The 101,779-nt window shown below is 52.3% G+C and overlaps 1 protein-coding gene across 1 annotated transcript; it reads right to left on the bottom strand.

Annotated features, from left to right (window-relative positions):
- Positions 1 to 36,703: 36,703 nt before the first annotated feature.
- NOL10 (nucleolar protein 10) lies at positions 36,704 to 99,272 on the bottom strand. Its single transcript, XM_037151784.2, has 21 exons — positions 99,109 to 99,272; positions 96,361 to 96,406; positions 93,969 to 94,067; positions 90,423 to 90,500; positions 89,081 to 89,118; positions 87,839 to 87,975; positions 86,906 to 86,971; positions 85,261 to 85,321; positions 82,803 to 82,888; positions 81,166 to 81,244; positions 79,762 to 79,911; positions 77,517 to 77,583; positions 70,466 to 70,518; positions 52,796 to 52,922; positions 51,179 to 51,258; positions 50,870 to 50,968; positions 49,813 to 49,902; positions 46,027 to 46,200; positions 45,540 to 45,787; positions 39,618 to 39,720; positions 36,704 to 37,497 (listed from the first exon to the last, which is right to left on the bottom strand). Exons 1-21 carry the CDS (start codon positions 99,172 to 99,174, stop codon positions 37,378 to 37,380), a joined length of 2,067 nt encoding a protein of 688 aa, XP_037007679.2. The 5' UTR covers positions 99,175 to 99,272; the 3' UTR covers positions 36,704 to 37,377.
- Positions 99,273 to 101,779: the final 2,507 nt, after the last annotated feature.

Raw genomic sequence — 101,779 nt, forward strand, 5'->3', positions numbered from 1 at the left:
CTGAGCCTCAGTTTCCCCGCATGTAAAGTGAAAGGGTGGGTGCTGCCTCAGCACGGCACTGATCCCACCCCTACACACTCTCAAGAGGGTCCCAAACAGAAGCAGAGGAGGGGTGTCAGACAGGGCCGGGCTCCAGTTCTGCCTCCGCCTCCCTCGCTAGGCCACCCCAAGCAGAACACGTGCTCCCCACGCCTTCGTTTCCTGGTCTGCCAGATGGGGAGACCAAGGCCCCCTCACAGGACGGCCGACGCTGAGAAAGGAAGAGGCAGAGCAGGGGCAATGGCTGCAGTCACACACCAGGGCTCGCCTCTGTCTCCTCCCTGGAGACTGAACGTGGGATGCTTCTGCGGATTCTCAGGCAGGTCTCTGTGACTTTGGGTTCTCCTCGCCTTTGGAAAAAGGAGATAAAAATTCCTACTTCAAGCCTTGCTGTCCCCGGGTGACAAGTGAGAAGCTCTCCGTCCAAAGTCAGCCCCACGGGAAAGAGACGTCTGTTTTCCTTCCCTGGAGTCCAACAAGGGTCAGGGGGTCGCATGCGTGCTCCCACCTAGGCTGAGCCGAGGACTGCGAGAGACCAGGACCCCCTTTGCAGCCCTTCACCTTCGGCAGGTACAGACTCACTATGCATGTCTTAGGGACACCAAGAGGAAGCCATCACGGCCCCCGGGGGACAGGCAGCCAGACTGAAGTTGGGTGCCTCAGCCTCAGGGGACAGCTGAGCAGAAGGGGTTCTCTGACTGGGAACCTGGGGCCACGCTCAGCTCATTTGCCTCCGTTTGATGTACCAGGGACACTTTGGGCCGGGTGACATTCAGGTGCGCCCGGCACCTGACCTCATTTGCACTTTGCGTGAATCTCTAGCTCAGATGGACAAAAGTGGCTGGAGTCCAGGGTTGGCCTGGTCCACCAGGACTGCCCTCTCGGCCAGGGCGGGTCTTCCGAGGTGTGGCATTGCCAGCTTGTCCCTAGATGCACCATCGCTGTGGAATGGGGAAGAGCCCGGCCTTGAGGAGCACCCGCTCTGGGTGGTCCCTGTACCTCCAGTGCTGTGGCCCATGGCGACCTTGCCTCTGGGCCCTTCCTGCTGGGCACCCTCTGAGGGCAATGTGGGAGCAGGGGAACGGGTGAATCAGAGCAGCCCTGCATCTGGGAACCCCGTGGCACTGCTGGAGCTGGCCCGTGGCCAGGTGTCCTTCAATCCCATAAACATGCCAGTGACCCAGCGCAACCCAAGGACAGGGCCTGGCCCAAGAGAGCCAAGTTGGCGTCTCTTAAAAAGGTGCCTCGGAAAAGCCTTGCCGTGTGGGCAGAACTTCATACCAGTTGGTGACGAACATTCTAGAACGGTGGGGGGACCTGTGAGAGAGAGAAGGCGTCCAGAATTCCATAGGCGCAGGGGCTGTGTGGTCACAGCAGGTGCGGGTGTCAGAGCAGGGGCGGAGGGCCGGCTGCGCTGGCAGCTTCCTGAAGGCGGGATTTCTGCCCCCCACCGTGAATCCCAGTACTTGGCCTGACACACAGTAGGCACTCCCATTTGTCACATGAACGAGTGAAAGAATGAACAAAGCTGGAAAGGCAAAGAAAACGTTTCTAGAAACACTGAACGAGGAGAACAGACTCAAGAAGAAAGAGATCATCTCAATAGGCGTGTAAAGAAACTGAGTTCGTAACGTTAAAACTTCTCAGGCAAAAAAGTCCGGGCCCTGATGGCTTCACCAGTGAGTTCCATCTAACACTGAAGGAGAAAGAGCCGATCCTGCACAAACTCTTCCAGGAAATAAAGGCAGAGGGAACACCCAGTCACTCACCCCATGAGGCCGGAGTCACCGTGACACCAGAACCAGACAAGGACACTGCAGTGAAGAAGGTGGCAGACCCGCATTTCTTAGGAGAACAGGGAAACGTTTGTGGAAACCGCTTCACACCAATGGGAATGGCAATAACTGTCTAAAACCTTGTCGAAGGCTACAGTCACCTCAAAACAACAACAAGAAGAAAACCCAGTTTAATTTCTTAAAATGTTTCCTTGAACTTTATTTGTGTTGTTGACCCCATCACAGCCGTCCCCATCCCCTGCTCGCTTGCCTCCCCCCAGCCCGGCTCCCCTCTGCCGTCCGCACACTCCCGCCTGGGCCCATCGGCCACGCATCTGTGTCCTCTGGCTGATGGTTACACACAGGTCTACCATGAGGCCCAGGGGTCCCCCGCGGGCCCCCGCCCCAGAGAAATGAAAAGACACAGCCACCCACCAAGTGACATGAAATGTTCACAGCAGCACTATTCCTAGTAGCGGAAAATGGAGAAAATTCGTGCCTCGATCAACAGATAGATGGGTAAACAACCCGTGGTCTCCCCGCCATTGGCACAACAGGCAACAATAAAAGGAACAAACTACCGATGCCACGTGGACGAGCCTCATAAACGCGATGCTAAGTGCCACAGCCACGTACAGAGCCCTCCACATTTGTAAGATTCCACTTATACGAACGTCCGGAAAGGGCAAATACACAGTAAGCAGGTGAGTTGGCTGCCTGGGGCCTGGGGGTGGGCACGAGGGACCCTCAGCGGTGACGGAAGCGTCCTTACACTGGACCGTGGTGACGCTGGCCCACCTCTGTCAACTCACTGCAAGTCATCGCACACTTAAAACAGACGACTTTTACTGTGCGCACATCGTACGTCAGTACAGCTCTGAGCGACGTATTCATGAGATGTATGTGTGAAACAGATGGGAAGAAAACGAGTCAAAATGAGAACTTTCGTCTTTGGGCAGTGGGATCATGGACGGTTTTTAATTCCTCCTTCACTCCTTTCTCCAAAGGTCTGCAGGGGCCTGAAGATGGGGGGGGGCGCGCGCGGGAGTGGGACTTCTGCAGGGCGCATGCGCAGGATAAACTTGGAGCGAAGCTACGATGTCTGGCCGCCAGATCCTCCCCGGCGGGAAGAGCGGTGCACCCTGGTGGTCCCGGCGGAGAACCCCCACTCGGCACACGGAGGAGTCACGGGTGCACGTTGTTTTGGCCAAGGCTGCTCCTGTAACGAATCCTTGAAACACACGCAGAGTTCAAGGCAGGGGCAGGGGCCGGGCAAATTCATAAACAGTGGGCCAAACCTCCTGCCCGAAAAGGGATGAAGGCCTTGGCCCCTGACCTTTCCTATTTTTAAGAAAAACTTTGCTGACGGTGACCTGCATCGGAAGAGCGCACGGAGGGATGAACGAGGTGACACTGGCACCCAGGGCAACAACAGGGCGCCCCCGAAGCCCCGCGGCGGCCCCTGCGAGGTGCTCACGCCCCGCGGGGGGACCTCTTTCTGACCGCCTGCGGAGCCACTTAACGTGCATGGACGTGCGGCCGTTCTCCGTCCCTCCTTCTGCTCAGTGTCCTGCTGGCGGGTTCGCACATTCTGAGAACCGCAGTTTGTCCTCAGCGCTGCGTCCTGCTCCACCCTGTGAACACACCTCAGTGCGCTGACCTTCTGGCCTTGGCTCCGGGAACGTGCTTTCACGGGCACCTGTGCACATGTGTCTGTGTGTCTGAGGGGTCCCAGGAGCGGCACCGCGGACCCCAGGCCAGCTCTGTGCAGCTTTAGCGCTCCTGCTGAACGGACCCCCAAAGGGGTTGCACCCACTTTTCTGCTACCCCCGCGTGGGACACCCCCCTTTGGAGAAAGTCCAGCCTCGCCGGTGCCAGGACTCCTTTCTCTTTCCTCTTTGCTTTGTTTGCATGTCCCTGACCGCTGCTGGAGTCCAGCGCCACTTTAATTTGCTTCTTGGCCATTGGATTTATTCTTTTGTGAAGGGCCTGTTCACACCCTTTGCCTGTTTTTCTTTTGGCTTGCCTGATTGCTCTCAGTTTACGGGAAATTTAAAATACACACATCCTGAATACGTGCCCTTTGTCAGCAGGAGGTTTCACAGGTAGCTTCTCTGCGCCAGCCTCTCCACCCTCTTCAGGGGACCCTTTGACAAAGTCCCGTCTGTCAGGCTTTCCCTGGACGGCTGGCGCTCCTTGTGTCCTGTTCAGGAACTCTTTGCTAACCCCAGACAGTGGGGCTTTGTCGTCTCACCTGTCAGTCTCCAGTCCACCTGGCACTGATTTCTCCAAGTGCAGGGAGTGAGACGGCTGAAGTTCAACTGCATGGGCAGCACCCCGAGGCTGGGAGAGACAAGGCCCCACCGCCAGGGAGGGCCCTTGGCCCCTGCGGCTGGGCAGGGGGAGCTGCGTCAGCGCCACAGGGGCCTCGGGCTGGCACTCACTGCTGACCCCAGTGGGATGCAGGTTGTCAAGGGGTGGGAAGTGTGGGGGCCTGGGGGGCACAGGTGGGCGCTGGCACAGGCTGCCCGTGGTCTGGCACACGGCCGAGGGAGGGGCTCGTTCTTCTGAGCTGGTGCACGTGTCAGCAGAGACTTGAGGGGTGGTCGCAGCCCAGGGACACAGGCAGAGCCCTCTCCTCTTTCCAGCACCCTACCAGGCATCCCCACGACAGGGACCAGGGAAAGCACTGGACTGCGTGAGCCCTGTGCCTGACGACAGTCCTTCAAGGCCTTGAGGGACCCGCTGCAGAGGGAACCCAGGTCAGGAACTCCTGCTCAGCCACAGCAGACAGAGGCCCTGCTCCTCGGGACTGAGTCCCTGGGGCTGGCAGGCAATTGGATCTACACAGACTCAGGTGGTTAATTTAAAGGTTAAAAAAATAATGTGGCTGGTGACGTGGGTCATACCAGTAATGTATATAAATAAGTGACTGACTCCGCAGGCTATTGGAACAGTGTGTTTGATGTAGCTGGGCTGGAACTTCCTGAGGAAGAGCTGATGCCCCCGACCCGGCCCACCAAGGGAACAGCTATTTTGAAAAATATTTTTCTGGGTGAGTTTCCATCACATGGTGTAGGCTAGCACAGGGGATCACTGAGAGACCTCCCTGAAAGCGCTCCACATCAGTGCTGAATAAGAGGTTGCCTTCCAGAACGTTCTACACACCTTAGGTGGTTAAGTTGAAACATGGTCAACCAAAGGAGTAACAGGTAAATGGAAGCCTCACTCTCCACTGAACAAAAAAAGGCTACAAAGGTCTTCTAAGAGCTGAGTACCTCAGCTCTTCCTGTCTGTGACAAGGAGGAACCCACCCCTACTGCGCAGCCCCGGTGTGGGGGTGGCTGGGGTGCACCAAGCGGAGCACCCTAGCCCTCAGCTCTCTCCTCCTCCCTCTGATAGCCACGCCCCAGGCTCTGTCTTTCTCTTAGGTTTCCAGGGCAGTCAGGCTAGAGCAGGGGCGGGGCCAATGCCGGGAGGGGCGGGGCTCTGCCAACCCTTGTCCAAGCAGCAGCCCCACTGGCGACTCAGGATGGCCCGCGCTTCCTGGCAAAGGTCTTCAAAGCAGTTTTCGGAGCTGAATTTGTGGGCCTTTTGGAGCATATATCTTGATTAATAAGATGAACCCAAGCTATGATTTCAGGCAAACGATGAGCAAGAAATTTCCCTTCATCTTGGAGGATTATTACAAATCTATTGAAAATTTTGGAATATATGGAATCAGTAAGCAAGGTCGAGAAAAATCATTGAACAGCAAAAGATGGGAGTTTGGCCACTGCCCAGAATTCCCAAATCCACCCATATCAATTGATATGGGTGGATTTGGGAATATTTAGGGCAACATGTAAATTCTAATTAAGCCAGAGGTTTTATTCATTGGACTGTGAAGAAATATATGCAAGGTGTGTTTATTATGTTATCAATAAAGTTTTGTTTATACTACTCAGAAAAAAAAGGCTACAGGAGGTCTTCTCACCCTGGCAGACAGAGGGCAGGCCTTCGGATAGGTCTGCCTGGGATCAGCCCTGCCTGTCTCACCTCCTACTACCTGTGAGACTCTGGTCTTTAATCCCTCCACGCTTCACTTCGGCCATCTGTGAAATGGACAATGCCTCTCTCACTGAGGTATTATGGGGATTAGTCCACAGAGCACATTCCGGGACTCCAGGTGCCTTTCGTGGCACGATAGGCAGTCAGTTGTGCTCTTACTGCATTTGAAGCTCTTGTCTCCCATGGGAGTGAACGCCAAGCCCACGCAGTAGAAGAGCCCAGAGAAAGAGCGTGAGGCTTTGGCCCAGCCTCCCATGCAATCTGACATCACTTGCAAAGCTCCGTTGTGAAACAGCGAAACGCGGTGTGGAAGAAAGGAAGACAAAGCCTAGACTCTGAATCAACCCGCAGGCGCAGCGCGTCCGAGGCTCCGCAGCAGGGTGGGCCCCGTGACTCACCGCAGCAAGGCTCTTACTTTTCTAGTGACCCATCTGATCTGTTCACGACACGGCAGTGATTCAGCGTGTGCTGTCTCAGTTATGTAACCGGGGCTGTTTCGATTTGTTGGGGTGTCTATCTTTGCATTTCTATGTCATCCCTGGGAAGCTTTGGGGAATCTTCTTCTCCACACACCCTGGTACCAGCTATAGCAAATGGCTGTTGAAACGCCGTCCCCGAGAATGAAATAACCTGCCTCCTTTTTCTCTAGGAAGTGGGCAGGTAAATGGTGGTTGTGCCCTGGACGGGCAGTCAGGTTGGCCTCGCTCTCAGCGCCCCTGTGTTTCTCACCTTCTCTGGCCTCAGTTTTTCCATCCTAAAATGAGACATTGTGTCGGGGACCACTTTGTGTGGTGTCGGGAATTGTAGCCCCACGCAAGCCAGGCCTTGAATAAGGGCCTGTAAGTCTTGACCAGAACGCTGGGAGGCAGGCACGACCCGGTACTAGCACCCATGGCTCCCATGGGAGATCAGGCCTAAAGAATGCATGCTAGCCCCCGAGGCTTGCTTTGCTTTGTGTAGCCCTGCTGCGGTGAATCAGAAGGAGTGAACTCCTAGTCTCCTGAGCCCCGCCTTAACGACCCCCTGGCATCAGCACGTCAGACGCACCCTGACCTGAGGCAGATCTCTGTGCTTCCTCAACTATTATCTATAGATAACTCCCGTTTTCTGTAACTATGGCCTTTAGACATTGCTGGGTGGGCTTTGCATGCCTGCTGCCTCCCCCCACACAGGGTGGACTGTTCTCAGTAAAACCCTCAGGAGAAAGGACATCGAGAGCTTAGCCAACCTTTTCTTGCCAAGTGGATCTTGTCTCGGTAGTCTCAATCCATCGGCAACCCCGGGGGACACCACGGGACGGGGTCCCCCTCATCGTTGGACTGAGCTTTGGCACTTGAAGAATTTACAGGATCGGACTCTTCGTGAGCCTTGCGAGGCGAGACTTCCCAGAGTGTGTGCCATCAGATGCTGAGCACACGGCCCTATGATAGTGGGTGGAGACTCAGCTGAAGGGGGGGTATGGAGGAAGCAGTGGATTTATGCTGGCCTTCTAAAGAATAAACGAACATGGCCTTGGAAGAATGGGTCTTCCATCATCTCTCTGTCTCTCTTGTGCTAAATATAACAGGCAGATGGAGGATGGAAGAACGTGATACCTCAGCGGTCCCTCATCTCGGCCCTCAGCAGGCCTAGGCCTGGAAGAAAGATGTAGCTTTTCAAAGACAGTCATTGTCCTTGCCCTTGTACTTGCCTCGCTCGTTCCCCAACAGGAGCTCCAGGCGCCAGGACTGGCCAAGTAATATCAGCCCCTTGGACACATCGCTGGGCGGAAGAGGGCTATGACCGGCACTTGGGGTCTGATCATCCACTTTTTATTTCTCATCCTGGGCAGGTGTTGGGCTTTTAAAATCTATGGATTGGCATTTCCGTCAGTTCTGTGAAGTTTCCAGACATCATCTCTTTAACACCCTTGCCCCCTCTCTCTTGCTTCTTCTAGAACTCCGGTTAAATATAGATGCACCTCCTCACTCTATCCTTTCTCCTCCCGAGCCACTTTTTTCATAACTTTCATCTTTTTTGTCAATCTGTATTGTCATTTGGGTAATTTCTCCTGACCCATTTTCCAGTTCACTTATTCTCTCTTTGTCTATATCTAATCTCTTATTAAACCGAGCTATTGAGTTTTAAATTTCAGTTACTGTATCTTTCATTTCTCTCTCTCTCTAAATAAAAAAAATCTATCTGATTCTCTTTAAAAATATCCCAAGTTAGCTTTTTACAGTGTTCTGTTTCCTGAAGATATTTTTAACTTTGTATGTTATATCTTTTAATGTAATAAGTAGTTTTGTAATTCATTTATATTTTTCCATTATATTAAATATTTGGGACTCTGCTAAGCTGTTTATTCTTTTTTTTTTAAAGATTTTATTTATTTATCTTTAGAGGGGAAGGGAAGGAGAGAGGGGGAGAGAAATATCAATGTATGGTTGCCTTTCGTGCGCCCCTTGCCGGGAACTGGCCTGCAACCCAGGCATGTGCCCTGACTGGGAATCGAACTGCAATCGTCTGGCTCGCAGGCCCACACTCAATCCACTGAACTACACCAGCCAGGGCTGTTTATTCTTTTTACTGAGGATTCTTGCACTTGTTGCCTTATTTCCCTGTGCACTTCTTTGTACTTCACTAAGCGCCACTACTGTTCTTGAAAAACTACTTAGTGGGACTTTTTTGAGGCCTGGATGTGACTTTTTCCAGAAATGATTTGCACTTCCTTCTTCCATGCACCTGGAAGCACCTTTACTCAAGGATCATCTCAGGCTGAACTTGGTCTTGATGTTTCCCAGACCCTTCGGGTGATGTGAATTTGGACTGTCAGTCCGCACAAGGGCCAGCAAGTGGTTGCAGCTTCCGGAGCTGAGCCTCCCCGATGCTCCCAGTGCCCACTCACTGCTGTGGGTGGAGAGTGGAGGCTTCCCTCTGGTCCCAGCAGTTCTGGGAGTGGAGCTCTTTAGAGTTATAGCACAGCCAGCGAAGCTCGTCTAGAAGGTTCTCCACCTTACATGGGTCCTGGGCTTTGAACTCTAACAAGTTAACCTCTTCCAAGCAGAGCGATGAATGTCCTGTTAGTCCGCTCCATCTTAGAAAGTCACAGAAGACAAAGCTCCTTGAAATGAAACGTAGCACATTCTTTCTGCCACATCAGATAGGGTACTTGCTCAGATTAAACACCCCGGGACTCCCAAAGCTACAAACCAACTTCAGAGAATTTTAGGGGTTTTGAAGTCTAGAGGTAGACAGTTGGGGGTCCTGGGTCATCTGCTTAGGGGCGCCTTTGAGGTCAGGGGTGGTCCAGGCCCTTTCCCTATCTCCCCTCTTGCATGCTGACTTTTCCTCGTACTGATCAGCTCATTGTTATGAAATGGTCACCATAGTTCCAAATGCCATGCCCAAGATTATGGCCAGAAACAAGGAAAGAGGTAGTACCAGTAACATCTGTCTGTTTCATCAGAGGGGCCAAAGCCTCCCCAGTAGACTCCCCCATGCACCTCACTGCCCAAGACAGGGTCACTCAACTAGCCCAAGATACGAGGAACCGTGAGAAACCAAGTATGTGTATAGCAAATAGAACAAAGTCGTCACCATTAGTCAGACCAGTCTTGGCTCTCCCCTGGCCTGAGAACATTCCTGCCCTGGATACCAGCAGGACTCTGTTAGAAAGAAGGGAGAGGAGACTGGGCGTAGGGAGGGGATCCCGTCCAGTCCCAGTGCCCACGGTGCTGCAGCCCACCACTCAGCAAAGCGGCACAAAGCCCGGGGAGCCGAAAACCTGCCTCGCTGGGGAATACCCAGAAGAGGGCTTCCAAGCTAGAGGAGAATTTTCCTAATAACAGTTTTGTTTTGCTTTGTTTTGTTTAAACAAAGACAACAGCCCTTGCAAAAGTTTCCACTTGGATACAGACGAGGGCGGAGGCGGCCAGCCGAGTCCCACGTAGATGTAGTGCGCAGTTGCTGGGCCGGGCCTTGGCGTGGTGAAACCCATTAGGGCCTGCTGGGTGCCAGGCGTGGTGCAGACAGTGATACCGGAACCAGGGCCGCTTCCTCCCCAGTCCTGACCCCTTCGGCAAGTCACACCCCAGCATTTTATCTTTGCATAAGCATCGGATAGGGCAGGGCTCCAAGAGGACAGGCCTGCCACGCTTTGAAATCCAAGTCTGACAGGCGTCGGTGGCTGTCTTCCCTTCTGGGCAGAGAAAGTGCGAGGCCTGTCTTCCGCAGGATTTATAGCCGTGCCCATTCTCCGAGGCCTGAAGCTGGGAGCCTGCCGGGCGAATGCACAAGGCCTTCTGTTTCCATATGCTCAACGCAGGCCAAACACCTCAGTCTTCAGTCCCGGGGGGCTGGTGAGGGACAGGCGGGGGTTTCCCTGGGTGGGGGTGGGGTGGGGGCGTGTGGGGAAGAGCGGAAATCCATCCCTGCGGAGATCTTCGGGGGGAGGGGCAGGCTTTTCCTGTGCTAGCCACGTGGTTTCCTCTTCCTTGCTCTTAGTGCCACGTACTTCCCAGACGCAGGGCCTTTGCACAAGCCCCTCTGGATGACTCCGTACCTCCCACCCACGCCTGGATTTAGATACCTCCACAAGATCTCCAGACCTCGGTTTGGACATCGGGACCTTACAGAATCTCCTGACCAGGTGGGCATGCGCAAGAGCACACCCTGCACTTCTTCATAACACTCATCACCCTTCAAATGAGTTAATTTGCTACTCAGCTTTCCATTGGGTGGAAAGCTGCTTGAGGGCGGGACTACATCCGCCTCCTCTGGCTGCTGCATCAGTGCCTGGCACACGGAGCGCTCGGAGCTTGCCTTCGCTGAATGAAGGAGGAATGAAAAATCACAATCCACAAATGGAAAAACAGTTAATAACACATGAAAATACTCATGATACATGTTAAGCTCAAGAAACAGAGGAAGGGTCATAAATACATATACAACAGCACCACACACACTTGGTGGAAAATGCCTGTAGGAAAACGCTGGGGGCAAAACGCAAAGAAACGCAACGGAATGCTACCCATAATTAGTTCTGGATTGTGCGACTGCCAGGGATTTTATTATTTTTGTATCCTTCTGGAATTCTCTGAAGTATAGTTATTTATCTTCAAAATGAAAAAAAGAAAAGATGTTTTAGCCTTGCCACAGACAGACTACAAGAAACCTTGCGCTGACGACCGTGGAGCCTCTGCTCACAGTCAGAGCTGCTCTGGGCAGGGGTGCGCCGGTCCGTGGGGGTCTGGGAGGACATCTGTGGGTCTGTGTGACTGCTGCAGTGAAGGGCACAGAGGCTGGAAAGGCCCCTGACTGCAGTGACCGCTGCGGTCCCCAGGGCGTGAAGCAGCCCCAGTCAGTTCCCAACCCGGGCCTAGAGCCCTGGGCACCCGCCCCGGGCACTTTTCCCAGGCGTACCTGATGTGTTTGGGGGCCTTCTGTGTGTGAGCAGCCTTCCGGCCTTTGCACGCCCGTTCCCTCGGCCAGGGTCACCGCCCCAGGTACCCACTTCACTCATCCCCCCACCACATGTCTGCTCGGCCCGAACCATATTTATTAACGCTGCCCCTGCCGACCCTCCAGCAGTCCCCACGAGACGTGGCCGGCCCACCCTGCTCTGCGCCCCTCCCTCTCGCAGTAGTTACTCAGTGCTTCTGTGGAGGCCTGTCCCCGATGGCGCAGAACTTGCCGAGACAGGGGCCTTTCTTCTCTGTTTTGTTCACGCACATGGCCCCAGTGCCCGGACGCTGCCTGGCACCTGTGGGTGTTTGGCTGATGCTTGCTAAGGAGAACCGTGCGTGGACGAGTGAGCAAGCAGAGCTCGGAATCAGAGCTCAGCTTCCGGAGGTCCCAGGGTCCAGCCGGGAGGAGGAAGAGAGGTGTGGGGGTGGGCAGAGGGGAGGGGAGGCTGACCTGGTGGCAGAGAGGAGGGGCCCGCTGCCGGTGAGGGGGGAAGGGGGGCCCTCGTAAGGACCGCCTCACAGCGCAGGCACCTTCTCACACGGAGTCCGCCGCCCAGGGGCTGTGCCCAGCTCCTGGGCCTGTGGCAGCTCCTTGGCCGAGGGGTCCGGGAGGCTGAGGGTAGGACCCGAGAGCCAGCAGAGTCTCGCTGACACAGAATGGAGTCCCTGTCCTCCAGATTGGCTGTGCAGTCGGTCTTAGGCAAGTCAGCTTCCCCTCCGGACTAGTTTACCTGTTGCTGATGTAACAAACACCCACAGTCCAGTGGCTCACAGGAGACTTATTCTCTTGCGGCTGTCGGTTCCAGGGACCCCCTCCCTGTGCAGGGCAGGTTTTATCCCTCCCCCACGCAGTCACCAGCGCAGATGAGCAGGGCACAATGAGGCTGCCGGCCAGCTCCCTCCCCTCCACTCACCGCCCGCTGCTCTGAATCTCGCTGGGTGCCCACCGCTGGTCACAATAGGTGCGCTGTGGCGAGGGCCAGCCTGTGCTGGCCTGCACCTTGCAAAATTACTCCCTGTGTCTTGAGCAAGTGGAAACTGGGGCTCGAAGAAGCCGAGTGACTTCCTGGAGTCCCATGGAGAGTCAGTGGGGAGGCAGGATTCGAACCCAGCCCAGAGCAGGGGAAGTGCCCTGTGGGAGCACCTTGGCTGCCCAGGAGACAGTGTTTCTGAGGGGCACGGCCACTCCTGATGGCCTGACACGTGCTGGCAGGACCCACTTGAGTTTGTGTCTTGGTGGGCCCAGAACCCGCACCTTTGGAGAGAGGGAAGCCGCGTGCTGGGAGCCCTCGGGGAGGCTCGCACTTACCTGGCGCATCTCCATAAGTGCCCCCCACGCTCGATCTCGTGGGAGCCTTATGTAGCCACTAGACGCTTTAAAGACAGGAAACCGTGGCACCCAAAGGGCCAAGCACCTTGCCCAAGACCACAGGACCGCTCAGAGGACAACGACCCAGGGCTTCTGAGTCGTCCTGCTGGCCTCCTTCTGCAAGGCCTGGCTGGGTCCCCTGGGGGCTGTTCTCAGTGAGAAGAGCTGCCAGAGTCCCCTGGGGGCCAGGCCGCAGCCAGGCTGCCATCTGCGGGCCCAGGGGCCTGTCCCGACAAGACGCAGCTCCTTGTGGGACGGCTGTGCAAAGGGGCCGGTCGTCCGGGCAGACCCGCCAGCCCCACGGAGGCGCACGGTTGGCTCCGGCACTGGGCTGTCTGTCTTCCCGAGCAGAACCCCCGGCGCCTGGGTTCCGCATCTGGCCCTCAAAGCCAAATTTCAGCTCCAAGTAAAGATGCGTCTGAGTTTCGAACCTTTGAAGATACAGGTTCTTAATGAAAACGCCAAGAGAAACCAATTAGAGTGGGGTGAATAGTAATCACCATAATAAGGGTAATTGAGTTGGATTTATTATAGCTGACGATGTGCTTCCCCGCCCCCTTAAGTAGAGAAAGAAGATAATTTACTGATGTTAAAACATTTTAGCTTTTCTTCAAACCCCCAGGAAATGGCTGGGTTCTGTCACTAGTGAGGCTGGCGGCAAACAAGGAGACAGAGCCGCCACCATCGGCGACTGGGCTTTCTCTGGTCAGAGCGTATCTGGTTGGGAGCAAAATCAACTGAGCCCGGAGGAATTGGTGGAGAAGGGAGGGGGCGGGGAAGGCCCGAAACTGGGGAGTCGAGAGCTGTCACTCACTGTGCGACTCAACAAGCTCCTCAGCCTCTCTGGGCCTTAGTTTCTTCACCTGTAGACGGGCGATAATAATACTAACACTTCAAGGTTGTTGGAGAAATTAAGTCACCTAAATCATATACATTTAATTAAAGAAGGAATATAATGCCTCGCAAGTGGTAGGCACTTAATAAATGTTCATAACATTCTCTAATACTGGGAATTATCTATGGAGAGAACCCATGACTGTTTATTTTTTAAAGCAAGATAAAAATTTACTTGTCTCATATAAAGTTCTACAAGTAAGCCGTCCAGGCTGGTGGGGCAACTTCACAATCTGCAGAGACCCAAGCAACTCTTCTCTTGTGGGTTTGTCATCTTTGGCAGGAAGCTTTCACCTCATGGCCCAATGTGGCTGCCAAGCTCCAGCCACTATATCCAATTCCCAGCTAGCTGGAAGGAGTAAAGAGCACAGTGTGGTTCTTTGTCTCTTTTTAAAGGACCCTTCCTGGAAACGGAACAATTTGGCCTACAGACCTTTGGACAGAATTTGTCACATACCCTGCTGGGCAACAAGGAATTCTGAGGAATGCAGTCATTCCAGTGGCCAGATAAAACTGGGGTCCTAAAGTTCAAGGAGGAAGGGGGAGGAGCACAGCGGGAAGATAGGCCACCCCCACCCCACTGCCCCATTCCATGGGCTGCTGTGGGGGTTGACGGGACAGCACATGCTGACTCCTAACAGGCTCTCACCCCCATCTCTGCTGGAAAGTGGGCCTGTCCTGTGGAGGGGTCTCTTCCCCGCCAGAGGTGGGGGCTTCCAAATCCCTGAGTCTGCCTTGCTTGGCCCGAGTCAGGCCCCGAGGCCGCCAGCTCCGGACGGCAGTTGTGGAATGCAGGGACAAAGGCACTTTTATTGAGACGTGTACTTGGCAGTGAGCACACACCACGTGCCGGGCGCTGGGGACACCTTAACCTCTCCAAAAGTGTAGGCAGAGAAGTGAACTAGGAATTCTGCTGTTGGGTAATGTCTATGGACGTGGGAAAACCTGCAGAATACTGCATTTCGTTCTTTAAAAACCCAGCACAGGGAACAGCAGACGGCTTGGTGCCGTGGTGACTGCTTTTTACATTTACAGCTATTTACAGCGACTCCATCCATTGTCTCTGTTTCCCAAGTTTCTCTTGAGCTCGATTACTCCCTTAATGGAGAAAAGCCCTCGGGTGACAGACACACATTAAGTTCGAACGACACACAGGTCTCAGGGTTCAGGTAAGGGTAGGTCCCAGGTGGGGGCGGGCTGGCAGAGGGTGGGGGGAGGAAGACCCACCCTTCTTTGTCCTGGGTGCACTTTCAAGTTTGGGACCCATGCTGGGGACCCACCTGCGCCACCTTGTGCCAGCTGCAAGATGAGCACAGAGGCTCCAGGTCAAGAGAGGCCACGCCAGGCAGGACGTCCCACAGCCAGCTTCCCCCAAGAGCCCAACTCTCTGGGGCCGTGCCCCTGAGGCGGCTGGACCTTCGGCTGGACCTCCAGCTGGACCTTCGGCAAGCTGAGCCTTGTGAGTGAGTGCGTCACGCTTCAAACACTGGGGTGGAATGCTCCCTCCCCAGGGCTCTGTTCTGCTGTCTCCCTTGGGTGGGGGGCTTCTCCTGCATTCTTTGCACAGGACCTCTGGGTCACACCCGTAGGGAAGGACACAGGTGGCCTGGTGGGACAGCCTGAAAGAGGCTGGGGATGTGGGCAGTGTGAGAGCCCAGCTGGGCTGCAGATGAGACCTGGGCTCTGAGCCGGCCCCGGCCTCCAGCCTCCCGCCCGCCTCCTGCCTGTCCTGTGGAAGGGTGGGCAGTGCTTCCCCGGCTCTTCCTGCTGGGCCAGCTCGGAGGCAGGCCACCCGTCACTGGATTCAGAGTCCCTGGCTTTAGGGACAGATCCCGGGGGCAGGTTGGCTTCAGGGTGGCCACTGCCTTTAATGGGAACTGCTTCTTTGTCCCCTTCCTGGTGCACTTCCTACTGACCCCTCTCCACCTCCAAGAGTTTCCTTCCTCACAGCCAAGTCCCCGGGGCTCTCGGTCTCCGCATCCACCTGCAGAGTCGCAGAGGGAGGGGCCTGGCTGTCCCCAGTGGCTGTCCCCTGGGGCCCGGGAGACAGGGAAGCGGGGGCCTTGTTGGAGAGTGGTGGGTCAGGGGCCTGGCTGGAGTGGAGGGGATGGGGGGGCAGATCACCGAGGACCTGGGGGGTAGGCTGGGAGGACACAGGCTGAGGCAGGGCCCCTGAGTGTGTGACAGCTCGGGACAGCACCTCCTGGGGTGGCGTTGCCCTCCGACCGTCTCAGTCTCAGCGAGTAGACTTGTCACCTTCGCCTGCGGTGGAGAAATCGTCCCTTTTCTGGTGCAAAGAGCACAATGGGGAAGGCACAGGTGGCCCTGTGTGACACAGACTGGCCCAGCACCTCAGGGCTGTGGCCTCCAGGGCAGGCTTTGGAAAGAGGGGGGGCAGGCAAAACCCCACTTTAGAAAAATGAGCCAAAGAGCGCGAGTCCCGCGGTGGCACCGAAAACAGCACTGGAAATAAACAGCCTTATGTTCTTGAAAAAGTTTCTAACCCTCTTCGACCTTCAGTCCAAGCAGCGACCATGTCACCGGCCTCCGGGTTTGTGAACAGTGTAGGTGCCGCCTGGTCAGGACAGGTCAGCCCAGGTCACACACACGGCCTGCTGGGCCCTCTCTGCCCTCCCCGCCCGCCTCTCCCGCCCCTTCCCTGCCTCTGTCTCTCAGTCCCTCCCTCCACCACACACGCTTGTAACAGTCGATTCTCACTCTTTCCTCTCCTACAAATTCCCTGACCCCCACGTCCTCAGGCTTGAATTCCCTTCTTTGATCCCCATCCTTCCAGCCCAGGACGGAGGGACCAGGGCCAGGCTCCACCTCCCCCACCTGGGATAGTGCCGTAGCGCCCGCTTTATGGGGCCCCCACCTGCCTGCACCTCCTCTTCACGCAGGTGCAGCCAGGAGCCACCCCTGCCGGCTCCGGCCTCCCCGCATCTCTCCCCTTTCATTCACTCCCCACCTCCCTGCCAGAGGGACTCTGTCTGTAATCAGGCGGGTGGGCTGGCTCCCTCAGACCCGGGCCTCAGACCCGGCCCTCCCTGGCCCTCTCCACCCTTAGCGCAGGCCCCTCCCTCCCATCACCGTGCCCCCCACCCCAGGAAGCTTTCTGCTGGTGTACTTGTGTCGTGGTTTCTGTTTCTGATCCCAGAAGGAGTGTGCGCAGCCCAGGGTAGTGGTGGGGGGCTCACTGTCCCTTCCTGCTGGCTCAGGCAGAAGGATGCTTATTCCAGGGTGCCGGCTAGCCTCCTGCAGTGTCTGGGTGGCCGGGGAACTGTCAGGTGTGCGCTCCATGTCCCCACCCTGCCCTGGCCCCGGGCTGAGCCTCCGGGTCTGCAATGCGAGGGACTGCAGCTCCACTCCCACAGGTGCTGGGCACGCGGAGCCACCCTTCACCGGACTCAGGCCCTTCCCCCTCAGTCCGCAGCTGCCATGGGCTGAATTGTGTCCTCCCACCAAAAACAAGACACGTTGCCGTCCTAACCCCCAGCACCTCAGAATGTGACCTATTTGGAAATAAGGCCGTCACCAGTGTAGCTAGTTAAGCGGGCGTCATACTGGAGTAGGTGGGCCTTTTCCAATACCACCTCAGTTCGCACCCATTCCAGGCGCTGAGCCGGAAGGTCTGCGAGGGCCCCGGAATCTGCATTTCCAGCCAGCCCTGCAGGGGTCAGAGGCCAGGGGCTGGACTCTCTGAGGCAGGCTGCCACACTGGGCACAGGCGTGAGGCCTGACCAGGTGATGCCCCTCTGACCCAAGCAAAGGAGCCCGACCTCTGCCCTCAGCAGGACACGCCGGTGTCCCAGTCACGAAGTTGCAAAGTCCCAAGGGGGCCCTGCTGCCACCGCCGCCGCCACCACCACCACCCTGAATGTGTAACAACCTCTGAACAAGGGCCCTGCTTTTGATTTGCGCTAGTGTGAGATGATGGGAAATATAAATATATAAATACACATACGCATTGGTCTCTGCCCTGGCTCCTGGCACGGAGCACCGAGACCCCTGTGACTTTCTTGGTGACAAGGGCGTCAGGAGCATCTTCTGTCTCATGTTTGGGCCTTGACCCCAGAGGCCGACACCGAGCCCCTAGATCCCCTGGTGTTCCCGAGTGACAGCAGTGTTGTCTTTTACCGAGGTGATGCCAGGCAGGCTCCTGGCTGGGCTGGTTGCCAGAAAAAACAAGCTGAGAATAGAAGCTCAGACCTGCCAACCTGGCCCTCCGCTCGGGGCGGGAGGCTGGAAATGGACCCCGTGACTGATCACACCCACAGGAGGGGCACCCCACAAAACCCCCAGAGCCCTGGGGTCTGGAGAGCTCCCAGGTTGGAGGCTCCGGGAGCTGCGGGGAGAGTGTTACTCCCTCGCACCTTGCCTCACACACCTGTTCCCAGGGCTCACCTGCATCCTTTATCACATCCTTTTATATAAATGGTCCCCAGCAAGTCACCTGTTTCCCTGGGTCCCGGGAGCTGCTCTTGGCAAATTCATCAAAGGAGGGCATTGTGGGAACCTCCAATTTATAGCCAGGCGGTCAGAAGTGCAGGTGGCAACCTGGATTTGAGATTGGCCTCTCCGGGGGGGGGGCGGGGGTTTGTGGCGCTGAGCCCCGTGTCTGGCTGGATTGGACACGGTCTCCAGGGAGACAGGGCTGGAGCTGAATGAAAGGCTAGGACACAGTGGGGGCTGCGGGATTGCTCGCTGTGTGGAAAAACCCCTTGCACACCTAGTGTTAGAAGTGAGCGTGGCCGCAGGGTGAGACCCAAGGAGAGACGCACAAGGAAGAGTGAGGCTTTCCTAAATTATTGAGTTTTTCTGCAAATTAGGCAGCTGGTCCTGACCAGGGCAGGGGGCGACCTCGTTGAACCAGGAGCGTCCGGCAGGCCTGGGTATATCAACTTGGAGGACCCGGGAGGCTCTGCACAGCCCCCAGCGTGGAACCGAGGCCCGTGGCTGGACAGAGGACAGGTGACCAAACATCAGAGCAGCTCAAAGGGTGAGGGGCTCTGCTCCCCACCACTGGGGGCGCGCACAGGCTGGAGACACTTGGCAGATGGATGCAGCACCCTGGCTTTGACACTTGGGCCGTCCGCCCTGGCACCTGGAACCTCAGGGGAAGGACGGGAGTCTGCCGAGTGCACTGAGGCCACCATCCGAGCCCCCAGAGGCAGCGACGGTGCGCCAGGTCTCCCGCAGACACAGGACCCCCTGCCCTGGTCCAGGATCCTAAACAGCAGGGACTAATAGCAGGGCTTTGTCTTCGAGATGGCCGTCTGTCTCAGCCATGCTCCCCCACCTGGGAAGCAAGCTCCCAGAGTCCCGCTGGCTGCACCGAGCGCCAGCAGTCAGACTCAGCATGCGCCCTCCAGCTGGACGACAGCTGTCTGGGCTGGCGTTCACACTGGACCCAGCAGCGCCCTGGGCCTTAGAGAGGGAGGCCCCTCAGTGTGACTACCCCTCGCTGGGGAAGACAGGCCGGCTCCCCCTCGCCTGCCCATCAAGCTCCAGCCCCGGCTCCCGGGCAGATCCAAGCGTGCTGGCCACTTCCTGCGGCTGCTCCACCGCGTTCTCTTACAAAGGGTGGTCCGGAAAGAGAAGGGCGCTCCCTGCTGCAAAACCATCGAGCCCGGTCGTTTGGAAATGCCTCTCTCTGGAACGCTGGCTTTGATCTTGTCTCTGGAAAACATTCATTTCTTGAGCTGGTGGCGGTTATTCCAGCAGGGAGGCCTGTGGGCATCCAAAGCTCGGGGGCTGGTTTGCAGAAGGAGGGTGCCATTGTTTCTGCATTTCCCAGGGTTCCGTGGGGCTGATGAGCTACACCTGACCTGCCAGGGGCGCAGGGCCCTCAGAGGAGGGGGTGGGTTTCCCGGAGGATGGAGCTCCGCGTTCCTTCCCAGACCCCACTCTGACCCGGCAGAACTTCGAGTCCCTCCCCCCCCCCCCGGGCAAAGCTGGCTCAGAAGCACCCGACCCACAGCCGGTGTGAGTTAAGAACAACAGGCTCCATGTGTACCAAGTCATAGAAATAAAACCAGTGTGGTCCAGTTCAGGAACAAACTGGTAAACCAACAGAACAGAACAGATAGCTCAGAAGTGGTTCTGAGTGTCTATATTTGGGGACTTGCTGTTCAGTAAACATGGTCCTGAAGCACAAGAAACAGGAAGGGCGTGTTTCGTAAGGGGGCTAAGAGGTTGGCGCCTCAGGTGCACAAGATCAAGCTGGATTCCTTCCCCTTACAGCACATCTTAAAGGTAGACTCCAGATAAAACAACCACTTAAATGAGAAAGGTAAGACTACAAACTTAATAGAAGGAAATGTAATAAAGAATCTGTAAGACCAGAGATTGGGAAACGCTTCTTAAACATCCCCCCCCCAAAGCACAAGACATGAAGAAAATAAAAGAGGAGCAGACTCTGCTTCCTGAGCCCCCCCACCATACAAACCCTCCACGGCCCGCCCCCCCGTGTCACTCAGAGACCCCCTCTCCAGCTTACCCCATCTCTGGGACCCCCACTCCACTCTGGCTCTGTGTCCTTGGAACCAGTGGCCTCACCTGGGACCAGACTTGAAACCCTTGGGGTTTCCCAACGGTCAGGAGCATCCCCTTGTTCCTGGTGGGCCCCGCAGGCCACACCTGAGTCCCTGCTCTCGGGACTCCAGGTGCAGTCCCTACGGTTCCTGGTCTCGGATGACTCAGGACGGCGGCTGAGGGCACCTGAAAGACCAACCGCGTGATTAGGCCCCTCGGGCATGAGCCCCAAGGTATCAGATCTGACCCGGGGGTGGGGTGAGGGACTAGAGACTGAGGTCACCCCTAAGGCCGAGGATTCCATCCACGGTGCCTACACAACGAAATTCCAGCAACATCCTGGACACCAAAGCTCCGGTGAGCGCTCTTGGTTGGCAATGATTTGTTTTCAATCCTCACCCAAGGATATATTTCTGTTGATTTTTGGAGAGAGAGTAAGGGAGGAAGAGAGGGAGGGAGAGAGAGAGAGAGAAAGAGAGAGAGAGAAGTGTCTATGTGAGAGAGAAACATCAATCGGTTGCCTCCTATGAGCACTCTGACAGGCATCAAACCTGCAAACTAAGTATGTGCCCTGACCGGGGATCAAACCTGCGACCCTAGGGTTTAGTAAGAGATGACGCTCAAGCAACTGAGCCAGACTGTCCAGGGCAGGGAGTTTCGTTTGTTTGTTTGTTTGTTTGTTTGTTTGTTTGTTTGTTTAAATAGGAAGAGTTCAAGAGGCATTACCATTGGGCAAACACTTAAATGAATTAGGCACCGGAACAGGAGACGGTGGTACACCAAACACACTCCTCCGTGGGCAGACGCTGCTGGAAAATGCCTAGAAAACAGCAGTGAGAATGTGAACGGTCATCAGGACAAAGGACTCAGGGGACCTCGCTGCGCAGGGGGCTCACCCGAGGGATCCTGTCGCCGGGTTCCCGTAAAGCACAAAGAACTGTGTTTTGCCGTGAGTCACCGAAAGGCGCGGAGAGGTGTTTTTCTCACCTGCAGTGACCTCCTCAAAACAATGTGTTACTGAAAGCGGCCAGAGCTGCACTTGACGTGGAATTCTCTAAAAAAAGATAAAAGAATCCAGGATCCAGTTCCGAATGTAGTGACAGAGAGAACGCATTCCTTTCGTTGTTGAGAAGGATGAAGAAGCCGAGCCAGAGAGCAGCAGACCACGAGCTGCTGGGTTTTAGAAAAACAAGACCTTTAAACATAGTGGGATCTTTTCCCTGCTTTGTGGTGGGATAGGAGAGAGGAGGACCCTGTCTCCCAGAGGTGATGTTGTGACAGAAAACTAGAGACCCGTGAGCCAAAAATGAACAGGACATAGTTGGGTTTGCCATGACGATCCTACTGTTGCCTGGCAGGTGCCCCCCCAACACACGCACTGTCCCTTGGGGGGAAAGTAATTGCTTAGAAAGTAATCGCTTGACCTTGTGTAACTGAGCACAAGGCAGATTTGAAAACGCTTGCTATCGTGTGGTTTTGGGGGGAACAGCTGATGATGTGCTGACGAACAAACTCGTGTATCTGCACCCTCGAAAAACCTGAGAGCAACGACCAAAAACTGGGGAACATAGTTCTCCGACCTGTTTTAAGATCATCCCAGCGAAGAGCGTGGACGGACGTGGCTCTCGTTTATTAAAACCGCCAAGACCTCCTGGTTCATTTGCAGAGACAACCACAATGGACAGCAGGGAGGACAGGGAGTTATGAGTCCGAATTTAACAACAACAACAAAACAATCTCTACATGATTGGCGGGTTTAAAAGAGGACCGTGACTGCGTCTGAGTAGATCACGGGCCCTTGTTATTGCTGGGCCGATCGATTCATTGACTGATTTGTCCATCGTTGCTGTTGAGTTGACTGACTCGCCACTGCCACTGTGTCTTCCAGGCGCATCCGTGCTGTGGCACGAGTCAGAACTGTATCCAGGTTTCCTCCCCGCAGCCCCCCCCCCCTTAGCTGTTTCGCCCAAGGCTGGTCTTTGCATCCCATACCATATAGGCCTTTCCTGTCTGTGTCTGGCTCTGACTGACCCTTTGCTCCATTGGTCTCTTCTGGAATGTTCTTCAGTTGTTTTTCTTCTCAAGCCCTTGCTCATGCCTTGGAGCTCAACCTCAGCCTGACTTTCTTGGAGAAACACGTGCCACTCCCGTCGGGGTGGGCTGGGCTTTCTCTCTCCTGGGCCCCACGACACCGGCCGCCTGCAGCCAGCACCCAGGGCGAAGGCTGGAGACCGGCCGAGGGGCTGCGGCTTTGTCCTCAGGCCACTGCTTTCCAAGTGCCGTCGGCCACCGAGCCCTTTCCCCAGCCCCAGAGTGAAAGGCCGGTGTGGCAGCCCCTCTGTGAGGCCAGGGGGACTGCCGGGTGGCCCTGCTCGGCTCCCTAGGCGCCCCCATCACAGTGGGTCGTGGGGAGCCTCCACACCCCCTGAAATGACGCTGCCCCTCTCTTCTCAGGCCCTGTCAACCCGCCATCCTGACAAAAAGGCCTGGGGGGCAGGACATCCCCAAGTCCGAAGCCCTGCCGGGAGGAGCGCAGACGGGGCTGGGCCGGGCCACACCTCCTGGGCTCAGGCGGCCAGTCGGCACCTGGCAGGCTTTTTCCATAGTTGCTGCCCAGAGTTGCTGCCAACAATTTAGAGGACACACTCTGGGCCCCAGCCGTCCAGGATGCACGAGCGCGCAGCCTTTTTCCAGGGAGGGGGCCGCTGCTCGGGCGGCCTGCGCGCAGGAAGGAAGCAATAATGCGGCACCGCGGATTTCACGGCCGCTCTGCTCCCCGGTGGCTGCAGGCATCCTTCCTCGAACTCCGGCACCGCAGGGCGTGTGGCGGGCGGGGCGGCCGCCCGCTCCATCCAGCAGCAAACCTGGTCCAAGGCTGCACACCAGGCCCTGCCGGGCCCCACCTTTGGGGGTTCGGGCTCCCTCTTGCCCGGAGACCCTCTTTTTCATCCTGACCTGTAAGGCGAGCCTCAGTCAGCCATGATCTTTCCCTCCACTCCCGGGGGCTACGAGGAAAGTCACGAACCCCTAGCTGAGCCTGGGGCATCCGGGCTAAAGCTGGGGGGGGTCTCCCTCAGGGCGCCAGCTGCCTTACTTTGCTGGAGCACACCTAACAAAGGGCCACAAACCGGGCCTCGGCGGGGCTGGTCCCCGTTCTAGCTGGCCTAAGGGAGGAGTGGGGCCACACCGTGACCTCCTCCAGCATTCCCGAATCCCAGTGTTCTGTTGTGGTGTGCAGTCCACGGAGACGCTGGCAGCAGAGGTACTCGAACAGGCGGCCTCGGATGCGGTTAGCATGCACCCAGGTTCTCTCAGGCCGAGGAGCTGAACTCCACCACGGCTGGGGTGGTGTGAGATGATGGTGTCCCTCTGAGTGGGGGCATGCAAGGTGACTCGCCTGCAGCCAGACAAGGGGCAATTGGCAGGACAGGCAGAAGCTTTGGGAGAACAGGGTCCTGGGACCTGTGCCTGGTGGCTCAAGGCTGGCTCAGCCTGGCCCTGCTGACGCAGCACTGAGCAGAGGGACAGAGCTGGCACCGGCTCCTGGCAGCCACAGAGGCCCTGCCTCAGGCCTGCACCGCGGTAGGCACCCCTTCCGGTCCGGGAGCCGGGCCCCCCACGTTTGGCTTCCATCTGCCCTCTGATGCGCAGCTCGCTACCTCTTGCTCCCCGGTCCCGGTGGAGTCTCGGGTGTCCGGCCTTGCTGAAGCTCAAATCCAAGTGGTGACAACAGAGGCCCCAATCCTGGGAGCCTGAGTGTGGGTGGCACACACCCATTAGGTGAGAAATCGGGAGGTTTGCCCAATTTGGAGAATCTGGCCAATAAATCGGCTGACTCAGTCGGGTCAGCCCGCCGTCTGCCTCAGTGCTTTGCATCGGTGTCACAACACTGACGTGGCTTCGTTCTCCTGACAGTCACTGTGTGCCCACACTCACTGCGTCCCTTCGTGACAACACTGCGTCCTTAGACAGCCACGGAGCATTTTGGGCAAAGCTCCTGCCCCCATGCTATTGGGCACCAGTGGGCACCAGGAGAGGGCAACTTGGCCATAGCGGGTGGGAGCAGGGGCTGTTCCCGAGGGGGCTTAGGAGAGGGTGGCCTGACACGGGAGTGGGATGGGCAGAGTGAGACAGGGAGGGACCAGTCCCTCAGTGGGGTATGCAGAAAGGGGTGCTCTATGACAAATTCCTGCAAGTGTAGAAGCCACCCTGGCACTGGGTCATCGGGAGATGCCACCTGAGTTTCGAGGTGCACGCTGGATGCACGGATGTTGAGGGAGATCCCGGAAAGTGCTCAGAAGAAGACCGGGGCAGCTGGAGAAGAAATCTCGGCGTCCAGAATGTCCCAGGCGACAACCGCGGGCACTGGGTGAGCAGAAGTCAGGTGGCAAAGGCCCCTCTGATGAGGTCTCAGGGGCAATGAGGCTCATGGTCCCAGAACCTGGAAGGGAGGAGGCCCCTGCTACCTGGCTGCCTCGTGTTTGTGGTCTAGTGTTTTGGGGAAGAAAGAACTCTTGAGCCCCGCGGTCTCAGCACAGTGGTGAGGGAGCAGCCTGGCTGGCTCTCCTGGGCTTACAGTAAAACGCCAGGGACACAGGATTGGAACAGAAAATGGTTAAGCACAAAGGAGACAGAACTTAGACTGGGGAAACTTCTCAGCCCATCCACATCGTGAAAGGTGAGAAAAACATGGCTGACAGAGAACATTAAGGGTGTAGCCAAGCAACCCCTTGATAGAAAGTAGACAAAGAAATTAAGACAGCCTGGGGCCTTCTGGAATGTTCCCTTGGGGATGAAGGACGAGGGGCTTCTTCAGAGGCAGGTTTTTACGTTTTTGTTCCCAAACATGTTCATAACACTGTAGATCAAGTTCAAGTAAGCAGCACACCCACGAACACTCAGAACTTCCTGTGCCTGGGACCTCGACTTTGGCTCAGACCTCAGCAGGGCGTGGCCTGGACAACCGGGGAGGCTCAAGCTCAAAAGGGCAGCCTCCTGTGGTCGGAGCAGCGTCTGCAGGGTGTGCCCTGGCGCCTGACTCCTCAGGGACCTGCCACCTGTCCTCAGGTCAGGGAAGGGCCTCCTGATACCCGGCCCTGCACCAGGGGCCCCTCTGGGGGTTCACTGCTGAGTAAGACTGGGTCCTGGCCTTGGGGACTTAGTTTGCTCCCCCATGACAAGACAGCATGCCCTCGGTGACCATGGAGGGCAGATCTGGGCACTGAGGGGCTGCTGACCTCAGTGTCCACCCAAAGCCCCATCCCGTGGCACCCGAGGTTCAGAATGAAAACCTGGGGACAGCCACACCCAGTCCAATTCTATTCCAAGACAGGGTTCTGACTCTGACATGCCTAGGGTCAAGGCCAAGGTCAGGGTCACAGGCATGGCAAGGTCCCCACCAACAGTGCCACCAGGAGACCGGCTCAGTGCAGACGCCGGGTGCTGAGGCTGGGGGCGAGGCTGCCGTGACAAGAAGGCTGGAAAAGCCAGAGAAACCGCCTTCCAGGCCTCTCACAAGGCAGCCTGGGAGGGGTAGTGTGAGCGGGTGGGGGGACCAGTGGTCAGCAGCCATCGAGGGGCCAGGGTTCCTTCCATCGGGGGCTCTGCCATCTCCTCGTGGGCACAGTCAGGCTGCGTCCCCAACCCGTTTGCACACCACCGTGAATGTACTGTGTCACTGACCTGTGCACCTAACAATGACAAGAAGAGACTAATTCCCGCCCCCACCCGAACCCATTTTCACTTATCTAGCGAGTGGCATTCTCAGGCCAGAACAAGCCACCGCTGGCAGTGTGAAGCTTGCTTAGCGCAGGGCGGTGTTGGGCCCAGGGAAGGCCGGTGTTTGGCTCCAAAAAGCCTGGAATAGTCTTGTGGGAGGTGAGCCCCTTGTAGACCAGGCTTCCCCCTCCGCTAGGAGAGTGTTCTAGGAGCCCATCAGTGTCCCTGTACCAGCTGGCGTGGTTGTGAGAGGCTGCGTTCGGCTTGAGTGAGTATTTTTGAAGACTCTTTCAATGGGGTTGCCCATTTCATGATGGTGATTTAGGAGCGCACCGGCCCACACTGCACCGAGTGTTCAGCAGTTTTTGACCAAAACAGCCTGACCCAGTGCCCACCCTCCATGTTCACCCGATCTCTCCCCGAGTCCCTATTTTTGTTTCTGGGATGAAAAATGTCCTCAGAGGGAAACGTTTTGCCCATGAGGAAGAGGTGAAACAGAAAACAGCAGACGCACTAAAAGGCATCAAAATCAACGAGTTCACAAAGTGGGCAGCGGAAACAACGTCTCACTGGGTGTTTTGCATCCAATGGAGAGGACTTGGAAGGTGGCTGATATTTAAACGTGTAAGAATAAACACACAATTTTTTATACATAAACTCCATTTTGGGGGGTCTTCCCTCGCATGGTGGAGCAGAGGCTGGCCCGGAGCCCCCACAGTGCTGCCCCAGCTTCACAGGCGCAGACCACACCAGGGAGGAGGAGGAGGGGAGGGAACTTCGACGGAGCCACCTGCAGGATGTGGGCGTCCGGGGGCGACCTCCGAACTTGGCCCCTGTGAAGGAAACGATCCTCATTTTCCTCTAAAGACTCTCATGTAACCTGCGCACTCAGCTGGGACACTGTTTCCTATTCCAAGGCTCTTCCAAATGGCCTTGCAAGCGGGGCCCTTCCGAAACACGCCCGGGGGAAGGAACCAGAAGGAAAGGAACTTCTCCGGATCTGCTGGTCAATTCCCTCGGCCCCCAACACTCCCCGAGTGTTTCGACAGGAAGCCAGTGGTGGAAGACAAGCTGGGGACCGGGGACAACCTGGGGGCAGCGAGCTGCAGCAGCAGGGTGAGGTGGAAGGTGGCACCAGCAAGAGAGAAGCAGCTGGGGGTCTCTACCCGGCTCCTGCTGCCGTCTCGATCTAGAAACAAGCGCACCGGCTGCTTCGTGCACTCCAGGGTCCTCGGCACCCGCAGGGCCCCCCTTGGGACCTCATGGTGCAGAATCTCCACTGCGATGCCACCACTGCTACACCTGTGGCTGAGCTGGGTGCCCGCGGGCCAGGAGAGGGGTCAGGGGCACACCTGCAGCATTCCCCGGGCACTGTCAGATTCTTCACAGGCTTTATCTCATTGAACATCCATGGGAGGTATAAATAATAATGTCCACGTGACAGATGAAGTCCAGGAAGATTTCGAGATAGCTCCGGTTTCCTTGAGCATGTGGCACCTGGAGGCCTACCTGGAGGTGGTGTGGTCAAGACAAGGATGTTGCTACGGTTACCTGTAATCAGTATGCAACTCTCCATCCACACGTTTGATAAAGTTTATGAAGGTGCAAGCCACTCCCACTCTGAAGGCCTTTTCAAGGGCACTCCCAGCCCCAGGAGAATAAGGCCCGTCCCTGTCCCTAGCCTTGCTAATGTCGCCTCTGTCCCTAGGAGCCAGACAGGGCAGACAGACTCACGGGGTGCTGCTGTCTCCCCCACCCTTTGTCTGCATGGATTGGGACAGGGCTGCGTGGCTGACACCTGGTTGCCTGGGCCCGGGCAGGGCTGGGCGTGGTTAACTTGAGGGCTGAGGGTACAGGCAACAGTGACCTTGCGAACCCAACAGCCAAGATGACGGCGTGGCCCTGAGGAACCCCCCCGGGCTGAGGGCGAGCCAGCGGCATCAGCACCGCCATGGCCTGCATGTACCTCACTACCGGGAAGGCAGTGACCCTACTCACTAGGCCAGACCCAGAGGGACAGTAATGGTTTCCAGAGGACATTTCTCAATGAGTCTTTGAAGACCCACCTCCACAGCTCTGGGGAGAAGAATGCCCCCAATGGGTGAAGAGAAGCCCGCAGCTCTGGAACATCAACAGCTGCCAGGGCCGCCTGACCCTACCCAGAAGCGCTCCTTAAGGGCTCCCTCTCCCTTCACCTGCCCCCCACTTCACACACTGGCCGCCACTTGACTCCCTCTCCTCATGTCCTCGGGCCTCTTGCTGCTGCCTCAGCTGCTTCCCGGCTACAGGGAAAAGCTCCGGGCTTTCCGCTGCTGGCCTTGGTCCATTCTCTTGCCCTTGTCCCTCGGCCAGACTGGCCTGAGTGACCTTGGCAAGCGCTGGTGGCTTGGCCCCGCTGACTTCAAGCCCCGGCTCTGCCATGTACCAGCCACATCTGTCCCCACCGGAACCTCAGTGTCCCCACCAGAGCCGCCTTTACAGGTTGGTGTCAAGGTTCCACAAAGCACCGTCCCAGCGCAGCCAGACTTGAGCCACCAGGGTCCCCACCTGTGTTGTCCCCCCCCCGTCTTTTCTCTGCCCTCCTCCCGGAACTTCTTTATTTTCACATTCAAAGCCCAATGCTCCTGAATGCGTTCCTCTCTGACAACTCAGGCCGAACTGACGGGGGCCTTCCAGACCTCGGGGGGACCCTCCTTCTCTGAAGTTCGCAGGCAGAGCTGGGAGGCACCTTGGCCGTCCACCTGCCCGAAACCCAAACCTCCTCACGTTCCTGGTTGTGAATTAAGAGGCGTGCTCTCTGCCACGCTCCAGAATCTTTTTGGCTTCATCCTCTGATCTGAAATCTTGGCGTTTTCTCACCACCACCACCCCGCCGCCTCCCAGCTGACCCCAAACCTGTGCTGACATCCGGACATGGCAGCTGGCGTCTGTGAAGTGTGGGCGGAACCCCTTGGGCTTCCCCACACCCACGGGGCCACTGATGCATCCGCAGGCTGGCAAAGACCTCCCTGTGTGTGGTGTTCTAAGCTTGGCATACAGTAGGGGAGGGGCAGGTATCAGTGTGTGGTTAATTACACGTCGACAGGGCCATGGGGCACCCTGGTGCCCGGTCAAATGCCATGCCGGCTGCATCTGTGGGGGGCCTGTGGATGAGGCGGCTGCTGGACTCAGTGGACTGAGCACAGGCGAGGGCCTGGGTCCCCTGGGTAGGCGGGCTGCAATCAGTCAGCTGCAGACGTGAATGAGACAGAAGGGCTGGGAAGAGGGGACCCGGCCTTCAGGCCACACTGCACGCTGGCTCTCCCTGGTCCTCAGATGGCAGCCTCTCTGACCAGAACCCATGCGCCTGCTCCCCCGGGGCTCCCCTCGCTGGCTTGCCCACCGCAGATCCAGCGGCTGTCGGCCTCTGTGGTCATGTGGCTGAGCCCTTCCAGTAAGTCTCTCTCTCTCCCTCAAATCAGTAAGAGCACGTCCTCGGGTGAGGATTAAAAACATAGGAGTTACGTGAACACAAGCGCTGCCAGGTTGTGACAGACTGACCACCCGGTACCTCGTCGGCCGCTGAGTGGCCAGCTGGCAGGGAGCAGGCGCGGCATGGAGACGCGGGTGCCTCCCGGGCGGGACGGAGGGGACCGCGTACTTCCTCTCGCTTCGCAGAACGGTGCGCCGTCTAAAGCTTATGAAGGGTTTATTCCCGGGATTTCCCATTTAACATGTCGGGTGCCGCTGTCGACCGCGGGGTAGGCAACCACACCGTGTCCCTCCACGTTTCGCAGCCAGCAGCCAGCCAGCGCCTGTGGACGCCGGGCCCCGCCCACGGGGGCGCACAGGGGAAGCTTCTGCGGGGGAGCCCGTGAGCCTGTCGGTAAAGTTCCTTCCCAGCCGAAGAAACCAGCGAAATAAAACCGACGGATTATTGTGAGATCTATAGCCGCACTGTGTCACATGTTTTTCATAAGCCTGTTGTCACGGTAACCCTTTTAAAACAAGACGCAACCTGGTTTGAAGAGCCTGAGACCCAATTACTTAGTGCTCTGGGCCGGTCACACCTTTCTTCTGAGCCCCTCAGTGTGCCCGCCCCATTAAGCGCTATAAACACCTTCTGAAGTCGTGGGGGGTGGGCGCTATTAAACCCACCCGCAGATGAAGACGCGAGGCCTGAGCTCCCCACGGGCACGTCTGGGCGGACCCGGCCTCCTTGCGTCTCCCCACTGGTCTCCATCATGGTCAGGCCCCGTGTTCTTCTGGAAGCCCCGCGGCCCAGACAAGCTCAGCTTCCTGTGGTGCCGTCTGGGGCCCCGGGGCCCCGCTGCCATCTGTGTGCGGAAGAGGCTCCCGGGCCCGGACGCTGCTGCAGGGACTGTGCAGGGCAGAGAGAGGCAGACGCAGGGGACCAGGGGGTGGGTGGACCCTGCCTACGGAGCCGACGTCCCCAGTGCCCGGTGCTCCCAGGAATGCTGGGGCCAGAGGCATCGGCAGATGCCCATCCTGAGAGTATGACGCTCTGTGGCAGCTGCAGTGGCCACGGGCTGATCCTGGGACAGCCTGGCCGCGCCCTGGCTCAGCAGCCCTCACAGGGGGGGCCCAGCCCAGCAGCTGTCATGTCAGAAATGGCTTCTGGCCACAGCTCAGAGCCACCGAGTCAGACTCTGCCTAGAATACTCCTCCCCCAGATGTCCTGGCCGACTGCCCTCCCTGAAGCTTTTCCTCAGACCCTGCTTGTCCACAAGGCCTCCCCTGACACAGCCCTGCGAACTCAGGGACAGCTCCGCCCGGCCCTCGTCACCCTCACTGCACTGTGGCCGGACGCGGTCTGTGTGCCCCATGCGGCATGAGCCCTGCAAGAACGGCCTTCTGCTGAGCTGCCTGCACTGTGTGACCAGTGACTTGGGACCCGACCCCGAGCTCCGCCCAGGGGTCCTGGGTGAGGGGCGGAGCAGGAACAGCGTCGGGGAGGGCATGGCTGGTGAGCTGTCTCGGGCTCGCAGAACTTGAGGCTTGTGCGGGCCTCCCAGACGAGGGGACCAGAGGCTGTTGGGGAGGTGACTCCAGGCCAGGAAGAGGAGTGGAAGCATTAAGAATGAAATCCCAAGGCCCGTCACCACCTGCGTGGGTGGGCAAGGGTGAGCAGCAGGCAGTGTCCCAGGAGGCCAAGGGCAGGCCAGTCAAGCAGGGTCGAAGAGTCTGGCCTTGGAGGTGGCCAGTCAGGAGAGGAGCCTGACAACCACAGTGCGGGACGGCGCGGACGGACGGCAGGTGGGCACCCCAGGGATGGAGGGACTCCACAGGGGAGTGGAGACAGGGAGGGGCCACGAGGAGGAGACAGGCTCCCGGCCCGAGCCCCCCTTGCAGTACCTGAAATGGGAGAGAAGGCCACTGGCCCCCGGCATGGAAGCAGAAACTGGAGTGGTAAGTTCAAAGGGATATGACCAAGAAATGTGACCAGGCAGGTGGCTGGGCCGCTGACCTTGAAGGTCCCTTGGATTCATGGTTCTTTCCTGAACCTGGAGGAAAACCCGGGCTCCGAGGCAGACACAGCTGCCCTCCCAGCCCACGGGAAAGCACTGGGCCGACAACCCTGAAGTCCCACCTGGGTTGACAAAGTGGTCAGCGAGTTGAGCAACAGCTTCCTCCTCGGTCACGCGTGTGTGGGGGACTCTCCTGGCCGGAAGCCCGTGGGAAGGGGGGCTTCCACCCACTGCAGGAGAGCCAGGCACCAGACACAACTCATGGGCAGGGTGCTGCGTCCCTCCTGAAACTTGGCGCCAGGCCCCATGTCTTTGAGGGCAAGGACAGAGCGCTTCCTAATGAATTCCCCTCCCCCAGTATTCGTGCACGGTGTCGGCTCCGTTGTCTGAGCAGCGGGCAGCCCGCCCCCCAGGTCCTAGAACAGCTCATTCGAAGTCGGCACTTAGACGTTCTCTGAGGCACTTGGGAATCCTGGAAAATTTGTAGGTGGATAAAAAATAAATCCTAAGACTGAAAGTGACGAGCACGGGAAATTTCCCTGTACGTTCAGAAAGATATATAACATCTTAAATCAAGCTACTGTATGTGTGCTCGTGTATTTATAAGGAAAGTCCAAAAATAAGACAATTCCATGTTCTCCCAAGGAGAAAAAAATGTATGCCAACTTGGATATACAAACTTTTTGGGGTGGAAGCAATAACCCAGTGTCCACGACAGTATTTCTTTGCACATATACTTTTTCTAACACTTTGCTGTCCTCTACCCAAGTTCCGAGGAGAATCCGGTCACTCCAGCACATTCACTACTTTGGACTCTTCCTGAAGCGGAACACGGTGCCGTTAGCATCTCGAAGGCAAGAGAGACACGTGCTCAACGGGTCACGAAGCACGAAGACTGGCACCTAACAAGGTGTAAAGTGAAGTCACCTCACAGCCACCACCCGTTTGCTTGAAAATGCGGGTGGCGGCGATAGCTCCGGGGTCTTCTTTCGCCTTCATGGCTACACAGGTGAAGTGAGGTCTGAAAGTCATTTCAAAACTGAAGTCAATCAAATAAACAAATTCAGACTTTTAATGCACTGGAAGTTTCCCTAAGAGCCACAAAAACCTTTAACTTTTCTTACTAAGTCACTAAAACTGTGCTTCTATAAAATCTGTTTGGCATCTCATGGATGCTGAAGAGCGCGTTCAAACAAAGGGAAGGTGGACACTCGTCCCGCACCTTTGGTCAAAAACACGCTCGTGGAACTGCAGCAGAGCGCCACGCCCATCGGCCACCTGTCCGTCCCAGACCCCGTTTCTCCAGGTGTCCGGTGGGCGGCCTGAGTGACTCCCCGCTCACAAAGCAGAGGGAGGGGACGAGGACGACGCACAGCCCCTGATGCCAGGTGACGACAGTGCTGTGGCTCCCACCCTGGTCTCTCGCTCTCCTGGGTGCCTTGCTGGGGGGAAGGTGGCTCCCATGTCATGAGGACACTCAGCAGTCCCTGGACAGGCCTGCGGCAAGGCGGCCCTAGGCCTGGAAGATGACCTGTGACTCTGGCCACGCCTTCCGGGGACCATAGCCTCGGCTGACGTCTCGGCCGGACCCTCGTGGGGGACCCTGCGTCAGAACCGCCCAGCGAAGCCGCTCCAGAAACGCTGGCCCACTGGCAGGGTTGGAGAGCTGCTGTTTTATGACATCGACTTTGGGGTGACGTGCTGCACAACAGTGGGCGCCTGCTACACCCATTTAGGGGGGTGAGAGTCACGCCAGCCCGTGTCCTCACTTTGTCCTTGTCCCGGGGTCACCCCCAGCAGCACGCAGCCAGTGGGAGCTGTCCCACTTCGGAGAAAACCCTCTTGGCCTCACGTTTCCTAGTTTCCGCTTCTGCCTCCAAAACTCCTTCCCAACGTCTGCAGCCACTCATCCTGACGTCCCGCTCCCTACCCTCTCCCCAGCTCCGACCGGGCCTTCCAGCTCCCCGCCCCTGAAACTGCTCGGGTTCGGTGGGACCTGCCAGGCTGGCATTGAACCCGAAGTTCCTTCTTCAGTCCTCGCCGTATTGTTTAATAAACATTTATGGAGTAGCGACTACCCGCCGGCCATCGCACCGGATGCTGGAAACACAGCGGAGAACCAAACAGACCGAGGAGCCCGACGCCTTCCTTGCGAGCTTCCATCCCGGTGCTGGGCGGGGGTGGCAAAGCGCTGCGGATATTTATGGATAAAATGATACGTCTGGGATCAAAATGTTTCCAAATAATAGGGCCAATGGGGAGGAGTCAAGATGAAACAAGATGAGCTTTTGTTGTTAATTATTGGAGCTGCGGATGAGTACACGGGGAGCTCATTAAGCTGTTCTCCACTGGGGTGTGTGTCTGAAATCCTCCACAATAAAAAGTTTCTCTGAGTACATCACGTCTGCCGGGCATCCGCTGCCGGCAAGGCGCGGGGCGTGCTGAGAGCGGGAGAGTGACAGTCTGAACGGGGGTGGTCGTGACCGGAGGGGAGCGAGGGCCAAGGGGAGCCAAGGCCTGGGGGAACGCCGAGTGTTCCAGGAATGGCATGGTCGGTGTGGAGAGGACAGTGAGCACACAAGAGAGTGGCCGGCAGGCCACACTGAGCCCTGCAGCTGTGGGAGGTTTGGTTCTCCCTCACAGGCTGGGCCACGGTCAGCCGGCACCCTCATCACCTCTGCTGCCCACCCTGCTCTGCCGTGGCCCACCACCCTGCAGCCACGCTCAGCTCCTCTCTTCCCCTCACGGCCAGTTAGGGGCTCCCCTGCTCTGCCTGGGGCCAGGCCACCCACTCCCACCCGAGAGCCACCTGTCTTGTCACGGCAGCAGGAAAATAAACGATGGGGGCTGTGTGAGCCACACGACAGCCTTGAGGACGTCAGCAATTCCAGCTGGAGGTGCTGAGAAAACACACCCTGAACAGTACGTCAGAGAATGTCATGAAGCCCAGGCAGGGCACCTCACTGGTTGGAGCACCATCCTGTGGAACAAAAAGTCGCAGGTTCGATCCCTAGCCGGGGCCGCATACAGAGGGGCAACGGATTGACGTTTCTGTCTCACGTCGATGTTTCTCTCCCTCTCTACATCCTTCGGTGAGAATAAAAAAATACATATCACTAAGGTTTGCCCAATATGTGACAAAGCATTTGTTTCTGCTCTTATGACCAATGGGAAATCCCACGGATAACGAAAGTAAACTTTATCCTAGTAAGTAGAACCGAGGTTCCCATTCAAATCTCACACACTGAAAAACAAGAAAGAGAAAAGAAAAAATAGAAATGACCCTGAGGTATCTTTACTACATGTAGATGTTTCACAAAGTTACTACATCCGTTTGAAAAATAACTTGGGAGATAGTTATGACAGAAGTGACTTTTAAAAGATCCCTTCCTTAGATTTTCAGGCAGAATGAGCAACAGAGGAAGCGTTAACCATGGATCAGCCATGTAACAACAAAGAAACACTCTGACACCCGCACGCACGAGTGAGGCAGACCTCCCTCCACGTAAGTGGACTTGGAAACGCTTACTCACACTGTAAACCGTAGACGTCCAGGTGAGGGCCGGCCCGGCCGGGTACGCGGGGCGTCCCGGGTGGTGCGGCAGTGTGGTCGCCCCCGGAACGGACACGGGAGCCGGGGCAGGCACACTGCGGGGGTGGAGTGGGGGGCACGGCGGGTCCACGGGAGGCGGCTGGGCAGCTCTCCTCCCGCTTCTCAGTGGGGGTGTCGTGCCCGCACACACGAACGGGTGCGGGTCAGGAGAGTGGCCGGGCATTTGGCTTAAGGCGCAGAACCAGCCAGGTCCCGGGTGTCCACTGCCTTCCCTCTCTCCCAGGCACCGCTACCTCAACTGCTCAAAACAACCTTTTCTTAATAGCTGTTTAAAAAAAAGAAGCACGAGGGGACTGGGCAGGCCCGCGAGAGGCCATTACCCAGCAACCCCCGGGACGGCCGAGTGAACACCAGGCCCTGGCTCAGGCCGGGCCTCTCCCACTGGCTGATGGGCGCCCCACGCCCACGTTCCCGGTGGAGGCCCGGAGGTGATGCGGCCATGTCCTGGGGTGAGAAAGAGCCCTATCAGACACAGAAAAATTACAGTGTACAAAACTCGCATAACATTGGAAAACAAAAGACTTCCAAGAAACATGAAGAATTCCCGCCCCGAAGCGCCGGGGCTGTTCTAGAGGACCAGCAGGGGAGGAGCAGGGCCTGGAGGGAGGAGGGGCAGCGACCCCTCGGCAAGCCGTCCGGACGTCGGGCACCGCGGGCTCGGTTCTAAACGCCAACAGGAGTGCTGAGTGCGGACGGATGTCCCTGGACCCTCCCCAGCAGGAGGTGCCGGCCCCTCCGACAGGAGGGAGTGGGGCTCAAAGGGGCGAAATAGTCCACCACGCGGAGCGGGCAGTTGGCCGGGCTGAGATGCTGCCCTGGTTGGGCTGGCTCGCTGCCAGCGCCCCAGGGGAAGGGGTGCCTAGACACCCTGACCTGCAAGGAACAGGCTTTGTCCCACAGGGCGAGTGACCTCCCTCCGCTAGCCCGCGGCGTTGCTGCTGGGGCTCTGCACCCTGGCATGCTGGCTCTCACACCGCAGCGCCCCAACCCCATGCAGAGAAGGAGAAGAGGGGCCCGGGAAGCCAGGCACAGGAGCGGAGGAAGTGGCCCAGGAGTCAGGCCTGGAGCAGGCCCCTGGGAAACTCCGGCCGGTGTCCTTCCCCGGCTGAAACCCTGGGCCTGAGGAAAGCGAAGCGGGAAGCAGGTGAGAAGCCACAGGGCAGCCGAGGGTCCTACAGGTGAGTTCAGGGGACGTGGAGGTGAAAGAGGAGAGCGGTCTGAACCAGGGGCAGAACGGGGGCGGGGGGGCGACCGCTGACACCACAAGCCAGGCCAGGCTGGCTGCCCGGGGAATGAGGGTCTTTCTGCTGACCATGTGTGTCTGCACACACCACACCACAGATCCACAGGGACAGACACACACACCCCTGAAACCCTCACGGACAGACACACACAACATACCACAAACCCACACGGAAGTGGACGCGGGGCCGAGCGGTCCCCTGCAGGCAGCAGTGAGCCAGCCTGCGCAGCAGAGAGACGGGACGGGCTGGGCACGAGCTGTCAGGGAGAGAGAGGGGGCAGACCTGGGGAGTGGGCGCGAGGCTGAGCTGGGAGCAGGAGAGGGAGGAGGGTGCAGATCAGACCCAGGCGCCCCGAGGCGGCCGTGGGTCCCACAGCCTGGCTGTGCTGGCCGTCGCCGTCCCGCTTCTAGCATCTCCAGTGAGGACACACGGCCCCGAGCCACCGTTCCAGCTGTACGTGAAGAAACGCCTCCGGAATCACAGGGACACGTAGGAAACTCAGGAAACCAAAGTTAATTTTCAAACAAATTCAAGAAATGGGTCTTTCTCAAAGAAGCTGAATGAAAAAATTTATTTCTATGAATGTTGTCTCCAGCCAGTTTATCTCTATGCACTTAAGAAACATGAAAACAACCTCTAATCTTGTGACAAATATAAAAGATAACTTCAGTTATTCCCAGTAATAACTTCTATTTCATGCTTCACGTTGTTCTTACCATTAATTTATGTTCCTGGTATAAAAATATTTATCAAAAATCCCAAACGGACACACAGACCAGCAGCTACCCTACGAGTACACGTGGGGACACACAACCACGGCCAAGGGCAGCTGAGCGGGGCGTGGGGGTGGGCGGTCGCCGGTGAGTGGCAGCGACAGAGAAAGTGCCGGGCCCACGGGCGTGCCCCGCACCCCCACCCCGTCTCCGGCACAGCAGAGCCGCCCGGGCACACGCGGCGCGCACTGCGCAGGGTTCGGGAATGGCCGCCTGGTCTGCTTGATTCGGACTGGAGGGCAGATGAAGTTCGTGGGGAGCGACAGCTGCTGTGCCAGGGGGGAGGGGGGGGGGTGAAGTGCTGACCTGGAAGGCGCAGGGACAGCTGCCAAACCTTAGCCTCGGGACCCATCAAGAACGGACAGGACGCTGTGACTGCGTGCCTCTGACCCGTGTCCGGCTGCGCTGATGCCGATCCGCCTTCCGAGCCACACAGCCGGGTCCTCCCCGGGCTCAGTGGAAGGGCCGTCCTTTCCTGCGCCTGGACTTCAGGTGCCCGGCCGAGCGGCGGAGCGCTTTCCTTTCCTGGCGGTGCAGTTTCTCGGCCTCCTGTTGCCTCTTCTGCTGTTCGGACTAGAAGAGAAAATTGAAGAAGAGGGAAAGAGGCAGAGTTCCGGCAGTCCCTCTGGTGACCATCAGAATGCCAACGGCCACCGCCAGTCCCAGACCTGCTGCTGGACAGGCGTGGCTTGCAGGCCCCGGGGTACGCGGTCTGGTGCCCGGACGCCGCCCTGGCAGCAGCTGGAGGGCAAGGGCCCACGGCCACCGTCACACAAGAAGTTCCAACCCCCGGGCAAGACGGGTTCCCTGACAGAGCGGCCTGAACCACAGAGCATGACAGTGACTTCCCAGACAACGCACAGCACCGTGGGGACACTTTAAAGGGTTACGGTCAACTTCAGAAGGCGCTAATGCTCACACAATGGCATCGGCTGCTTCTAGAACAGTCTTTTGTTTATAAGCCAGAACCACTGGTTTATTCACATCTTAAAAACTAAACAACCTCGAGTGCACCAGAAGGGTATTATAACCCACTTGTGATCAAGCATTCATTCACCAGAACTGGTTCCAAGGAATTTTTGGTTGTTTTAAAAAAATGAAATTGCTCCCAAAAGCCAAAGATCTGCCACCATTAACACTGACAAGAGCCCCACGCTCGAGACTGGCAAAAATTTTTTCTGCTTTTTAAAAAACTGTATCTACAGGGGATGATGAATGCTAACTGAAAAAATGCTCTTATCATTTAGCAAGCCTGATGCCATCAGAGAGAAGTGTCGAAGAATCAGAGGCAAATGGGCAGCGGATCTGAACAGACACTTTTCCAAAGAAAATACACAAATGGCTGATAAGCACATGGGAAGATGCTCCACAGCATCCGTCACCAGGGAGCTGCAGATCACAGCCGCAGGGAGATGCCGCCTCACACGTGGGGATGGCTACAATAAAAAGACGGACAATAACAAGTGTTGGTGCGGACGCGGACAAACAGAGCCCTCGTACACATACTGGTGGGAATGTGAAATGTTGCAGCCTCGGTGGGAAACTGTCTGCAGTTCCTCAGAAAGTTATGAGATGATCCAAATATTCCACTCCTAGGTGTTATCCACAACATAAATGAACACACGTGTCCATGCAAGACCATGTACCTGAAGTTTCCAGCTGCATCATTCATAATAGTCACCAAGGGGCTACAGCCCAATGTCCATCAATAGATGGATGAATAAGCAAAATGTGGTCTTACCTACACAATGAAGGATTAGCTGTAAAAAGGAGTGAAGTTACAATCCACGCTATGAAAACGCGCTAAGTGAAAGAAGCTGGTCATAACAGAAAACACTGTGTGATTCCATTTACAGCAAATGTCCTAACAGGCAAATCCAGAGACAGAAAAGAAGCAGCTGGTTGCCCAGGGCTGGGAAAACGGGGTGACTGTTAGTGGTTATGGGGTTTGCTTTGGGGAGATGAGGACGTTCTCAAATTAGGTAATGGTGACAGTTATATAACTTGGTGACTACACTAAAAACCCTGACTGCACTTCCAAAGGGTGAGTTTCATGGTATGGGAATTACATCTTGATTAAAAAAAAAAAAAAAAAAAGTCAGAGGTAGAATCTTTGTCATTTTTTCCCCAATTGGTAACAACATATAATAAGGGAGATCTACTGAATGAAAGACTTTTTTAGAAAATAGAACCACAGGGTTTTGCTCATTAGTTAAAGCAAACACTTAAGCAGCCTACCCTCCCACAGTGTGCGCCCGGCCCCCCCACAGCTGGCTGAAGAAATGATTCTCAGAAACAGGTTTAGACCGGGCCCCGAAGTGACGAGTAACTCGCCTCTGAGACCCGACGCCCAGGTCAGTGGGATGTCCGTCAGGAACGCACGGAAGCCCACCTACGCTTCAAGTATCCATCCTCTCACGGCCTCAGGTGGGCAGGACTTCTGCCACACCGCCGCCAGGCCCCTCAGGTGGCCCCAGGACCCAGGAACCAACAGTGCCAACTCCTGGGTCACTGTGGACACCGGACACAGCAAGCTCTCCCCACAGGGCCTCTGGCTGCGGGGACAGGCTCCATAGGGGCGCTGCCTCCCCCACGGGGAAGAGCGAGAGGAGGGGCTGCTGGGGTCAGACACAGGCCCGGGGCCGCGGAGCCTGGCCGTGTCGGGGAGTGCAGAAACGTGCACGCAGGCTCACCCTCCTCAACGTGAACGTCAGCTGCTTGCTGCCAACCGTGGTGTCTGACACACTCAGCGCCCCCTTTTCTGCTTCGAGTTTCAGCCGATCCTCCAGGGTTTTACTGTAAGAGAACGACACACTAATTAGCACCGTGCTCCGATTTACCACTGGAAACAAGTTCTAATCAGGACCGGTCCCGCGGAGAAACACCTTCACACGCGTGGTGAAGGCAGACATGACCTGCACTGCGCACGGCACAGACAACGAGGCGCAGCCGCCACTCAGGGCCCAAGGACACGTGGCACCAACAGTGGGTGGCGGCCCAGGCCCACCCTTGGCTGCTGTTCTCCTCATTGACTCGAGTTTCTCAGCCTGCCATCTGGTGCGGGGTCAGCGGCCCCCTTCCGGCGCTGTGGCGCTTTACACCTACAGTGTTGTAGCAGCTTGTTCGCCTGGGACAGAGCGGCCACAGTGAGGTTCCCCGGGTCGAGCCGGAGAGAAGCGCTGGGAGGGCCGACCCTCCCTTCCCTCGGTCTCAGCCCTGGACACGAACTGGACTGGTGACCCCATCTGTTCCCACGAAGGGAGAACAAGAGTGACCACGCCAAATGAGGGCCCATCCCCTCCGACTCGGCCCCAGTCCCCGCACTGCCCCAGGGGCCTCTCGGTGTCTCACCTGAGTGACTGTGACACACTTTACCCCCAACTTAAATCTCATGGCACATCTCCTTCGTGCTTCCCAAACTTCTGCGGGGTCCCTCCATGCAACCAGTGTCCCTGCTCTGGTGAGCCTTGCCCTGTGGCGCCCCATCCTCTGCCACGGTCCTGCCCTCCCTCTACCTCTTCAGTCGGACGCCAAACCTGGGTCAGGTACCGGTCATGCATCACTTCACTTGCACGCCTGCTCAAACCGCTGACCCTTTTTGTTAACTGGGCTTAGAGGGAGCAAGAGGAATTAAGCCTAAAGAGAGATACTTTCAATTCTTCTTAACTTCAGCACTAATCCTTCTGGAAAAGGCTGAAGCCACACCCTCACCTCCCTGATGTAAAACTGGAAGAAAAAAGAGACGACTGGCTCTGTCCCCTGCTTTCCTCCCTCCTCAAAATGAAGAAAACACACGACCCACCCTCCATGCCCCCAACTTAAGGCTGAATGTCCCCTTTGCACATTGGTCCTGAAAACTCAGCTGAATGAAAAAGGGATGCTTTGCACGAACGGGCCCCCTCCTCCGTCTCAGTGACTAACACAGCAGCTCCTGGAAGGCCCACAAGACAGGCCAGGGCTCCTTCGGGAGCCCGCAGTGCTGTTTGATGTGCTCAGTGTGAGGGCGTCAGCCCCGGTTTACGAGGGCTGCAGTGTCCGAAACATGCCTTCTTTACATAATTTGAGGCATAAAGCAGTTAGCATAAAAGTGGCACTCTTTCCTAGGCAATAATGTTATTAAGAAGCACTTTTAAAGTACTTCTCATGTTTAAAGTTCTTTACAGACTAACTAATTAATCCTTTCAACATCCCTGAGACAGAAGTATTTATCCTTTATAGATGGCAAAAGGGGAGGAAAGGCAGTAGCGGCTTGCTCCGGGCGACGTGGGACTCCAATTTAAGAACTCCGGGTCTCCAGGCGTGTGCCAGACCACACCTGGTTCCCAGAGTCCTGTTCAGGGAACGGATCCATTACGGACTCTAAATGACAAGCTTCCGTACGCAGTGCCGCATGGAATTAAGATCTGCTTCAGCTCTTTTTTTAAAACAAGAATCCTAAAGTGCACTGTGAACGGACCCTGGCCCTGCACGCGGGCTGTGTCAGCCTAGGCAGACTCCCCGCCCTGCTCATTCTTTCTGTGCCTTCTGGAGCTATAAACGCGGTCTGACGTCTTACAGCTAACCGGGACCTCGAGCAACTATGGAGCCACTCAGACAAGCGGGACACGAAAATGCTAATTTGGGAAGAAACAGACTTTTCAAGTAAATTGTGGGAAATTACTACTCTCTCAAGAATGACCCATTTCCTCCATGACGGGGCGGGCCAGTCCCGGCCGCCTCTCGGCAGTCAGGGTGTGTGCCTGTGGGGACTTGCCTGTCTGGGCTGCGCGGACAGACGCTGCGTTAGGAGGAGCCTGGCAGGAGATCAGACACGGGCTGGGAGGGGAGCCGGCTGCAGGAGAGCGCGCCCCAGCCCTCCCGCTGAAAGTCAGCTTACACCGTGCGCTGCTGCCCAGCAGCCTGAAGCCTGCTACCGAGTGTGAGTTCGGCAGAGATGACTGAAGAGGCAGGCAGACCCCCACAAAACTGTCCGTGGAATGGAAGAGAACGCCGAGACCCGCACTGCCAGGCCTGGCGGAGGACCGCGTGCCACCAAGTGCTGTTCCTGCCCCTCTCGCCCTCCTGGGTCCTGCTTCTTTCCCTCCTAGCTTCAGGTCCACCAGCTTTGGGCTACTTTGTAATTGAGAGTAAAGAATTTTAGGGAAAAATTGCACTGTCACAGATAAGCAAAAAAAACCCCCAAATTGGTGAGGACTGCTAAGAAGACAGAGATGGGCTGCAGAAGGTTGAAAAGTGAGAAGAACTACTCAGAACTGGGGGAGTGAGCAGGAGGGAGGAGGGGCCTAAATGACCGGCGGGCCGTGTTAGAGGAAAGGAGAAGTGCGGGCACAAACCCCCAGGGGAACTCAGATCAGACACGACTGGGGGTGGCACAGCTGGACGGCTTACTTGTTTGAAGCTTTACAGTCCATACACACTAACACGTCCTTACTCAGAACCACCTGACTAAACACAGTGCCTACCTGAGAGTTTTTAAAATTGCTTTCAGGAAAATGGACAGGGGGAGCGGAAGGTGACCTTTGAGCCCGGGCTTTGGTGTGGCCTTCAGAAAAGCCCCCCACAGCCTCCAGCCGGGGCGTGCGCACCTGGAGTCCACGGGAAAACGCTACGTTCAAAAAGTCTGTTAAAGCCTCGGCACTTCGTCCTCAGCGCAGCACAGCTCGGGCAGGTATCTGCACACACAACGAAGGCCACCGGAAAGCCCGGTTCAGTGCTTGCAGCTGCACAGACGGCCGCGAAGGCCTTGTCCCCGGGGCTGGCGTGTGGGCCACCGGGGAACAGACATGGCTGCCGTCAGCACTGCTGGACGCTGTCCCTGCCCACGGAAACAGGCTCACTCTAAGAGCGAGAGCATGAAGTGCCCATCTGGCCTTGCTGTCGCACACCCCGTTCGGGTCCAGGAAATTCCATCAGCAGGTAATACACTCTAAAGAAGTTCTTAACACACAGAGACAAAAATCCCAACAGGCCCCAGGTGGCGTCCCCGTGCGAAGTCCCAGGAGGAGTCGGCACCTCTGGCCGTCACCCTGCTCTTCACTGTGTCCTTCCCTGGGCAGAAGTGCCGCCCACCCTTCCACTATCCCCTGGCTAGCTCTCTGCCGTGACCTGAAACCGCCTTGGGTCTCAGTGTGTCTGTCCCTCTCCAGCCCACGGGTCAGGCTTCCATCACTTCCGGCTGGGACCTGGGTGTAGATTCTTAGCTGGTCCCAAGTGCCCCATTTGCCCCTAAATTCTCTAATTCTCGCTGTCTCTGGGAAACAGGGGCTTGTGCCGCCTACACGGTTTTGTCATTAGTTTCTCCAACAAGCATGCGCTGCTTCTCTAGGGATTTACATAATGCAGGTGGACCGGTCCCTAAACTGGGGCTGGAAACCCGCCCCTGCTCTGCAGGGCCTGCTGGGCCCTGCGCATCCTTCCCGCCCCTCCCTCCACCCGGGCTGCGCTCTCCCTGCGAGAGAACAGTTGTCCCCTCAATGGTCACAGCGCACTCCCGCACTCACACCGTGGCCTCTGCCTAAACAACGCATCTTCCCCACCTGTTTTTGGTGCTCACCCGCTCACCTCCGAAAAGGCAAGTTCCAACCCAGCCCTGTACAGAGGCTTCCGTCAGCCTCCAATTGAACCCCTTTCTGATGCGCCTTTTACCTGCCTCCTCACGGCGTAGAGCCCCAGCGAGAAGGGACGGCGACGCTGGCTGTGCCCTGCCTCCCCACCCCCAGGCCAGAGCGGCGGGTGGCTCCCACCAGGCTCTCCTGGGAGGTGTGAGTGGTGAGTGGGCAGACAGAGGGGCCGACAGAGCAGGGGATGGATGAATGAACTCGCACACAGAGCAGAGCGCTCCACAGAAAGGTGCTGACAGACACGTGTGTTTATCTAAAGGCGGGTCACTACGCCAAGAAAGAAGAGAACGGACTCAGGTTTGAGTTGCTCTTCCCTTTTACGGACGTGGTTGTCCAGCCGGGCAAGTCCGAGTGAGCGCCCCCACACGACACACTCGACTTTGCTGTGTTGCACTGACTGCCTCGTGGTAACTCCCAGAAGGGAGTTAGGAGCCACTTCAGCCCCACGCGGACAGGATTCAGTGCTTCGTTAAATAACACGAAGATACTGCAAGTTCAGGATTCGCCGACACGACCCAGTGAAGACCGGGGTTCGACAGGCAGTTCTGTGCCGCACACTACAGGCTGTTCCTGCCGGAGGGCTGACGGCAGGCTTCTCCTTTCGAGCTCAGAAAGGCATTACTACTTACACAGCTCCTCTTCTCAAAAAACGTTTAACTTAGAAAAGAGCTCAAGTGCAGCGTATTAACCTCACTATTACCTCGTCCCCGAACACTACATTCTCACCGCGTCTTCACCTCACATCCTGCTAAACCCACAGGCAGCAGATGACCTGCCCCAAGGTGAGTCATCCTCCCACTCCCACGGCAGGCCCCGTTACCACGGTTACACTAAAAACAACTGCTCCCGCACTGTCCCGCTGTGGGCTGGGGGTAAATGAGTTCCTTCTCAGAGACCTTAAAGGATCTACTTCCTGAGCAGGCGGACGTGTGGCCCAGGCACCCAAGGCCCTGCTTTGGCAGGGTTCCCTCTGTGCCTGCTCCCATCTGGGCACTGGTTCAGGCGCGAGGAATGAAGTAAGTGAAGCCCGATAGGCACAGAGGCCGGCCTCGCCCAGCAGCCCCCCCAGGGTCAGAGCGCTAGGAACGCGCTTTCGAGTGTGGCTCCGAGAGACAGAGACCAGGGCACACAGAGCGGGGGCTGCGCGTGCGAGTGCGGACGTGGGAGGGAGCGGGCTCTCGGAGAGCAGTTCCGCAGTTCCTCTGAAGGGTAAAATAAAGTCCCCGCGGGACCAGGACTTCCCTTCTACCTGTGTCTCAGTGTAGGTTCCAGAACACTGCTCTCATCTCTCCATTTGCCCACAAAAGTCTTAAAATTTCTGGCAATTTTTCCCAAGTAACCTTTTCAACAATCAGGTAAATGGAGATGGGGGTAAAGATAACTGACATTCTAATTTTTAAAAATAACGTGCTAAGCCCTGGCTGGTGTAGCTCAGTGGATTGGGCGCAGGCCTGTGCACCAAAGGATCGCTGGTTCCATTCCCAGTCAGGGCACATGCCTGGGTTGCAGGCCAGTTCCCTGCAGGCCAGTTCCCAGCAAGGGACACATGAGAGGCAGCCACACATTGATGTTTCTCTCCCTCTCTCCTTCCTTTATCCTCTAAAGATAAATAAATAAAATCTTATATAAAAAAAAACCCCTGCTAAGAGGCAAAGCATGTCAGCTCAGTTGCCACTGTGCAAAAGCCCACTGATCTGTAGGGCGGAGAGCAGAAGGACGCCTGCAGGTGAGGGGACCTGACGGGAACAGTCGGGGACAGCATGGGTGTGGCTGTGGCAGCGCAGAAGTGGCCAGCACGCGCTTACCAGCCCTCACGGGCTACACCCTGCGCCTCCCTGCGTGCGAACTGCAGCTGGAAAAGCGGCTGGAAGCAGCAGGACGGAGCCCAGGCTGCTCCCTCGGCCTGGCTCCCGGCAGAGGCCGGAAGACGGAGTCTAGGGCCTGGTGCGGCGCGGGAGGGCTGGGCCCTGAGCGTGCGAGGGCGGCGCGACTCACTTCATCAGCTTCTGCTTGGTGGCGGAGTCTTTGAAGCTTCTGAATTCTTCGCCTGCTTTGATCTCATAAAACTGGGGCTTCAGGACGGTCTGCCGGTCCTCCCGGAGCTGCTGCTGCCGCTTCGCTCGTTCCTCCTGCTGGAGCAGCCGGCGCTGCCTCCTGACCTCCTCGACCCAGGCCTTCTCGTCGTCCGAACTCTCGGAGCTCTCCGCGTCGCTTGGCTTTCCTTCCGGCTCTTCCTCCTCTTCCTGGGGGTAAAAACAGTGAGACGCAGCTCCTCTCCCCACCAAGCCCCTACCCGTCACCTTTCCAACAGCCTCAGCCCATCAGAGTACGTGAGAGCAATGCCTACCATTAGACAGGACGTAGCCCAAGCTGAAGGTCAGACCAGTCGCCCCTCAAGAAATGTTAGTACAGATTCTGCTAACTTACAAAGAACGTTTTATACTGAAGAAATGGCGGCAGAGTCTGCACGACAGCACATTACCTGGTCTTGGTGTTCTTGTTGCTCTAAGAGTCTTAGTTTCTTCTTTCTTTTTTCAGTGAGTTTTGAAACAAGTGGATTCAAAAGCCTAAATTCTTCACTCTCTTCATCTACTTGGAAGTCAGGGTTCTCAAACATAACTTTAAATCGATCGTCGGTAAGAATATTAGGAAGGCTCTGTATGAGGAAAGTAAAAATTTGAAGTTAGCATCTGAGTAAAATCCGACCGGCACAACGACTTTAGAATGTTTCACTCGGTTACAGATTGATAAATTGCACGTGGCATAACTTATCAGATTATTACAAATTCTCCTTAGAGCTGGTTTCAGGTGCTCCCAGTCGCCCCCAGCTCTGCCCCCTGCTCACGTGAAACGCTAGTCCTCTGTTTCGGAGATGACATGCGTTACTTGGCCATCACACGTAAGGAGCTAAGGCCAAGACTTCCGACTAACTTTATGCTCAATACACGTTAGAGAGAATTTTCTTACATTAACATTTTGAATGCAAAACCACTTTTCAAGGAAATATGTTTTTCAAACATGGCTTTTTAAAAAAGATCGTACTTGTTTTTAGAGAGAAAGGAAGGGAAGGAGAGAAACACCGATCAGTTGCGTCTCGCACACTCCCAGCCCCCAGACGGGCCCCCGGCCCACAACCCAGGCACGTGTGTCCCCTGACCGGTTATCGAACCAGCGACCTTTTAGTCTGCAGGATGACATCTGACCCACTGAGCCACACCAGTCAGGGCAAAACAAGCACAGTTAATACACAGAATTAAAATCAGCGAGTCTTTGAATTTCATGTCCCCAAACTGGGAGGAGCAGCGCACGTGGACACCGAGTCAGGAATGACCTGGGGGGCGGCTACTCGCTCCAGCGGTGTCGTGGGGAAACAGGGACATCCCAACCCCTTTCCGAAGGGCCTCGTCAGTTCTCCCCAGGCCGTTTGACTGTGTTGGGGGCAGAGCAACAAATAAATTGCTTTGCCTAAAGACAAGTATGCATAGGAGAAACATTTATAAAATAAAATCTCTTCTGACCCAGCTGCAAAACCATTTCCCCGGAGATTTTTCCTTGTCTAACTGCTTGTTTTCACAGCTGTCTTTTTTTTTTTTTGAGTTGGATAAGGTGTAGCTAGTGATGTTCTACAGGAGTTTACAAACGTCTGGCTAGTGATCTGCCCTGTAAATACTCACGTATACATGCTAAACACTTGCCCCTGAGATTTGGAAGACATCTCTAAGCACTGTTTATATCACAGCCCAACCTCAAAGCAGTGTATCTTTCCATCTGAGTAGGAAGCTCATTAACAGTTTGTGCTAACGTGGTAACACATATGAGGAATGTCTGACATTTAAAACAAATGCGCTCTTGCAATGCAGTGGTCCCTGTGAGTAAGGCGACGCAGACTTCTGAGTAATGATGCAGTCTGAACACAAGCGCCTCCTCCTAAGCTCCGCTAACACCCTACTAACACAACAGAAAGGGGGCTTTAAGAAGCCACAGGCCCTGAAGAATGAAGACGACAGAAAAGGGAACCAGAGCAATGACATTTTGGAAAAAAAAAGGAAGGCCTAGCACGTGGGCTGTCTGACTGCAGGCCTCGTCTCTGGAGGGGAGGTATCTGCCGGGCCAGCAGCACCCCGAGGGCAAGGGCAGCCTCGGGCAGAGGGGTGCCGCCCGCCCGCCAGCATCCCCGCAGCCCTCCAGCTCCAGGCCTCCCCTCTCAGAATGCTGGCGGCGGGCTGCCGTTCTCCAAGCAGGGGAATCTAAACCGCCGAGACGGGGGCCCTGAAGAAGCTGCTGTTGGGAGCTTTCCCAAATCGACAGCGTGGCCATGCCCCTGCCCGGTGACTAGGAGCCTGGCCCCCGCCTGAGAGGGTCCATTCAGCTCTTTGAACTCTTCCCTCGCACATGAACCATGGCCATGGATCACGGCAGAGAGAAACCACCTAATTTTTTTTCCAAGGAAGTTTCCCCGCTAAAGGACCTAAGTGTCTGGATTGAGAGGGCCAACGAGTGGCGAGCATGCGAGGCGGCACTGAGCCAGCCCTGGGACTTCTCTGGACACTTCCTCTTTCCTGCCTCCCTCTCCTACTTTGGAGGAGAAAATCCTCCGGAACTTCCCGAGGAAAAAAGCACATGGGGTTAACAAGCACATGTTGTTGTTGTTCAGAACCTGCAGGGCTGACCCTCTCCTCGCTGCCTGCCCTGCCCTGGACTGATGGCACGGCGGGATGCGGGGTGCGGGGAGCGAGTCCCAGGATGTCGGCGAGAACCAGGCTTCCCGGATGCCCAGTCTAGACAGCAGGGCAGGAAGATGTAGAAGAGACTTTTCAGCAAAAATAAAATTATTCTAACAACTGATCTTCACATAAATATCCTGAGATGTGATTCAGACAATGGGCAAAAAATTGAGGGCTAAGTAGTGGTAACTAGAGAAACAAACAGAAAGCCAGTCGAGTCCAGGAAAGACGGGGGCTGTGTGCGAAGTGCCGCCCGGAAGTGGGACTCGGGCAAAGTCGCAACCACAGAGATGCTGACTCCCCTCAAGCCATGGCAGGACGGTGCTGGGAGGGACAGCTGCCAAGAGACAGTGCCTGGCATGTGCCAGTCAAGAGGACACTACTAAGAGACAGTTTTAAACCAAGAAAATCAGCTGAAAAGGCGAAAGCGTTTATCTTGGGAAACGAAAGTGGTGGAGGGGAGGGAAGGAAGAGCAAGAGAGAAAAAGGACGGCGGGATGGACAGCGGGATGGACAGCGGGACAGACAGCGGGACAGCCAACGCTCCCAACCAACCTCAGAGAGATACCCGGTCTCTAGAACTGTGCGTGAACTACTGTGGTAAAAACCCAAAACAATTCTTTTGGTTAGAACTGACCTGATGGAACCCAGTGTCTACGCATGACTGTACCTCCCCCCAGAGAGATGAATTGTTACGTGAACTCTTAATGGTGTGGAGTAACCCCCAAGGCTACTCAGACCCCCTGGCCTGCAGAGGTCACGCACGGCCACCCCCCACGACTGAGCTGCTGCAGAATCCAAGAGCAGCACTTCACACAGACTCGGGGCAACAAACAATTGGCAGAAAAGGCGGAGAATGACACTTGTAATAAAAATGGTTCTAACAAAATTCAACCCTGTACAAAACCAATGGGTCATGGGTGCTGTGCCTACTGAGCTTGTGCACCACCCTCAGTACCCATCTGTTGAAAGAACAGATGGATTAATTTTTAACTAGAATTAATACCCCCACACTTCTGAGTTTGGATAAGGCCCAGACAATGCTTCCTGACATCATGTGGTGGGTCGCTCTCCACTGTGGGTCTGACAGCAACTGGCGGTAACCATCTTATTAGACTTGGGTGATGCCATCGGTGACGGCAATATTTGGGATTTCACATTTCACCAGGACAGCATATTTCACTGTCTGCCTCCTTGGAATTTCAGCTGGAGCCAAAGCAGAACGTAACTGCACCTCACTGACTTTCAGCTCAGGAGGTATCAGAGCTATTACAGCTGGAGGGTTTGATGAGCAGTTCAAAGGCAAGACTAATGAACTGCTGATGGATTTAACGATTCTTTCAAGTATTCTTCACAATTACAGGGAAGGATTCCTTCCTTAATTCATGAGTGGTTTTGAAGGTCTTCCTTATGTGAGATAACACCTGGCCCAACCAGCCTGACAAACTTCAACAGGAGCCTCGGGTCAGGGCCTGGTGTGGGTCAGCAGGCGCCGAAAAGCAAACCAGGGGCATGCTCTGCAAAATGCCCTTACAAAACCTCACCTTGGCCTTCTTTCTCCGTGCAGAGTTTTGCTTCTCTTCCTCCTCCTCAATTAATTTCAGTGCCAGCTCTTTGTTAACTTTTGGCAATTTCTGGAGAGGAAAGACAAGCTGCATTAAAACATCGATATTTTATCTTTAAAGGTTAAAGCAAAAAGCTGGACAAAGGCACTCCACACCCCAGCGCCCCCGCCACCAAGCACTCATTCCTGACTCTTGAACACTTAAGGACAGAGGAAAGTCTTTTGCACTGAGAGAGGGTGTGCGTGTGTCAGAGCCAATGCTCAGCGAGGAACGACAGCATCATGTGGCCGGGCAACCTCAACCAAGAGGGGCTGGAGGGCCCGAGGGGTGGTGGACTGCTCAGCCCGCCTGCCTGTTGCTGAGCTGGCACCACGCGTGACACTGCTCTCCCTGGCAGCAACCGGTGGCTCCGGGAGAGTGGGGGTTCCCGCTGCAGTTTTCTGAGGCTCCCAGGAGCAGCCTCCTTCTACCCCAAGGACCCCTCCTTAGAGGCCGGCTGCCCCGCCCAATGGAGAAGCTGGCTCCAGTAAGTCCCTCCTCCCTGCAGCCAGTGCCGCTCCCATCAAATCAATCTAATGTTTCTGTCTTTCCGGTTCTCCGATACCGGGTTGACGGCTCTTCCCACCAAAGTCTGCCAGTTACTGTAACTGGTGCGGTCTGGCCGCTGTGAGGACCCTGACACGGTCCATGGCCTTTGTCTCTGGTGGCTCACACAGCTGGCCCAGGACTCAGCCTACTGCCGGTAAGAAATGGATGTCAGATCCGAGTGTCCACTGGAGGACACCACTGGATGGGCGCAGCAGGGATGACAGCAGTCCCTCTAACGTAATACGACTGATTTCCCATAATACTACCGCAACGGAGTCCGCCACAATAAGACTACACAGCACCCACCCTCATGACAAATAAAATATACCAAAAGCACTAGTAAGTGACGGAAGAACTCAGGAGTGGACGGCAGGTTCCTTCGGGATAACAACGAAATGAAAACTAAGTTCTTTCCTCCAGTAAACGCAATGGAGAGGACAAGACTCACCTTCAGCTGGACTCTCTGTGCCCGAGTCTCCTCTATCTTCTGGCGGATCTTATCTTTCCTGTATTCTTCGTAAGCAAATGGGTTTACCATCAGTTTCACCTTTCCAAAGTAAAAAAATAAAAATGAAAAAATAAAAGTACTGTAAAGAGCTGTGGTTAGCAGCAATTTCATAGACACCGTCACTATTGTGTCAAAGAGCAGACGGATTTCTTACAAAGCACTAAGTATGTTTTGTGAAAATGCAAGTAAGTACAGACACGGCTACGGACTGCTCATCAGCCACCCAGAGTGACTGTGCTTTTGTGTTACCTTGTGATAGAGTCTTATGTCCATGAAAAACCCGTGCATATACGCCCGGAGAAAGGGCGACCCGATGAGATGCGTGAGCCCTGGGGAAGTGAATCAGAAAGAAATCTCTTAAACAGTAACCGACACTCGCTGACTACATTCAGACACCACACCGAGTACTTTTCAGACACGACATGCATCAGCCGCCAAGCACCCCTAGGGTGGGCGCCACTGCCATTGCAGAGAGGACGAAACCAAGGCAGGCAGGGGTCAAGTACACTGGCCAAGTCAGGGCAGAGGTGGGGTGTGGACCCGTGTCCATTCGTCTCTGATGCCCACGACACTGGCCACAAGTGCTTCTGCAGACACACTAGTCTATGAAACACGTTTTGGGAAATACCAAGTTATGGGGCCATAGGTGGGGGGGGGAGTCAGAACTTGTAAGTATTGAATGGTAATAATCTTACAAAAATAAGAGAAGTTAATTACTAAGCCTTACTTCCACTTTTAATATAAATTATTTTAAAGATTTTATATGTGATGGTGAAATCTGTTGAAAAATGATAGCCAATGGCTCACTTAATATTATAAGATATTAATAATGTACATGAAAAAGTTTCTGGTATGACGTATTTTGTTGAATATTATACCTACTGTCACAGTTTTAAAAGCGAGCTGAATTACATTTTATCCAAATACAGCTAAACCAAATATACCTATTTACTACCCAATCCTGTTTTCTTTCACCATCCAGCTGCTGCTGTCCATCCGTCTGTTCGGACAACTAAGGTGCCTAGACTGTGGGGAACGGGCCCGCCGCTGTGCGCCCCATTCTCCGTGACTTGCTGCAGCGCCTCTTCCCGCCACTGGAGTGAGATTAGCAGCATCTGCTTGCTTTGCCCTGCAGACCGGTGCTGGGAAAAATTCACTCTTCTGGCAGGCTGGAGAGACCGGGGCTCAGAGCGAGGTCTCGGGGTTAAGTTCCAACCTCACTTTTACTAGCACTGAAGCCTTTGGCAACTCACTCCACTCTCAATGTGCCTCAGTCTGCTTATCGACGAAACAGAATCACAAGAGTGTCCACCCCTCGGAGCTGGGAGGGGGAGGGAGCACGTCCCGTCCGGCACACGTAAGCCCTGCTCGAGTACCACATACTATCAGGGGGCGTTTCTCGGTCTGTGGTCTTTGACCCTACAGCACCCAGTAGGGTCTGCACGTCTGAAGTCAGTCTGCGGGTTCCAAGTCTCAGATCGGATCTTTTAAAGGGCAAACCGACAGGGAGCCAGAAATCATTCACTTGCAGTCTTTAAGATTCTTCACAACCTGATTACACTCAACTAGCACTTGAAAAAGCACACCGCTGCTTTCTTGACAGATCCTTTTTTCTACACACAGGGAGGGCCGTCCCTCACTCACTCAAGATGAAATGAAGCTTCAGCAGCTGAACTCACCTGAACTTCCTCCAAGCACAGACGGTAAATCTGATAATGTGGACTACGTGTAATATCTGCTTGGCAGAGACTTGAAGACCAGACGAAAGTGACTCCACCACTTCTGAAGTGTCCAACACCCCCCCCCCCCCACCAAGCAGGGAGAGAGATAATACTTCTACCATTGCTTTACCCAAATCGTCTTTACCTAGGTTTTCCAGGTCTCTCTTGGTGACGAACTTGTAGTCATCGTACACCGTGCTCTCCGGATTCTCTTCCAACTCTTCCGTCAGGTTGTCCAAGAAGGAGCACCACCTGGGAGCGGGGCCCAGCACCTGCCGGTGTCGGGGAGAGGTTAGCAAATCACGTTCTCACAGCTCAGCTGCGAGTCTGTTCTTTCCAGCCGGACTTCCTTAAATGTAAGTTTGGATCCCGATTCTGTCAGCACTATCGGAAGTAACTCAACGCGCACGGCGGACAGGCAGGCAGTGGAAGAGAATAATGTAGGAGGCGCTGAGACTGGTGAGAGGAAGACTCGGGTCAGGTCAGGAAGCAAAGACACCCACGAGCGTGCTTACGTCTTGAACTGAGAGCACAAACAATTCACGTACTTATAATGACAGCGTCCACCTATTCATCTCTTGCCTCTTTTGTTCAAAACAATACTCGAGTCTCCAAGCGCATATTTGAGGTACAGTTTTTAAGTTTGCCACTCATAAAGAACAAAAGTCTAAAATGAAAATTAGTTTTTTTAGGAGTTTTCAACTACTTTACTTCATAACTACACTTACTCTTGCATGGTCCACTTCACTTAATTCATTAAAAATTAAAATTCTGTACATATAATTCTTCAGACTTAACTAGAACAGGATGTCAGGATCTGTGAACTGGTCCCAATGACAGGCTCAGGAGCAAAGGGCTGAACAGACTCTACAACCAACAAGCCAAATCTGGGCACTTTGGCTCGTGAGCCATGAGGTACGGGCTGCTTTTTTACCTTGTGGCTCTGATGCAGATGCTCACCCACTGCGGAAACTTCTTGCTCAGTGGGAATGATGCCACTGAAATCCTTGGTGGGGGTGGGGGGGCGTGGATTCAGAGGAAAAAACACTGACCACACGGAGCTTCCACTGACTACCTGCCTGGGAACTTTGGTAGTAACCAATTACACAGGAAAACAACAGTGACGCAATGGAAACGATTCAACGTAGCATAAACTTTTTGGGAAAAGGTAGATGGGAGGAGGAGAGTTATAGCCAAGAAAAATGGCCCCTAATGCCCTCTTCAATCAAAACAAACAAACAAACAAACAAACAAACAAACAGACGTTAGATACAGCTATACTAATATCGTTGTATTATCTTGCCTGCTTAGAGAGAATGACCCCACCCCTAACCACTGAAGACTGCTGGGCTCGTGAGCATGAGAAGCGACCCTTAATAGCACAGAGTCCTACCAACAAGTTTCATATTAGCAGAACCTGGAGAAAAAAATTTTGAAAGCAGAAGATTACATATACAAAGGAGTTTGACTCTAACCCTAGAAGACAAACCTTCAAGAAATGGGAGGCATCTTTAAAAAACTCAGCGTGGAACACTTCTTAAGGGCAGGAGTTGCAGTCAGCGCCGAACAGCACCACACACAGAGCACCGTGCTAAACCAAGGTACTGAATATGAGCTCCCTGAAGGAGTTCAAATTCTTGTGGGAACACAAACCCACGAGCGCTGCCAGTGCACATGGGCAGACACACTCAGCCGCGTGCAGCAATGCACAGAGAGGGCACCAGGTCCACAGGGGAGCAGGTGCAATGGGAGGAAGTAGGACCCAGGGGGAACGAGCACAGGAGGCAGCCAAGAAAACCCCGGCACCTTCTGAGGTGGAGGTGCTCGGACGGCAGGGTGTCTGCCCCCACCCCCGGAGTCGATCCTGTCCCTTTGGGAGACGAGGAGCTCCACCTGTTTTAAAAGGTGAGTTTCCAGCGCCTAGAACACTGCCTGCCGAGCAGGAAGCGTTCAATAAATATTTCACAAATAAATCCACTTGTGCACAAAACACATGTGAATGCACCACGGATTCCATGTGCGTGAGGTACTGAGACTTAAAAGGTCCTGTTTAATGATTTTAAAAACTGTCTAACTGTCCTTAGTCAGATGAAAACACTCAAATACTTCACTGTAAAACCACTGGGCACGAGAATGCTTTTTGGTGAGATCCGGCCTGTTTGGCCCCTGGGTGGCGGGCACCGGTCACTAACGGGCCTCCCGCCATGGGAGCTCCACCATTCAGCCTCCGATCCGTCGTAAACACGCTGCGACAACAAAGAGATCATGTTGTGTTCGCCGGCTGTTCTTGGGGGATGAAGAGGAAAAATATCAAAAGACTATAATAGTCCTTTTTCATTATATTCCACAGCACAGTTTTTGATTAGTTATCTGGATTCTAATGGCATTGTTTTAAATGGCCTCTTGGGGACAGATCTAGTTATGGTACGTGATCTCTGCAATCAAACCCATGGTCATTAAACTTTATAGGAGGAAATATTTCCAACAAAAACAAAATGAAATCTAATGGGCTCACTTTATTAACCACGCTTCCCGAGTTCCTTTTCAGAGAAAAATACATCAGAATAACCATAACAAAGCTGAAATCACGGATGTGAGTGGTATTGACCTCGGGTTTTAGCCACAGAAGGGCTTTTCTCAGAGGTCTGCCAGCAAGGTGCCAAAATCGTGGCCAGCGGACCAGTGAGGAGGGCTCACCCGCACGCACAGCAGCCTGCTGGGCCCAGGACCACAATGCCAATTAACGTGTAGAAATCCCTTGCTGTCTTCATTTATAAAATATGGTAAACCTTCAACCAACCCTTAAAAACACAGGAACTCGCCTCCTAAATTTCAGGCTTTCCAAATTCGAGAAAGCATCTCTTGACCCCTGGAGTGCGACCCCACGGCCATATCACGAGTGTCCAGGCTTTCTGCGGCCACCATGTCGCCACCTTGCATACTTCAGTCAAAGCTGATTACTGCGGGCTTACCCACGTTTTTATTCACCTAAAGAGTTTGGTTTCAGAAAATTGATGAGGACTGTTCTATTCTGAACTTCTGTCATCTGTTAATGACCTTCCACTTTTTGTTTATAAAAATGTCCTACAGTCACAGGTCATAAAAGCAGAGAACTGGAAACTGACCATCAAGCTGCTATAAAGGGACACTGGGTCCCTGAGCAACCACAATGCCAATCCCGTCATCCGACCCAGAGTGCGCAGGCCTCCAAAATAGGAAAGAATCCCCATCAACAGGCTGCGGGACGGCCTCGACTCAAACGGGGCCGAACGCCCGCTTGCTCTAACCCGTTAAGGCGGAGGCGCCAATTCTACAGCACACAGAATGCAAGCCACGTGCCCAAGACCATCTGCTGCTGCGATTACAGTGTGTCTCTCCAAAATGTTAATTCTACATTTCATTTTAAAACTCAAAACTCTCCTGTGTTCTGCCAATGGACAAAGGTAACTGAGGGTGCGGAGCAAAGAGTATAGACATTAAAGTCCTCAGGGAGGCGACAGAGAAGGGCCCCCCTTTCCGCCGTGTACTTTGAAACACTATCGTGCCGCACCCCAAACTGTGTCCAGGAGAAACAAAGCCCGAGGATTCCTGGATAGTGTTAGCGGATCAGGGGGATTAACGGACCAACAACGAAGAATTATCGACACACTGGAGACAAAGATTCACACCATACCAATTTAGTACAAGTGCCACCATTTTCCAGTTACTTATAATGCTAGCATGACAAAATGGTTTTATTTTCCTCCTATTAACATGAAAGAAAATAACTGATAACAGAGCAGCAATTAAATGAAAATTATCTCACATTTTTAGTGATTAAAAAATTTAGGAAACTTTAGCAACTAAGAAAAATTTTAATTTTTCCAGTAGAACTTTATCAGCTGGCAGAAACTCTGAACCAATGCCCTGACCGGCGTGTCTCGGCCAGCTGGGTGTCACCCCGCAAAGGGACAGGTCACTGGTTTGGTTCCTGGTGAGAGCACATACCAACCGATGCTTCTCTACGTTTCTCTCTGCCTTCCCCTTTCTCTAAAGAGGAATTAAAAAAATCTTAAACAACTCTGAACCAAAATGGGCTCATACATGGAAAAACTTGAACTGATGTGTAATTACATCAGCACACGTGAAAGCATGTAACATACCCAAGCACATGGGGCTTTTAAAACACTCTTTAAAACCTTTCCAAATGCAGACAGCACCCGGGCAAGGTAGTGCCTCTCCGTGAGTGACACCAGAGTGACGACAGTGTCAGAGAACGCGGCGCACAGGGCAGGGGGCTCAGCAGCTCCGGCAACCACCCCAGGGCCGGTCGATGTCAGGAGGCAGGGCTCACTCCCTGCTTGTTTACGGAGCTCCCCACTTACGACATCCCAGGGGCAGCGTACTCCAGAAATCAGGCAGGAGAATGAACTCGAACAGGAGAAGAGTTGTTTCCCATACAGCAGTACTTTGGGGAAAGGGCCACATGATTCTTAGTTTTCTTAACTTCATTCATTCATTCAAAAGGTCAGGTGAGCATGTCCTAAAAGTGCTAATCGTCAAGTATAAGTAAAACAAGTTTAGAAAACAATCACATACAATATACTGTGATTAGTGCCAGAGAAGAGACATTTTTCAATGGCTCCGGGAGCCCTTTGTCTGCCGACGCAGATGGACAGTGCGTCAGAGGAGACGGGCCGTCTGGAAAAGCTCTGAGAGGTTACGACTTTGTACTCAGAGAAACACACCTGCTGCAGCTAGAACGTAACGCCGTGCACCATTAACGTGCAGTTTGCTCACTCATTACTCAGAAGGTGCCTGGTCAGAAGAATGGCCCCTTTTACCTTTTAGTGATCTTATCCTAACTACGACAACCCTGGACACTCAGTTCAAACATTATTTATGTCATAATGACCCCATCAAACAGGTAAAGACCTACATTTACTGACAACAGTGACGGGTTTGAATATAAAATACCTTTACCACCTGGCAACCACGTAAGTCATCTAATTGTTCTGTTATGGAACTGTTTACAGGACATTCTAAAAGTAGGCATTCATATCAGTTCTGGAACTAGAGCAGTAGTAACAACAGTCATCAGAAGAGCAACACTAATAACAGCAATAGCAGAAAGGAACACGACACTTTAAGAGGCAGGTAAGAATTTTAACCCTAGCCAACGAGAAGTCCGTGACTAACTATAAAGCTTTAACCCTTTATGAGAAGCTACCTGGGCCATGCACTGCTGTCCCTTTGGAAACCTTTGGTGGGGTCTAGCTCAGGGGTCCGAAATGGCACGCACAGGACCAGTCATCTGGGACACAGAAACGCTTCAGGTCTGGGGCCTAACAAGGCAGGTCGGGCCAGGCTTTGCCACTGGTGAGCTACAAAAAGGTTCCGGGACTTCTGGATTTCGAAATCACAGATCAGAGACGACGAAGGTGTGTTACACAGTGTAAATGTCACCGACCACTATTGTGATTAATGACGGTCCTTCTAATCGCACAGCCTGCCATCTCCAGTAGGGCTTTGCCAACTACGAAGGACAACTCTGCAGCATAAACACAAACTCAGAGGACAATTTCCTGTCCAAACTTTCCTTGCACTACTGACGGAGAAGCCCCGTGAGCACCAGCACACACTTTCAGATTCTGACACGGGGGCCGACTAGTACCTGGTTGGAAGCCTGAGAAAGGAGATGGCTCGGCCGGCCAAGGGAGGGGCCATGAACTTAAGGCGTGATTTCACTGGCCGCACATGGGCCCGAATTTACATGCAACTGTGTGAGCAGCTGTGAGCCCTTTAAGGTGCTCGTACTTGTAGTGCTTCGTTCCCTCCTTCCTACAATCCAGGTAAGCAAAGCAGCTATCTCACTTCAACATTTATTTTAAAGAGCAGCAGAAGTATCTATTGCAATTCAGTGTTTGATAAGGAGTAGTTCAGGCACTGAAGTGAATGACAAAAAGTACGGCCCAGTGAAAACAAAGAAGATTCCTCATCCCGCAGACTCACTGCCAGTCGGTCAAACCGACGGTGCATCTAGACCAGGCTCTGCGGACACCCGTGGGCATCGGACGGGGCGACTGCGCTCCGGGCTGGGGGCACAGCACACCCCAAGCACACATTTAAATACAAAAACAGAACGTGTCAGGAACCACAGAGAACATTCAGTTATTAACGGTACAGTGACTACAAGTTTGTTCCTTCCTGTCCCAAGCCTAGTTAACATGGCGGTAATGAATATGACAAGGACAAAAAGAACAGAAGACGACCCAGTGGTCAAGGTCTTCACATGGCTGGTTCAAATATGAAAATCAACACAGTACCCCATATTAATGGAGGACAAAATCCACAAACTCTCAAGAGACAGGAAACGCATTTGATAAAAATCCAACCCCAACTCATGACAAAAACATTCAACAAACTAGAAACAGAAAGGAATATAATTCTAAAAAACATCTACAAGGCCCTGGCCAGGCAGCTCAAAGCGGTCAGTGTCGTCCTTACACACCAAGGTTGCAGGTTCGATCCCTGGTCAGGGCACATACGAGAAGCAACCAACAACAATCGATGTTTCTTTCTTTCTTTCTCCCCCTTCCCCTCTCTCTAAAATAAAGAAATAAGTAAAATAAAACAAAACATCTACAAAAAACCCACTACTAACACTGTTGTTAATGGTGCAAGACTGGACGCCTTTTCGCTAAGGTTCCATTTCTGTCCGCTTTTCATGAAAACTGCAAACAATGCCTTAAAAACACGAAAAGATCCTCAGCTTCCATCTTCTTCCTTCCATTCTCAAGAAGCAGTATCTTCAGATGGCCCCGATGCTCTTCATGGTCCACTGCTAAACAGGAAACACACGTCTCCTCCAAGGTCCCCCACGAATTCTCTCCTGAAGAGCCTGGCCCCGCCCCGCTGCCACAAACCACAGCTGGACGTTTACTGTCGCTTTACACCTGAATCCCACGCGGTTTCCTGGAGTCCACCCGCGGTTCGCAGTGACAGCAGCTCCGGGCAGCGCTTCCCCTCCCCAGTTCCCCGACGACGCTAACGGGGCTCCACCTGGCCGCTGCGCCTGCACACGCAGCTCCTCCAGGGTGCGGAAGGCACCAGGCCAAGTTCATCACGTGAGAATGTATTTATCTTTTTGATTATACACCTGGTAACGAGCACTCTCCAAGACCTCGTCTGGTCATTCTATTCCTGCCAAGACTTACACAGATGGTTTTGGCGTGTTATCCCGGTGGCCGCATCAGCGGTTTCCTGGTTCCGGCCTACTTCCTTGCAGGCAAAGGAATTTGTTAATAATTTTTCAGCATTTCCTTTTGCCTTCCCAATTCTTAATTCTGAAGTCTACGTAACAACAAAATTATCCTAATATTTAAAAATATCTAGTGATGGGAACTTGGCAGAAACAAAGGAAAAATGAAATGCTTTTAAATGTATGTACACTTTTCCCTCAAGGTCACACACCTGAACAATGCTATTCTAGGACAGTCAAAACCATTCAGCAGCCACTGTTTATCCGCAGGGCACCGTGCACGGAACTAGGAAATCCTGACGAACACACATTAAATTCAAACAAAATTAGATCTGCCGTGGTCTCCAAAGAAAGCCGAGGAAAGCATTACACATGCAGAACAAAAGAAGAGGCTAAAGAACCAAATTTTGATTCACATTGAATAAAATGTGGCCAACCATTAATTGCTTACGTAACTTTCTATAAACTTAGGTAAAATGTTATTTCAGAGTTTTAAATACGTATATTTCCCCATGGGAAGATAAAAAGGACTCTCACACATGATAATACAGTGTCCTATTAACATGTAGAACATGGATATAGGGTTGTGAGAAGGAAGTACTGAGTATACAGTATTAATCTACTCTTTTTTAATTTATTGGTTTTAGACAGAGAGAGGAAGGGGGAGAGAAACGTCGGTTTACTGCTCCACTTACTTATTCACACAACCACTGGTTGCTTACTGTATGTGCTGTGGTCCAAACCCGCAACCTTGGCGTCCTGGAATGGCGTGCTACCCAACTGGCCAGGGCCAGTATTAAGCTGTTCTTAGAGAAATCTTAGGGTAGATCCCAAAAACTTCATGTAAAATCTAACCATTTTTAAAAAGAGAAGAGCTTTATGAGAGACAAACCACACACGTCATGTGATCTTCAGGTTCAGAGTGAAAGGGAGGCCGTGTAGTTCGGTGGGAGTGACGGGGCGGAAAAGACCACTTGCTTTAGCCGGACCAGAAATTTCACCATGGGCTCCCTCGAGATGCACGTAAGGTACAAAGACGTCATCCAGGTGAGTAAGGGAGGTGGACTGACGTGCCTGAAAGAAAAACTCTCTTGGAATTAAACCCAAGAAGCGCATCATAGTTCTTTCTTTAAGGGACTCGAGCACTGGGCATTGAAAGCAGCTCGGTGACCTGGCCTGGCTCTGGCACAGTTCAGAGCTGTGCAGTCCTGTACGGCAGATGCCTGGGGCTGTTCAAAATGAAACCAAGATAAAAGGAAATGTGAGAGTCAGTTCCCCCAGGGGCACTGCAAATGCTCCGTAGCCACACATGGCCAGCAGCCTCCACAGTGGACCCAGCAGACCGGGAAAGTTTTCATCAGCACAGAAAGTTCCACGGAACGGCGTTGGTTTATGGAATTCAAAGCAATGGGCGATAAATACCCACAAAGAGGATGCTGGTGAATAAATTACGACATAGCTACACAGTAAGATACTGCACGAGGCCACACCTATCGGGTACCTGAAACCCAGCACCCCGACAGCCCTCCTTTGCTGCCGGGAGCCACCCCGGAAGACAGGGTGCCGTTCCTCACCAAACTAAACATGCTCTCACGCCCCACAACAAGCTGCCCTTCGACTGGTGAATGAGTAAACAAGCTGTGCTTCTTCCAGACAGCGGAACAGCATTACGCAGAGAGAAGAAATGAGCTATCAAGCCACAGAAAGACATAAAGGGAACTGGAAAGGCACGTTACCAAGTGTATGATTCCAAACGTGTGACATTTGCCTGGAAAAGACAAATCTATGGACACAGTAAAGGTGAGCTGTCACTGGGGATGTGGGGGAGGGGGAGGGCGGGACGAACAGGCAGCGCACGGGGGACGTTCAGGGTGCTGAAGCTCTTCCATGCAGTACACGGTGGGTGCTCGCCATGACACGTGTCCAAACCCTCCGAATGCACGGTGCGAAGAGCGAGCCCCGCTGACCTTGGGCGCTGACCATGTGCCAGTGCAGGTTCACCAAGAGCAGCAAGTGCACCACGCCGGTGCAGGACGCTGACAGCACAGGAGGGCGTGTGTTGTGCGTGCGCATACACGCGCGTGTGTAAGGGATATTCAGGAACACTATATATTCCACTCAACTTTGCTCTGAACCTAGAACTGCTCAAGTGCAGCCAAGTGGATGGACGTGCGATGCGACCACGTGCAGACACACAAAGAGCCGACCTGACCCCCCTCCCCGAGCGCCTGCCTCACTCCCATCACTTACACATCACCTGTTTCTCCAACCCAGAACGATGCTCTCTTCCTCAACAAGGTAAATATGTAGCCTAACCAAAGACTGGTGCCAATGTGACGATCAGGTACTTATTCCCGATTAACCACGTGCAACAACTACCTTCCAGAGGAATTTAAAGGGCTAGTAATACAAGCCACCCGCATCTCCCGCCCCCTCGGAGAAGCGGGGGGAAGCTGTCGGCACGACACTGCAGTGAAGCGATGGGTGGCAGGGGGCTCGTCACGTTTCTCTCTACTCTCAGGGATATTTGAAAAAGTTCCATACGTTTGAAAAATGAAGTAGAACAATATTCATTCCTTCGAATCAACGGGCCCGCAGTGAGGGCCCACGAAGCAGTGGATGCTGCCTCCGGCCCCAGGGACGCGCAGGCAGGGACACAGAGGTCCTGCTGTGGGAACTGTCATCTCAGCGCACGGGCACCAGAAGCCAGACGAGTTTCCTGGGATCCGAGAACGCTGAACCAAGTGAAGACAGTGCGAGTTCTAGGACTCCCCTAATATCTGCTGTGTAAGTTGGGCTTTTCAAAAGCATGTGGCCCAAATTTCTTACTTATTTGTATAACCCGCTTTCTATTTTTAAGGAAAAAACAAAACATAAAAAAAGCAGAGTAGGGAAGGAGCACATTTATTAGTCAAACTGCCACAGGATTCAAGCAGCCGGACACACGTGGGATGAAGACCCACCCAGTTGCGAGCGCCCTGCCACCACCAGCCGCAGGGCCCCACCAAGAGAGCCCGTAACATCCCCCCATGCACTTCCCAACCGAGAACGGGGAAGGGACTGGTGGGTGCACGAGCCCCAGCCGGGCCGGCCGAGGAGGCCTCTGGTCCATCCCTGAGCCCCACTAAGTAACTGGCCCCCGAACAGAAGGCTGCTGTTCACTCTCAGGTGGGGGTGCAGGACGTGTCACTGTCGAACCCAAACCAGTGCCATCTGTGCACTAATGTAATAAAATGCATGTCACGTGTGCACTGGACATTTTCATATGTATTTTTACCCAGGCAGCACTAAATTAACTTCTGAAGATGTGACAGGATGCTCAGAAAATGACTTCCTGAGTGTCACACATTAACGCTTTCTGTGTGTCTGCTATTCTTGTGACCCAATAAATCGTCATGGGAAGTGGAGAGGATTTCCTTTGTTGAGAAAAACATCACAGATACGGAGTCACTGCCTGAAAGTGTTTGGATGGAAATAGGAAGCCCACGTTTCCTCTCGGTAAAAACACAAACAACCTGTTTGTGTGAGAACACGGCACTTTCTGAGCCACCTGACTTTTGTCCTTATTTCCCACTGAGAGTTCCGTATAACTGAAAACTTACAGGTGGAACAAACACCAACCTTACAAAGCCACTCCGGCGTAAAATAAAACCCAGTCCCAACCGATCTGCGGTGAGTAGGAAAGGAAACTCACTAAACAGAAACGCACGGCCCCTTGCGCCTGCTTTGTGTCACCCTTAGAAAAAGGTGACAGAAATACACCACCTTTGGAATCCTAACTCTTCCACTACCTGGCAGGTTCTGCCTGTAAGTGACTCAAATTTTTTTCTTGCTAAAATTAGGTCTTTTACCCTTTGTAAGATGTCTTATCCTCCCAGATCTTTCTATAGGCTTGGCGTGATCTTTGTTTTCTTTGAGAACGAAATTAAGCACATGTCTCCCCCATTTGCATTACTGTGAATCGAGACATCTAAAAACTATGCACCTCTGAACAGAAAGTTGAACTCAATTTAAAATGAACTGTTTTTCATTCAAATGTGTCTGTTTTCTTCCTTTTGGAAGATCACCAAGGTCAGCCCCCCCCCCTCTGCCGCCTCTTCCTGGTCCTCCACCAAGATGGCCCTCCTCTCCAGCCCACGGCCCCTGGGTGCTCCCCGCCCCACAGCAGGCCTCTGCCCTGGTGTCTCATTCCTTCCCTGCACCCTGAGAACACGCCTTCTGGGGGGGGGGGCGGATCGGGACTCCTGGACTGGCTGCTTTTCTCCGACACTCAGCCTGGGACATGTTCCTCAAGGATCCTTTGCCACACAAGGTGGCCTCTCACTACACCACCACATCTGTCCCCGCTCACGTGCGGAGTCACGGCCAACGTTCTGCTTCCTATTTGTTCCTTGGCTGAGTGAACTCCCAGATCTCTGTTCTTTCTCTTCTTTAACAGATGCTGCTGCTCAGCCCCACTGCGCCCATTCTGAACTTGCTAACTGTGTTTTTAACGCATTTCCCTTCTACTCTAGCCACTGCATTTCCTATTTCTGAAGTTTAATTTCATTGCTTTGAGCCCGTATCTAAAGATCAGGTTCTAAAGTCAAGGAGGTGAGACTTCAACCCTCCGGGGTGGCCTTCAGTGCGTCTCTAGTGTCTATTTTCCTCAGGGGTTGGAACAGGACCAGAGACAGGAAGTGACCCCCACCTAGTGGCCTTGTCATACCCCAAACAAAACACAACAAAACACAACAAAACCCCGCATCTTGCGTTACTCGCAGTGAGAGGTGCTGGGGCCGAACATCTTTCGAACAAAATGACGGGCTCCAGCAGTCTTTTTCCAAAGGTCTCTCCTCCTCTCAGCCACGTAACACAAAAAGTTACCAGTGACTCTGTTCCCCCAAGAAGGACACAAAACTAACCCTTCCTAAACCCAAAGTGGAGAAGGTACCTGGTCGGTCGCAGGTGGCCAATGCTTTAGGAACGGAGGGCTGAACCCTCTCAGCTGGAGGGGCTCTGGCTCAAGCTCAGCCCGGGCCGTGTGCCCACCAAGGGGGAAGGGCGGCCGGCAGCAGCCCGACTGAAACTGCTCCCCCCGCCCAGCACTCGAGGGACTTGAAAGTCATTACAATATTCCCGAATGCAACGAAAATATGAGCAAAAATGTCTCTGACTAGAAAGATATAGTTGGTTTTTTCATCTTTTTCTGGTACTTAAACATTTCTTTAAAACCATGTATTACTTTTATGTTCATATGCAAAACTCCCTTTTTAATGATCTCCAAGAGTTACAATAACATAGGGAATGTTAATCAAGGGAGAAAGCAAGATATGAAACCATATAAATGTTGTTCCTGATTTAAACGATAAATACAGCAAAAAATTGATGTGTTTGGCTTTGGGTGGTGGAAAGGTATTTAAGTTTTCTTCTATTTTATTTGCCATTTTCTACCAAAAGTGTGCTGACGACAAACAGGGGGAATGAACTTCGTTGTTAGGTTTCCTATTTCAGTGACCGGACTGCATCGCTGCTTTCCGCGTTGATGACGGGCAGCTAATCCAGAGGTGTGCGGCAGTTCTGCACGCGACAGTCCTTTTCACCGGTTTTCACACGTCTCCAACAGACCGCACAGCCCCACGCTGTATTTCTGAAGTTGTTTTCCTTGCTCACGTTTATGATTTTTGTCAGAACCTTCTTGGTACAACTTTATCCTGTTTGGTAGCGCGTTCCCTCTAAAAGCTACATAGCAGCCTGTGCCCACACAGTGCGGACACTCTCTGCCACGGGACCCCTGACATTTGCTCACGGCAAAACGTCTGACAGCAGCAATCAGCTGACCTCTGTCACCGGCCAGGCCCATGAAAAATGACTGAAAAACTACACCTGCTGCCTCACATACAACAAAATCCCTCTTTTGTAGTTCAAGAAACTAAAGCCCAGATGGGGTGAGTAACTCATTCAAAGTCACAGAGTTTATGATCGCCAAAGCTGGTATTCAAACTCAGGCCAGACCACTTCCAAAACCTAAGCTCTTTCCACTATGCAACGCGGACTGAAGAAATGGCCTCTAGATCCAGGTCTGTGACCAACCTGTCATTTGACCTTGAACAAATAAAATAACTGGTTCCTGACCTACACCTAAGGGATTGGACTAGACGACCTCGAATCCCCCTTCTGGTTCTAAGGCTCTGTTTCGAAAGCTTCCACAGTTCATGTTATGGCCCTGGTCCGAGGGCCCTCGTCTCGGACGTCCTCTGCGAGTTCCCAGGGCGGCGCCTCCTCCGCGTCTGCCCACCTCCCTAAACTGTGAGAAGCGCTGCAGCTGGCAGCAGAAACAGAAGTTTCTAACAGAACCACTTCTGTCGCTACGTTGGACGGCTCTCTCCTTAAATGAGCATTTCAGATGAAAACGTGACGACCACTTTCAGGGTTCCGCATGGACACTGACATATTTAGGGCCATTTCAGCTCTCATATCCTGGGAATCCTCCAAACAGCAAACGAATACACACAAGTGAGCCTTCGTTATTGGCTTTAAATCGAAACGCACCACCTGGACGGATCGCGGTCCAGGCTGAAACCAAAGCCACAGGCAGGAACGTGCCCGGGCGCTCCCAGCGACCCCAGGCGCACACAGGAAGGAAAATGAAGGTCATCCTTTCAAAACAGGCAAGTCCGCCCTACCCCAGATGCAAAGCCAACTTTAGGAAAAACTTCAAAAATGATCCATCAAAAGTTAAGTGTGCTCACTTTCCCACTCTTTTTGGGGTTTCCTAGGAAACAGCCCGGCTTCTCGACAGACCACCATCACATCTTCTGGGCCGACCGGGACTTTCAGGAACCTGCCAGCGCCCCACACACGATGGCGACGGCGTCGCATCAGGCTCTCGGACCTGGCCGGCCACAGTGCGCTGCCAGGGCCGAGGTGCTGATCCCCACCCTGCTGTACAAAAGTCGTCTTCCGGCACGGGTGCCGTGAGGCGTGAAGCAGCCGTACCCCCAGCAGTGCGTGGTCGTGGGGGCCGGCGGGCACACCGGGGCTTGAACTCCACACACGTTCAGCGGAGGTGACACAGACCGCGCTGGCTGGGCTTCGGGTGGGGTGCAGCCGGGGCCGGCAGTCCCTCTGGAGTCCACACAGCTGCCAACGGTGTCACTGGCAAAGACCCAGACCATGGTTAAGTTACACTTCAGGGAAAACCAACTTGAAAAACAATTTCCTGGGAGCTGCAGTTGCATTAGGCCCGGAATTTAAAAAGCAAACAAACAAAGTAACAGAGGCTGGTCTCTGAGGAGGAAAAGTATGAGAGTTGCTGAGAAAATGGGGAAGGGAGAGACAACCCACTGGGCCATGAAAGACGAGTCGGCTACGAGGGTCTGCGAGTACGACGGGCGTGCGCACACCAGGAACTGCATTCAGTCCTGAAGATGCCAAGAAAGATGGCGCCAGACCGAGAGGCAAAACTCAACAAGCTGAAAGAACATCAGGCTGCCTTCAATTTTAGCACAGTCCCAAGGGGGAAAGAGTTTTCACACCTGATGTATAAGATGCTCATACAAATTCAGTCCGAACTTCCTATGCTTGTCCTGAGCCACGTATTAAACCTCTCTAGTTCCAGAGACCTCAAGTGAACCTCGGTGCCAAATACCAGCTTGGTAAATTGGATGAAATCTAACGAAGACAGCAGGCTTTCAGACCCCTGGGCTCTCCTGGCTTGGAAGGAGCACTACAAGGAGCAGGTTTCCAGTGAAGACAGAGGTGCCATCGGAGCCTCACTGGGCGCGAGGGCAGACCGGGCCAGAGCTTCCCCCTGCAGGCCTCCGCACAGTGCTGAGCTGGGGGAGAACAGCAGGCTCGAGGGGCCCCAGGTGCACGACCACCTGGGAGCCGACCACCTGGGAGCCGACCGCCTGGGAGCCGACCGTCTGGTCAACCCCAGTTACAAAGCGGAAACTGACATGTGTCAAGAAAGCAGTTTCTCACCACCTGGCCCGCATCCCCCTCGAGACAGAAAACCCACCCTGAGAAACCGGCCCAGAGTCGGAGTGAGTGATGGGCCTCTTTCACTTCTCAGATTCTGTGATGGAGATGACCCAGCATGTTTTAAGTGACTGTAATGCCTTAAAGTTTGTATATAAAACCTGACTTTGCAAACAGAACATTCTAAGCATGACTTGAAGAGAGCACACACAACTATTATAGTGCTCATAAGCTCAAGGGGGAAATAATGGTTTTTATTTTCTTCATTTTGTAATAGTGGGAATAAACAGGAATATGCATGCAATGTTTACATATCAAAAAAACCTGTTTTTCCTTTTAAAGGGCATTTTATAAAATGTGGAATGTGATAGAAAAAGGAAAGTAATTTGTACCACTCCCCTCTCTCTTCCTGGACTCAGGGAACGTCCTCCTCATCCCCACCGTGACCCCAGCAGGACCTGGGCTGTAGCCTCTGGGTCCTTCCCCTTCCTCGCTCCCCACACCCACTGGGTTACCAGGCCTGTCTTACAGCCTCAGCGACCCCCGCACCCTGTCCCCACGCTGCCATCTCAGCACAAGTTGGTAAGATGGCACGAGCACTCAGGACTGCTCCCACGCACACCAGGCCGCTGTCGCCCACGATGCCACGCAGACCTTCCCCCGCGCCCGTGTTCTGTTGCGAGGCTGTCCCCTCCCGCTGGCTGACTCCTCCAAGTTCTGACGTGGGGAGAGGCTCCACACTGACGACACTGGCTTCCGGCAGTCGCTGAGGACTGACGCACAGTGTGCACTCCTGAGGGGGGGTGAGGAGACCCCTCCCAGGACGAGGAGTGAGCGTCAGGGGCAAGCTGCTGTATTCGGCCTCTCCTGGCAACATCCCTAACGGGGGCTGACCCGGGGGAAGCGTCCGCCACGCCAGATGATGGAAGACGTTTCTTGCAGTCTACGCGAGTGCCCATCGAGGACTTGACACGCACTACCAGGCAATTCCAGATTACCAACCTCTGAAACTACTGCCTGCCCATCGGACCTCACTCAGACCACCCAGAACCCCCACGTTCCACCCACTACACCGGAGGCCCAGCCCAGGGCTCACACGAACCATCATCTTCCCAAAGGATTGCTCCAGCCTATTCTGGTGGCTTCCCGCTGACATGCTATCTAATCCATCCTCCTAGAGGCTCAGCCGAAATAACCCTTCCGGAACCACCACTCGCCACTCACACCTTCCCCAGGACTGCCTGCCCTGCACCGCCACACCTGGCTTCCCAGGGCTCCGCGGGCTGGCTGCCAGGCCTCTTCAGCCTCAGCCCTCGCTCCCACCCCTCCGCGCAGCCGTGTGGACGGCGTGAACCCTGATCTCTGCACACCCCATTCCCTCCAATCCCAAGATCCTCTTCCCACTCCGCGCCCACTCCCTGCATCCAGCACGCAGCACTGCCCGCAGGTCTTCTCCACGGCGGTCAATGCCCCTGGCAGGTTTCTCTGAGCACCCCCTCACCTCCCACCAGGCCCTGAGCCCGCCTCCTCCACACGCCGGTCCAGCGCTCATCACACGGGACTGAGACTGGGGAAGGGGCAGTGCTCTGTACAACTCCCGATGCCAGCAAACAGCACTGTGCCCGACACACAGTGGCCACCATCGGTGAGCACTGAACAGATGAAGACAAGGGAAGACGGACAAACTGACAGGAATACGAGAGACTGTGAGAGTCTGGGGAACAAGGAACAAGTAACTTAAGGAAATGGAAAAGCTGCTATTTGAATGGCTTTCATTCTACTTGCAGCCAAAGGAAACATCTCAAAGCGCTTCCAACAACAAACGGGTTTCCTGAAACCACAGAGAATCGATGCCAGCAGACGGCTTCGCTCTGGAAAGGCACAGGGCCAAGCCAGCATGAAAGGCCCGCCCCACGCGAAGAATCTTCCTAACAAGGCCGAGGGTGGTCTGGAGAGCTCCTTCACCCCCTCTCCTCTCCTCTCCCCCGATCTCGGGGGGAGGGGGGCGGGGGGAGAGGCCTGCCAACCGCCGCCTAACGCCACGTGTGTGCTCTGCGAGTCCCGTTCAGGAGAGCGCACGTCCCTACTTCACTTTCCCGGTAGGAACTGAAAGGTAAAGGAGGGGAGGCTTCCGGCACAGGTAAGAGGAAGAGTCTTTACAAAACAAAACTCAAAAAGGACAGAGTGCGAACTGCGCATCCTCACTGCTCACGTCAATCTGAGTCCCTTTTACACGCAGCTCACTTTGAGAAGAAACCAACCGCAGCGAGAAGACCGGACGAGCCCATGACCCTCATTTCAGGATGTGGCCTCTTGATCACCGGCAGCCGAGAGTGTAAGATTACGAAACGCCAGACACAAAAGCGAATGCGAACTGGAGAGCACAGACCGACTCCTGGCGTCTGTGTCCGCGTGACACTGAGTTGTCGCCCGTAAAGAACAGTCAGACCCTGTGTTACTGGCTCCGGGACCCAAGGTGGACCTACAAGTACACCCGCTGTGTGTGGCTCACACAGCCGCACGCGGGCCCAAAAATCTCTCCATATGCCCCGTTTAAAAATAAAGCATTTTGCTTGCCCCGTTTTTATGTTAACACGCATTTGTATCACTTACCGGAATGTAGTAGACGCCCATCTTGGGGGTTTCGTTGGCGGTGAAGAGCATTCCTAAAAATAAACACAAAGAGAAGGTGAACACACAGGGACAAGCACCTTACCTGTCTGACGCTGTCCAAGGTGCTCAGGACACAGTGCGCAGTGCCGGGCGCCCGGGGGTCGGGCCATGCGCCACGGCCCAGGAGGGCCTGGGTTGCTCCTTGAGCCCTCCCACCACCAGGGGCTCAGATGTCAGCCTTTACGTGTCACAGGGACAGTGCTAAGCTTCAGACACACAGAGAAAATGGAGTTTCAATGTACTATTTAATACAAATAAAAATTCAAAGTTAAGAAAAAGGCTCCTTCCTGTCAATCGGGAATCAAAGAACCGAGGCAAAGTATTTCCCACGAAATGTCACAGCAAAATAGTCACTCACACCTGACTTCAAGTTCACACCTGCTGAAAACTAAACACCGTCGGGAGTGCCATGTGCAGCCGGCCAGGCTGGGCCGGGGAGCTCTGGAAAGATTGGAGCGGCAGAGCCTACAGGCCGCCAGTAGTTCGGTCTTCTCAGGTCAGCCCTTCAAAAGGCAGAGAAGTCGGGGACGCGTTCCGGCCCGCAGTGGGCGTCTCCCTGGCACCCCAGGAGCGGCAGCAACCCCCAAGTCCGCCCTCTCTGGCACGGAGCCACGGCGCTGAGGGTCTGCTCTTGGTTCTGTGCTGCGTCCGCCGGGGCTCCTCCCCACCCCCCCAGTCTCCTGAAGCAGCTCCCACCCTCACAGCCACTTCCACAGTCATGCCCGTCAACGACTCTGCAGTCGGCCACCACAGGGTCCTTTGTAATTACCGAGCGCCTTCGCACACAGGGTTCGGCACAAATAAGGCCCCTTTCTATTACATAAAAATCTCTTATTGCAAAATCATGAGCATGTAATTCTGTAACATAACAATATCACACTCAAGCACACCGTATGACATTTTAGGTGAAATGTGCAAAAGGTGGCTCACCTCGTGCAAGACATTCACACGCCCTGCCAACCGCACTCAATGGTGTCCCCTCTGCCGGGCCCTGTCTGTTGTGTCAGTGACACGCACCAGCACCCAGCTCTTACAGGTCAAAAAACAAAGCTCTTAACTGATGTCCTGTCTCAAGCCATTCTCTCCAAAATGAGAATTTTGGAGCTGAAACGCAGACTCGAGAGCTCTGGTTTTTACACGCTTTGACAAACCAACCAAATTACGCTCATTCAGAAAACCTATTTGTACAGTGCAGCGGAGGAACCACAGCGAGACGATGTTGAGACTGTCAGGCCACATGATCACAGATATGCCAAAGGTTAAGGACAACGATTTGAGTCTATGTTCAAAAGTATTTTTTCCTGCTCAAAGCTTGTGCTCTGCCTGGTGTGGCTCAGTGGACTGAGTGTCCACCTGCGAACTGAAAGGTCACGGGTTTGATTCCCAGTCAGAGCACAGGCCTGGGTTGTGGGCCAGGTCCCCAGTCGGGGGCGAGAGAGAGGCAACTGATCCATGTATCTCTTGCACATTAATATTTCTCTCCCTCTTTATCTAAAAGTTAATAAATAAAACCTTTGAAAAGAAGGCTTGTAAAAGTATATTTGCGCTGTTACAGAAATGAAACATTCAGATAAGGTCAACAATCAACAATTGAACAGCAGGCGGCCTCAGCGGCCTCAGATCTCGGACACGCCTCCCAAGTGGCAGCTGGCCCTGAGCCGAGACCAACGCTCACCAAAGCACAGAGATGCACCACGAAAGCATCTAAAAGCACATAGTGAGGTGGAGAAAAGGATGTGTGTCTAGAAGCAAAGCAAAACTCCTTTTCGCAGATCCCAGCTCCTGCAAACGTTTCATCTGGGCGCTCATCTGGCCCTGGACACAGATGTTCCCTGCAGTCGCCACGGCAGGACCCAACCTCCTGGGAGGCGCTGCCTGTGTCTCTCGGCAGCACTGCTGGGGCCTCCCAGACCCAGACCCGACCCAGACCCAGACCCAGACCCAGACCCAGACCCAGACCCATGGCTGAGGAGCCAACGAGAAGGCTCGTGCCACACACGTCCCCACACCTGGATTTACCGGCTCAATGCTGAACACCAAACATTCGACACCGAACATTCCCCAGAGAAACAGCCACTTCTCCCCAGCAACCCCCAGGAAAGGCTCTAGTCCAAGCACACAGAAGAATTCCCACTGGGCACAGATGTTTTCCACACCAGGGCAGGATCTCACCTGGCCATATATGGAGAGTGAGGTGAGCTAACCTCCAACCAAACTGAAGTGACGGAACCCAACTGGGAATGAGAAAGACAAACGGCCGCACAGAGCCCTGAGGAGTCTGGGAAGTTCCTAACGAGCAAGAGACAGAAAAATCAGACCAGTGGAAGTTCCACAGGAATGAAGGCGGTCGGCGGTGAAAGAGGAGGAGAGTGTGGGACGCTGCACAGGGCGCTTCAGCCTCAGACCGTGCGGTCACTTGCTAAGGTCAGCACACAGCTAACGAACGAGGAGAGGACCTGCCACTCTCCTGGCTCCGGAGCCCAGGGGCCATGGAACTCTGAGACTCCACTGAGTAAGACAAAACGAAAGGACTTCCTGCATGATCGAATTATAAACCACGAAAAAGCACAAATATAAACTCTGTATAGCAACGTGAAAAATGTTTTAAATATATTATCAAATTGAGAAACAAAAGACAATATACATAGACGGTGAGGCTAATTCAAAACGTGCACCATAGAAGAATTTCTCTAATGAAAAGAATACTGTAAAACTGTGTATGGCTTTTATTTTAAATTTCCTTTATACCGATGTTTATTATGGTTTCAACAGTAAAAATATGTATTTTAAAAGACCACCAGCACCTGGAGTCGAGAGAACACACCTCCGGGGTGAACCAGAGGGCAGTGCACTGGGTGGGTGACCGCAGTCAGAGAGAAGTGGCCTGAGGACAGCGCCTGCCAGGAACCTGCACCCATCCACACGGGCTCGCACGCGCTCCGGGGCCCCCCATGGTGGCAGCGCCCCACGCCGGGACTCCTCACTCCCAGTGGTCCCGGGGCCAGCCTAGCTGGGGCAGGGCTGGCAGAGCAGTGTAGAAAGTGAAAGAAAAAATTTATAAACCTGTATTAGCAATTCGACACTTCAGTGAGATTCAAACATGTGGTCCTTTTGTAGCCATTCATTTCATTACATTTTACAAAAGAATCTACCTGCAACAAACTGGAAATTTAAAAACAAAGCAAAACCAAACGTGGTCTGTCCCTGTGTTGTTCACTGCCTTGAACAGCTCAGCACAGACCAGCCGCAGCCAGGACGCTTCTTCCTGTGCCTCAACTCTGGTCTGAGTGCGGAGCACGTGACACTACTACACGGGACACCAAGGACGTTACAGATGACCCGAACAGCTCTGTGCTCTGCACGGCGAGAATAAAGGCTCTCACCTTTGGTGGTACAGGCCGTCGCCACAGCCTGGAAGGCAGGTGGGAACACGGCGGCTGGGTAATCTGCATGATCATGAAGCCCAAATTAGGTCTTTTTGGGTCCAATTCTCCTTTTCTCCCTGCCAGCGGTTCTGGAACCCGTGACCCTGACTGCCCAAGGCCGGGGCAGGGGCTCTGTCATACATGAGCTCAGTAAGCACCGAGTGAGGCAGATGCGCACCCAGGTCCAAGGGCAGTGCTGCCTCTGGGGCGCCCTGACCTGCAGAGCCAGCTGAATGAGCAACAAGCCAGGACCTAAGAGCGGCCATTTCCCAAGATTCTGAGCAATCTCAGTACCAGAAAAGCATTACAAAACAGTAGTCGTGACTCTACTTCACTCCAAAATGAGTAAGAAAGAAGATAAAGAGAAACATTTAGCTTTTCTGAAACATCATTATGCTCACAATGATTCAGCACCGAACAACAAGAGCAGCGTTAAAGGGAGAAGACAGGGTGAAGTTAAGTTAGGGACAGAGAGGAGCACGTGAACCAGCCCCGCTTGGACCCACACCCCTGGGACGCAGCTGAGGCCCCTGTCTTACTGCGCTTGCCAGCACCTGAAAGGAAGTATTTGGCTACTTTTGTGTCTGGTGAGCTTCTTATCAGTTACTTGACAGCACAGTCATAGCCTCTGTCCGAAGCATCACTCTTAACATTTTTACGTTTCAGAAAAGTGCGCTTTGCAGTGAAGAGACCTGCTGGTCGCCTCAACAGGGCGAGCACTCGCAGCCTCGCTGGCCCTGGGCAGGCCAGCCGGCGTAGGGGACCAGCAGCCCTGGGCAGTACTTTTGTCCAGAGCACGTAACCTGTAGTGTATCAAGCCATCAGATTTAACTTCTGTTTTAGAAAAAAATACAGGTGCCTGAGGAACAAGGTAAACACCATCTTACAGCAGGAAAGAAACCACGAAAATCCAGGACAAGGGACACTCTACAAGGCTAGTGACTGGATCATGGAAAACCCCGTGTCGTGGGGCAGGAAAAAAAGACAAGGGGACCACTTCTGGATCGAAAGAAGCTGAAGACACCCACAGGGACGTGCAACTCACACTTTGATTACATCCTCCTTTTTAAAGAACGGACTAAGGCGTCTGGGGGATGATCTCCAGGGACAACTGGACGTGGCCTGGATGTGAGGGAACACTTCAGGGAAGGCCTCGGCAGGCAGGCGGGTGCTGCCCCGACCACCGGAAGAGCAGAGCACCTCCACTCCGGTGAGGCCGGCGCGGCGTTCCGTGGAGGCGAAGCAGTGCCGTGCCCGCGGCTGACTCTACTGCCCTGCGGCTCGCCAGCACCCTGAACCATTAAAGACCTCCAAGTGCAGACCACCAGTGTCCTGCAGAAGTCCCACACGCGCCACACACGTGATTTAAAATATTCCAGCAAATTAGTTTTAATCTACCTTATTAACCCAGTAGGCCCAAACGTTTTCATTTTAATAGGTAATCGATATAAAAATTAATGGTCTTCATATTCCTTTCTTTTTACTACAATGTCTTTAAAATCTGGGGTGTGTGTTACACTTACAGCACACCCCAATTCAGAGTGGTCACACTGCAAGTTCTCAATGGCTTGCAGAGGTGGCTGGTGGCACTCAAGGGGACAGCACAGGTCCAGAACTTTCTCATCACTGTCTGCTGCCCTCCAACTCTCCCTCTATCCAGCTAAACCTATGCATCACCTGCGTTCCAAGTTCAATTCCACCTGGTTATACTCGACTTGGACCTGGCCCGACCCCACCGTGGAACATTCGATCCCAGCTAGGACCCAGCCCCCTACCTGCAGTTCAGTCCTGAGCTCGTCAGAGTCTGACGCACCCCACTCTTACACCGAAATCCTCCCAGCTGCCACAGATGAAGCGCTAATCACACAGACCCCGAGTTTCTGTCCGTCTCGAGTGCACAGCAAGTAACAAGAAAGAGCCTGGGCTCTGGGACCAGTGAAGGCGGCTTCACCCAAGGCTCTGACCACAGAGCCACCAGCAGTGGCCACAGTTTCCCTTGCCTCCTGAGACGTAAGACAGACAGACCCATAGACAGAAAGGAAAAAACACTGGGTGCCTCAAAACTACACGGGGTTCTAAAAGGAGTAAATGATAAACCACGGGCACAGCATCTGTCCCCGCGACTGCTGGCACCGGAGCATTTACTAAGTCTGCTTCTTCCCTCCTGCCTCAACCTCGGCGGTCCTAGTCCCTGCGGAGCAGCGCCCACTGAATCGCCCGTCTCGGCTCCTGTTCCACTCCGAGAGCTGCAGGCTCTGGCACTGTCAGCCCCTCGAAGGCCCTGTCCCTGCCTGTCTCCCACGCTCTTCCCCTCGGCATCCCGTTCACTCCCACGCTGGGAGAGCCCTTATTGACCTGCGTTAAAGGAGGAGTCTGCAGACCTGCTCACCCTGAGACCACACTTTCTACTGTGACCCGGAACCCAATGCAAGGCTGTAGGTCCAGGCAGAGCTTCACGATCACTTGGGAAGCCGCTAAAAATACACGTTTCTGGGCCGCTCCTCTGGACACTCCAAGTCAGTACACCTGAAATGGGACCGAGGAAGCCGTACTTTGTAAAAGCTCCCCAGGTGATACTGATGGGCAGCCAGGTTTGAGACCCTCTGCCAGACACTGCCACTATCCCCTCCTAATATGCAAATGTTTAAAAAAGAATAATCCTCTCTCCCGAACTTGCTCCTTCTCTGTGCTCCTGATCTCAGCTTGGAACATGCTTCCTGCTCAAGCCAGTTCAAAACGGACCTACCCTCTATGAGCAGGCTGAACAGGTCCAGACTGCACAGCCCAAACCATCCGGCATGTCATTGATTCCTGGACCTCCACCATCAACCGCCACCTGCCTTCCCCCTTCACCCCACCTAGGGCCACCACACCCTGGAATGAGGCACCTCCCCTTCCCCAAACAAGCCCCGTGCATCACGCCACAGTGGATGGTATCACGTCGCAGCCCAGCCTACCCGAGCTGGCGCTACTGCACCCTGCCCTCGCCTCCCCAACCACTGCCCACCCAGCCCTACCCAGCCCGAGCTCAGACTGGCCTGTCCTACCTACCCCACTCTTAGCCTCGTGCTGTCCTTACACTGGTCCCTCGCAGGGATCCCCTTGTCCCAAATTCCATGCTTCAGAGTAGGAACTGTTCTCATGTTCTCGCACATCCAGTTCTTCTCAGACTTGCCCTGCAGGGATTGCCATCTCCTCACATGTGCCCTGCACACACCAGACCCCACGGCCCCACGGCCCTCTCCCATCCCTAACCTGGATTCCCACTCACTGTTACTCATCGCACGGAAGAGCTGAAGAGCTCACTGACCCAGCACCTCGCCCGCCACCTGCCCGTCTGTTCCCGCTTCCCACTGACAGAGGCTGGCTGAGCACTGAGTCACCGAGAGGCCACTGTCTGAATCAGCCACACCACTTCCTGCTCTTGACTTTTCAAGCAAATACAACATCTAGGAACTGTCCCAATGAAGCCAAATTCTGTCTTAAGAAATGAAGTGAGTTGAAAACCCCATAACACATAGCTTAGATTGGTCTCGCTGAGTAACCCGTGGCTACATACTGCATACCTGAATTGGGGTAGAGGCAGACGTCGTTAATGTCGTGTTCTGGCTCCAAGGAAGTAAATATTTTTCCCTAAAAGAATAACCAAAAAAGGAATCATTAAAGTAGAGAAAGACAGCTTTGGCAATCCCATGTAAAGAAAATATACTGAGAAATAGCTCAAACACATACTGGGATGTGAAGAAATAAAATGAGCTCGTTGGAATCACAGAATTCAAGTTTTTCAACAGTGTCTTAGAGAATTCATTTGATCAATTTATCAAATACTTTTCACTCTAGAGACAAAGAAACTGAGGCCCATGGGGGAGAGGTGACTTATCCAAAAAATAAACAAACGGTTTTAAAGGTAATATCTATACAACAGGGAAGGGTAAAGTTTAAAATAAAGTTGTACGTCAACTTAAACAAATTCTCACAATCTGGAAAACACTCCCCAGTTAAACTTGGCACCCAGGGAAGCTGAAGGAGCGATGGCCAGCACGGCAGGACAGGGACACTGCCGCTGTCCCTGCGCCACAGGCTCCGAGGGCCGAGTAAGATAAACGCAGAATAACTCTCACACTGAAACCCTGTACACACACAGGTGGTGGCTGTTACACAGTCGAGCCCAAGGCATTATTTTAACTGTGAGGGGGAACATGCTCTTTTTAAAAGCATCACAGAAGGAAAGTAAGACAAGAAGAAACAGCAGGTAAGATGAGAACAGAAAAAGGTGACGAGAAAGACACACAAGGAAAGCTAGTCAAGCAAAACCAAGAGAGTGGGTGTTGGTCCATGGGGCGTATTTAGTCATTGACAACAACGCCAAAATAAAACTCATCGTAGCAACTGCAGCCTGGGGACTCCACGGGCCGATGTGAAAGAAGCCAGCTGGCTCCTGCACGCATCAACTCAAGAGCAGAGCCTCCCATGGCAAAGGGGAGGCTCAAGTTTGTGCTCAGTGAAAAACGGCAGCCAAGTTCTCATTCAAGACATTGCAATTCCCACAGCCACCTCCCTGTTCTTCTCAATTCCCACAGAAACAGGACGGAAAGAGGGAAGAAAAAAGGAAGGGAAAAAGAGAACTATAACAGCATGGGATAGAAAAAAACTCCACACTCGGGAAAAACGCGCCCCAGTTAAAGGGTCTGGGAGGACACATCCAAACTGGCAACACTCATTACCTTGAACTAACATGAATACCAGGTCAAGGGCACTTTCTAACTTGCCTAGCTGTTTATGAATTTTATAAAATACAATGTCAGCATTTCTTGCATTGAAGATAAATACTGTTCTAAAGGACATTCGTTTGATTACCAGAAAAAGAACAGAGAAAATTCCAGGGCACACCAGGAAACTTCCTAAGAAAGCCCTCAAACCCTCCCAATCGAAGCCAACAAAGGTGAGCAGCAGTCGGTCCCGGGGGAGCACCGGGGCGACCCTCCCCAGAACTGAGACCAGCTGGAGCCTTCTCCTCCTCCCTGACGTGGCCTGGGCCACGGGAGGTGAGCAGACACCTGGCCCTGAGAGGCAGGGCACGCCCCGGGGACAACTCAGAATCCCCACCACACGTCCAGAGAGGAAAAGAGCGTCGGCTCAGTCAGGTCACCGCTCTGGGGACTGACGGCACAGAAGTGAAAGACCAAAGAGCTGGTCTGAGCAGCCGTGGATTTGGATAAGCAGTGGAACCGTGTGGGGCTGTGGGCAGCACCACGGCGGAGATGGACGCTCCGGAAACTAAGGTCGAGGCTGCTAGACTTCCACCCACTTCATCTCAAAAATGAATTAAAAGGAAAAAAAGGAGCCCTGACTGGTGTGGCTCAGTGTTTGAGCGCCAGCCTGAAAACCAAAGGGTTGCTGGTTCCATTCCCAGTCGGGGCACTTGCCTGCGTTACTTGCCCCCAGTAGGGGGCGTGTGAGAGGAAATCACACATTGATGTTTCTCTCCCTCCCTTCCCCTCTCTCTAAAAATACATAAATAAAATCATTCAAAAAAAGAAGTGACATTTTTTGACTAAAGATGCTAAGTTTGTAATTAAATGCAAAAAACTCTTAAAAGCTGTATTGAATGAATGTTTTCCCAGTTAGTTGAACTAACCTTTACTTCTCTGAAAATATTTATGTTTTAAAATGAAAAGCAGAAGGCAGATTAAACCAGCAACGTAAGATTTTGCCATTTTTAAAACAACACTTGCAGCTGAGGGGAGAGAACATCAGATATTCTTAAGAAAATATTGGTTTTAATAGAAATTTCAACAGAAAAACACGTACTGAGTTCTTATTCCACATCTTGATGACCCGAGAGTCTGCAGACAAAACCAAGTCTAAAGACTCCTGGAAATGAAGTGACTTAATGGGCAGCCCGTACCGGTGATCCTTAACCAGCAGCGGCTTGTCTGACCGCAGGTCATAGAGTAAGACCTGAATGGAAAAAAAACAAGTTACTTCTGTGCAAACAAACTAAACATTTTACCTTAAAAAGCAAGTTTAAAAGCTGACAACAGTGGCCACCCTCTGCCTCCCTGCCACTCTATGAGTTCAATGATCGCCACCCCCCAGGTGCACAGGTCCCCGAGTCAGCCAGCAGAACACCCTAGTCTCTTAGATTATCCTCAGAGAAGGTGGTTTTACAAATTCAACCCTGAGAATTTTCAGGCACACTGAGACTGAGAACTCCTGAGTTACGCTAAGAAAGGAACGGAAAGGAAAGCCTGAGGGTTTCTGTCATTTGGGAATTTGACAAAGGTGTCGACTGCGGGCCTGCTGAGTGCCAGGCGCTGTTGCAGCGAGTGACAGACACCAGACGACGGGCGTACAGGAGATGGTTCTGGGAGGGTCAAGACAGATGGTGGTGGCCAGGCTACGGCTGGGGGCAGCTGGGGCTGGTGGGGAGGAGCGGGGGAGGAGGGAGAGCCCCGACATTAGAAGCAGGAGCCTGGGGAAGCTCAATCTCCGACCCGGGTGACAAGCCCTCCTGTGACCGTGATGGCAGAGGCTGGGTCTCGGACCTGGTCTGGGAGGAGAGTGCACTCACAGGGGGGCACCCTGCCGTGAAGGGAAGGAGGAGCAGATGGGGTGCAGCCTCCGAAGGCGTCTCACCCGCGCTCCCAGACCAGCACCCCCGCCGCATGGGGTTCAGCTCATGTGCTGAAGGAAAAACACACCTGGGACAAATACATTGTGGGAATACTTATTAGACACATTTCTCGTCCACAGGAATTCTCGGGCTTTCAACATAAACTTGAACGCACTATGGATCTCAGGAGTGGACCTGCCTGAATACCACACGTTCGGACCGCAGCACTCTGCTCACAGACCCCTGCAGCTCCAGCTCGGGCGCCTCCTGGACTCGCCACTGAGGTCAGAAGCACCGTTCTCCGGGTGCCGAGAGAACACGGCATTCTGGAGTGTGTTCTCCACGCCAGCCTCAACACACAGGGCGGGGCAAAAGGAGGCTCACGGTTGTCGTGTGGAAAATAATACAGTAGTTAATAAACACTGTAAGAGTAAATTCCGTGTTTCACCTACTCACAGCGGTAAGCCTCCTTCTGCCCCACCCTGTAAAGGGCCTCACTTCCTGTTCCCATGGCGAAGACCTGAGGACGTTTCCCACGACACACACACGGATCTGAAGCACTAACTCACATGTAAAGTTTCCAACTTAAACACCCTCACCTGCCCTGTGGATGTTCCAACTGCCATGGTCAGGGCGCCGTGGAACTTCAAAGCAGAGATTGTTGGTAGACTGTTTATCCTGGAAGGCAAAACATTCATGTTCCTTGTGTACACAGCCAAACCTTCTTCTAAGTAACAGATTCATTATTAATCTTCACTTCAGCCCTGGCTGGTGTGGCTCGGTGGATTGAGCGCCGGCCTGCAAACCAAAGGGTCACGGTTCGATTCCCAGTCAAGGCACACGCCGGGATTGTGGGCCAGGTCCCCAGTAGTGGGGTGTGAGAGGCAACCACACATTGATGTTCCCCTCTCTTTTTCCCTCCCTTCCCCCCCCTTACCTTTCCCTCTCTCTAAAAAGCAATAAATAAAATCACTTTAAAAAACCCTTCAAGTCTAATGGGAAAAGTCACATGTCTGGCTTGCTTTTTAAAAAGGTAATGGTATCCAAACTTAGTCAAAATAAAAAAATAAGCCCTATGTATAAAAGTAGTCTACCTTTAAAAACCTGTAGATTATCTTAAAAACTATAATAAATATTCGAAAAGTAGCTACAAACAAACAAAAAACTTCTGCAAATACAAAACCAATTAAAAGACTCAGTAGGACAGTATCACTTTAAGCCAGGATTAGGTATTTACAGAAACACCCCCTTTTCAGCTCAGGAGGAGGCCATTTCACACCCAGGCGAGGTGTGCCCATTCCCCTTTTTAAAGCTGGCTGTGTCCAGGCCGAAATAAAAGACTGGGGTGCAAAGGGGACCCTGGAATCTCTAAAAGTAACGAGAACGATGAACGGTTACGGTCACGGACCCGGAACGTGCCTCTCACCCGGCCGCCAGCAGCAGCAGCACCAGGAGCAGTGAGCTGGGTGGAGGAGGCGCTGGGGACAAGCGATGGGGACAAGCGAACGCCAGTCCTCGCATCACCACTCACCACCTGGGTGTCTCTGGCCCGGGCCCTGCACACCGTTGGGCTGCTGACTGCCAGCATCCTCGTGCCACTTACGCCCCCTAAAGCCTCAGCCCAGAACTACGGTGAGCATCAGCTGGAAACCTCAAGGCCACTCGCCTACCTTACTCACAGTCGCTTACTCTTCGAGATGACCCCTCCGATGGATATTCGGTGCAGTAATATGTCATTTTTCTTCACTTTTTCAAAATTTTTGTCTCCTAATAAATTGTCATTTACTCAGATAACTTTATCTCTCAGTATTTTACGATTTTGGTTGTTATAAATGTAAACTGTTTCCCTCGTATCTTTCTAACTGGACACTGCTGATAAATATCAAAGCCATATATTTTGTGCATTTATTTTGCAACCAATTTACTTGAGTCTCATAATAGTTGCTATATTTTTCCAATGGACTGTACTGGGTTTCTCAGGCAGGCAAATAACGTGTCACCTACAAATAACGGCAGCCTGCCACCCCCATCCGTATCTGCGCTGCTCTCCTCACAGAGGGACCCCACCTGGCCTACCTGCCCGGTGGGCTCTCGGAGCCCAGGATTTTTACAGAAAATGACCACAAAAACTACCACCTCGGACCTAAGTCTAAACAAGCCCATCCTTCAGTAATTCAGTGCTGACGCGTCTGCAGAGGCTGACAGATACTCAGACTGCAGACTGACCCCCACTTACTCCGAGTCCGCCGTGACGCTGCTCAGCGCACAGTCCAGCAGGCCGACTCTGCCGCGTGTCCTCGGGTCCCAGCACTCCACTCGGCCCTACACAGACAAACGGCAGTTTCAGGCACGAGCTGCTCCTAGAAAGCTGTTAGACGGACACCAAGAAGGCCTCGATAGTAAAACACAGACATACACAGAGATAAACACTTGCTTACACTATTAGCCACCTCAAAAGCAAGACCTCAAATGTACTTGGACGGTGTGACCTCATTCTTCGTTCATTATCACTACTACAACGTGTCTGTCACAAAGACCTGAATAAAACCCCACGCATCGTGCAGCAGACAACTCCCTACGGTCTGGTCCAGTCTGCGTCTCCTCGAAATGAGTCGACAGACTCCACAGACATGAAGACGGAAAGTCGGCACTTCAAAAGTAAAAAATGGGTCTGCAGATAAACTGCAGAGTAAATACAAAATGGTTTTTCTAACCATGGTGATTTTGTGCCCAAATGTGACTGTTCCTATTGCTAAAGCCTGCATCTAATGCACTTCAAAAAGGCCAAAACGCAAACCCTTACTGCCTGATTTGACAATAACAAGTAATAAATATTACAGCAACTGAAACAGAAGAAATCAAAGTCCAACATATCGCCCTGGCTGGTGTGGCTCAGCGGCCCAAATGCTGGCCTGTGAACCAAAGGGTTGCCAGTTCGATTCCCGGCTAGGGCACATGACCGGATTGTGGGCCAGGTCCCCAGTGGGGGCACGAGAGAGGCCACCCATGTTTCTCCTGCACACCAATGCTTCTCTGCGCCCCTTCTCTCCCTCCCCCTCTCTCTGGAAATAAATAGAATCTTTTTAAAAAACAACATACCATCAAAATTAATGTAAAAATGAATTTTTAAAGTCTGGTCTGACTATGCATATGAAATTTCAAGCCCCAACGATCAGGAAACCTCAGGAACCAGCTGTAGGGCCGGGGGCCTGCTCCCGCCATGGCATCTCGGGGCTGCCCCCACACGTGACCTCCCTCTGGAAGCGCTGCCCTGCTGTCTAGCCGACGTTGTTCTGCAAGGGCTCTATTTAAAAACTATTTTTTCAAGAAAACTATTTTAAAACTTCCCTCGGTAATCTAAAGAAAAGAATTACCAAGAGAATGAGCCACTGGCCTGATTTAGGCATAAGAGTATTATAACGCATTCAACATCATTTTAAATGTTTCCATTAAATCAACATTACGTATCCCGTTTCAAATCCTGATCTCCTAACGTAAAAATAACCTGAGTTAGGAGATTTAAGCTTCGTCCATGTGGGACTGGCTTCATCAACTACGCAATATTCAAACGATGGAACCCTGATGTTCACACAAATTAGTTGGGTACTGTGATTGATTGTAAGCACCGCTGCACAAAAATGTGTATTTTTACAACATCACATGAAGCGAGCGCCGTAAGAAACGTCATCTGTAAGTGAGCTGCAGAGTCGTGGCACCAACGCTCGTGCACACCCGTGTGTGTGCACACCCACCCGCACGCACACAGAGAACCCGAGGGGTGACACTGCCAACCACCAAAGAGGAGCCTCCGGGCGGTACGACCCAGTGACTAAAAGGCACAGAGGACACTTTTTAAATAATATCTTTCTGACACATTTGCTGTTTAAAAAAAAACCACTATGGGTATTTAACATTATTGTATTCAAGAACGCGAATCTAGAAAACCCCGTCCAGTGTGAAGGACACGGAATCAGAGGCACTGCAGTTTGAAGGGAAGCGCCCAAGTTGCGGGTTCGAGTTCCAGTCGAGACACATACAACAATCGACCGTTGAATGCGTGGAACAGATTGATGTTTCTCTTTCGCTCCCTCCCTTCCTCTCTTTCTCTAAAATCAATGCATAAAAACTTTCAAGCCCCTCCTGCAAGAAAAAATGAACAAAAGGAAAGCACTGTGTATCTGCTGGCTGCTACTGTACAGGACGTTTGAGTGACAGCCCCACCTGCCTTTACAGGTGACACTGTTCTCCTGCAGACTGGCTCACACGAGTCTCACCAGCACCTTTCTAAAGCCGGCACTGTACAGATTATTGTCCCCGTTTCACCAATGAGGAAACAGCCTCAGGGAAAGATTCGCAGCCATCAATAACAAGCGGCAGACAGCTGGGCTCCATAACCTGGTACCCAGGTCACGGGGAACAAGAATGGCTGTCACGCTGCCCCCTGGAGCCGGGACCCAGCAGTGACCTCCCATCCAGTGCCGGGAGACCAGACTCAAAGCGCGCCACACCAGTGGTGAGACTGGACAGCCCGCAGCAACCCAAACAACGTCCCACACAGAAAGCACACCCGGGGCTTGTCGCCTCGTTAGCGTGCAGCTCCCAGGAACCAAGCAACTCTGTCTCTAAATAAAATTTTGTTCATTATCAAAAGTAAAACAAGTATTTTTTAAAAAGTCAAGTCAGGATATGCTTACCTCTACTGTTCCTGTGGCGAACAAGCCATGCACTGAATTGATGTCACAAACATTATTCTCCCTAAAACAATAAAGCAATGAGGAAGAGCATGTTAGCCTCTACTTCATGGGGAGGGACACCCAGTAGCCTTGCTCAACAAACAGTGACCTGCAGAGAAAGGAGACATGCAGACTCTCTGTCATCTGCACGTAAAAAGCCCCCAGGCACGGAGGAGTTAAGTCCGGCACTCAGGGGCCCAGGTGTCTGATTCCCAGGGCGACACTCCATCTCCCAGGGGATGAGACAGGGAAGAACTTCCTTGGACACACGGTCGTGAGAATAAAGGTTCACTCTACTTTCTCAATACATTTTCTCCCAAGGCAAAAAGAACACGGGCTGCAACCGGGCCGATCCTGAGCCGTGACCAGGTTCAGCTGGGTAGGCTGCTCTAAGCCGGGTTTTCTTTGTCTGAAGAATGGATACTTCATCGCCCTCACCTGGTTGTTCTCAGGACTAAATGGAAAAACCACAAAATGTTCAGCACAGTGCCCAGAATATACAAGACACGCAATAATGATGGCTGTTATGCCCTGGCTGGTATAGCTCAGTGGGTTGGAACATCATCCTGTGAACCAAAAGGTCACAGGTTCAATGCCCGTTCGGGGCACATGGCTGGGTTGCAGGTTCAGTCCCTGGTCAGGGCGTGTACGAGGCAACCGACTGATGTTTCTCTATCATAATGACGTTTCTCTCACTCCTTCCCCCGCCCTAAAATCAATGAGCATGTCCTTGGGTGAAGGTAAAAAATCAAATGGCTGTTATTATAAACAGAAAATTGTATAGTTAAAGGAAAGATAAATTTTTATTATTCAACGATGCACTATCATTTTTTAAAGGAAATAAGAGGATTTCAAGTCAATGTGAAAAGAAATACTGAGAATTCACCTGGTTTTTTATCAGTAAATGTTCTTCCAACCTTTAAAAACCCTTTCAAAGCAACAAGGAAAATCCAACCAGCTCTTCATTCAGAGAAGAAGTAACCGAGTCTCCATCCCTGACTAGCTACGTGACTTGGACAAGCTACTCACCGTCTCTGAGCCTCAGCTCCCACCATAAAGATGTATTATAAGTTTACAATGAGTTAGTACACATGAAGTACTGACTAATGCCTGACACAGTAACCCCTTTCACTATTAGTATTATTACTACTCAACGTTATCATTACGATAGCTTCATTCCTAAAGGACTTCTCTTTAAATAAAACAAGAGTGTGGACAGTAATGTGTGATAAAATAAAAGTGAGAAAACCCTTAAATTTCTGCTGGCAAAAACATAAAAATTTAAAAACAGTACCAAGTTAATTAAAAAATTTTCCACAAGAACAAAATCATGAATGAAAATGTAAAGACTATGAAAAATAATAAACTGAACTTTTTAGTGAATTTTGAAACTTTCAAGTATGTTTTTTAAAAATTAAAAATTTTAAGAAATCATTAGGTTTTTCAGTCAATTTTCTGTCTAAGAAAGAAAACTTAGTGTGACTCCCTTTTAATTCAGTGGCCCAGCACCACAGTCGCAGGGCATGTAATTCGTAACAGCCTGAGCATCTGGCTCCACCTCCTGGCCGGAATAAGCATAGCAATATTCTTAAACCAAAGTACTCACGCAGCATCTGTTTGTAGAGGATTTAGGTACCGTCCTTGTTCTAAATTTAATCTATAAACTTCAGAGCTGCAAAGTAACAAAAAGTTAAAAATAGGTAACTTTAAAAGTAAGCTACGATAAACTTTTCTTCAAATACATATAATCTTTAAAAATATAGACAAGGGTGGGCAAAGCAGGCTTACAGTTGTATGGAGAATAATACAATAATTAACACAAAACAAACTGCTTTGTATATGCACAACTGTAGACCTGCTTTCACCCCCCTTGTGTGTGTGTGTGTGTGTGTGTGTGTGTGTGTGACACAGCATCGCTCTTTTGTAAAATACAAAAGTGTCCTCTAAAACTAAAAATAATCACCTACTTGTGAGATTGCTCCTGTACAAAGTGACTTGGGCCACCCGTGTGCCAGGGAAATACCACGAAGTCGTTAAGGAGACTACTATTTATAAGTAACGCAGAGAACACGAGATCCAAAACGCACGTACACGTGCCTATATGAAAAGACTAGAAGGAACCACAATAAAAGACTGATAAGGGTTCTCCTCGGATGGCATAATTATGATTTTTTCTTTTTTATACTTTTTATATTTTCCAATATTTGCAAATAGATGTGTTATTTTTATAATCACAAAGAAGGCAGCATGTAAGAAGAAAAAGCTTTTAAATGCCTTGCAGTGGTGCTAAGAAACTTGCTCCACCACTAACGTGACCCCCTCAGGTTGCCCCCCTCCCCCTGGGTTTACAACACCCTGCTAGAAAGAGTCAGAGATGGAATTTCTAAGACATCCTGTTGCTTTGGAACTATGCCCTGTGAGCGACTGAAAGGCAGAGACCACGGCTTATTCTCCTTTCAATTCCTCTCCTCCACGTTAAGAACAGCAGCTGCCTGGGCAGTGAGGTGGAGGTGAAAACGGAGGGTGTCAGACCCAATACCTTGCGCCAACGAAGTACAAGTCACAGGACGGGTAATGGTAAGAGAAGTCTCTCCCGAACTTTGGGATTCTGGTTTTGTAGTAAAAACCTGACTGTGAGTGGAATTCAATGTATCGATCATTATGTAAGAAGACGATCTGAAAATGAAACAAAATTAGTAAGCAAACCAACAAAGCCTGGAAGCCTCTGACCTCCCCCCCCTTCCTCCCACGGTAAACACGCGTCTCCACACACACACACTCTCCACCACGACGAACCACTGTGACCAAGAATCAACCCCCCCGCCGAAGCACTCAACGGCTTCCTGCACCTTCGAGAGCTTTTCTGCAAACCTTGCCTTTTGACTGAAAGGCTGAACACAAAAGCCCTTCCCTCCTCTGACACTGACACCTCACAACAGAGTAATTCTCAGTACATGCTCAGCACCCTCAGTGAGTAATTCCCACGTACACATTTCAATAATCTCCCGCTCATCAGACAGGGTTTGATAGACTTATATAAACTCAACCTTAGTGAATTACAAAGGTATCTTTAAAATCTGCGGGTGGTATTTAAAAGCAAATTTATCAGTATCTACATTGAACAGATTATAAAATTACATGTGTCCCCAAACACATGACAAAAGGCTACTGTAAGCAAAGGGATGAACTCTACTCCACAGTTTCCAGAACTGAAGACAACACAGGAAGTCACATCAGCTCAGGAAATTCAATTTTCCTTTAAGATGACACTGGACATCGTTAAAAGTTTTTCACTGAAATCGAATATGGCAAAGAAAAAAATATACAATACTGGTTGTGTTCTGAGTTGTTTCAGAAATGTGCCACAACCACTGATTTGCAGAAATAATAAAATTAAATATACAACGTTGCTATTTTACTTTTCACACATGAATATGACAACGACCTTGCAATAACACTAGCTTTAGTGCAGTAATGAAAAATCACGTATCTGGAATAAAAAAAAATGTGACTGCTGCCAATTCTTAAAAATACAGACAAGGTTTCCTATGTGGTGTGGAAAATTTATTTCAGTGTCAGACTGGACAAACCTACCTCTATCACTGTTGTTTGAAAAGACAGTATACATTACACACGCGACCAACGAAAAATATATTAACCGAAAATGACAGGTTTTACTACACAACCATTTTAAATTTCACAATGGAAACATCATAAAGACACACTGTGAAAATAAATGCCACTCATTCGTGTGTTGAGGACACAAGCCAATCAGACGCACCTTTGAATAGTCATCAGACAACGTTTCAAATGTGACCACTGGAAAATAAGAAACGGTAAGAAGAAAACATAATCATCAGTTAATAAGAATGCAAACTTACTGAGAAGATTCTAATTCGACACAAAAGTTATATACAAATGCTGGGTTTTTCTGCCATTTTTGCCCTATATAGAAACAAAGTTGCCATATTACATTGCTCCCAAAACACCAAATGGAAAACTTTAAACTTTTCATTTCTCAGTACTCATTGGCTAGATTTTGTACAGAACCGACGCCAATTTAAAAATAAATCCACAAAACACAATGACTTCTAAATTTTGCCAATTTTTCTGAAATGTTCAAAATAAAATAGACATTAAAGAATATTCAAAATTTTGCTAAAAAAAAGATAATAGTGGCCCTGGCCAGGTAGCTCAGTTGCTTAGAGCATCATTCCAATACGCTGAGGTTGTGGGTTCGATCCCCAGTCAGAGCACATGCAAGAAACAACCAATGAGTGCATGAATGAGTCAAACCACAAAATGTTTCTCTCTCTCTAGAAATCAATACATAGAAGAACAGTAACTGTTACTCACTCGTGGTGCATCGGGTACACAAACACAGATGGAAACAGTTATGATGAGCAGCACAGGGAGTTTGTCTCCCGTGAGACAAGTTAGGAGGATTCAGCCCCCATCCATTTGCCCCGATCTCAAACAGGAGGCTGCCTGACAAAAATGGCCCAACCGCCCCACTTCAGCCTGCTTCTGTATGGGCAGGATTCTAAGAATGGGCCTCCCTCCACCCCCTGTACAGTCCCCTTCTCTGGAGAGTGTGGGTGGGACCGTGAATGCCGTGAGTTGCCACCTCATGCGCCAAAGGGGTGATTTATAACCACAGGAGCCCTTTAAAAGCAGAGTTTTCTCCCGCTGGCAGCAGAAGGGAAGTCAGAAGGACCAAGAAAGGCCCAGGGAGCTGCTGTCTGAAGGTGGAGGGGACCGGGTGACTAAGACTGCAGGCAGCCTCCAGAAGCAGAGCGTGGCCCAGGCTGACAGCCGGCAGGACACAGTCCCTGAGTCCTAGAACCACAACGAACCTCATGCTGCCAACGGCTCGAAAGCTCGGAAGCGGATTCCTGCCCTGCGCCTCTGGATGGGCGTCCGACCTGACACCCTGAGTCCAGCACACACCAGGCCACTGATGGACTTCACCTACAGAGCTGGGAGCCAGTAAATGGGCATCTATGGTACTTCGTCACACAGCATAGAAAATGAACACACGACCTGTTCTCATTTCAATAAGCAGAAAAGCAGCCAAATATAGGAAGCAATTGTCGTGAATTCAAATTTAACGTCTTACTTACCTTCTGAATCTAAACACCTTTCAAACTTCAAGGATAACTGATAGGTATCATAGCATCGGACCCGAGGTTTGTATGTTCCTATAAAAAAATGACTGTGATGTAAAACCTTCAGGACACATTTATCATTGTCAGTCTCCCACAGATGTGCCGGATGACTTTCTGCGGAGGTGAGAAGGATTCACTATAAGCACATGCAAGGAAAAGAATTTAGAAGCAGCCCTCCCCAATGTCCCAAGGGGAAAATGAGCAAGGATATTTAAAAGAAGTTACAGAAAACGAAGTACAAGTAATTAGCACATATAATCTAAGATTATAAGTAATCTAACAAAGCAGAGTAAAACAGTAAAATCATTTGTATCTATCAGAATGGCAAAGATGAAAAGCTGGTGCAGGGTTAACAGAAAGCACTCTCATGTCATCACTGCTGGTGACAAACTGTTACAGCTTCTTTGGGGACCAGCTGGCAATATCTGCAAACTATGTGATGTTTATACACCTTGAATCTGCATTTCTTTGTGTGTGTGTGTGTGTGTGTGTGTGTGTGTATGTTTCAACTTCTACAAATTTGTCCCAGAGCACACACCCACAGCATGCCTGGCCTGGCCACAGTTTGTTACGTGAGAAAATATATTAAATTTTATCTACAGCCAAACATACTGTAAATATGCTGAATGGCTATCTTACTTTCTATTGCAATAAAAATGAAAACTAGGTTTCCCTTTAAAAGAAAAAATATCTCCTTAATACAAAGACTTTTATTTTCTTAAATCAGTTTAGAGAGAAAGGGATTAATATTAGCTAAGCACTTACTATACACTATATTCTTCATGTACCTTCTCTTTATTGTCTTTTTTCTTTTCTATTTTCCCTATTCAGTCTCAAGAGGGCCATGCCAACTGCTTTTGCAAAGCCTACTTGTAATTTACTCTTACACTTTTCATTTTATCAAAGCAATATGCCATGTCTGGCTTTCACCTTATTTTCAGGCATTATCTTCCAAGACTTCACATGTTCTTTGACACTTTAAGTCATTAAGAACAATATGAATGAACAAACAAAACAGCAACTGACCCACAGATAGAGAACAGAGGACGGATGCCAGAGGGGAGGGGCTTGAGGGAGGGACTGAGCGGAACAGGAGCCGGGCAGAGAAGCACAGCCCGGAGGTGACAGAACGGTCTGTGCAGCTCGGCATGGGCAGCACGGCCAATGACGCAGTGATAGCCGTGTGCGGTGCGGGCGGGTGCTAGGTGGGTCTGTGGCAGCACCCTGCGGGGTATGTGACTGTCTGACCACTATGCTGCACACCTGAAACTAATGCAAAATGCTGAATGTAAACTGTAATTTACAAACAAAACAAAACGGAAAAGACACACACCCACAAGTGTAGCGAAGACATGAGAATGCTCACAGCAGCACTGTTTACGAACGGCCAAAAAATCTGAAAGTGAATAAAACGCCTGCTGATAGAAAACGTTTAAATAAATGAGGGGAAGTCATCGTACAGTTCGCAAAGGGGCTGCCACAGATGCGGAAAGCTGCCAGGATGTCGCGCACCGTGACAGAGCGCGCGGAGAGCACGAGTGCGCCCAAGACTGGCACCCACAACGTGCCCCATCTCTGTGAACTCAGCAACGGTGACGCCGCACCCTGGTCAGAGAAGCCGGAGCAGCGAGCGCAGTGCAGTTCCGGGCCTTTCGCGTTTTACCCTACGCACCTCAGTCAAGGTCACAGTCGAGAAGAGACTCACTTTTTCTCAAACCAGTATTTTTGAAAGAAAGGACACGGCGGCCCCGTGCGTACTGGCACGCCCCAAAGCCCGAGGTCCCGTCTGAAGACAGCAGAGTGCACAGATCTCCACACACACACTCCCACTCTCTCGCTATGCAGTCACACGCTGCTCAGCAGTGAGAACTGCGCCTCGGGCGTGTTCATCGTTGTGTGAGCACCGCAGGGCAGTCACGCACACCTGGCTGGACAGCCCCTGACTGTACCTGCATGTGCTGTAGGTTCACATGGCTGACAGCACAGGTTTTCACACCAACACCTCCTCAAACATGCAAGCAGTGAGTTGTGCTGATGTTATAGTGACCGGGACATCACTGGGTGACAGACACTTGTCAGCTCCACTGTAATCTCCTGGGACCACTGTCATATACATAGCCAGTCACTGACCAAACCGTCGTTGTGCACACATGACTACATATAGCACATGTGTTATATATGTAACAACACACTGTGTGTCTTATGTAATTATTTACATGCATGACACTGTATCTTATCTGTTCTAAATATAAAGGTGGAAAAAAGAGACATGGAGACTGTTAACACTGAGCGAGCCAGAACACAGGACGAGGGACTGGCATGCAGACAAACAAAGTTCTGTGGGGTAGGAAAGTGGCTGAAAAAGGGACAGAGATGGACACTGCTTGGCCAGCAAGAAAATGTACGTGGACAGTCCCCGGGGTCTGTGTACCAAAACCAGCACCAAAAATGTCTGGGTAACACTGTTCTTAAACTGCAACACATCAAATATTTGCATACTCACACCTCTTCCATACTGATGAGCACTGTTAACACGGAGTCTTAGTGACATACAACGCTAAGTATGTGACATGAGGAATCACTGCATTAAAAGTGACCCTTCTGGGAACTCGCATTCACTGTTGGTCAGAGGGTAACGCGACTGACCACTGTGGGAAAAGTCTGGCAGCTGTCACCAAACTAGACACACGCCCCCTGGGACCTGGCCATGTCCCCAAGCAGTCTGGTGTACGGTGCTTCACCAGTTACGGCCAGAAGTGGGAACAGCCAGGGGTGCAGCACGGGAAGAATAAACAAAATGCGGCTCATTCCTGTAAGAAAGTACTATTTGGTAATAATAATTCTGTTAAAAAAGGACGAACTACAGACACGCGTGACAACATGTGGAGCTCAAACACGCAGTCCCATGTGAATTAAGTGTCACACAAACAATACACAGTGGACACGTGCATTTACATAAAGTTCTGAAACAGGCTAAACTCGTCTGCGGTACAAACAACAACAAGCAACAACAACCAAGATCAGAGCCGCGGCTGCCCGTGCTCTGTGGGAGCAGGGTCGACCTTGAGGGGCGTGGAGGCGGCTTCAGGCACAAGGAGCGCGCCAACCTGGGGTTCAGGGTCTGAGGGCATCACATTTGTCAAAACTCATCAAATGGTAAGGACCCATGCAGTTCACTGCATGTAAGTTTACGTCAAAAAGCCACAAATAAACACTGAACTGGAGTGAACGGTGTACACGTGAGTTCTTTAGAGGGAGAGAGCACTGGCATCTGCAATGTGAGGACGGACAGATAGACACGTGGTAAACCAAACGCAGCAAACCACTGGCGAATCTAAGTGGTAGGTAAATAAATAGATGTTCACTATATAATTTTTTAAAATATTTCTATGTTTCAAATTCTTTATAATAAAGTGTTAGGGTAGTTTAAAAAGTGACCTATCCCACCATAATATTTCCTGATATGAAATGGACATAAATTATAACCAAAAAGATGCTTACCAGTTGCCAAAATATATTGTCCATCTTTTGAAACCTTAATAGTGGTGCAAACAGTAGGCATTTCAAAATCCTGAATAAGTTCAATTCTTCTACGGACATCTGCAAAGAGAGGAAATAAACAGTGGGCCTAGTGATCACGCGATCACATCACAGGCAGGCAAACCGATCTGCAAGGCCCCCAGCTTCCGAGCCTCGGGAGAACCCACCAACACGGCCCCACCTACTACACGGCACAGCTTCTTCTTAGCTCACACGTTGTTTTTCTATACTAAGTATCTTATGTTAACTGTTCAAAAAGGAAAAAACATCATTAATTGGAAAACATCAAGTTTTAAGACCTGGCTAATGAGGGAATAAACATTAAACCACTACCATTATTCAATCATGGCTAAGACAAAAATCTTACCACGCTTTTTCTGAACAGTAAGTTTAAACCTTCAAAATCTTACGTTACATCAGACATGGCTACCTCCGTGCCCCTGTTGGCTCCAGCGACCCACAGCCAAGAGGGTTCAGACGGAGGAGGACTTGGACGTCTCTCTGAACCGAAGCCCTACGCTGGCTCTCCTGGAAACTTGTTCTCTCCTACAAGAACCTGTGGGCTTTGCTCTGGCTGCTGTGGCTCAGTGGGCTGAGTGCTGGCCTGCGGATCAAGGGTCACTAGTGAAGGTCATCAAGGGCCTGTGAAGCAAAGGGTCTCCGGTTCGATTCCCAGTCAGGGCACATGCCTGGGTTGCAGGCCAAGTTCCCAGTAGGGGGCGCATGAGAGGCAACCACACAGTGATGTTTCTCTCCCTCTCTTTCTCCCTCCCTTCCCCTTCCTCTAAAAATTAAAAAATAAATAAATAAATAATATATTTTTTAAGTGTAGATTCTTGCTGGCCACTATCATAACAATGTGCCCATTACACGGGCTGTTTAACTCTGGCCAGGCAGCTCCGTTGGCTGGAGCATCGTCCAGATGCGCCTGTGTTGTGAGTTCAGTTCCCGTCAGGGCACGTGTAGGAGGCAGCCAATGGGCGCGGAGACGACAAACAGATTTCTCTCTCCACCCTCCTTCCTCTCTCTCTCAAATCAATAAATAAAAAATGTTTTTTTACAAAGGACTATGGCCCATTACTGCCTCGTCCACTGAGTATAATTGTAAGACTCAGACCGATGGAGCAGGAGCGGCTGAGTCTGGAAGACACGCCACAGCTCTGGGAGGGGCTGACAGACCCCGTCAGTGAGGCGTGGCCCCCCAAACACTCAGAGTCGCCCACCAGCGCGCCCGACGGCAGCAGGGACTGAGTGCGAAGGAACCAGGGCCAGCCAGCGCTACCAGAGCAGCAGCCTCTGCTCCCCCCGACGGACAGTTTCCAGTGTCCAGCACTGCACTGCACAAAGCCCACTCTTACAAAATGCTTGCCTCGGGGATTCATCTCTCGAGAAAATCCTGTAATGCCTTACGTCTTTTGATTTTTAGGGAATAACAAATAAAATACATGAGAAGGTAAGTCATCCTTCATATATAAAAAAACTGTAATGGAGAAGATATAATGGAAATTTGTCCAAAGTAATTTAAGACCCGGTCTCACATGCCCATCTTCCCTGCTGTTGCAACTTAAAGACTCAAAATCTTTCACGATGATCTTTTATTGTTCACATTTGTACGTCCTGTATATAAATTACTTTGTTCAGAATGAAAATGGTCATTGTCTCCGTATCACAAAAACTGCAAATGGACTTGACAAAGGAAGACTCTGATACACCGGAGAACAAAGCAGCGGTGGGACCGGTAGGAGACAGTCCCCCGTGGGCCGCTGACATCCCACACATCTTGCCAAGAGTGGCAGGACGGCCAGGCCCTGGCCACTCCTTTACCCGAGTCTTCCTCAGGAGTACGTACACAGCTGGGAACTCGGACGGGGCAGCAACGCAGCTCTGCTGGACCAGGAGCAGGCCCTCTCACTGCCTGCCATCTAACCAATGTGCTTCCTGAACTCAGCCCTCCTCGGCTGCAACTCGGGCCTCTGCATGCAGATACCCGTCTGGGTCATGCTGAGTGCCCTGGGGGGCTTCGGGCAAGGAGCAGTGACAGATCAGCTGACACTCACAGTGTGTGCCGCATCACGTGGGAGATGGAGTCCTCGTCTCTGACTCAGGAGTAGCGCATCTGCTGTTGCCCACGAAGACGGCAAAAGGCTGGCTTATTAGCTTGTAAGCAGTAAAATCAATCCCACACTCACCAGGAACATACTGGCCACAACAGGAGATTTCTTAAGATGGAAAAGGGCAAAAACTTGTTTCCTGCTGCACGTGTGTCAACCTCACTTAAGGATGGGAACAATAAAGAGTGGCGGGGCTGTGACCTGGGTGTTGAGCGTTGCCGGAGTGGGGAAGGGCTACTCACCAACATCTTTCTTCTGCAGGGCCCGCTTCTTCCTGTCGGAAAGCCACTAAAGAAAACGGAGAGGCTTCATTTTAGAACATGCTTACTTGAATTGTTTTTCTGCTGGCAAAATTAACACATGCTCATGTTTAAGAAGTTTAAAACCTTATATAAATATGTAACATAGAAAGTAAAAATATTCTGTAATCCTAACCCAACTGTTAACACATCTAGATTTTCTAGATTTTTTCCTTGTACACATTTGCATATAATAGACGATAAAGTTTTGCAACTACCATGTTTTATGTAAGACAAAAATAATTCATCTCATAAATCTAAGAGAAAACAGTAGACCTCAAACATTATATCTAATGTATGGAACAGATTTATAGGTTTATGTTAGCCTTTGATTTTATTTTAGGCAGTAATATTTCAATTAACAGTGATGTAAAAGTGATGAGCAGTCGATATATTCTTTCACACCGACCTAATGCAAGCAGGACAAAGGTGTATTACCATGGCTGCCCCTCTGATAGGGGATTAATTTCCTCTTCTCGGGAAGGTATGCCCCACATGGGGCGGCTGACACAGCAGTGGTCTCATACAGTCTGAGCGAACAAGCTTGGGGTAAAGGAGAGGAGACGGGACCTCTTTCTACATTAGAGCCTGGGACCCTGAAGGGCTAGAAATCTCTGACACGTGATGGTGGGAAGGAAGGAAAGCTCCTTTGGGCGTTTCTGTGCAAACAGACAGCTCTACCGCAGGGCACACAGACTAATATCCACGTGGGATAGGGACACATGAATAAGTAAGTCGAAAGTTAAAAACGAAGTTCACCAAAGAACTGAAAGCTGTCACTGGTTTCAGCCATTGTCTCTAGATTCTATAAAGTCCTAGCTAATAGAGAATGGCCCTCTACCACTGTCCTGTAATTGAATCAGAAACCTAGGGAAAGAGCTCCAGAAACGCTGATGAGCTGATTCTCACACTAAACAGACACCTCACTGTTAAAAAGAAAAAAAAGGATCCCACTGGACCTGACATCGGAAGTGAGAAAAGAAACACAAGCCATTTGTTAAGTTAAAATTACTTTAAAAGCAGACTCAGAGAACCCACCAAACTAGTATACACAGCAGTTTACTCAACATTTCCACTTGATGTTTACTAGAATGTCGAACCTTAAGTGCCAAAAATACAACTTTTGATTTTTTTTGCCTACCACGTACCCAGGTGTTGAGATCCCAACCCTAAGAGCTCTCTCAATTCCTTCCTTTCATCTCGACTTCTCGCCACCATCCGATCCATCAGCAAGTCCCATTGGCCTACCTCCCGAATCCCACGCATCTTAGCATCTTCTTTGCTACCACTCCAGCCCGAGCCACCAGATCTCTCAGCCTGACCACCTGACTGGTCCCCACTCGTCCCTCCCCCGCTGTGGTCACCTGCCACAAAGCAGCCCCATCTAAAACCCAACGGTGACTTCCAGCAGCACCAGGAAAACCCAACTTCTCACCCTGGACGGCAAGGCTGACTCTCCAGCCTCATCTGCCCCCATTCCCTCCCCTCATTCCACCCATCATGGTCACGCCTGTGCCTCTCGGTGTTTCCCACATGCCAAGTGTGTGCCCATTGCGGAGCATTTAGGCTTTCCATTCTCTTGGCCCCCAAAACTTCCCCGTACCTTCACGCGACTGGCTCCTTTTTACAGTCCAAGTTTCCACGCAGCTGTCACCTCTTGTAAAGAGGCCCTTCCTGAAGGCTTTCTCCAAACCACTTCACCCAGAACAGCCCTGTGTAAGTCATGCATCACTCACAGCACTTATCATATCAGAAGTGCTCCTGTTTGCTCCCCTATCAGCTCTTTCCCCAACATGGTCCCAGATACCCAGCACTCAGGGCAGGGCTGCCTGTACAAAGTCACTTCTCGACAACTGCATAGAATGAACAAAACAAGAAGGTCCTGGTGCTCAAAAAACAGCTGGAAGGCAGGGAATTATTTAACCTGAATTCCTAGAAGAAAGGAACTATCTAATCACTGGTTCCCAGTCTTTCAGGGGTGGCCACGTGGAAGAAGAGCTAGGTGGTGTCTGACGGCCATGGGCAGGACTGGAACCAACAGCAGCATGCTAGCAATAAAGAAGCATGTTTTAGGGCCACAATCTAACAAGGAATCTGAGAACGTAAAAGGAACTTCTGCAAAAAGTGTCCTCTTGTATAGAAACCTGACCATCATTTACAAAGAAGAAAAAACAAACTGCAGAACCTCGGTGTGTGGCCCTGCATGAGTCACCTCACTGGGGCCGCTGCATGTTGTATGCATGAGAACACGGGGAGATTCACCAATCTTCCCTGCCCCTTCCAACCCTGATGCCTGGGACCCAACGACATCCAGGGATGTGCAGCAAGTTTGAAACTGCTGCCCCCTACAGCATCAGTTCTGCAGAACCCAAGCCCGCTGTCTCCTCGCTCACGCCTGTTATTTCTAGAACTTGGCACTTAACTGGTACTCAACAAACATCCGGTGAACGGGCAGTGAAACGAGGGAGAAATGTTCAATCAACCTGCCTCGGTTTCCTCCTAGGCGGGACAGCGGCTGCGAAAGTCCACAGGAGCCCAAAGGGAAGCGTCCTCCGCTCTGCAGAACCCTACAAAGGTTCGCTCAAAGCTCACGGACCCTGCTCACTCCTCAGCCCACCCGCTGGCGCAGCGACTGCAGCGTCCTCGGCTACCCGCACGGACAGCTCCCCGAGCGGGCCCCAGGTGACTCACCTCAGGCAGGGACTTGCCGCAGCTGAGACTGTAAACCTTCACCTCGTTGAGGCTGGAGACCTGCATGGTGTCGCGGGAGAGCGACGACCCACACTCCAGAACAGGTCGCTTCCACGAGCATCAGCTCAGAGACTCCGCAGCGTGTGCTAAGTGGCGTGCACCTCCGGCACCGGCTGATGACGAACTTCCGGCGCCGGAAACGCTCCGGTTTCCGGAAGAGGGAGAGTGGCGGAATTAGGGGAGGGAAGTCGCAGAACCGAGCGGGCGAGGATCCAGGGCACGACGGGGTGGCCCGCAACCCCGCCGGCTAGGGTCTGAAGCCGCTCTTCTCCCTTCCACGTCTTGAGCGGCAGGAAGCCGTTAAAGTCACTGCCCAAACCCAAATGTCGCAGTCCCGGGCGGGACTGTGTTGGGGTTGACCTGGGCCTTGCGAGACTCGTGGAGGGGATTCAGAGTGGTAGTGTAGGGTAGTGTGTGTTAATAAAATTATATGGGTTTCATGTGTATACTTCTGTATCATTTGTGTATTTTGTATATTGCATTGTGTTCACCACTCCAAATCAAGTCTCCTTCCTTCACCATTTATTGCCCCTATACCCTCCTGCCTCCCCCACCTGCTTTCTGGTAATCACACTGTTGTCTGTCTATGAGGGTTTGTTGTTCGTTTGTTTACTTAGTCCCATTTTCACTCAGCCCCCCAACTCCCCTCCCCTCTGAGAGCTGTCAGTCTGGGTTTTTTTCTGAATCTCTTGAATCTTCCTGTTTTGTTTGTTAGTTTATTGCTTTCATTAGATTCCACATATGAGTGAAACCATAGGGTACTTGTCTTCCTCTGACTGGTTTATTTCCTTGGCACAACACTCTTGAGATCCATTCATACTGTGGAAGATGGTAAGATTTCCTTCTTTTTGGTGATTGCATTGTGTGTATGTACCACAACTTTTTCCCATATTTATATTTATATTTATATTTAGAGAGAGGGGAAGAGAAGGAGAAAGAGAAACATTGACATGTCAAAGAACCATCAATCGGTTTGCCTCTCCCCCCCACCCCCACCCCAGCCAGGGACCCGGCCCACAACCCAGGCCTGTCCCTGACCGGGAATTGAACCGGCCACCTTTCTCTTTTCCAGATGATGTTCAACCCACTGAGTTATGCCAGTCCACAGCTTTTTTATCCACTTATCTCCTAATGGGAAGTGTATATTTCTCTCCAGTGTTTCTGCAACCTTATATTACAAATAAATGCTCTTTAAAATTGATGTGTTAAAATGATATTTTGGTCTGGGTTCATTAGACATTCATCCACTATGGAAGGAAATAAAAGAAAAGCATACTTTTAAAAAACAGTGAGAGAAGGGGTGGAGACCAGGGAAGAGTGAATTTATACCTAATGTCCTTTGGGACGTGTGTGCAGCAGTAATGATAGACAGCCCCTTATATACCCACTGTTTCCAAAGTTCACAAACTGTCGATCTACCAGTTTTGTAGAGAACCTCTTTTATTTTTGCCTAGGACTTGAGAATTCTTGGCTTAGATGAAAACTTGAGGGAAAAGTGTGGGTTAACTGGGTTAATGTGTAACCAAGGGGGTCATTCTGAGCACAGCCCATACCAGGTCATGGCAGGGTAGGGGTTTCTGGGTTTAGCAATTCTGTCTTTATTGTAACTGTCAAAGTCTCAGCCCAGATCCTGCCTTCTGTTGGAGACTCTCTTTGAGGAAAGATGCAGGACCGCGGTCCTCCTCTGGGAGGCAGCATGGCAGGGCAGAAAGAACCCGGGCTTCAGAGTGGTAACCAGGTAGTTCTTTCCGCAAGTCATAAAAATAGAAACTGCCAAAATATGCAGGATGACTTCCAAGAAATTTTGAGTGATTGTATGCACAAAAATATTCCTTTTATTATTTTCAAGAGTGTGTTATAAAAGCTCATTGGCCGTAAAACCATAGTATCTCACTTTTTCAGTGCTCTGTATGAGATATATAGAGATATGTCCTACTCCTAACTTTAATAATTAAGGGCCTTAGACCATTTCACTTGACTTTATTCAACCCTGTGTCCCACTGATCCCTAGAGCTACCTTCTGTTTCATTAGCATCAATTTCATTATTCGGATTTTGAATCTTTGCGTATGCTAATCCGGACTCTGGAATGCCTTGCGCTTCTCCTTATACCCACAACCCACCAGCTTCTCAAAACACACCTTTTGAGTATTTTGCTCATTCTCCTGTACTTTCATTGAACTGTATAAATACCTTTATGGCCTTTATGTCTTTTTTTGGTAGATTTTTATTACTGAAATGCAAGGAACACATCCTACAAGCACAATGGTAATGAACTTGGCCGTAATGCTCTACCAAATATCTATGCTTCGGGCAGTTCTTCAGGCCCCTCTGGCTTCCTAAAGTCACCACCGCCTCTCAAGGCTAATTAAAATGTCATTTTTAAAGAGCCCATAAACCTTTGTTATTTTTTAAATTAAACTTGGGACAGGCTCCTTTTGAACACATTCTTCACTGTGTTCTTTTCTTTCTCCCTCATTTTTATTACTATAGAAAAATTTTGTAACATGTTTAAAAATTTAATAGCACAGTCAACTCATGTATGTTTCACCTAGCTTCAACAATTCACACACGACCTTTCCATCATGTTTCAGTTGTACCCTCACCACTTC

The sequence above is a fragment of the Artibeus jamaicensis genome, unplaced genomic scaffold (genome assembly GCF_021234435.1).
Source record: "Artibeus jamaicensis isolate MK-2021 breed Jamaican fruit bat unplaced genomic scaffold, CSHL_Jam_final contig_465, whole genome shotgun sequence".
Lineage (NCBI taxonomy): Eukaryota > Metazoa > Chordata > Mammalia > Chiroptera > Phyllostomidae > Artibeus > Artibeus jamaicensis.

Coding starts and splice junctions, on each gene's coding strand:
- NOL10 (XM_037151784.2), bottom strand. CDS start 99,174: ATGCAGGTCTCCAGCCTCAACGAGGTGAAGGTTTACAGTCTCAGCTGC. Junction 86,972..87,838: donor TTGTACTTCGTTGGCGCAAG/GTATTGGGTCTG, acceptor GTTACTTTGCAG/CTCTGAAGTTTATAGATTAA. Junction 52,923..70,465: donor TGGGCGTCTACTACATTCCG/GTAAGTGATACA, acceptor CGACACCGGCAG/GTGCTGGGCCCCGCTCCCAG.